The sequence below is a fragment of the Amblyomma mixtum genome, chromosome 3 (genome assembly GCF_055824585.1).
Source record: "Amblyomma mixtum isolate Tamu chromosome 3, ASM5582458v1, whole genome shotgun sequence".
In the NCBI taxonomy this organism is placed as follows: Eukaryota; Metazoa; Arthropoda; class Arachnida; order Ixodida; family Ixodidae; genus Amblyomma; species Amblyomma mixtum.
The window spans coordinates 129049593-129193216 of record NC_143014.1 but is presented as its reverse complement, the minus strand read 5'-3'; the positions used below and the strand labels follow the sequence as shown (position 1 = coordinate 129193216).

The following is a 143624-nucleotide window of genomic DNA, read 5'->3' as shown; positions in this document are numbered from 1 at the left end:
GTAAGAAAGAGAGTTGGGGTTTGATGCCCCAGCAGCTAGAGCCTACGAAGGCGAAAAAGACGATGGAAGGCGAAGCTGACGAAGTTCGGGTTCGCGCTTCCGAACGTCGGCCTGCTGAGCAGCACCGCTGGAACAAGGACTGTGGCCGTCTGTATTAACTGTGCGAGCCCCCTCATTACAATGTATATACATATATTGTAGTGAATTATGATGAACGCGCCTCATGTTTTGTCTCCATGGCAGACGAAGAAGTTGACGACGAAGTGTCAGCGCGCAGCTCCAGCTACCGTGATTCTACTGCGAAGTAGGCGAAGTGGCGAAGTATGGGCGGGCAGTTTCGTGAGTGGCGCAATGAATGATCGACGCAAAATGGCAGACGAAGCGCCAAAAGAGCAATATTGTCACGTGGTAGTGACGGCAGTCCAGCAGTCAGGAAGACACCAACCAGTCTTGGAAACGAAGCTCTTTATTTGGGCTGACTTGCGCCCACAAAAGAACTGAATCACTCGGCGGTGGCGTAAGCAACAAACGTGCTCGTCGGTCGTCGTACTACGAATGCCCGCTGCTCGCGGCATCGTTCAATTTAAAGCCGGCAAGGAAACTTCCGGATAACAGGTCGAGATCATCTAGAGTAGTCTGGAAACACGTAGATGCAGCTGTTCATGGCTGCGAACAATCGAGATTAGACCGGTCGCTTCTCGCGTCACGAACAAAAATGATAACACCCCTTTTCTGCGGCCTTGCGCGAACGAACGGACGCTACAATGATACGTGGCATTACTCCCCTCTCAAAGAAGCATCGTCTCGATGCTTTAAAATGAAAATAAATACGGAGAATGCGAACTTCGACTCCTTTAGTGTTCGTAATAAGGTTTAAGGGCAGCGGTAAAAGCTTGAAGTCTGGCCGTGTCGTCGTCGTCGGTGTTGTCGTAGTTGTCGTCGTCGTAGTTGTCGTCTTCGTCGTAGTAGGGGTCGTCGTCGTAGTAGGGGTCGTCGTCGTCGTAGGGGTCGTCGTCGTCGTAGGGGTCGTCGTCGTCGTAGGGGTCGTCCTCGTCGTAGGGGTCGTCCTCGTCGTAGGGGTCGTCCTCGTCGTAGGGGTCGTCCTCGTCGTAGGGGTCGTCCTCGTCGTAGGGGCCGTCGTCTTCGTAGGGGCCGTCGTCTTCGTAGGGGTCGTCGTCTTCGTAGGGGTCGTCGTAGGGGTCGTTGTAGTCGTAGTTGTCGTCGTCGTAGGCGTCGTCGTCGTAGATGAGGCATAGTCTTGTGTTTTCGTCGATGGACGCTCTTAGTTCTTGCGCTCAGAAGCAACCTCATCTCCAGAGGCTGCTTTATTCAGTTTAACCTTCGGGGTCTGGGGGAGCGTCCACGCATGGCGCAACCTCGGCTAGGAGATACAAAGCGCGCTGACGATGGCGAGGGGGAACGTGATAGGCGGCTCGGCGATGACTATTCTTCCCGACGCAAGAACTCCTCGATTGCGGCTGGTCGCAGGCCAGGTCGGGGTCGTCAGGTGTCGTAAGAAAACCCTCGGATGCCCATTTTCCTGTATGGGCAGTACCGGAGAATGTGGCCGGTTCTCCGCAGTGGAAGCATAGTGGGCGGCGCTGGTCGGGTGTACTCCACTCGTCGCATCTCCTAGGCCGTGTGCGACGCTCGTTGGACGTGCGAGTTGGGGCGAGAGGGCGGCGCTCCAGCGCAGCTGGCTAATGGCGATAGGGGCCTGAGTCCCGTCGTCGAGGTGCAGGACGGCGCACTGCTGCGGCGTAAGTCATGGCTGGAGGCTCGAGAGGCTGCGTGGTAGATTGGAGTCAGGTCCTCCGGTGAATGACTCAGAGGGCTGGCTTCACGACTTGTAGGGGGTGTCCGGAACATGGAAGGTACCCGCAGCACCTCCACCAGATGTCACGTGGTAGTGACGGCAGTCCAGCAGTGTCTTGGAAACGAAGCTCTTTATTTGAGCTGACTTGCGCCCACAAAAGAACTGAATCTCTCGGCGGCGGCGTAAGCAACAAACGTGCTCGTCGGTCGTCGAACTACGAATGTCCGCTGCTCGCGGCATCGTTCAATTTAAAGCCGGCAAGGAAACTTCCGGATAACAGGTCGAGATCATCTAGAGTAGTCTGGAAACACGTAGATGCAGCTGTTCATGGCTGTGAACAATCGAGATTAGACCGGTCGCTTCTCGCGTCACGAACAAAAATGATAACACCCCTTTTCTGCGGCCTTGCGCGAACGAACGGACGCTACAATGATACGTGGCAATATATATATATATATATATATATATATATATATATATATATATATATATAAGCAAACAAGGGAAGGGGAATGAGGGGCTCGTTATAAACATGAAAGAAGCCAACAGCCACAGACACCAAGGGGCACAGGGGATATTTAATCGATTTATTTATTTTATGGTGTTTATTTTATTAATTGAGAATATTAGTGAATATGTTATCGCTTAAAGCTAATTGATTAGAAAAGCAGAAGAAAAAAAACAACCACTGCCGCCGGTGGGATCCGAACCCACGACCTCCGAATTACGCGTCCGGTGCTCTACCTCTGAGCTACGGCGACGGCTGTCAAATCTTCTGCTTTCGGGGGTATTTATGTTTACAAGTAACCTAACCTTGAGAGTGTTCATCAGCGCCACCCACGTTCATAAGCGGCGGACGTAGAACGTCCTGAGTTACCGCAGCTGTGACGTAGAACGCCATCGAACGGAGAGGGTGGAAGCTGTGTGAGAACCCTCTTATGCTTCCTATGGCATCAAGGCTGCCAGAACCGAGGCCCTCGCTAAGCAATTAAGCAAACAAGGGAAGGGGAATGAGGGGCTCGTTATAAACATGAAAGAAGCCAACAGCCACAGACACCAAGGGGCACAGGGGATATTTAATCGATTTATTTATTTTATGGTGTTTATTTTATTAATTGAGAATATTAGTGAATATGTTATCGCTTAAAGCTAATTGATTAGAAAAGCAGAAGAAAAAACAACCACTGCCGCCGGTGGGATCCGAACCCACGACCTCCGAATTACGCGTCCGGTGCTCTACCTCTGAGCTACGGCGACGGCTGTCAAATCTTCTGCTTTCGGGGGTATTTATGTTTACAAGTAACCTAACCTTGAGAGTGTTCATCAGCGCCACCCACGTTCATAAGCGGCGGACGTAGAACGTCCTGAGTTACCGCAGCTGTGACGTAGAACGCCATCGAACGGAGAGGGTGGAAGCTGTGTGAGAACCCTCTTATGCTTCCTATGGCATCAAGGCTGCCAGAACCGAGGCCCTCGCTAAGCAATTAAGCAAACAAGGGAAGGGGAATGAGGGGCTCGTTATAAACATGAAAGAAGCCAACAGCCACAGACACCAAGGGGCACAGGGGATATTTAATCGATTTATTTATTTTATGGTGTTTATTTTATTAATTGAGAATATTAGTGAATATGTTATCGCTTAAAGCTAATTGATTAGAAAAGCAGAAGAAAAAACAACCACTGCCGCCGGCGGCAGTGGTTGTTTTTTCTTCTGCTTTTCTAATCAATTAGCTTTAAGCGATAACATATTCACTAATATTCTCAATTAATAAAATAAACACCATAAAATAAATAAATCGATTAAATATCCCCTGTGCCCCTTGGTGTCTGTGGCTGTTGGCTTCTTTCATATATATATATATATATATATATGACAGAAGCCAACAGCCACAGAAACCAAGGGGCACAAGGGATTTTTTTTTTTTTTATTTTGTGGTGTTGATCAATTTAGAATATTGCTGAATATGTTGCCGCTTAAAGAAAATTGATTAGAAAAGCAGAAGAAAAAACAACCACATGCCGCCGGTGGGATCCGAACCCACGACCTCCGAATTACGCGTCCGGTGCTCTACCTCTGAGCTACGGCGACGGCTGTCAAATCTTCTGCTTTCGGGAGTATTTATGTTTTTTACAAGTAACCTAACCTTGAGAGTGTTCATCAGCGCCACCCACGTTCATAAGCGGCGGACGTAGAACGTCCTGAGTTACCGCAGAGTGTGACGTAGAACGTCATCGAACGGAGAGGGTGGAAGCTGTGTGATAACCCTCTTATGCCTCCTATGGCATCAAGGCTGCCAGAACCGAGGCCCTCGCTAAGCAATTAAGCAAACAAGCGAAGGGGATGAGGGGCTCGTTATAAATATGACAGAAGCCAACAGCCACAGAAACCAAGGGGCACAAGGGATTTTTTTTTTATTTTGTGGTGTTGATCAATTTAGAATATTGCTGAATATGTTGCCGCTTAAAGAAAATTGATTAGAAAAGCAGAAGAAAAAACAACCACATGCCGCCGGTGGGATCCGATAACTCCGATAATCCGGTGGGATCCGGTAACTCAGGACGTTCTACGTCCGCCGCTTATGAACGTGGGTGGCGCTGATGAACACTCTCAAGGTTAGGTTACTTGTAAAAAACATAAATACTCCCGAAAGCAGAAGATTTGACAGCCGTCGCCGTAGCTCAGAGGTAGAGCACCGGACGCGTAATTCGGAGGTCGTGGGTTCGGATCCCACCGGCGGCATGTGGTTGTTTTTTCTTCTGCTTTTCTAATCAATTTTCTTTAAGCGGCAACATATTCAGCAATATTCTAAATTGATCAACACCACAAAATAAAAAAAAATCCCTTGTGCCCCTTGGTTTCTGTGGCTGTTGGCTTCTGTCATATTTATAACGAGCCCCTCATCCCCTTCGCTTATATATATATATATATATATATATATAATGTTACGTGAAGGCTATAAGCAGCTGAGGTAATTGCTAGGCAAAGGATCGACGGCTTGGGACAGTCGCACAGCACACAAGCGCGCACCTACCTGAGCGTCGTCTTCGATGATGATGATGTCCCGCAGGCTTAATCATCATCATCATCGAAGACGAGCCGGTGCGGTGGCTCAGTGGTTATGGTGCTCGGCTGCTGACCCGAAAGACGCGGGTTCGATCCCGGCCGCGGCGGTTGAATTTCTTTGGAGGAGAAATTCTAGAGGCCCGTGTACTGTGCGATGTCAGTGCACGTTAAAGAACCCCAGGTAGTCGAAATTTCCGGAGCCCTCCACTACGGCGTCTCTCATAGCCATAGTCGCTTTGGGACGTTAAACCCCATAAACCAAACCAAACCAATCATCGAAGACGACGCTCAGGTAGGTCGTTCCAAAAACACTTCATCGTCCTCCCAGCGTCCGTAACACGACCCTACGAGCTAAAGTGGCCACTAATCGTTTCAGCTTCCAAGTCAATTAGCGTAAGCCATCGAAGAACCAAACAATGTGAGTAAAACATAATAAATCATTGTAACTAGAACTCAAGGAAAAGTTAAGTTGTTTTTCTGCTCCCGTGTACTTACATGCAGCGTGCGTTTTCTTCTCTGGACATATTTTTCCTTTTTATGTACAGGAGAGGATACAGTCTGAGGCATTATAAAGGATTAAGAAAAAGAGACTGGCCCGCACCACTTCATTTGATATACAGTAAAACCTTGTTGATTAGAAATATCCAGGTTCGATATATTCGGGCTCTGGTTCAGTATTCCGCGACTTTCGCCCACGCCCGGTGGTCCCGTCCAAAGTCTCCGTGCAACGCTCCACGGGCTTTACCTTCCGTGGCGTTTATTTTCTTCTTTCGAGTAAGCATTTCTGCGTTGGAAATTCGCCGCCATCATTGTTGACGTCATCACGCAGCCCCCTACATGGCGCTGTGCGCTGCGGAAAAGCCTGAACGCTGTCCCGGTGATGCGATCGGTGATTACGTTACCATTTCAAATGCTAGCACACACAAAAAAAATGACAGGCCATGCTCTGCAAGAGCAAGGTTTGAGTGCACTAGCAAGCCGTTGACCACACCAAAGACTGCTTGGCTATTTGCAAACACCTTTTGTTGGCCATTGCAAACAGTTTCTTTTATCCACTCTTAACTACTGCTGAACCACTGCCACCACGTCTTGTCCACACCGCGTCATTCTTTCTTTTGTTGCTTTTGTCGTTTTCACTATTTTTATTTTTTACTATTATTTTTTTAACGGTTTTTTATTTTTACTGTTTTTTTTTCTTCTTTTTGCTGCTGCCTTGTCGCACAGACTATGTTCCCCTCTATCCATCAAATAACACGGCATTCGTCATGGCTATGCCGAAGACTTACAGTTTTTGGGAGTTCCCTTGTATCAGTATAGTAATTGTGGGTCTCAATAGGATTCTCAGATCTCGTCTGTCAGGCGACAAACTCAGCTTGGATGGGTAGAGAGCTGTTTCTATTTTCACGAGCACAAGTTTGCAATATCTTATTGGTTTCGAAGCTTATGTCATGCAGGTGTTGCACTGTGCAAAGAAAAAAGTACAGACAATTCATAGAATTTTCTGCGACTTCTGTGTGGAGCGCTGAATGGGAGCCTATGCGTCGCGACAATGTGTTGCTCCCTCTGCAGGCTGGTGGAGCTGGCTTTCAGCACTTGTTTGTTCATCAGCTCGTTTCGAGGTTTTTTTTTTTTCTGAAGCAAACCAAACAGACGATTAAGTTCTCATTTGCCTAGTCTGTTTGCGCCTACTGGTCATATAGGAGTGAGGGGCCTTTGCGGGGTTTTCTTAAAGAAGTCGCCAACACATTCCATTTCCTCACTGTACGATTTCCCTTAGGATGCCTATACAGTCTATCTAAATGACAGATGACAAAAGTACTTATTGAGACGTTATTTCTTGTACCGATGTATTGGCAGCCTTACCTATACTTTTTTATACAACAGTGTATTTAAGCGGGTGCAACGAATGTGTGTTCAATCTACCGCAAAGACTTTCTTTTATTGCGAAAGCAATACTACTCGCACTTTCAAGCCTTCGCGTAACCCGGCCGCAGTTACGTTTGACCTTTAGCGGAGTGAATATGGGCGGCCAACTCGCTCCTTCAGATAGCCCGGCTGCAGTTACGCCGCGCCGCGCACCTGTAGCACTACTGCCGCTGTGACGTCATACCAGCTGTAGATTATGGGCGACCAACTCGCTCCTTCAGAGAGCCCGGCTGCAGTTACGGTGTGTGTTTGCCGCGCTGCGCACCTGTGGCGCTACTGCCGCTGTGACGTCATACCAGCTGTAGATTATGTTTTCTTTCTCTCAGTCGCAACATCAAAAACAAAATAAAAAAATTACCGAAGACGCTTCGAGTCGTCGCGCAGCGGCGGCCGGTAGCCACGTGACCTGTAGACGCGGCGCACTGCGTTCCTTCAGTTGGAGGCGTTGCGCTTTTGCTTTCGCAACCTGCCAGGCTTAACCAAAGCTAAGCCCCCGCCAATTTTTATTTAAACTTCATACGTCAACCTTACTTGTCAAAACGTGGCTTCGTGAAAAAGGGACTTTTGTGCCATGGTCTGTGAACTGTCGCTTGTGTCTGCAGCCAGAAACTATTGATCATTGCTTTGTGTTTTGTCGTGATTTTGTTTTTTTTTAGGGGGGGGGAGGGGGCATTGAAATTACGCCCTATACTATAAGGTTTTTGCCTACAATGGAAGCTTCTAAGGTCCCATATGATCTTTTAGTGCTCATAGGACTGTTTAGCCTGTGGAACAGCCGCATGGCAGATCGCCACGCAGAGACGCCACGTTCGTCGAAGTCTCTGTTCAGAGAGCAGTGTGCTATGTATGGTGCAGAGAGTATACGTATGCTGCGCAGGATCGACACCTCCTGCCTGGCTCCCTTTCCTCGATGCATGCGTGTGTATCACGGAATTTTGATGTGCGGGCAAAGTGAGAGCAGGATGCAGGCGTGACTGTGTATGACGGGTTGCAGAATTACGTCGTACTTGAAGCCTGTCAGGGTGGGTCCTTCCTGTCCATGCGGTGCAGCTGAGGGGGGCGTTCTTCATTACCTGAGCGCCTGTTCTCTCACCGCGGACATAGCAGCGCGGCTTCCCGGCTATCCGCACTTTCTTTCTCCTCACGACTTCCTGTCTTTGTTATCCTTCCCTCGGTCTCGTGCGTTGCTTACTCGCATTGCCGTTCGCGTATCTTCTTTCCTTTCACCCGTCGCTCGTGTTTTCTCCCGCCCGGATGGCGCGTACGTCTACCTGACATTCCTGAGCTTCTCACATGTCTCATGTGGTCGGGGGCAGCATATATGACCATATATGACCATATATGCCCCTGCCTCACGGGCATGTGAGCGCGCCTTGCTATTTGCTCGCCCTGCGTGCACACGCAGTTTTTGTTTCGTTTTTTTTTCTTTCGTTTTCTGTCCTACTTTTTATTATTTTTGTTCGTTTCATTTGCATTCTTATTTTTTTTTGTATTGTTTCTCCTAGCGGTTATATTTTTCTGTTTTTACCTGTTTAGGTATTTTTAATTTCACTCATTTTTTATCTTATCTTCTGTCTCTGCCTTTTTCTCATTTATCTTGGTTCACTTTCTTCTTTCCCTATTTTATATACCCCTTCTGCTTTCTGAAGCCCATTTATCTACTGTTTTTTTTTCTCTCTCATTTTGTAGTCTTTTCTTCCCTCCTACAGATCCCCGCACTTTCCCTCCTCCTGGCCACTTGCGAGCATCGTCTGTAGCTCTTGGGCACGCTGGCCCCAACCATGTTTCTTTTCCTTCTTAATTATTAACCCTTTTGGCGCCTCTCTGCCCTAAAAATCACCTTTGCCTGGCCATCATTTGTGCCTTTGTTTTCATAATTGGTTTTCTCAAATTTTCTCTTGGGCGTTGACCCCTTTTCTTTTATTTTTAATTGGTTCGCCTGCGACAACATCTGGTTTGACGCGGGCTTCCTCTCACTTTGTAATTGAGAGTTTTATAGTAAAGTAGGTGTGCGCTTCCACGCAATAAAGAAATAAGCATTCGTCATGTCTATGAGGTTCCATACTCGCTTCCCACGAGAAAATCCTGGGTTGGAATCCAATCCGTGGGACTTCATTTTTTCTGGGATTTTTTTCTGTTTGTATGATGCAGAAGGAGCACACAGACATCGCTGAAATCGCTCACCAGTGCCAGTAATGCTAGCGCATTAAAATACTTTGCATGCTTTAACTTAAGGTTTCACATCTCGGTTCCTTTAAGTTTCAGTATCCTGCACTGCCTGTAGCGACACCACTGGCGCTAATATTTCCCTGAAGTGCCAGGCTCGCGCTGTAGAACGCATCTGGCTGCCGGGATGAGCCTCTCCTTTTCCTGCGTCCGCCTCCCAAGCTGCAATAAATGTAGCCGCCGATGAGAAGTGCATGCTGCGATACAGCTCAAGCGGTTCCGATGAGATAAGCATGTATGGCTTACTGTTTTTGTTTGGCCTGTTCTGGTCTGGCTTGTCTCTAAAACCCACAAGTTACTAAAACATAGACGCGTTATTGTATGGCTACAATAAATGTCAGGATGAACTTTGAGCTTTGTGCTTATGATTGTGATTCGGCTGCAAGTCCGTGCAGGTCCCAAGTGAGCTAGTCATTGCAACAAGCTTCATGCACAGTTTAATTTGCTGAATGACAGCACAATCTTTAAAAGGTTGCCATGGAGCAAGTTGAAGGCAAAGTGGGTCATTTCTTTGTAATAGGTGGCTGCATGTTGACAAGGGTAGCGCAAGCAGAAAGCACTTCGCTCATGTGGGGGACCAAGCTTAGAGGTAGTTTGTTGGATAAGATCTTGTAAATTTTTAACCTGTGAATGACGCGCTCAACATGAATGCGTACAGCTGCAATTTTGTAAGTATTTTAAGGAAAGCCTTTGTCACTTATTATGAGACCGCCAAGTTTTATGAACTCTAGGAATCCACAGTTTTTTGTGATGAAGGAGTCAGTATGCCGCCCTCTGTACACCTTAGACACAAAGGCTATCATCCCATTGGGAATGATGCCTACAAGAAACTGTACGGAAAACATTCTGGCAATCTCGTCTTGACGGCATCTCTGTATATGGATTTCACTGCAGTCTATGATTTAGGTTAGTTTACTTTAAATGCAGGTGGCATGGACAGCTTGATGACTTCTTTTGGTGGCACGTAGACCCATTCCTGCAGCACCACACTCAAGATCTCAAGCATTTTCTTGAAGATATTTGATGCAGCTGTAGCACTCACTCCGAATCCAAGGCGCGGTACGTTATGCCAAGGCGAAGTTTAGCTAGGAACAAACATAACTTGTCCTCACGTGCAACATATGTGCTCTTGTACCTAGATGTAGGTAGCAAGTTCAACAACAGGCTGAATGCTGGGAGTGTTAACCACAGACGTCTTGTAGTGCTTCTTCATTTTCTCGCCTTAATTGAGTTAAAGCCTTGAAAAACACACCTTCTTCGCCAACTTCCACCCGTCCCAGTGACGTATGGAGAAGTAGAGTGAACATCAACATTGCATGCTGATAAAACTAAAGCAACTTTAAGTAGACAATACATTTTTCCTAGAAGTTCCAGTTTCAAGCAGACAAAAATGCCAGTTCATATAGAACTATCAACAAAAGATGTACAAACAAAACAGATACGAAAAGTTTAGTGACGGTTCAACCTGATCAGTCTGCTCAGTGTAACTTGAGTAGATGCTTTAGCACAATTTGTCATTGACAGAAGAATGGTAAGCTTCCCAGTGGCTGAAGACAGTTTGGCATGCCTGAAATAGCAAAAAAAAGTAAGTGTTTGTATTTGCAAAGTACCTATATGCTTTTGGTATGCTACAAAGTGTTGTAAGACAAAGACTAGATGGAGCGTAACCATAATGACAACTTGCTGGTTTATAAAAAGCATTTACATCCCAACATCTAAAATAATACTGGGTACTTACAACATCAACCTTTGTTACTGGTGAAAGGCCTCCTGCAGTAGGAGACTGCAGATCATCTGTGTCACTTGTTGGCATCCCACCATCTTCAAATTTGTCACTGCAGTCCATTTGGTGCTCATGTTCTTCTTGGGTCCTGTCTGCACTGGCTGAATCTTCTAATGTAGGTGCTGTTGGCACTGCCGCTGTGGTGATTTGCGGCAAATGCCTCTTTTTTATACTGTGTAGCTTAGATGAACCTGCCTGACTCAAGCGCTGCTGACACCTGTATTAAACAATAAAAACAAAAATGAAATATAACAATTCTGCTGGAGAAGTAGCAGGCATGTATCTGTCATGCACTGGTTTCTAGTGCAATGAATTCCCACTTTTGTCAGTGTGCATACATCATAGCCTTATACATTTACCAAAAGTGGCTATAAATTCTATTCTCGGTTTGATTGGCAATATTACCTTTGCGTCCTTTCTTGGTCAGGCACTTTATTTTTGTACGCAGGTGGAAAAATAGTTGGAGTGTACGATGGATGCTCACTCATATTACTTATGCAGTTGCCCACAAAATGAGTGCTGCAAACTCGTGCTGCCTTTGTAGGCATCCATGGAGTTCCATCAGGGCTGCACCAGGAATAAACAAAAATACTGTAAAAGTGTGCAATATTCAATATCAAGTAGCATATCTGTTCGAAGCATGCAGTTTTCCCACAAATAGATTAAAATCTACTCCTCTGGATGCTATTGGCGAATATTTTTTTTTATTTTATGAGAAATATGAGAAATACATATATAGAAATACAGTTTCATACAAGGCTCCTCCGTCCAGTTCTCGTTCTGCCGCTCATGGAAAGTTCTTGCTTCCAATATCTAACAATCATTATGGTCATCGATGTCTGCGTTTTTGTGGTTTCAAAATTTGGAATGCTATCTCATGTTCAGTCATATCTTCACCTAATACATTTAGAGCACTGAAGAATTTTTTCCTTCACACAGAAGCGTCTCAGTGAAGCGACACTATATGCGTCTGTGGCGTGGCATAATACTACTAATCTATTGAACGTGGCAGTCTGAATGTAGAATGACATTTATTTTTTCTTTGGTTATATGTATGTCATACGATAGTGTTTCAGTCTGTATTTTGTATTGTATTTTGCATTGCAATTGTTTCATTCTACACCGACAAATATGTATGTTTTTATTTTCTCCTGAATCGTCAGTATTCATTTTGGGATCCACGACTAGCCTCTGGCTGAGGATCCTTGAGTGTCTTTATGTATTTACATGTGTACTTTGAAATAAAGAAAGAAAGAAATCCGGTGTTCCTCACGGATCTGTACTTGCACCTAATATATATTTATATGAAACACTGCTTCAGAAAGCATGTAACGGGGGTGAACTCTATTTTAGCTCCTTCTCCTAGACTTCCTAGTAGTAGCACAGCTAAACCCTTCAAAGGCGAAATAACGATAACAAATATTAATTTTAAATATTACTACTGCTATGATCGATCAATATTATTACAAGATGGTCGGTTCGTGCGCGTACACCGGGACAGGCCCCAGGACAATGACATTTCCTGTAGGCTACGAATCGCGCCATGCAGATTATCAGCGAAAACAGCGGCTACGGAGAAGGCAGAAAATCAAACCTACGCCACGACCTGAGAGCACAGGGTCTAGCCATCGCTCGAGATGGTCTCCGCCAATGCGTCCCCTCGCCTGGCAGCACAGCGAGAACGACCAGGCGTGGGCAGAGGTAGCCCCCAGCCTTACCGCGGTTCCACCAGCCTGCCCATCGCTCCTGTGCCACACCACGCCCACACAGCCATGTCGAGACCAACATCAGCAATCCCGCAAGCGACATCGAGCGAGATGACCTAATTAAACATATCTAAAATAAACTCTCAACACTACTTCAATTGTCTCATGCTCAGCGTGGACCAGGTCCATTTTAAGTCACCGCCGTTTATCACACAATCACACGCACTGAACACTGGAAGCGGTAACCCCTTGTTTCTCGTACACGTCAGCACAATGCGCTTGCCATTGCCAAAAACCTCTCAAATAATAACTTGCCGCATTACCTTTCACGCGGCTCTTGGTCGGCAAAAAAATATACCGTATTCATCAACGCGAGGTTGGTTACTAAATGCTGCTTACTGAATTACAATGCACTAGACATCTCTGTCGGCTTGCACTAGGCAGAATCGTCGCACGTGAAAAACCTAAACATCTGACAAGTTTAGACAGTGAAATAAAACTCACTTGAGTCTGCGGACGGCAGTAATCCAGGCTTGCCGCCTCTTTTGCTCGTACCATTTTCCCGGAAACCGGTGGAACTTCACGGGCGGTTCTCTGCCCTTGGTGTTCACGGAACTGTTGTGGCAGCCGACAACACAACAATACACTTCCCCACTCTTCGACCGCCGCGCAACCGCTCCAGACATACTTCAAAATGAGCCACAACTCGTCTTTGTACGCCTGCAAGGCAAGATTGAGCGCGAGCAGCACGTGCAGCCGCCGAAACGCTGCCTGGTGAATGAGCTGCGCCGACGACGCGCCCTCTCAACAGTACCGAATCTGACCGCGAGGCGAGCAGTGGCGTTGCAGCAAACTATAGGTTTTGTGATAATCAGTTCCGCGGTACAATGTACAGTTTTAACCCCGAAATACGCTCGAGAATGTTCATCACGTTCCTGATTTCAATCCGGCTTACACCTTTAAGGAAATATGCGAATATTACAAATCCACGCACGAAACTCTCCCCACGCAATGGAAAGGGCTGGGTATTCTAGTTCACTATAGGGCTGGGGAAGGCCAACGAGCGGGTGCTCGTGCGCCTGCTCGGGGACCGCACCTTCGCAGGGGGGAGCTGCAGGCGCCAGTGAATAGTGCCCTCTCCGGCCGACTCCCCACAATTGACCGGGCAGACCGGTCACCCGTCGCATTGAGTAGCTGCGCGAGTGGCACGCTTTCTCTTGAAAAAGGCCAGTTCTGCACATGCTTTGCACATGTTGGCCTTCCAGCAGATATGTTTGAGCAGTTGCATGCTTTTTCCTTCGTGCTTGAACGCTGACGGACTTCAGAGGGTTAGGAAAATGCCCAGGGGCGAAGAAAAAAATGTGAGCAGCGCGGCGCCCATGCGCTGCGAAGTTGGAATTTATCTACAATGCGCTTTTACCTGGGTGGTAACAAAAAGACGCTAGAGTGGTATATTATTGCATCACGGATGTCTCTATAGCGTATTTGTGTTCCAACAGCAGAGCGCGTAGGCACCGCGCTGTTCGCATTCCGTTCTGTCGCGACAGTACACTCAGAGATGTTGGTTCAAAGAAATAGTGGACAGCGATTTTTTTTTTTGGCTGCGCAAATTTGAAAAAGAAGAACTGTAAGTGGATAAGGTCCACTCCGTGGAGCAGATTGTTGATGAAAACGCCGTTACCGTAACGGCGAAATGTGTGTCGCAAGTAAATGACAAGGTCATTTAAGACGTGGAATTCGTGGCAAATACCTTTTTATTTTGGCACGGTCATCTTCGCAAAATACTTAATTTCGTTGGGGGGCTGAGCAGTTCGGTGCACGTAACGAAATACTAATTATTAATAATTAGGATTTCGTTACGTTTTTCGCTGAATAATAATGAAAATAATCTTTATTTGAACATAAAATAAATTGCCCTTAAGGCAACACGCGAGGCTGAAGAGCAAAACGAAAACACGTACGAAATGCGCCTACCAGCTGCTTGCTTATAACTAAGAGAAAAAAATACTCTAGTTTTGTCAATAACCACCCGTGGGATAAGCGGTTGGTATTTTTTTTAATGCCGATTACAGCGCACGCGCATCCCGAAAAGAATTTATTTGCAGAGCCATCGCTCATATGCAAATGCTCATTCATGTGCAAGCAAACATTTTGACTGTTCTTATTTTTATAAATTTTTTACATAGTACAGTAACCTCGAAAATTGAACCGGGTGTCACAGGTCGGAACAATGAGGCGATCACTGACCTTGCCTCACACGTGTCTGCATAATGCAGCTGTTGATGTCCGTCTCCGAAAGAATTTTTTGCATTATCTGACAGGCGGAGGGCTTTACTGTAAAAAAAAATTAGTTTTGTTAGCGCGAGCTCCACTTCATGCTTAGACAATCACAACGAAAAACCGTCGGAAATAATATTACACGTGCAACACACCAAACATGTTTACCAACAGAAGAAAGCTTACGTCACCCTGCTCACAGCAGTTATCCAGGCTTGCCGTCTCTCGTTCTCAACCATTTCATACCCAACAATTCTGGACAAAAGCATTTTGAACGGGAAAGAGTGTATGAACGCATTTTTTTTTCATATATTGGAAGATTTCACTATAACAATCTCCTATCGACAGGCTTGCATCATTTTTCCTTATTAACGTTTTTGCTATGTCAACTGCTCGACGTGAGCGATGAAAAAAATTTTAAGATTTTGCTACACATAGGAAGGATGGACCATTACCTACTTAATATTTCCATTACAGTATCTTACAATTTTCCAATATTCAAAAACATTTACAAGGATATAAGGTCATGCCCAGGAAATCGGTAGAATTCCACTGGCAGCTTTTGGCCCTTGGTGTTCCAAGAACTATTCTGACAGCCCCCGCGCAACAATAAGTTTCTCCACTCTTTGACCGTAGCGGAATTCCAGCCATGACTCACAACGAGCGGCAACACCTCTTTTGTGCACATACGAGCCCGACGGCCCGTGCTCACAATAAAAGAGAGAGTGCCAGCGGTGCGAGCAGCATGCGTACCAGTCGAGAAGTTGCTGGCTCAATGTGCTCCGCCAGCGACGTGCCCGGACAGAAGTTCACAAATGACCGCCAGGGAAGATGCGGCGCTGGTGCAGTGGGGGCAAATTTTAGGTTACCAGCAACCCTACAGCATTTCGATCCCCAATTCGACGGGTGGTGCTCTCACTGCGGCGAGGTTCCATAGCGAGGTGTCTGACACCGCCCCACATGGTGTGTACCTGCCAGCAGAACCCACAAGGTAGATGTACTATGGTAGTGTAGGCTGCATAGAAGCCCATACGTTCAAAACATGGCAGCTTGTGGTGCGCAGCCAGCGCCGTCTTCGAAATGCGTGGACAACTAAAAAGTGACGTCATAATTAAAACAAAAACGCGACGCCAAAGTCACGTGTTTTAGTGACGTCATATTCGTGACGTCAGCGTCACGTGCTGCTTGGCGGGAAAAATAAACTGCTGAACGCCGCGACGCTTCAAGTTCAGGCAACTTCGCGACAAAACAGCTCCAAAGGAGATCTCTAACCCTGAGAATCTACGCCCAATTTCATTAACATCATGCCTAGGCAAACTCATGGAGCATGTCATCCTCAATAGGCTCCAAAACTATGCGGAGGACATGAACCTCCTACCTGAAACAATGTTAGGATTCAGGGCCCAACTATCTACGCAGGACATATCTTGCAGCTTAACAAGGACATAATTGAAGCTGACGAGGGAACAGGAACGAAAGCAATATTGGGTTTAGACCTTGTTAAAGCTTTCGACAACGTCACCCACAAAGCCATTTTGACAAACTTGTCAGAAATCAACCCCGGAGAAAGGACGTACAACTACATCCGATCCTTCCTCACTAACAGAACAGCAGTGATAACGGTCGGAACAATAGAGTCTGCCCCAATCACACTAGGAAGTAAAGGAACGCCACAGGGCTCCGTCCTGTCCCCTTTCCTTTTTAACCTCTCCCTCATCAAAATTCCCCCCAAACTGGCACAAATACCAGACCTACATCACACGTTCTATGCAGATGACATCACACTTTGGGTAACCAAAGGATGCGAAGGCTACATAGAAGACACACTCCAAGCAGCAGTGAACATCATTGAGGCATGCGCATGGGAATCCGGCCTCACTTGTTCTGAGCAAAAATCTGAACTCTTCGTGATCCGCCGTAAACAAAGAGGTAGGCGTACCACGACATCCCCCCCGCAAATAAACGTCTATGTTAATGGACGATCTGTCAAAGAGGTACAGACCATGAGAATACTGGGGTTGTATTTACAAACAAATGGAAAGAATACTGACGCACTCACTAAGCTAAAACGCACGGTAGAAGCGACGGCGCGATTAATCCGCCGCATAGCTAACCGCAGACAAGGGGTGAGGGAAAGAGATTTATGCCGCCTAGTGCAGGCCTTTGCGCTAAGCAGGATACTCTATGCCACCCCTTATCTCAAATTTTCGAAAGCAGGAAAGGACAAATTGGATAGCATGATACGGCAGGCCTATAAGGCTGCGTTAGGACTCCCGCTAAATGCCTCAACCGAAAGGCTTATGAGGTTAGGAATACATAACACCTACAATGAACTGAAAGAAGCCCATTTAATGGCTCAAACAGCGCGATTAGCCAATTCCAGAACTGGCAGGAGTATTCTTACCAGGCTCGGAATTAACTTTCAACCTACGAATAACGATGCTAAAGTAGACTTACCCCGCGACTATAGGACGGCCCTACTAATCAAACCACTCCCCAAAAACATGCACCCCTTACACCATGAGGGCAGAAGACAAGCACGAGCCAAAGCCTTACATAAGAAATACAGACAGTGCGCTGCAACACTTTATGTAGATGCGGCAGAATACAAAAATACCAATGCCTTTGCAATTGTGGTTGTGAACGAGAATGGTGACCACATCGTCTCGGCGACAATCAAAACGAAATCCTCTGAAACGGCAGAAGAGGCGGCTATAGCTCTCGCCCTAGCCCATACCCAAGGGAGCATCATCCTCAGCGATTCCAAAATGGGTATCAATAATTTCGCTAAAGGGCGAATTACAAACACCTCCCTTAGAATCCTTAACGCAACCAAATTCTCACCAAATTATTCCGAATTGATATGGGTCCCAGCCCATTCGGGGAATCCGGGGAACGAGGCAGCCCACAATAAAGCCCGAGGTTTCGTCGACCGGGCAGTGGATGAGTCTGGCTCCCTGAATTTCACGAATGACTCAATGATCACATATCATGATCTCACCAATCATTTTAAATTAGAGAGGAGAATTTTCCCCCCTCCAGACAAAAGACTTACTAAAGAAGAAGAGGTTACGTGGCGTCGTCTACAGACGAGATCGATACGCACCCCATCACTCCTCGCGCACATTTATCCAGATCTTTACAACCCAAACTGCAAACACTGTGGCCAACGTGCTACCTACGATCACATCCTGTGGGACTGCAAAATAGAGCCACCCCCGTGTGATCTAGTTACAGCTCCTTCTCTCGAGCGGTGGGAGACCGTGCTGGCTAGCTCTGACCCCAGAACGCAAGTTTTGGCGGTGGAGTGGGCTGACAAAGTCGTCGAGGGCTATGTACTCTCGACCACTTAACGCGACCTCTTGCCAAGCTCTTCCCGGCGAATAAAATGTTTTACAATCAATCAATCAATCAATCAATCAATCAATCAATCAATCAATCAATCAATCAATCAATCAATCAGCGCGACACCCGACACGAGAACGAAGAAAGAAGACACGACGAGTGCCGACCACCAACGCTATTTTTAGGTAGTCAGTTCTCGTTGTGCCTTTTTTCTTCGTCCTCGCCTCAGGTGTCGCGCTGAAGCGATGAAATGTGACGCCGCCAGACTGGTTATCGCGCGCACATCGTGCAACCGCACACCTCTTTTTTGCGTACGGGGGCCCCATGGCCACAGACGATGCCCTTTTGGGGCAAAAGCGACAGAACCGCACCCAACCGAACGAAACTACACAGAAGCGCTGGCAAAAGGGAAAAGCGGAAACTGTACACGAACGATGCACACCAAGAACTCGAGCAACAATGCAACGAGGAAAAAGTAGGGCTAGCAGATTCGAGTTTCAAACAAAAGCAAGCCGAATGGTCAAAAGATATGACCAGGGTATTACATCAGAGCACCGTCAACCTTGGCATCGTCCCGCTGCCATTGCCGCTGCTCTGAGCGAACGCTGTCATAAATTTTTACAAAGCAAGCGCTATACTTTCTAACAAAATGCACACAACTAAAACATTTTAAAACGGAATCACTGCAATTGTTTTTGAATGCTTTTGAAACACAAAATATTTCCTAATTATTTTCCTCTTCTAGTCGTGTTTGTCCACTCATTTCATTTTGGCGCTTTAGTTCCACCACTAATTTGATGTCGCTAGCACTTGGTTCTGGACCGCATTCAAGCCCCGGCTTCGCGACCTATTTCAATTGACCTTGGAACCCATCCCTACCCCCTATCCCCAACCCCGCCCTGGAAGACTCGGAAGCGGCCCTGTCCGGATGCTGCACCCTCGAGGCCCAAAGAACTTTAACGCAGCGCGCCCGGGCTGCGGCAACCGCCAACGGGGTACCTGACTAGGCATCGCCCCCAGTGGAAAGAAAAAGAGAATTTCTTCTGAAATCGGTTTCTAACCCAGACCGATGCTAATAGACCAGCTTCGCTGGCCACTTCATTAGAGCACAACGCCATCGCTGCTCTTTAAAAAAAAAATATGGCATTTATTACAGTCAAGATATGTTCTGTGGACATGAACTATGCACAAACCACGAAGAAAACAATCGCAAATCAATACAAGGCACAATACGACACACATAAACGACGAATCACGAGAAAAGACAGGCACATCACTACTACATCATAATACGAAACACCTATGCAAAGATGCACTAGAAAAAGGTCAATGAAGAGCACATCTCTAGAAGTGGTTGCCAATCTGGTTCAAATTCAGTCTGGGCATACAATTCTTTTAGATGAGAAATAATTCTGCTGAAATGGTCGTTTGTAGAAACAACAGATTTACAATGTCGATCCATCATGTGCGTTTTCCAGAGGCTGTGTAGTCAAATCGGAAAGAACATGTCTGAAGGTTCACCAACAGTGCAGTGAGATACCGCACAGAATGCGGTGTCAAACTAAGTATTATTTCAATGTCCGTTGCAAGATATCCCAAATGTGTATTGCATCTTTACAATCGATGAAACAATGCTCGATCGTTTCTGGAGCATCACAAAGGCGGCAATTTACCGTGGACATAAAAATGACTTTTTTTTTCTAATCAGTGCCTCGCTATGTAGCTTATAGAAAAATGCCTTGGTACAAGACGAGAGGGGCATTTTGCGTACTCTTTTGAGTACGTCAAGTTCCATTAAACCAAAATACATGGAACGGCACATGGGCGGAGGGAAGAGCATACAAATTAAATCCTTGTACAACCGTTTTCTCTACACTGAAAACAGGAACTCAGGGGAGAAACGAACGAGCAGGAAACGAACAGCCAAATACACCTTATACATGAAGCCCCACAAACACGGGCGATCAGAAACATTAGAAGATTATGTATTTTTGATGTATACAAGCGGAATTCTGGAAAGGGACGCTTGTCAATGCATGCTGTTTCAGGGAGGAAATTATATATTTCTTTGGAAGTTTTCATGAGAAATGGTCTTTAATGAACAGTTGTTTCAAATATCTTTGTGGAAACGGACTTACAAGCAAGAAGCAACTGCCATGTGTGTGCGTCTTGGCAATATAAAACGGCCGTACAGGTCAGGATCGATGCGCCTGTTCTGCGCCTGTTCTGCCGGATATACCCGCCGCAGTGGCTCAGTGGTTACGGCACTCGGCTGCTGACCCGAAAGACGCGGGTTCGATCCCGGCCGCGGCGGCCGAATTTCGATGAAGGCGAAATTCCAGAGGGCCGTGTGCTGTGCGATGTCAGTGCACGTTAAAGAATCCCAGGTGGTCGAAATTTCCGGAGCCCTTCACTCTGCGTCCCCATAGCCTGAGTTCCTTCGGGACGTTAAACCCCAATAAACCAATAAACCAAACCTGTTCTGCCGGATACGGGCGCTCGATTCCCAAACTGCTGCGCTTGAGAGAGTTCGCTGCAGAATCGCCGGCGGCGCGAATGCTGGTAATAGCTTGTGGTAAAGCCGCTGCTTGGATGCTTTTGGCGCAGAACAACTTTTTTTTATCTCTTTCACGGCCCTTTGTTCTACATGGTTGCTGGGCCAGCTGCATGTGGGCCTCATTTGGAGACCCTATAGTCCCGCGCGCGGGCTGCGGGCCGCAAGGCTGTACAGTTTTAAGGTGGAAGCCTTTAATGCCTCATCGTTGTAAGCAGGAACTGTCGAAAGAAATGTCAGGCTTTTCAATCGGTCGAAATTAAAGGGATGGTATAGTGATGATCCAAGTAAGTGGGTATGAGTTTAGTTAATTAACCAATTAGCCTAATTAACCCTTCTAGTCAGACGAGAAGAATAAATAACACAGAGTAGGAAATTGGTCGAGTTAGGGAATCGAACCAGGGTCTCCGCAGTGCGAGACGAGCACGCTAACCACTCTGCCATTCCAGTTCGGTGGTTTGGAATGAACAAAGGCGTGTCTAGTGAATACCGTGTCTTCGTTCACTCCCATCTTTCTCCCTTCCCTTACGGCGAGGTTCAGATGTCCACCGAGACATGCAAGAGAGATACATTTCCTTTCCTCAAAAACCAATTTACCGACTAGCAAGGCGTACAGCCGAACGAGCGATGGCGTTCTGTGTACTCCCTGGCAGCGTTGCAAGACGCTGTGGCGTTCCACTCTAGAGGCGAAGCTTAACATCTTAACCACACCAGTGACACAAGCACCGCACTTTAGGTCAACAAAGCGCCCCCTGAATTTTTTGGACCTGCTGTTTAGCTTTGAACAAAATTACCTCTGTTGGACGTATAACCCTCGCTCTAAGAAGGGTCTTCTTCCGCATGACAGCGCTCACTCGAAATTGATTAAGCGAGGCATTGTTTCATCCGCCATCCAGGCAGCGCTCACGAAAAGCTGTCCCCATACGTACGATGCAGAGCAGCGTTGAGAAACAAGTCCAACGTCTTTACAGTGCTGGCTACTCACCAGCCCTGGTGCGTATAGCGTTTCAGAGACCCTTCTCCAGAAGTTAAAAGTGCAAGGCAAAGACGCAGGCAAGCTAGAGCAGCTCCAAAACGGCCTCCCCTGGCCGTAATCCTATATGTACACAAGCTGTCCTATAACTTAAAGAAGGTCGCTAAAAGTAACAATGTTAATCTTGTCTTTTCAGCCCCGTGCAAACTATCACAAGTTTTCACCCTGCTGGCAAAGCAGAAGAAAAAAGTTTGCCCTGTCAGACATGTAGGTCCATTTACGCTATGTGCTACATGTGTCATCTATACCTTTGTGAAATGAACGGGTTCCGTCAAAACAGGTCTGCGACTGACAATATCATGCCCTCGTCTCATCACTTGAGGAGTGCCTTCATGCTGGGTACATCCCGACAGCCGTTTTCCTTGACATCAAGGCCGCCTTTGACTCTGTCTTTCACCATGCAATTCTCGCAGCCTTTGCCAGTTTTGGCCTTGGAGGAAAGCTATACAAGTGGATTGGGCATTAATTAAAAGAACGGCAAATTTTTATGACCACTCCAAACGGTCCAACACGCTTTCACTCAGTGGAGAGGTGCGTACCATAGGGAGCAGTGCTCAGCCCTCTCCTGTTCAATATTATCCTTATACGCAATAGAAGAAACCTTCCGCGAGGGGTCCGCATAACGATTTATGCTGATGATATCTGCATCTGGGCCGCATCACGTTCGCGCTATATTACCCAGCAACGTCTTCAGAGAGCGCTATTGCACATTTCGATGTACCTGGCTACCAGAGGTCTTCGTCTCTCGCTAGGAAAGAGTGTTGCAATGGCGTTTACAAGAAAAACGATGACCCGATATTCGCTGCTCCTAGGCGGACGATCGCTACCATATGTACGATCTCAGCGATTCCTGGGTGTTGTAATCGACTATAATCTGTCATCGTCACCTCAGATCAAAAAAACTCCACGAGAGGATCACTGCAGCATCGCAAGTTCAAGGTTCAAGGTTCGTTTATTGCATGTTTATGGTACAAGAAGAATAAAAAACACTGGAATACAGAAGGAGGTCCCAAAGTCAGAGACTGTGGACGGGACCTCCTAAAGTGTTCAGGTTCTTGGCGGGAGCAAGGTGGGGTAGCAACTGCCGATCAATGCTTCAGCTTGAAAAAGCGTACGTTGAAGGAACCTTGCGCTACTGTCTACCAGTGCTTCAAAGATTATCTACACCAAGCAATAAGACTCTCGTTGCCGCACGAAACAACTGCCTGCGAATATGCCTTGGCCTCCCAAAGGGTTCCTCTGCATCAGGAACAGTTGCGGAGGCAGGATGTCTCCCACCAGAGGTGATTGCCGCCCAGGAAACTATGCGTACCCATCTCCGCCATGTCCTGCAAGGGAAGAAGCACTTCCTACACAGTGTCCACCTAACTCACAGCAACTCTAGCTTTGGCCAGGCAGTGCAGCTCCTGCCCCTCCCTACTATATTGATCAGCCAGAAACTACTACCTCTGGCCTTTCCTCCATGGACACTCTCTCCTCTAAAGGTGAAGAAGTTTGTTCCAGGTGGGAATGCAAAGAGCCGCATGCCACAGGCAGCGCTTCTGCAAGCTACTCTCGCCTACTTAACCGAGGAATATACGCAGCACACCCATATCTTCACCGATGGTTCAACTACTAAAGAAACCTCTTCTTGTGCCTCTAACTAAAGAAACCTCTTCTTCTGTGCCCTCAACAGACCATGCCCTTTCATACCGGCTGCAGCGGAGGACATCCTCTACGACAGCTGAGCTTCACGGCATAAGCTGTTTCTTACATCCTGCGCCGAACCGCCGGCAGTTGGGTTATCTTCACCGATTCAAAAGCATCTGGCCAACCTGCTGAAGAAAACGAATCACCAGCCAGTTTCCCTGGACATCGGGTATCTACATCATTTAGCTATTGCCGCAGGCCACTGCATAACATTTCAGTGGGTACCTGCTTGCTGCTCACTGTGGCATTCCGGCTAATGAAAAAGCAGATGAAGCGGCCCGTAAGGGCCATCAACATCGGAGATACATTCGAACTTTTTTCACGAAATCTGATGCGTCCCAAATGGCTAAAAGATTTGCTTCCGAAGAAACGTATCGGCGTTGGAGTTTGCCGACACATCAGTACCAATTTCTTCACTGAATCGACCCACATCTTAGATCAAGACTCTCACCCAGAATTCCTTGCCATCTGGAAACACTTTATCACCGACTTCTTGCGATACCGTTTTGGACAAATGAACAGTCCGCATCGTGACAACTGTGCCTCGATAGAAACTGTGGAACATATCGTGCTTGAGTGCCCTGCGTATGCTAACGAGCGTGCGTACTATGAACACTGCATGCAGAAGCTCTGCCCAGTGCCCCTAACAATGGACAAAGTTTTAGGTCCCTTAGCCTGCCTTAAGCAACAGAGACTTGCAATGAACGTTCTATTTACATATTTAAAAGACATTGGACATCTCGATAAGCTTTAAATTCACTTGCACGTTACCTTCATGCATTCTTCATGCAGTGAACTTCGTCAGCCAATTTGTCGGACTATACACTCCATCATTCCATAGGTTACATCAATACTCGCCGTTGCATCCTTAGTACCCATTTCATGGCCGCATTTTATCTTCGTTTTCTTTTTTCTTTTTTTTTTACCTTTTCCACACTGCTCTCCTTCTGTCTATATCTCCCAAATTCCCCTCCCTACGCAGAGTAGCATATGCCAGCAATTTTTAAACACCGGCTAAATTCTCTGTATTTCATTAAAGAGTTTCTCTCTATATATATACCTTTGAAGTGTGGGAGCGTGTATATCGGGTAAACCTGCAGGTGGCCCAACGAGAGACTACTTGAGAACCGCCGGAAGGTACAGTCACGAAATTTATGAGCGTGAACACGGCAGCGCGTGGCAGATAGCCTCGAACCCTACTCGAGGTGATACGCGGCGGCCGCTTTCATAAACAAAGTGAAAAGGGAGGTGTGTCCTTCGGCTCGCTGGAAGCAGGCAAGGCGGCATAACCATTTCCACCACGTTGCTAAAAACAGCCGCCGCGTATCGCCACAAGTAGGGCTCGAGGCTATCTGAAACGCGCTCTCGTGTTCACGCTCATAAATTTCATGACTGTACGTAACAAAAACGGCAGGCACCTGGAAGACCATTGCAAGATTTGCAAAGGGTGCGAACCATTCTTCACGCGCACGCTTATATCAGAGCACGTGCGAGGACCGAAATAGAAAGGGTCATTATTGAGGCACGGTTGATCGCCAAAGCAGGAGACAAGTGCGTCAACAGCCCTTCAATTTTACTTTCAGACAAGGAGTTGCGTTTTCTAGGTCCACTATAATTACGTCTCTGTTTTGCATGACATTTGCTGTAAGTGTTGTTCTTTAGAACCTTTTAACTTTTTCTTTGACTCTGTATGGCTTTTAGCATTTGACACAGCTTTCGCGTAGCGTTTTGTTTTGTTGCGTTGTGCTTCTTTGACACTGCTTTGCTTCGACTTTTGGCGCGGTTTGGGGTGTCTTAGTTATTGTTTTGGTTTTGGCTTTTGTTGTTTGTTTCTGTCAATTGCCTCGCGCTGCGTGGGCAGCAAAAGTCGATAATTCTTTTGTATCCTGGTTTCTTTTGGTTCTTCCTGGTCATTTAGTCATTTAGTTTTTTTGGTACGAGGGTGACGTTGTGTAGCCTCGATGGGCTGTTTCTTTGATGTTGTGTGCAACGATGTGCATCTGTTAGTGTTCACACGCCTGCTGCTTTATCTGGTCACGTGGGTCTTGGATGGCATTAGCTGCTCTTTTCTCTGAATAAATGGGTTGGTAGTCAGCGCCCGTCCTGTCCACTTCTTCGTTTGTCCTTGTCTTTCCGGAAGAATTACCGCTCCCTGCTACGTTTCCGGTTGTGTCAAGCTGCGTCAGTAGTATCAATGGTCTCCGAAGATATCCGGAGCAGATAGGCGACGAAGATGACGGAGGCTTTACTCTCAAGTCAAGCTACGCAGCTGAACACTGGGAAATGCCGATCTCATTCTAGTGGCCGGAATTTCAAATAACAGCTGTTGCTGCTGCTAAACAAAGTCGGATGACTCAGAGACAGCGAAAATAAGCGGCAGCGGTTTAATCACGGTCACACCCAAAGGTCGAGCGATATAGCTCTGGCCTGGCTAGACAGTTGCACGGTTAAACTCTTGCTTGCACAAGATCACTAACGATGTCGTCACTGACTGCAAGCATTCAATCAAAGTCAAAGGTAAGGTTCATGGTCAAAAGGCCAAGGTGATGCCACCATGGTGAATCGTTGGTGGCCATGGGCGTAGTTTGACATAAATTGAAGTGTTTCTGTTGCTATGCTGGCTTATCAAGGTCAAGGATCGCACCAACACGGAGATCGACTTCTGCATCTAGTAGAGTTGTCGCTCTAAAATAGCAGGCAAATTGCCCTCAATTAAGTAACCAATCGGAGGCGAGTGGCGGGGCGATTCTCCCGGCTGCCGGCGGCCTTGAAAAAAAAAAATCCTCTGCGCAAATTACACGCCTATTCAGACGCAAACATCACATACATAATAGCATATATTATGATCTGCGATCTCTGAGAAATAGTTTAACATTGGCGCTTGCCTGGATTGTCCATAATTAACGAGAAACTGTTGCAGCCATCCAAGTACATAATTGACCCGAGCCCCTAGCTGATCTGACAGGCTGCGAAACCTGCAGGATAAGAAGCAACCGACTGCCCGGCTCGGCGGATGGATGAGTTGCGCGACTGCTTTGAAGCTTACTGCCGCATTTTTTCAGTGAAAGAAGTGATTACTCTTCTTTGTGGATCTAATTTAAAAAAGCAGATGAAACAACATTTTCAAAGCAATCGCGCAACTCGCTCACCTAAACGCTCACCCACCGAGCCGGCAGTTAGTTGATTCTTTGTCCGGCAGGTAGCGCAGCCTGTTAAATCGGCTGCTTGGCTAGCCTTCCAAAAACTGCACTCGCTGCCGACTACAGTGACTACAGTTTCTCATCAATTACAGACAATCCAGGAAAGTGCCGATATTAACTAACGTCTTAAAGAACGTGGACTATGATAGGCTACTATGTGTGCGATTTTTGCGGTTTTCGAAGGGGAATTTTTAAAGTTCGGCCACCAAATATGCAAAGAGCGAAGTGGCGAATGCCCCTCAAAGGAGGCCCTCCAGCCAACAGCGTCGACCGATTGACATGACGTCGTGGTCAATCCCCTTGCACCCGCTAGCGCGATTTCCCAGTGGGCTGGCTGGTGCAAGGAGATAAGAAACGGATTAACCGCAGTCATACCGCAGTTGCTTCCAAACGCGCTGCCCGCCGAAACCGTGCGTACATTTTGACGCTTGATTCATTTTCTGCATTTAACGACTTTGATTGCTGCAAAAAAGACGAAGTACCAAAAAGCCTTGCAGCCTACCGCGAAGCCGATAGGAAAAAACGTAACGCCGCTATTTTTTTTTTTTTCATAATGAGTCGAACTGGCCATTTACAGTGCTGATCAAGCCAGGAAGTCGGTGAACATGTAAACGGTTATGGAGTGACTGTGACACGTGCTTTTGATTATTCGAGCCATAGAGTTAATATAATTCGAGCAATATGCCGGCGTTTATGCCAGCGGTATTTGCGGCGGCTTGTGGTCTAATGTTGGCCACAATTTCGCCATATGTTTACAAGGTGTGTTGCAGCACGTGAGGCCAAACCGCGTGACTGTCAGCTGTTTGTTTGTCGCGGCTATAAACGGTTACCGGCTAACGTAAAGAAGGCCATCGTATCGCACGAAGAGCTCTTGCCCCTGCGCATGGCATAACTTTTGGTGAAGTTTATTGCGACCAATCTTTAGGAGAATAGTACGTATATACGCTGTACAGGTCGCAGCTTGTGAATTACTGTAACGAGAAGTCGGTCGTCGGACTAGCTGCGCTGTGCATAAGCATTCCGCGGTGATTTTCCGATCGGTGGCATGCTACTTTCGTGCGCATGGTAATCGTGTGCCAGTTCAGGTTACTGATGTCGCAGCCTACTCTTGGCGGGAAGTGACACAGTTTCACAGCCGATTCCGTTACCCGTCTATATTTTTTTCTTCGGGCCTGGCCGTCGATTCACTGGCTTTTCACGCTCCGTTGATGGTCCAGGCAATCGTTGGGTTCTACTCGGATCATCCGGAGGCAATGGCAGCGCGGCTTTTCGAAGAGTTTTGGCTGTGGAGACTGGAGGACAGCCCTGAGTTCGCCACCATGGTCGGCTTCCACGGCTACGACCACCTGTTGGAGTCGTACTCATTACAGTCGTTTCGAGACAGGAGGGTGAGTGTCTCGTTGTCCGTTCGCTGCAGCCTAGACACGCTAAGTGTCGCATTTCGCACTGAACTGTTTAGTGGCTGCTGGAGCTACATGCACATATCACTGGGCAGGGTGGCTTCTCGACATGTCTATGTTTAGGATTCTGTCTAGCTGAATTAGGCAGCACCCTTCTGTGGGAGGGTCTGCCAAAAACAGCTCAGCAAATCATTGTGTATCGAAGTAACAGGCTGCGACAAAGTGATCACTGGGATCAAAGCTGAGGCCATTCTTAGGTGGACTGGCTTGCCACCACTATATGTTTAATTAGACATTTAAGGTTGTCCATTTTGAAATAAATGGGCTTTAAAATGAAGTTGCAAGTCGTGCATTTGCACGCACTTACAGTATTGAACTCTAGCCATCCTACTGCACAGTGTGGTAGTAATGTTTTTTTTTGGCCATAGACTGCAGGAGACTTAAGGACAGTACTGCATAAGCATATCGCAATAATCTGAGGTCGGGTGAGGATGTGAGAACACAGTAGGGGCAGCATTTCAGTGTCACAGGCTTCTTGGACAGTGCACAGCACTTGGAAGAAACAAAATTTTTATGCATTAGTGAGAAAGTACTCATCTGGAAGCTCAAAAACGTGAGCATGCACAAGGGAAGGTCTTGAGTGCTCCTTGTGCTCTGCCAAAAAGCACAGCGATGCTTATTAGCTGGCACTCACTTGCCCCTCCTTACTTTGTTTGTGTTGCATTTGTTTTCTGCCTATAAATTATGACAGGAGAAGAGATAACATGCTACTGTTGGAACTAAATGCGTGACCGTCACATTTTGTGTGTGGTGCTGTGCCATTTGCATGTCGCATGGAGCATGCAACATGCACATGGAATGCAGTTGGTACAGCCTTGCACTCAAAATGCAGAGGTCATGGGTTTGCTCCCAGCCAGTGGCTTTCTATTTTTGAAGCGATAGCTTCACTCTGCTAGGTAAAGCCGGGTATCGCCATGTGTGCAACATGACCTTCGGGAGAGCTGCGGGGGCTCTGGTCAGACGTCACGGCAGGTGCTCGGAAAGTACCCAGGTTGCTCGGAAAGAGCAACCTGGGTCGCACAAGCCCCACCTGTGGTAGCACCTGCCGTCGCAGGGCAGTGGCGGATCGCTTAGCCGCTCGCTTCACTGCGCCTGGAGTGGTGTGAGGACATCCAGGGATCTATGAATGTAGAGTCCAGAATTACCAATTCCGCATAATAGGCATTATTAACCCATGCTATTGCGTACATATTACCCTTAAGGCGGAACTTTTAAAGTGTCTCTCCAATTTTTTCTTCTTTTAATTAGTTTTAAATCTGAATAAGTAACAGCAAGTAGCAGTAATTACTTTTCCACCACAACAGTAGCAACGAGAGAAGAATATAATTCCTTAACACCAGTGACCTCAAACTCATCTTTCTACGTGGGCTGCATTGGCAGACTTTAGTCTCCCCTGGGCCAGTAACTGAAAAGGGAAGAGGAGAGACAAGTCTAAGACAAAAGAAAAAAGTTAAAAAAGTTTGTAAGTAATTAAAGTACTCAAAAGTGAAGTGAAGCACAAAAATCAAAGGGAACAAGTCAGAAGCTGTGACGAAGAAGGCCGCTTGTGAAAAAAAACTGGTTTTTTGTTGTTTTCTTTTTTTTCTTTTCTATTCGAAATTTCTAGGTTTTTCTCACAGATAGCTAACTGTTAATGTAAGTAGAGGTGACTGGGCATTGAGGAATTATTTGCTATTGTAGGCTGTCAGAGAGTGAAAAAACAAAAGGTAGCAACATTTTTCGAGGACAGACGCTGAAATCATTAGGCCTAGCAGGATGCAGGACGAGGCTTTGGGGGCCACATGCATTCCATGTGCTGCATGTTTGAGAGCCCTGCTTTAAGCTTTCTTTGGTTTTGTTTGAAACACTGTTGCCTTCTTGGTATAAAACTGCAAAATGTGAATTCAGTGCATGTGAACTGAAAGCTGTGTTGTAAAGCTGAGACCTTGTATTGAAGGCATTTAACTTGCAGCAGTGAGGTTATATTGCATCAATGCATACAGCTGTAAACACCAGGCATTCTTTTGCTTGAAAACTATGTTCAGTTATGCCTGTGACAGGGGCTGCCCACATTATGATGCATTGGTGAAATTCTTGCATTTATGTACTCGGCCAAGGTGGAAGGTGGGATATGAGCATGATCCCATGCTTATTAAGCATCTTGCAGAATATGTACACTTATGCACAGTGCTAGCACTATACTGTATTCCACATGTTTTATTGTGGCTATCACGCTACTTGCCTGGCAGGTAAAAGGGAGATATTTCTCATTTTATAATCAGCAGCAAGTGCTTACTGGAGGTGTGTACCTGGGAATAAATTTATTAAAGCACTGGCTCACAACCCAGTCATCTGGTACTGGTGGTATGTGGAGTTTGACATCCTAAAGTGACATGTGGGCTAGTATTGGTTTTCTGGTATTGATACCAGCAAGAAGCAGCATTCGTTCCCTGTCGTACCTGAAGGCATTTCAGACATATTGCTTGCACGACTGCGCAAGTCAGAATAGCAGACGTAAGACAGAGAGAGTAGACAGGAGTGAAACCAGCCTGTTTTGTTGTTTCATCTTTTCTCGTGCACACGTGTACATACATAGATCTACAGCTTCTTCTTTATTGCAGTGATGGCACCCAAATTCCTTAGGACAGTGACGGCAGCAAAATAAATTTTCTTGCACACACCTGCGTCCTGTAAACTTTCGCTCTTTTGCTGCCCATTGTACATCATTGCGCAATCATTGTAGAAGAAATGAATGTTTTCACAAAGGTTCCTACTTTTGGGCTATTATAAAGGCCATTTAATAAGCTTTGCCTCCTGGGCTGTAACTTTCTTTTGTCATGGAATTGAAAGGTGTTTCATTCAAATGAAACTTTGCAATGTCCTCTGTCCCAAGAGCACATGCACTTTCAGTATAGTTCCCAGCAGTGGCAATGCACTCATGGCTCTTTGCATACGGCAGTCAAAAGACCCATTTTCCCAACCATTTCACCCCAGCAAAGCCGAGCACGCGTCCAGGGGTAAACTTGCACCCATTGGGAAAACTGGTGGGCATCTGATGGCACCGGGGATCGAATCCTCGTACCAACTGCTAGCGACTTGGATGCTGAAACCAGTAGGCCGCCGTTACAATATCGTAATCGTTAATTGCTTTTTTTTGTGGTGCAGGGAAAAGTACAGTACTTTCTCAAGAAAGCAAAAGAACTGCCCAAGACAGAGGACCAGTGGTTGACGTCAAGCCTAAACATACTGACTGCTGGATTGGAGGGCTACCTTCGTGGTCTTGACACTGATGGGTACTCTATAACCCCTTGCCTCTCTGTTGTCTACATTTGGTTTTATTTATTTTTCTAGAGGGTCTTTTATGCTAAATACAGTCCTCATAACTTAGTGTGCACTTTCTGACAACCACTTACTGTTTTGTGGCTCAAAACACATTTCTGAAAGCAGCTTGGTTTCAGAGTGTACTGTTTGCGCGGGTGCATGCTTCTCATCAGTATGTGTTTTAGTCTCTGGAATTTCTCGAGAAAGAAGCACGAGCATTCATGGTAGGTTAAAATACAGCAATCTGGAAACATGGTTGATTCACATCACGTGCCATTTAATATTGCCGAGGACCTCACTTTGTACGTAAGAGGTGATAAGTGTCTTCGTAGCAATAGCGCAAACAGGACAAGGGACCAAGAACGAGTAGACACACATTTGGTCCCTTGTCATGTTTGTGCTATTGCTCCAAAGTATAAACCAACAAGCCCGAATTTCAATGTTGATAAGTGTCAATGTATTATTTCTCACACTTGCCTAATACATACAAAATTTGCACATGTTGTTTTTGAACAGGGTTTTGATCTGCAATGTGCTCTTCAGGCATTAATGTAGAGCTCAGAATTGGGGCTGTGGACAACAGTATCCATTGTTGTCATTAACCTTGAAATTTCTGTTGGTTATTTTCAAACAGCCACCTGTACCCGATCAGTTTCATCGAAGGAGTCCATGTGGACATTTTTCAAACCATCGACTACATGGTGTTCAATACTGTAGATGACTTCAGAAAATTGCTGTCCAGATACGAGAAACTTCCGAAACAGGTTGGACATGCACTTTTGCCTGTTTATCACAATCTGTTTCTTTTAAATCATATTACTGTCAGTGATAATATGGCTAATATTGTATTGCTAATATAAGTAATATTGTTAGTAGAGTGAATTAATTAACATGAAGGCTGACTTATTGTTATTCTGTGCCATGGGGCAAGAATAGCAGATGTGTATAAATGAAAGTCACTTAGGCGCCATGTGTGCATCCCCAAGCAGGTGTTTTTATTGCAACACACAGTGTTTGGAAATGCTTCTGCAGATTTTAGCGGGTCATGCCTTACAAGCACAGTGTGCCTGCTCTTTGTCTCGTTCTTTGCCTCATTCTTTTTCTCCGTCTTTCGCATTGTTGCAGAATGAATTCTAGCCAACTTGCCCAGCTTTTCGTCCTCCACACTATGCCTGTAGCATAAATTAATCTTAATTTGCAGGGATACTTGAGCCACACTACTGAAGTGATTCCATGGTCATAGTACTGACTTCTATAGATGAAGCATTGATGAAACACAAAAGAAAAGCTGCCTCAGTTGCTTATGCACCACAAAACACAACACAACACAAAAGAAAAGTGTATCTTAGGTTTAATTGGTAGACATGCGACATTAGTGTTCACAAAAAAGGAGGATTTATTAGGAGACACCACTTATATAAGCTTTATATGCACTGCTGCAAGCCTACCACATAGTAATGGGCCCCTCCCCAGAAAATCAGTGCATCTTCCCTGTGCTGCTCAGAGCATGAGGGTCACAGAGTCACTCTGGTTACTTGGAGGTCTGGTAGCCTTTGTGGAACACTGTAGTGATTAAATGGGATAGTCTGTCGCAGGAGGCACACTAAGGGGCTAGGTTAGGTTTTGAACCAGTTCCAAGTGTGACCTGGCGAGAGGCGGTGTTGCCAGTTGGGCATGACTTGTTCGGACTTAGTTCACCACCTCTTATGGTGGAATGGCAGCTGGGTGTGCTCCTTGCTTGATGGCACTACGAGACAAAGTCATGCTTGACTCAAAAGGTTTGCATGTTTTCAAGAGGTATTACTTGTTACAGTGGTAGTATTGGCCCTACTTGGTGCAAACTGTGTTTGAGCATGAAACTTTGTTGCATCTGCAAGCTTTAGGTGCTCATCTTCCCTCCTGCTGGGATTTCATGATGCCTTCTTGACATAGCAGAGGCCAGCCTTTTCTTGGTGTCGTGTCAATGTTTGTAAGTCAGTGAACCTGTGGTAGAGGCGCCTTGCATGTGCTTTACATTTATTTAGCCCCAAGTGTCCTTCATGTTGACGTTAGGACAGCTCATTGTGTAGGCTTTTCAGTTTACATCCCTGATTCTACTGAAGCTTATTCCATTAAAGGAGTATTTACACTTTTGGGTGCGCGTTATCTTGTTTGTAATGATGCATCAGGCATTATTATACATGGATTACTACGTGGTATTCTCCTACGACCGCTAAAGAATTTATACTCAAATTTCTTTCTCTTGCAGTGTCAGTTTCGGTTTCAACAGCCGAAAAATGACCATGATGTCAAAGTGTGGTTATAGGTCGTATGAGGCATGAAAAAACTGCTATATAATACCTGCTTCTATATTCCTTGTCATTCCGGCTCTTGAGAAAGGCTGGCTTCAGCACTGTAGTGAATTAAAACGATGAAGCAGCGATTATATCGACATTTTTCCATGCCTCATGTGACATATAACCACACTTTGATGTCACAGCCATCGTTCGGCGGTTGAAACCAAAACCGGCGCAGCATGAGAGAAAAATTTGATTATAAATTATTTAGTGGTCGTAGGCAAATACCACATGGTGCTTCATGCATAGTAGTGTCTTCCGCATCATTGTAGAGAAGAATTCATGCCATCAAATTTAGGTGCCTACACTCCTCTAATGCAGGACAGCTGAGGTAGCAATGGAACTGCCTCTTCCACCACTGGTCCTCCACTCAGGGAGGGCTCCATGACATATCATATCTGTATTTTGGAGCTTGGCTGATGGACAGTTTTACTGCACTAGCTGTACTAGGAATGTTGGCCATTTTCATGACATTTGGCATCTGCTCAGGTGCAGAGCAGGGGTAGAGTACTGTATATATGTTTCCCCCTAGCTCACGTGGCCCCCCAGTCCAGTTGCTGAATAGCACACGCTGTAATGCAGTTAATGCCTCCAGTTCTGTTGCGCTGGGGCCCATTTCTGCCAGTGTTGCCGCGAGCCACCGCATTCATCATTATTTCAGTTGCTGAATAGCACACGTTAATGCCTCCAGTTCTGTTGTGCTGGGGCCAAGTTCTGCCAGTGTCGCTGCCAGCCATCGCATTCATCATTATCATCACAATGACATGGGGTTAAGTGACCAGCAAGCACTTAAATTCTCAGCATCTTTGGTGTTTGCATTGTTGTCACTGACATGGGCATTCAGTACGCTGATGGCATGGATGGCAATGCCATCATATCTGGGCATTGGTTGTTCATATGCATTTCTTTGATCTGTAGCAGTGCACCAGGCACCTTTACTTCAGTACAATTGCTAAATGGGCGAGTTGGTAATACATCCTTCAGGGTAACAGTGCAAAAGACAACGACGAAAGAAACACAGGACGAGCGCTGACTCACAACTGAAGTTTATTGATAGGAAACCAGGCTTTGACTACAAGCCAGATACACAGCGTGCCCATAAGCTACGCGGAAGGTTCAGAAATCGATGCGTGAAGTTATTGTTAGCAGGCTAACGATGCTCGAGGACGAGTTCAGATTCCTCTTCAGTGCACCTTTAACCATCTTTGTGCAGAACCAAGCTGTGTTGTTAGTGGCTACATTTTGCACCTTGAAACAGTGGTGGGAATTTCTTCTCTGCTCTAGCTTGTCCATGTCAGTGTGGTGAGTGCACTGAAACTGCATGATTGGTACAAACAGCTCATATGATTTCTGCTTGAGTAGGCCTGTCTTGCATCCTTTGAAATGTACACATTTTCTTGCTGTTATTTCTCAGCACGGACTCAGTGGAGTAGCCTTACTAATGTGATGTATTGCATTTCTAACTTTGCTTGTCTCTGCAGTTTAGGGTGAGTACTGAAGGTTTCATGGCACAAGTTTGGAAAAGTGACTGTGCTGCAGAATGTTTCCGTGTGGCCTTGTATTCACTTTGACATGTGTCGCATGACTGACGAAATTATTGGTTGTGGTCCAGTTTGCTTTCTCAACACCAATTTCCACTGCGCATATTTTAAAGTCCTTGTCTCAGTCATTTTTGTATAGCAGTGCCTCTTTTACCAGCGCAGGTTTTACATTGTGAATGTTAGTGATTTTAGAGCAATAGGCAAATGTCTTTTTTATTTTTTTTTTTGCACAAATTATGTTTTTTTTCCTTTGCCAGCCACTTTCTCAGGTCATACTATTTTCCACGTAACTCACACCAGTGCCTTTGTCCATCTCCAGTGGCTCCTTGTGTGTTCCACACTCTTGCAGACTTGGTTAATATCATCATTCTTTGAATTCTCATATTGCACTTATGGGGATCACTGCATGCAGCCGGCCAGCAAGGCGAGCATCCATGCCACCTACTTGCAGGCTTGCAGGCTTATAGGCTTGGTGTACAATGTTACCAAATGGCTGCGTAGTGCCAGACCTCTTGCCGGTGAGATCATTTAAGGGAATCCTCTTTTTCCTTTTTAGCTTGAAGAGATTGTAGAACTGATGAAGGAAGGCATAAGGCTGAAGAAGACAATGCATGCCGTGTCCATGGTGAGTTTGCCATGTTTTTGCTAAGCACTTGTGTTTCTTTTGTAACAGAGCTGGCCACACGCTGGCCAGCAAGCTGTATGGAATGAAAATGTCTCAGTTTGGTTGTGCAAGGTCCAAACAGATGATACAAGGCTCCAATGCAGCGTTACAATGTCTGTGAAAACCGGATTCCTGAAACTTTTTTCTGACCTGTCAGCTGGGAAGTCGGAGATTGTCGTGGACGGTCAGCTGTTAATAAAGTTCATTGATGTTTCAGGGAAACCACCTAGTTTTCTCAGACATGAAAGATGGTGTATGTTTGCAGTTTATCAGTACAGTAGTAGTGAGTGAGAATTGTCATGCTGTCATATTTGGATGGGCTGTTCTCTGAGGTTTGTTTGGTCAGTTTGCTGGGCTAGAAGTATGTTGTAATAGTTTTCAGTAATCCAACCAACCAGAAACTGAAAAACCTGTCAGAATCTAAAGTTAGCACAGGTATACTGAGAGCTATGCTTGAAAAACCTAGCTGACAATAGCTGCTGAGTGGTTACTTTTACTAACTGTAAAACCCATCCTGCTGATGCACCGTGAGTACTTGGTTGGCGGGGGATGTCGAAGGCAGTCTTATTACAAACCAGGCTTGGAAGGTAGCGAATGCGAGGACATCTAAAATGCCATTTGGTATTGTATGCCAACTTTTATGAGTAGCTGACGATGCTGTCAAAATCAGCTGGACGTGTGAGGCATGTCTAAAATCAGCAGCTGGCTGTTGACTGTGCATTTTAATTTTTAATTGCTTATTTAAAATCACGTAGAGAGAATGCACCAAATAAACTATCTCTAGTTATGATGTGTTAGTTCATTTGTGAAGTCCTTGAAGGCTTGGATGTTTATTACTTATTGGCAAAAGTGATTTTACTCATCCAGAATACATGACAAGTAAGGCTGCGAGAAAGAATTAGTTCTGCTTAGTGAAATACTGCCTTTATATGATCTGACCTGTTTGAGGTGTGCCACAGAGAGAGAACAAGTTAATTGTGAAGGCAAGGGCAATAATATAGTTAGTAAGGAAGGTGAAATACGAGTATACAGCCTGCACAAGACAAGCTAAAAACATTCTCCTCTAATATCTGGCTTTGCCAGGGAACAGGGAAGATAGATGCAGCACACCTGAGTTAAAGGTTATTTGGCATAGTTATTTTAAAGGCATTGCAGCATGTAGTTAAATTGCTAATCATGCCTGTTATATGAGCTTTCTAAGCGAACTTAATGATATTTTGAACACTAATGTGTAAACTAGGTGCCCCAGCTAAAAGAAGCCAAACTTTTAAAAAAGATGATGTGTCCTAGCCTATTGAAACCAACTGAGGGCCGCTGAGAGTCGCACGGCCTAGTCTGCAGTATTTTTATTCTCCAAAACTAAATAATTAGTAATGACTAATTAACATTTTTTTTTAAAGTGTCAGTTCAGGTTTTTTTAATTGTTATGAGAAACAGTCGGATAAATGCTTGCACCAAGGTGACATTTACGCAGTTTTATTCACTGGTATTAAGAAGAAGCTACCATGTGACAACTGCTGGCACATATCTCGTGCCCAGCGCACACTCAGCACCTTGTCGGGGCGAGCACTGCAAAGAAAAGCAGATTTTGTTCTCTTGGGATGCTGAAGCAGCACCGCTGTCTTGTGGAAGCTTTTGTATTTTTTAAGGCCCTTTAAAAAAGCTACTTTATGTAAAAATGTACCTGACCAACATATCATCCAGCCAGTAATTGAAAAGGTAGCTAATTAGTCCTGTCGAATTAACTGTGGAAAAAAATTACTTTAGACTAGTCCACGTGACTCTCAGCCCTCGGTTATTTTCACTGGGCCAGGGCACTCCGTCTTTTTTAAAAGCTTGTTTACCTTTAGCTGGGGCAACCGGCATGTGAAGACCCAGTGATCAACAGAATGTTATCTTGATTACAAATGGAGAGTGTGCATCTAGCATGAACAATGAGAAGTGCGAATGTAGTTCATTAGAACAGGAAGGAAGCCTAATGTTTAGTGTTGTATAATTTGTCTGCATGCTGTTGTATAATTTGTCTGCATGCTATGATAGTGCTAGGGGACTAAGTAACCTTTTGCATTTCTTCTTTTTCTCCAGAAAGGTGTTTTGGACAGGCTGAACTCGTTTGAGGGTCCTGCTGAGAAGTCCGAGTTTTTTAAGCGTTTTGAAAGGTACCCTGATGCCATATCTGAACAAGAAAGGTATGTTATAATTGTGCAGCTCCGAGTGGTACTGGAAGCACTGTACTGAAAGAATATCTCCAGTTTTATGCTGGTAGTACAGCAGGCCTCGTATTTGAATGTAGATTGTGCTTGCAAATTTAGCACCGTCATTATCAGGGTGCTTGATGTGATTATGTTCAGTTGTAGTTTGGCAGATTCAGCAAGGTACTACTGTGCATAGTATCAGCATGATTTGGGGGGATCTGCACATTGTGGTAATTTTTGAAGGTTGCCAAAAGGTTAAGCGCATGTGCATTGGCAGCAGGCACTTTTGACTGAAGTTTTTGGGATGCCTGGTTATATTTAACCAGGGGCCCAATGCTGAATGAGCTACAAAATTCGTTAAGTGTGCAGGTCTTTTGAATTAGTAATTATAAAGCAGAAATTTTTCATTAATTCAGTCTTGGAATAATGTTATATATTGGGCGTTCCAAAAATTTTTTACTGACCATTAAGCGAAATCGTATTTACTCTTGTAATGGTCTTAATAAACACTATTGGCGAAACGTTAACAGCTACATTCTAAGGGAGAACGTGGCTTTCACCAAAAATTTTATTTCTTGATATATTAACATGAGATTTTTTAGCATATTAGAAATAATTTTGTGACTACTCTCACAAAATTTCACTGTTATATCGCCAGAAGATTGTTTTCTAATCAAAATTTTTCCTCTGAATTTTTTGAAAAGGGTGCAGTGTTAGGAAAATGTGGCGCAAGGCTGGTTTAACATTCATTGCATTCCTACTGGCATGCTAGAGAGAAAGATATTCTTAGAATTTTTTTTTCCACAAAGCACTAATTTTGGTTTTGAATTTTTTGTGATGCGGTGTCCGTTGACATATCTAGAGTGAGAAGAAAATTTCATAAGAAATTTAAAATTCACAAATTTGAAAAACAAAGAATGTCCTGCACTACGGTACTAGCAGTGCATCAAAGCAGGCAGGGTAAAAATACCGTATTTACTCGCGTAATAGGCGCACTCGCATAATAGGCGCACCCCTAGTTAGGGCGCGAAAAATCAGATTTTTTTATTTCCGCGCATAATAGGCGCACCCCGAACTTGGCACTGTGATCAATACTGTATTTACACGATTGCAAGCCGACGCCTCACCACCCCCCGCTTCCCAATCTTTATTTAGCAGCAGCTGCTGCGGACCCACAGCACGTACAACGACATCGCGTAGAACAGCCGCACACAGTTTTCAGGGATGCTCACTTTAAACGTCTGTTTGGAAAGCTTCATCTCCAGCCGGAAACGTTCCCGACTTAGGCCCGCGAAAACCTCGGCGCTTGGAGTCGTGTACGAAAATTTAGGGACGCCGCAGTCGCAACTGCCGCACTTCTCGGCCACGTCGTATTTTCCGACCTGCCGCACGCTTGCCGCGTTGGAGAGCAAACTCCCAGCCGTGTAGCTGTTAAGGTGCTTGCCCGTAGAGCTAAAACATCAAAGCTCCGCGGCAAAGCCATAAACCACGATAACTATCTCGCTACCGCAAATCCCGGCACTTGACAGCAACAACAAAAAAAAAAAAAACGAGCTGGAGATGCTGATGGCGATATAGATAGCGAAAGCTCGCGGCGAAGGAAAACGATGATGAGCTTGGCCTTGGGCGCCCTCCGTGGGCGGCGTCTGGAAGCTCCTGTGCGCGTGTGTGGCCTCCGCGATCAAGCGCCCGTTGCGCGCAGCTGGAGCCGATCGCGGAGGCCTCGGCGCGTGTATTCCGAAAGTTTCGGTGCGGCCGATACACGGACCTTTTTGTTTTTAACATTTTCTTCGCGAAAACGGGGAGCGGCCCGTACACGAGTGCGTTTACGCGGTGTGTTCAATTTTGAGAGTCGAAAAATTTCCGGAAATTTTACCCCGCGTAATAGGCGCACCCCGAACTTTGAGCCGGATTTTCTGGAAAAAAAGTGCGCCTATTATGCGAGTAAATACGGTAGATAAAACAGCTGTGAAGAAATCTGCTTCACAAGGTGAGTATCTAGGCAGAAAACCGTAACTGAGAAAAACACCCATTTTTCAAGCGTTTCCCCACAATGCGCAGCTGCTGCGTTTCACGAAACAATTTTATTTAGAGTACTTCCCGGTTGATTTGAGCTGTGAAGCTTTGGGAGAGCATAAAAAATGAGGTATACAAGCGAATTCAACAATTTTCCAAAAAACAATTTTTTGGCCATTTTTTGGGATTTCAAAGCCGCGCTCCACCTTAAATCCTCTTGAATTCGGTGAACGTGTTTTATGTTTGGATTAACTGCTTTTGGCATTGAACTGCCACTGAGCATTCTTCTGGGGTTATGTATCATGCCTCAGGTTTGAAGGTGGAAGTCAGGGCTGTTTCATAGTTTTTGTAAAGGTTGCTTGTTAAAGTGTGAAAAGTAGAATGTCTTTTCGAACATATTATGGTGCATCCTTTTCTCATGATTGTAGGGAAGTCCTCAAGCAAGATGCAAGAAAAGTGATAGAAACATCTGTGCTACCTGCCTTCAAGCAGCTGAAGAAGTTCATTCAAGATGTAAGCAAGTGAATCATTTAATTGTCCTGTGCATGAATTTCCTGAATTTCCAGCCCCCTTCCCCCTCCCTCCCATGCATACTTTCTGCTGCTGTGACATCTTTGTCTTTTTCTCTAGTGCAAAAACTTTGCATGACATAACGGTATTACTCACCAGCTCTCTGTGCTGACCCACAGATTTTCCCCTTTTTGCATCATGCGTTCACACAGTAGCATGTAGCATGCATCATACATTCCTTTTTGCATTCACACAGCAGCTTGTCTTAAACAGTCTTTTTCTCGCATGCCTTGGGCACACACCCATTGCTTCAGTGGCATTGTATTCACTGCTAAGTAACTGCGACTAATAATTTTCATTATCTTAAACGCTCTTCCGAAAAGTAATGACTTCATCCTGAAACCATAATGCTTCAAATGTGTGTGCCATTTCATAGCAGGACGGAGGGTTTCCCTGTCCCGAACCAGCCGCTGCCACCCTACCGAAGCAGTTTCTGACATCATCACTTCACCTACTTCTCCAGCTTCTGCACTGCCTCCAACTGTATTTGTCTTCCTTCTGTATCCAATCCCTCACTGTAATATACCACTGTTTCTTTTTTGTTCTTTGCATTGCATTCTCTGCCTGAGTATGTGTCTTCATTTTAATTTCATCTCTTCTGAGCAAAAGTATTATCATCTTGCAATTTTGTAATTCACGCTGCTCAGGGCCTACTTGACCTTAATACCTGATGTGCAAAGACCATTTCAAGCTAGTACTAGAGCTAATGTCATGCTCAGTGTGAAACATTATGCTCAGAATATGAATGAGTGCATCAGAAATGGCTCATAAAATTCCTGTTTCTGGTACTGAAACTGGAGGAAACAGTAGCCATTACTGGCCACTGAAAGTGATGAAGGGCTCGGACGAAGTCTGGCCTGGCCAGGCACATATTTTCATTGCATGTGTGCACTGATGCTTGGCAGTGATGTTTAACACATTTTAGCACCAATAAACAGGGGACCATGACATGAAGTGGGAAATTTGTTTATATATTGCCTATTTAAATGTGCCTGACAACAGGTGCTGTATCTGTTATCAACTTTCAAATCGCACCTGTCTGACTTGGTCACCTTTCACACATAAAGCCCCTTGACTCTTTGCACATAGCATTTGCACAAATGAGGCGCACCATTCTGCAAAGTAGTGTATATACTTGTGTGGCCCCAGGACAGTGTAATAGCGGTGTGTTCTGGATTCATTGCGCATGAATCGAATTTCGCGAAGATGACAACATCCAAGCCACAGCAGGAGATACTGGCATATAAACACGCAGGATGTTTAACTGTGAAGGGTAAGCGTAAGTCATTGGGGAGGGCTTGCAGCGAGTGGTGGTGATTCAGTGCAGTGTCACATCTCTTTGCTGGACAACTGCGCGGCTTACTGCAAAACTGTCACGTTTTACAGCCATGCCACTTGGCCGCAATTACTTCCTTTACATGTTCTGCTTAATTGCAGCCAATTTAGCCCAAGTAAAATTTCGGTCAACTGCTTAGAGACTTGGCTGCGACGTACTGGTGCTCATAACGTTTATATACTCATGGTTTGCACCTGTGGTGCAGCAGAAAGCAGTGGTACCTATAGATGCACTGTTTCTAGGAATACATGCCTCGCCTGAGGCATGACATTGCGGCCACGTCCTTGCCAAATGGTGAAGCCTACTACAAGGAGTGCCTGCAGTACCACCTTGAGCTTGACCTGCATCCTCGGGAAGTGCACCAGTTGGGGCTGGATGAAGTGGAGAGGATATCCAGTGCCATGAAGCAGGTAAGCTTCCCCTTGCTCCTTGTATATTTTGCTTACTGGTTATATTAAGCAGCAGGCAATGAGCTAAGTCTGGGAAGGCAGAGCTGAGCTTGTCTGTATGCATTTTGACCGGCACATTAAAGGCTAACTCGACCTTGTAGTTGTGGCATTTCGGGGGTTAGCAGCTGTTTGTAGAAACCGCAGCGAGCGGGCACTCATTACAAGCATGTAATGAATGATGCAAACGCCAGTCACATGAATTTACAGCACTGCAAATGAACAACCGTGAGCAGGAACTTACTTTTTGTAGCACAGTGTCTGCTTTCATCCTTTAGTGACAAGAGATGGAACTGCTAGTATAGTTTTTATGAAGGCATTTTTGGTCGGAATCGCCAGAGGTGATGTGGACCTCCCCTATTAAAGGGACTATGAAACAAATTTATTGAGATTATGTAAAGATAGGCAATCCATCACTCGTCACTCCAGCGCAAGAATTTTTGAGCTAGCATCAATAACAACGAAGTTATAGGCGATTAAAAATCACCCTCCTCCTCTCCCCCCTCAACTCGTACGCGCGGGGCACCATAAAAAAATAAAGAAAACAGCTCCGGGACTGGGCTCCGCCCTTGAAAACGTCATTCGCTGACGTTCGGTTTACAACTTCCGGTTGTCGCACTCCCGAGGAGCAGCATGCGTCGGCAGCGTCTCTCCGGTCTCGGCGCTTTCTTGGATTGCGGCGCGCGTCGGGTTTCTTTGCTAGTTGGCAGAATGGACCCGGACCTGTTCCCGGCTCACACAATGTTTTATTTTTTTTGTGCGCTGGTTCGGCCGTCACACCGACGCTGCCAAGTCTTGGCGTGAAACACCGTGCATGAGCCTAGCTGTCGAATGATGTTGGACACCCGGCTGCGGGATCGCAAAATCGCGCCGCCCGACTTAGAACACAAGGAACATACGGTATTACGGTCGTAAAACGGACGGGAGAGTGAAAGAAGGTCGGGACCGAGTCTGCATGTCGAAGCAGCAGCCGAATGTGAACCGCAGCAGTACGTAGCCGTCAGGCCAAGGCCCTCCGCGACAGCTAACGCTTCGAATTCGTCCTGTGCCCTAAGTAAATGCGGCACCTTTTTTTAAGTTATCGTAGATAAAATTGTCTTCCATCGCAGATCATATCGTGTAAACGTTCATACCGATCGCTGTAAGCTGGAAACTCAGCTTCCCGGCGGGAAGAAACAGTGTCGGCAGCGACTTCGGTCGAAGCTTCAGGTGCTTGACATTCATGCCTGACTGTCGAACGAGCGCTGGGTTATAGTAGTAAGCGTCAGGTGCGAAGTGTCGACCGCAAACGCGGAGTCTTCGGCGGGCGTGCGACGCTGGCAGTCCGATGCGCTCCATCCAGGCTGCTCGCTCACGCACGTCTCTAGGAATAACATGCCTAGAGACGCTCGCCAGTAACTGGGTTTGCAGCCGACGACACAGCAAGGCGTATTCATCTTGGGCGGTCGAAAAAGGCACTGCGAGTGGCTCCCGAACTCGCGACAGAAAGAGGCGGCAGAGGTAAATTAAAACCATATGCGCGAAGGCAATGCCCTCGCTCGCGCTTGCCCGAGGGGGTCGCGCGGCAGCTCGAGCAGACGATTTTCACCGCTACCGGAAGTGTGCCCGTGACGTCGAAGCTGCCGCGGCTCTAGCGAATGACAGCGTGTGGTGGCCTTCCGACGTCATGGGACTAGTGACGTCTGTTTTCCCGATTTTGGTTTCAGAATTGCTCCCTACGAAGACACCAAGCGGCGCGCGAATTTTAAAAAACACGATTTTTAAAAATTCATAATAAATTGCCGGCTCAGTTCCGAAGACTCATACTTGGTGTCAATGCTTCTGAGCATCACTTCTAACATTTACAAGCGGCTTTTAATTCTTTTCATGGTCCCTTTAAAGAGAAACCCGTAGGATATGCTCAGTGATGCATAATAAACTTTTTCATGATCATAGCAATGGAACGGTGTGAAAACAGCGGTGTTGTATCCGTTCAGTATTTAGATATCGTGATATCGCATGAAATACACTCAGTTGTAAGTTTGGCAGTGTGTCTGTCACTTCTTTTCTTCCTGTCCCGTTTTTTCGCACCATTCCATTGCTATGATCATGAACCAACTGGCCCAACAATCTTCCTTTTTCCATGAGGTTGGCAACAGGGAAGAAAGGGGTAGGGTGCTTAGGTGCATCTGAATCTGAGATGGGAAGGGAAGGCAGGGAGGAAACTGCTCCATTCATGTGGGGCTGGCTGTATGGCGGGAAGGGCAACAGACCCCCCCCCCCCCCCCCTTCCCAAAATATATAATGCAAAGTGGCACTCCCCCCCGCAGGGGCGTCTGATTCATGCAGACGTTGGTGAGTTGCGACACCACGGGTTCCTCAGCATCCGCAGGGACGTCCCCGCAGGGGGATGATGGTGAGCAGTGCGCCACCACGGACCCGAGCACCCGCGCTTAGCCGTGCGTGGCATCGCCGTGTCCGGGGAAAAGGGGATCCTGGTGGTTGAGCCAATGCCGAGCGTTAGGACCTTTAAGGCCCAGTGGTTCACGTGATGTCCCTCAGCCACTTTCTCATTCTTGAGAAAAAAAGACTGAGGTTTTTATTTGATTGGTTTGGAGCTTCGACATCCTTGCCGAAGCAAGGATGGCCGATGAGGCTACCTGACCCTTTTTAAAAGCTTTTACCGTTAGCCATTCCTAAATCTATTTTCTCTGTTATTGGTGGGTAGGTAAACTTTTAGGCCCTTTACACCACTGATCACTTTTCACATTTTTATTGAATCGCGCAGAAAACATTTCCTATACCTTGTGCTTGGCATATGATGGCCTTAGCTGCCTATGTGCCATTAAACCCAACACAACACACAAAGTGGCACTCCTTAAAGGTGCACTGAAGAGGATTCTGAACTTGTCTTTTTGCCGCGGGAACTCAATCTACACGTTCCTAGCATTCTTAGAAACTGCGACTTATTGCCCTCTATGGCCGATTTCCCTAATTAAATCGAATTAACGTCCGGCTCCCGCCTTTTTTTTTAATTCTCCCGCGTACGGTGGGCAGAGTCGACCAACATGTGAAGTGCCTTTCAGCCAGCTCCGTGGAGGCTTTGCTTTCGCTTTATTTTGTTTTTTAGGTTTCCATGAATAAATAGTTTCATTACCAGATAATATAGCCGCAAAATAAGCCCGCAGAAATAAAAATACGCGCGGACTATTTGCTACTACGGACTACTACGTATTACTCCGCCGATGGCAGAGCGGCAAGCCGCCACGGGACTGGGTGAAAGGCGCTCCACGCGTTGGTCGACTCCGCCCACCGTACGCAGGAGAATTAAAAAAAAAAAGGCGGGAGCCGGACGTTAATTCGATTTCATTACGGAAATCGGCCACACAGGGCAATAAATCGAAGCTTCTAAGAAAGCTCGGAACGTGTACATCGAGTTCCCGCGGCAAAAAGACAAGTTCAGATTCCTCTTCAGTGCACCTTTAATGGCTGTTCAGAATAATGCTCATTAGAGTCACTGGTTGGCCAGCATAGAAAGAGGAAGGGAAAGAAAGTAGCAAAGGAAAGGCAAGGGGCTTAAAATTCTGGAAATCTGGCTGGGTTGAAGAGAAAAACCATGCTTGAGACAAACTTTAAAAGTAAGCAGAAAGCATAACAGGAATCTCTCTTATCCCATGTGCAGCTTTGGAGTGCTAAACCCCGTATACCGTGCTGTATCGTACCATACCATACCGGAAAGCATACCGGAAAGCATACCGGAAAGCATACCGGAAAGCATAGCAGAAAGCATAGCAGAAAGCATAGCAGAAAGCATAACAGAAACTTAGAGCAGAGAGAGGGGAGTCCAGAAAACCAATGCTAGTGGTCCATGACCGGTCACCAGGGGTGAGTGGTTGTAACGCTTTGGTCTGGTGCTAGTGCCATGTGCACTATAGAAGACAAGGAAAAAAAAATAAATAAAAAGCCTCAGTTGCAGACTTGAAGTGGAATAGCTGCACTGCCAGTTTTATTCACCGCATTGCGCACTGGTCGCTTTCTTTTACTGTGGTCCCCTGAAATTCTTCCTCTCCAGTCTTCCCTCCCCTTCCCCCTCTCTTGCACAGACACCACTCATCTACCTCCAAGCTGCATGTTGCCATTCGTCATATATACTAGTGTATAATAAGGGATTAGCAAGCAGCTTTCAGGTATACTTGAAAAGCGGGGCATTTATTAAACCAAGGGTCATTTTCAATGCTCTGGCACTCACACCCACATCCCAAAAGGTCGATGCACCGAAAGTAAAGGGTCAAGGATTGGCTTATCAACTGACATCGATGAGATGAAAAATTTCCTGGAAAAACACAAAAATAATGTTGCAAAGCTGAAAGCAGGACTCAGGCGTAACACTGCAAAAAACAAGGCCACCTGATAGGTTCCGACAATGCCAGGATAACTGACAGTGTAACTAACCTACTATAAGAGGGCTTTTCTTAGAATGTAAGTGTACCAAATGACATTTGAAACCATTGGAACGCTGCAGGGTGCCCTGTCTAATGCATACGCCCGCGGCTTTGTCCTGTGTCACGCGTCTAGTCAACAGTGGACCTCTGCGCTTAAAAGTTTCTTCTGCTCAAGAGGCCGAACCAGTCTAAAAACATTGATCTCTCTCAGCGTACATCATGGATAACATACCAGTGCATGTACGACTGGCGTGGTCTGGCTTGCTGGCGAAAAATTTGGCTGCTGGCTGCATAGTGCTGTGGATTAGATCTTGTGCTGCAGTGACAGCTAGATGTATATTTCTCGATGCAGTTGAGTTGCACAGCGGAATGTGCTGGTTGTACGTAGGAAAGCAGTGACCTTTGTTCTGCTTTTCAAGTGATGAAAAGTGGTTGCAGAAAAAAGAAGTCTCTGGTATGTAATTGACTGCTTCACTTGCATATCTCTGTGCTGCGACTGCTGACACTTGGTTCTTTTAGAATCAGTGGAAATGGGAGCAGAAGTTGACTGTGATGGTGTACTTCATTATTTTTTTTTCTTTCAGATTATCAAATCTCTGGGTTCTGAAGCTAGTCCAAAGGAATTTTCTGAAGCGCTACGCAATGATTCATCTTTCCTATGCAAGTCAAGTGTGAGTCTACCTTATTCAGGGTTGTGAAAATTTATGTGGTTGGTACTCATCATTTGAGCTACTAATGAAAGCCTTATTATTACCCTGCATTGCAGATACAATTTTCAGCATATTGGTTCGATGTATGATGGTCTTATTTGCTGTCACTGCACTGTGAGTGCTTGCCACCAATTTATATCATGCCAGGTTTCATGAAAGGTGTGAAGAGGGGTGTGTTGTGGGGGTTGTTAGATTTAAGCCCTTTATATTTGCGAACTAGTGTAGCCTTAGCTGGATTATATGTTTAGTAGCTGGGACTGTCCTAAAGGGAAACTAAAGGGAATTGCAAGCTTGATCTTGATTGAGGGATTAGTGTCTCAAGGTTGCGATTATGTCATTTTTACTGCAAACAGAACTTGGATAAACCAGAAAATTGCATAAAAGTTAAATACATGCATAAATGCCCCTCCAGAATTCTAGTAACCATGCCTGGTCAGGTGAATTTTTCACTGGCCATGATTGGCTCATTGCTTCCACATGCAGTGCAGTGAGTAGTGTTCAGCTGCGAGAATGAAAGCGTGGCTTGCTTTGCATGACACCCAGTTTATTTTTTTGTTTATTGCGCACCTCTGCAGACCAGATTGGCTTGAGCAGAAAGGGCATGTAGCACAAAAATATCATTCAACACAAGAAAAAGACAACACTGTATGCGAAAAATAAAAGTGAAGTATAAAAAAATGGCATAACAAAGAAAAAAAAAGCTGAAAAATGTTTGAACTCGGAAGTACAAAAAAAAGTTGAAATAAGTCTAATGAAGGAAATAGTTTTGAAGCACCTGTTCTGCATCAGGAAAGCAAAATACATGAGTGCTTTCTAATCAAATTATTTTAGAGAAGCAGCTATGCTTGGACGTGTGTTTTAGCAAAAAGCGGCTCTAAAGAATGTTCTTTATTCTGAAGCATATTTCTTGTAGTGCGGTGCCTAAGGAATGAAGGAGGTATAATTGTAAGTTTACCTGGCAAGATTTTGTGATTGAAGAAAATGCCGGAGCATGTTTGTGTTTTGCTGGGCGATCAAGATTGGTTCACTTTGTGGCAGATTTCATTGCTTTGGTGTGGAATGACCAGTGGATTAACTCACTATTGCACTTGACTTAAGTACATAGCTCTACGGGGGTTGGCAGTGCCTTGAAATGGCATTTTTTTATTATTTTTTACAAAACACAGTGTTTGCTAACAGCAGTACTGTTCTGTTTCATCCCTGGAAAAGTTCAACCTGACGTGTGTCCACTTGTTCAGGCACCTAGGACTTCGATGGAACTTGATTGTCAGTTTGAATTGCTTGAATTCAGTGGGTGTCAGTTATTCACCCTCTAGTGTGGTAAAGTTGTGCCCTAATCAGGTGATCACACATTGGTGCACATTTTTACTTAAGCACACGCACAAAAAAAAAAAAACACCAAGACAAAGAAGAATGCAGAACAGGCATGCTGATGTTGGTCTTGTCTTGTTCCATGCACTTTACTCTGTGTTGACAATTGCAAGCTTTTTTCATTGGGGCCTGAGCCATTTGGGGCCAGTTGCATCATGTCTTTTTTTTTCTGAAAAAACTTTTGCAATATTTTATTAGTGTTCATGCTGCAGTAAAATTTTCTGATGTAAAAATTGCTTATATTAATAAGTAGAAGCTTCCTCGCATTGATGAATTAAACGGTGGAAACTCAAAGTGGTGGCATGCATTAGTGTTTTTGTCATGCTAAGCTATGTAATATAATGCTGGAAGAGAACATAATGCAGCCATTTGTCACATCTTGACAACATTTGCTAAGAGAAAAATTGTCTGTTGTAAAAAAAAAAAAAAAAAAATTATGTTGCGGCTATAGTGCTGGCATATATTGCCACTCACTCTGAATTGTCAATAATCTGAGTGCGAACTGTGCTTACGATTAGAAGTTGACAGGTCAGAATGTCCTGTCAGTATGTTTATTGCAGTATTATCAACACAGCCATTGCAAAGTTTACGTAGCTTGAACGGTAAGCTTGCTACTGCACCACTAGAAACTCCTTCAGAAAACAGCTGTCTGCCCCTTAAAGGGAAAGTGAACATATATGTAAAGACATTGCTGATGTCTGGAGTGTTCTTGGATATTGCAGATATGCTTCTTTCACCAAAGCAGAGGTTTGGTGAGCCTGAAAAAATATCTAGTGTGGGTACCAGCACTCAGTGTACCCTTGTGCAGAAAAGCTGATGGTGGTAATCTGGAGCAAGCTGGTTTTTGTAATGTACTGTGTATTGAAGTTGAGTTTATTGTTGGCGTTGCTTTGTTGACTCATATATGTGGAATCAGTGCGAAATAAAGCAATAAAATGTCTCTTTTCAGGTATGCAGAAAGTAAGTGAAGAGAAATAATACCCCAGTACTGAATTAAGTTACATCAGTGAAGCAGCGATAGTAATGTTCACAAAATGACCTCAAGTTATGCTTGAGATGCTTCAGAATTTCTGGTTTCACTGTTCTATAAACCTGTTGGATTAGCTCCCATATAATCTTGTACAAGGGCTGCTCCTGTGTTTGGGCTGCACCCCCTGTTTTGGACTAGATAATTGATAAATAAATATGGTTATGTTTTTTTTTTTTTTAATTTGTGTATGGGCCGCACCTTTGAAATTCACACCCGAATCTTTAAAAAAAATGTGGTTCTTACTTACAAGAGTCTGTACGGTACAGTCAGCGCTGTGTTTTGACCCTTCCTTGTATGGCTTCGACCATTTTGCTGGCTTACAAGAACTATACAGTACTGTCAGCCTGAAATTAGTTTGGGGAGATTAACATAAGTTAGATGACTTCTCAAAAATACCTATACATGGTACATGTGATGCACAATGCAACTGTATTACCGTATAAACTCTTGTAAGGGCTGCACTTTTTTTTTTTTTTAATTTGGGAAATTTTGAAGGTGCAGCCCATACTCAAATTACCAAAAAATGTGTGACTGTATTTTTTTATTTTTTCAATTATCTAGTGCAAAACAGGAGGTGGGGCCCATACATGGGTGCAGCCCTTACACAAGATTATACGGTAAATGCAAGGTTCTTGTCGATGTTTGGCTCACTAGTAATTTGCCATATTGGCCTGATTGCGATATTTTTTTGCTCATAGGAGGAAGTTGTTCGAATCTATGAGCAACTGCTTGATGAAGAAATCAACCCAAAGCTGCTAACTATTTTTCCGTCGGTGCCAAAGTCTCCTCTCAGGTTTGTTCTTCAGCTGTAGAGTCAAAGGGAAGAAGTAAACTTCTTCTTTGACACCTGTTGCATGGGATTTTTAAGGGGGCTTCCTGTGCACAACCAACTGGTGTCAGTGTAGTAGAAAAATGGTGATGACTCAATCACGGCTGATACAAAATTTCCTTTCCAGTATGCACTCTGTACAATGCACAAAATTTCACACATTTTGAACACTATCAATCTTAGTCGCAGCACCGCTTAGGCACCATTCTCGTAATGCCAACCGACAACATGCCTCCTGTGCTCATTGGAGAGACAAGACCAAATGTCTGCTCCCTGTGTGGAAGCACTCCTGTTATTTTGCTCCGCCAGGGATGCATGGTACTCGGACAGTATGACCACGGGATCACTACAAATGTGGGAGCCACAAATGTTGAAAGTTCATGTAATGGGGCTGTGTCCTCTCGCTGCCTGCATCTATGTTTGCACTGCTGTTAGACTAGCGAGTATGATGTTCTTTGGTCAGAGCATGTTTGACATGCGGGGGCCGATCGATGGTGCTGGCATGGCCAGGGGGCAGCTGATAATGGCTGATATGAACATGCCTGACTATGCAGGGTTGTGCAAAGATTGTATGAATAATTGCAGTCCAACAGGCATAATTGTAGGGGGCAAGGTATAGAGGAAAATGGGAACCAGCAGTTGTCATCCTACATATACATGCATAAATATTATTTTGCAGACACCGGAGACACCGCCAGTTGAACAGTACTCTTTTTTCTGAAACAACTCTAAAAAACACCATTCCACGCACTTAATACGCAACTGGAGTAGTACATAAGAACTGGCATCAAAACAAAAATGAAGGAAAAAAACCAAGGTGTACCAAATGCCTTGATGACAAGATGTGTTTAAGCACTGAATAATTAGAGATTTGACGTGAAACACTGCAGGTTAGTAGAGAAAGATGAGGTAGCAGCAGTGACAGTATGTTCTGATAAATTATTCCAGTTATGGATTGTTTTTGGAAGAAAGTATGTTGTAATATATTTACCGTGCACCTGTATGCATATACTTTCATTGAATGAACGATTCGAGGAGACATAAGTTAGTGGGTTAACGTTAGGTGTGTGCGAGTATTCGATAATTTCGAGTATTCGGTCAAATAGTACAGTATTCGATATTCGGTTCAGTCTGAATATTTGGTATTCGAAGTCTCAAAGTATTTGTCTCGGAACGAATAACGTTTCCGGCACTCTTGCTGCGTGGGGTTTTGGTTCAGCGTACCACGTCCCCAACTCCATGTCATGTGCCTGCGTTCCCACACATATGCTGGAGCCGGTCTGCGCATGCTCGTGGCAACAGACTAGAGCAGGCGGAAGCGTGTCACCCAGATCTGTACCTGCCAGTCATCTACAGCTGCGCTACCCACGGTGCATATGCGCCGTAACTGGCACAATGGCATGCATGCATCAGTAGAGAGGTTTAGCATAGCACGATCCACTTCCGCACCGCCAGTGTACACGCGCTTATTGGTCGTGATGGGCAAGGCATGCAAACAGTTGGCCGGCGTTTGGTGCCTTGTGGCGTTTTCGAAGGGCGATCTGCACATGCACCGTGGCACCCTTCGGGTGTGGATCACACTATGCTAAATCTCTCTAATCTGAGGATGTTAGGAGAAGGTACGAGGGGGTACCCAAAAGAAACCGGACTTATTTTTGTTTGAACTTATTTGTTCACATTTTCAGCACAGACCTTCAATATCCTTCAAACTACTCTCCACTTACAATGATACGTTTGTCGAAACTTTCATTCCATTTTTCAAAACATTGTTTAAATTCATCTTTTGTGATGCTTGACAATCCCTCCGTCGTTTTTTTCTTCACCTCAGCAACATCAGCGAAACGCTTTCCATTCACCTGTCTTTTCATTCTACGAAACAAAGAAAGTAGCACGTGGCAAGGTCGGGTGAGTATGAGGGTTGAGGAACAGAGGTCATGCCATTTTTGGTCCGAATTTGTCGTAGAGACAGGGCTGTGTGAACAGGGGAATTGCCATGGTGGAAAAACCAGTCACCCGTCTGTCACAAATCAAGGCCGCTTCCACCGAACACTGTTGCCCAATCTTTTCAAAACATCCAAGCAGAAAGCCTGGTTAACTGTCTGACCCTGCGGAACAAATTCTGAATGGACGACTCCTCTCACGTCGAAAAAACAAATCAGCATTGTTTTGAGGTTTGGTTTCACCTGACGAGCTTTCTTGAGGCGAGGTGAATTTGAAGTTTTCCATTGGCATGACTGTTGCTTTGATTCAGGATTTAATTCAGGAACACTTGAGTTGTCCCCATAGCATCGTCCTTGAACGTCTTTCTGAATATTTCAAGAGTTTCCGTTCGACTTTTTCCGAGAAAAAATCTGAATTTCACCGGCGCACGCTGTTCACGAAAATCAGCCATTGCAAAAACGACACTCACACAAAACAGTCGTCACTCTAAAACTCTGCCTAAACTAGTCTGACCTTCTTCAGCGACGGCACTCGGCTTACTGACTCTGAAATGTTCGTTCTATGCGCTCCTAGAGGCAAAACGCGGTACCACAGAAGCTGTGCCGATTAAAAAATTAGTCCGGTTTCTTTTGGGTACCCCCTCGTAAGTGACGCCAACCAAGTAAAATATTATACAGGAAAAACACGACGTTTCGGGACCGGCTCGGGCGAGCCGGTCCCGAAACGTCGTGTTTTTCCTGTATTTTACTTGGTTGGCGTCACTTACCTTCTCCTAACATTAAATTTCCCAACCAGACAGACTTCTGTCGAATGTTTTCTTTTTTTAATCTGAGGATGCACGGCTTACTTAACTTCTGCGGAATGAGTCTGAACTGATTGCAGCCGCTCTTCTCCTTGTGAAATTCTCTAAACAAGCGCGACAGTGCGAGCACAAGGGAGAGCTAGCACGAGACACATGGAGATTGGTGCCCTTTTCGGATGCCTGACCTGGGGTGGTGTTGGGAATGCGGTGCATACGCTTAGCAGTTGTCATGAGGTCACCATTTAAAAGCAACAGCTGCGCAACGGCCCAATCGCAATTAAGTGCATCCGTTGGAGGCCCCGCATATAAGTCTCGCACTCCACAGATATGTTGGCATTGCATATAGGTCGGCTCCCCCAATTTCTAATGGCAGTTTTTGCAGAAACTTGACGCAGCTTAATTTTCAAAGCTTTTTTTTATGTGTACTGGCTTTGTGTGTTCCAATTTCAAAATTTCAAATGCCTATTTCACGCTTTAAAAAATGCCTATTGTGCCATTCAACCTTTTTGTGTTCTAGAAGTATTCATAATATTTGCTTTGAAATTATTTGAAGAAAATTACTGTTCACTTCAAATTCGCTTTGAGAGGCCCATGTGCTGTTTGATGTCGGTGCATGTTGAAGAACCCCAGTTGGTCGAAATTACCCGGAAGCCTTCACTACGGCATCCCTCATAGCCTGAGCCGCTTTGGGGTGTGAAACCCTATAAACCAAAAATATAAACCACACCGAATTCGCTTCGAACTAAAAAATCACTATATTTGCACATGCCTACTTAATGCATACATCCTTATCAGATACTATAGAAAAGGCCAAATCTGAGATATTTCCTCCTGTTTTCTAGTAGTGATCGACCCAACTAGTTTCTAATCATTTTAGCACTTTTTGTGAAGTCAAATTCACCAGAAACAAACCAGGCTACACGTTTCAAATGCTCATGCTCATTTATGTTTTGCTTCATGAAAGGGTCCCATGCAGAACAACCATATTCCCATATTGGACTCATGGTAGTCAGGTATAACATTTCTTTGAGTTCAAGAGGTGCTTGACAGGAATTTTGTCGTATAAAGTTAAGTGCACGGCTAGCATTGGATGACAAGTAATGAACATGTGTGTGCCACAGCAGGTGACTAGCAAACATAACTTCTTGATACTTGTAATCTGAAACAGTAGACATGCGCACACTGCCCAGAAAATAACTCTTGACCCAGAAACTAGCTATAGAGGATCTTTCCTTGTTGGGTTAGTAGGGCACTCAGTTTTGCCTGTGTGTGCAGTTTCTTGCGTATTAATGAATCCTAATACACAGTGGGTTTTGCTGAGAATATAGCCTTGCTAAGCATTTGTCCCTCTCAACCTTCATTTCTGCACCAACATGCCTGAGTGGCTGAGCAGGAAACTTTCATTGGAACACGAAATACGACAGCTTCTACGTTTTGTGGTACCACAGTCGTCAATTCTGGGGGTGCTCATGTGCAGAAATCTTCCAGTCATTGTACTGTTGCTCCTTGTATTGTCAAATCTTTTACTGGCTTTTTGGTGAGCTTGTACAGCAAGGGTTCAGAATAGCTTTGCCCCCTCTTAGTCATACTGTTTGCTGTGTTAAGGATTCCTTTTTCACTTCGTCACACAACTTGGACGTGGGCAGGTGCAGATGTGGGCCACTTCTGCCATTCTTGAAACATTGCCGTTGTGGTGGTGATTTTTTAGACCCCAGATGGTATAACATGCTGGTGTCTCCCTGGTTCAGGGCATTCAAGCTTCAAAGAAGTGTCACTTCCTTTAACGTATGTGCTTTTATCATGCCTGCTCCAGTGTATCAGCGGAGCTTCATTGATAATGATGTTTTTATTTATCCTGTCTTGGTTTATTTTCTAGAGTTCAGCTCCAGGATGCCTCCAAGTCCAGTGGTCCATGTGCCATGTACATCCAGGGCACACCAGATTTTTCTCGTCCTGGAATATTCTACGTCAATGCTGCTGACTTATCCAGATCGTATGTTTCTTGTCCCTGTTTGTTTGATTGCAGTGAATGCCCATAATGTACATTTCATTCCTTGTTGGGTGGTTGATGTCTTGCCACTGAAACTGTATGAGGGTAACACCTACTGTCAGGCCAGTACTAATTCTTGCGCATACATGTCCTTAAGGTAGCAATAAATTATTAGAGCAAGTTTATATGTGAGCAGACAAAAAAATATGATTTATCAGTTCTTGAAAAAAGTATTAGGGAATGTTGCGAAAAAAGGCGCTGCAATCACAGAGAGTATTTGGCAGGTTATTGAGTTATTAATGAACTGTCGTATTTTGTTCCTGCACTTAATCTGTTTAACAGCAACCTACACAGCAAGCTGTTTTAGTTCTAATATTCGGACTTATCAGGCACAGATGCTCAGATGAGCTCATTATTTGGCTCGCTTTTCTCAATGCGGTTTGCATGAAAATCTTGTGAAATTTTGTTACACAATCACAATGTTATATAACCAAAATCACAATCGCTGGAATGCATCTCTTTAGTTGGGACCTTAGAGATGGATATGATGTGAGCAGTCTGGTTGTGTTTCATTTTTTTTTTAAGCTTGTAAACTGCAAAAGTGGTTGTTTTGTTTATCATCACAAAATATACTTCCTTTCAATAGCTGGGTTATGCCCATTTTTGACAATGGTAAACTGAACTCGACCATCAGTAATAAGAAATTCTTTTTCCTATTCTATATTGACTTGGTTAAGGAAGCATCTTTGCTCTGAGGAAAGTTACCAGGGCCAAGTATGTAGTGTGCAGCTGTGCATTATAGGGAATCAGAATTGGGCATAGATGATATCAGGCAATAGTCTGTTTTTACCAACACATTCCTCAAGAAAAATGCTGAAACATGGTGCCTTTTTTTTTTTACTTTCCATTATTGTGCTGCTTTGAAATGAAAAGGTTGATGATTTATGAAAGATTCATGTAGTGCTTGCAGCTGGCATTGTTAATTTTGACCTTTTTTTGCCACAGGCCAAAGTACCTTATGCCTACTTTGGCATTGCATGAAGGCAATCCTGGTCACCATTTGCAGGTAAGTGGCTCTGTGTACAGCATTATATTGCCTGCACAGTTCTCTGTACAGTAAAAATTGCAACTGCTTTGTCTTCTTGCTCAATGTTACTACGCAAAATTGTAGGCTAGGAAAAAAAAAAATTCCCTTATGGAGCTAACTATGATGCAGTCATCACATTGCCTCCTGCTCAATATCAAATTAGTAATAAAGGTGTTGGTTACTTTCTCCTTAAACTGTGCTGTATTAATGTGTAGGCTGTGCAGATGAGGATTTTGCATGTAGGAAAAACACTGATCTGCTTGATAATAGTTGTTTTCAGCTTCAGGCACTCTTTTGTGCACATCTAAAGGCTATTACTGACCTCTTCGAAGAGACCAACTTCACATGCTTGTTATTGCATTCAAAATGACATCAGCTCTAATTGAACAAAGAAGGGATGGCACCGCATGTTGGTGGCAGACATGTCAATGGTGACTACACTGACTGTATGCAACCATTCTTAGCTACTTTGTCTTGTCACAAAAATGCCCTGCATAATATAAACCCCCTGTTTTGTGTGCGCAGCTTGCTTATGTCTCTTCCATCTGCTCTTGTGATGGCTGTTTCATAGCTTGTGCTACATGCTAGCATGTGAAGTAAGGTTAGTAAATCAGTGAAATGTGGAGGGGGCCCTGTGCCACTTTTTAAAGCTAATCATCATGTTCCAAGGGATCCTCACACATTAACAAAATCAATGTAAAAGAGTGACAGAGATTGGTACGTGCAAGCTAAATTCCATTATACCCTTGTAATGTAAGCAGTTTCCATTTACCTTTCTAAGACTGCATATATAAGCAGTCGAGCTCATCACTCGCTGCAAAAAGAAGAAATGCAGTGGCTGCATGAGAATTGCTATGCTTGCATCTTGCTGCAACAGCACAATGTTGCTTGTGTGTGCTTTACTGGTTTTACTACTTTCTTTGTTCTGGTGACTTTAATTTTGTGCTTTGAACATATCTGTAGGGTTCTTATGCTATGGAGCTGCCTGGCATGCCATCCTTCCGGAGTCATATTGAAGATAGGCGCTACAATGATGGACCTGTCCACTTTCCTCTCCACACTGCATATGTTGAGGTAGGTTACAAATTCTAGTCCCACCTTCCTGATTAGGCTTCCTTGCTCAGAGTGTGTTTGGCTTACTCGAGCATGCTGCATTGTAAGCAGAACGCACAGTGCAATATTTAACATAGTGTCTCAGGCTGATCTTTCTGCCTTTGTTAAATATAGAACTTCTCTTAATAATAGTAATAGCAAAGTAGATCCTCATTGATTCATTTTTGAAAAATTGCGAGGGTAAAACTTTTTATTACCCTGGAAAACACATTAATGATGGGACATAAAAAATGGGACCCAAAAATGGGAAGTAATATTTGATTCAAAATAATATCTGCTTGTCTTCAGACTCACTGCTACATTACTACTAGTATATAAAACAAGGTAGCTGAAGATATAGAAAAGTATTGTGAAACCCACCCATTTTGCAGAAGGACTTGGCTTGGAAGGAGTCTGTTGTGCTAAGAAAAGTTGCGCACCATGCTCTTTCTTTATACTTTTCACGACATTCACTGCCTTGTGGCAAATAAACTAGATAGTTCAGAACTTAAAGTTGAATACTTAGACTAGTATGTAACTGATGGTGTAAGAAGTCCAAAAGTGAACTGGGAGCCTTTAAATAGCATGCAACATCTGTGGGTAACTCTTTACCCTTGCTTAATGGACATGATAGTTGAATAGCTGACATAATATCGGCGAAATGGCCAAATTAGGAGTGTAGCAGGAAAAAAGTCTGGGTCCGCTAGCCGCACTAATGACAATGATGCAGAAGTGATTCTTCAATGTTGTTCTGTACTGAAAAGTTCCACCCGATACATGGTGATGTTGGTAATGTCACTGTGATATATTGGCAGCAGCATTAATTCAAATTTCTAAGGATCTGTGCAGAATTTGTGTATACAGTATGTATGTATATTGAGAACTTTCCGCCCGCTTTGCAGGACGTCCGGTTCCGTAAGTATTTTGCATTTCCATGGCATAATCAATTTTGGGCATGCACTTTTGCTGCAGTGCTTTACAGTGTCATGTGAACTATTACTTTTTTTATGGTTCAGTGAGCATTCATTTAGCTGGCCTTTGCTCCTGGAGCAATGGATCACAGCAAACTTTCAGTGGACTCACTAGAAGGCAGTGGAGTTGTATGCACTGTGATGCAGAGTACATCGAGCGTGGCATACAAACTAAATTGCAGAGCACTTGGAGCATAAAGTAGCGCAACGTTTACATCAGTCAAACAGTTTGGCTGGTTGCAACCATTGAAAGTTTCCTGAAGGGCGTCCGAACTGCTAGTGAAAGAATGTTTGCTCTGTGGCCGCACTGTCACTTGCCATTGTTTGCAAACTTGTCTAAACGAGGACACTTCCAATGATTATCAGCTCTGCTCACTGGAAGGTGGCATTGCTCATCCACCTAAAATGTGGCATCTCATACTTTGGTAAAACTGCAAGCAGGTATCCCATGAAATGTTGTATGTTTAAAATATATGTAGTGGACCAAAGTCTCTGCTGTTACACGCCAGAATCTAAGCCAATTCAGAGCCTGCTGTTGCACTGTCAGCAATATCTTATGGAGAGCCACTTGTGAGGGTGTAGCAGCTGGTCGGTTGTCTTGACAGGGAGCACATAACTGTAGGAAGTTCCTAGCTGCTAAAATATTTTGCCAGTATTCAGGAGTTGACTTGCTAGATTCACTGTTTGTCATGTGCATTGCAATTACACCTAAATGGTTTTTAAGGGCCTTGAGCAGTGGCCACATTTCTCCAAGCTTTTGTTTGTGCTGCTCCCAGCCTGCTTTAAAACAATGTTTTACTTGCTCTTGGGGTTGCTTCAAGGCAGGTATTCGGTTTACCCCCGATCTGTGGAACCATAAATGTTATTGGGTCATAGTTACTGAAAAGAATGGCTGAAGAGGCTTGCTTCAAAGCATATTTTTACTCTTGTGAGCGCTGCTACTTGAAAAATATACGCTCTGTGCTACCACTGCTTGTATTTGATCATCTCAGTTTTATTAAATGACCTGAGTTATTTGACTGAGTAACTGCAAGTAAAAATTTCCTTCACTTACCCAAGCACTGCCTTCAACAGCACTGCATTAATGCCATTCTGGTTGAAAGTTTGGTTTCAATCATGCATTCTACCTTTTATATCTAGAATTTCTTGCAGTTGGGTGGCATTCATTACCTTTTCTATAATTCAAGATAGCTTGCCGGTTGGAGGTAGAAAATAAAAAATTTGAAAAATAAAAATTGTTGCTTGCAGGGCTGGGGTCTTTACAGTGAGTACCTTGGCTATGAGCTAGGTGTCTACAAGACTCTCCATGAAAAGTGAGTAGTATTACACCTTTACACCTGATGACCTGCACTGTCACTATTACGGCATATTGCTAATGCCACGTCTTTGCTTACTTTCTCACAGGTTTGGACACTTGACCCAGGAAATGCTTCGTGCATGTCGTCTTGTGGTTGACACAGGAATGCATGCTCTTGGGTGAGTACTTCCAGACCTTTTTGTTTCTGTGTAGTGTAACCTTTTCATTTTATTTGGGGGTGGAGGTTGAACTGCAGTATACAACATGGTTCTTGCAGCAACTAGGGACCACCAGCAACTAGGGACTTTTGTTTCAGCTTGTGGAATCTGCAAATTTTTCGCTGACATGATTACGGTGACGTACTTTGCACCCTAATCTTTTCATTCGTAATGTACAAACTTTTTAGGGTCTTTCAAGCAATGGGATAATTGTTAGTCAAAGTTAAGACGAATTGGCTAAAAAACATTTGGAAGAACAGAGAGCTGATCAAGTTAGACTGCACTCATGATTTTTTTGGCACAATAGGTATAGGCCAAGAAAATGCTAATATGACACGTGTGCTTTCTTTTAACTGAAGGTTTAACGAATATAATGAATGATTAAACAGAAAACAACAGAGTGCAAACACAAGCAAACAGTCAAAAAAGAGGAGTGTTAACAAGTACATGCCAATTGTATGCAGGCACATGCGATTATAAACCTTCAAGAAAATACTGCTCATCTTTTGTTGATGTATCAGTAAGAGGGATAGCACAATCTCAGTTTGTAAAGCTTCCACTGTGTCTGAGGTGCATTGATCCATCTACCGTCAGCATCAAATGAAATGCCAGCAATAGAACTGTAATGTGTAGTACACATGAATACAAAATATCGGCTGCTGAGGGAGAAAAACAAGCAGGCTCCATGAACATTTCTATGTAGCAGTCTTTGCATTGTCGAAGTGAAAATAATGTGCTCCAATATTCAGTTTTGCTCAACTAATACCTTCTCGTTTTGCCTTTTTCTTCTCAGTTTACTTTTTTGGCGCTGACTGTACCTCATGAAAATGAGATGACTCTGAAATACACCTTGAAAGAACTTCAAGTCACGTTAAGGAAATGTTTACTTAAAGGGACACTGAGGACAAATGTTGGCCTGTATTGATAGGCTACCGCGTTTTCATCACAAAGAGCCCACTCTCACTGAAAACGGAGCTTTTATTAGCTAGATGAGACCAGCAAATTAAGTACAGGCGTTGCCATCACTGGCTGATATTGCAAGTAAAATGCGTGCGTTGACACCAGTTTTTTGGCATGAATCACAGAGGCTATGCTACACCGCCATGCACTTCAAAACAACAGCAAGCTGTCCTTTTCTGTTAAGACGTCACAAATTCGAATCGGCTAACGGGAAGAGTGTAAGTTCAATTTTCTCAGTGATAAATGCATCTTTCTCTCCTGGACAAACAACAGCATAGCCAGAAGGAGCAGGGAACCAAATTTTACTCAGAACAGTAATTGGATGGAGTTGTCCTGAGTGTCCCTCCTAAGTGAAAGTTCGCTGAATTTAAATGAGTATTAGCCACTCATTTTGATGAGCTGAACTTAATTTCAAGCATTCAGGTGGTTCTTCTGAGCACATTCATTTCTCAGTGCAGAAAACTGTATTACGAATTTTGCATTTTTGGTAAAATGCAGTAAGTTTAGTGTGCCTCATTGCCAGCTTTATAAAGGCGAGCTCGGGCATGATTTTGTACACCTTTTCTGATGCAAATGGCAGCAAAGACTTTCCCACTTCCGTAGACACGACAGTGCCCCTCTGTGGAATTGTCACTGCATTTTCTTCCAAAACAGATTCTTCCTCTAGTTCTTCCTGAAAGTGAGGCAAGCACACTGGTCAGTAGGTTAGGATACCATTCAAGCAGAAGCCAGCTGTGCAGCCATGGCAAAATGAAACCTGTATGGAATTCCCAAGTGCTACAAGCAAAAGTATGACACTGCAAAGTTTTGCAAGCTGCAGAGCTTCAAAATTACCATGGCCAAAGTTTGGCTGATAAAAATTGCTGCAAGTCTGCTGAAACTATGCTTCCTGACTCAAAAGCAGTTTGTTCGTGTTTATCAAAATGTTCTCACATTTTTGTTAGATACAATAGGGTTTCGGCTGAGGATTTCACAAAAGTTTGTGTAACTGAAAAGTCTGTTCATGGGATATTAATTCGAGTGTTATATTCCACTAAAGTATTGGCAAAATGATGTGTACTAGCACAAGTGTGATAATGCATAGTAATATTGAGTTATGTGGGCTTTCAAATGTTCTCTAAAGTTGAAAATTTTCAGAGAAAAATTACCAAATTGTTCTTGCAAGCAAACATTGACACACTGGTCCGTTTTGCCAACACAGTCGACTCCTGCTAAGACGAACTTGGTTAAGATCAATTCTCTGATTAAGATGAACACTGCAAGTCCATTCACTTGGTTCCCCATAGGATTCAGTGTAAAAAAAAAAAATCCTTTTAAGACTAAGTGTTTTGCGTGTAATTCGGTTAAGATGAACTTTTGCAGCAACCGCAAACGTGACCCTTTGCAATGGCACTAATGGAGTGTCTGCGCGGCACTGTAGAGCAAAGGAAAAATATATAAAACACTTCCACACAAAAAACTGCACCCTGACAAGGTAGCTTCTGTGCAAAGAAGCTACCTTGCGGGGGTGCGCTTCCGTGCGGAGAAATTTTCTGGCCGATGTCGGAAAGGCAGAGCACCTTTGCTCCTGCCTGTGTGTGGCAAAGACGTGCCAGATCTTGGCATCCTGCCCCCGGCATGTGCTGCGCATTGCCACCTGTGGCATAAAGGCATGTAGACATGCAGTAGACCCGCTCATCAATTCAGGGAATTTTTAGCTGACAGGGTGTCGCATTCCGCGTTGTCGCAGTGTAGGGATGTTCAGATATTGGCACCGCATGGGCACTGCCTGTGGCAGACGAAGGGGCGCATGGTACATCTACTCGTAGGGGTAATAACGGCTACAGGGGGGAACGAGCGAGATAAGAGAGGTGCACAGCTGCCCAGCTGGGCACCTTCAGAGCATTAGAGAAAAAAAAAAGCAAATAGCATTTGCTGCAGAAAAGAGAGACCAAAAAAGATATGGTGAAAAAAAAACTACCTTAATATCCCGAGTCATCGCCCAGCCACCCTTTATGCAAAATATCAATTATGTCAAAACCGAGTCATCGCCCACCCCTAGAAAATGTAAACCATGGGCCTTGGAATTTGCAAAAGATACCCTCCTAAACGTCACGACCACAAAAAAAAAAGAAAAAAAGTTCGAAGAGAAGACAGAAAGAAGCTGTTCTGTGACGCATCCTAAAGGGAACCTAAGGGGAATTCCTCCAGGCAAGGCATGATCAACTTTGTGGCAGAAGCTTGGGCTGCAGTTTCCAAAGATGTTGTCCATTGGTCTTTCAAGTGGTGTGGTTTCTCTACTGCCCTCGATGGCTCAAAAGATGGTGAGTTGAACGAGCAACTGGCGTTCGTAAATGAAGCTACAGCTTCAGCGCTGGAGCCGGAACACCTAAAGGGGTTGGAGAACGAAACCCTCACCATTTTTTTTTTATTCAGAAGGTGATGCTTCCTTTGATGGTTTTGACGAGGATGACCAGTGAATACTGATGGTCTTCTCAGACGCCAAACAAACGTTTTCTTCCAGTTCTTCCACGACAGCCGTTCGCGGTTCGTCACGCTCTGTTTACGTCGAGCAGTGTGTCATCCACACCGCCCAGACACCCAGTAGGCTACTACTGTGTACGCATCACACGCATGCCACGCTGCCACACCCGACGACGACACGCTCACCAATTCTGTTTGCTTATAACTCTCTTCCTTATCTGCATCCCGTGATTAAAGTTGAGTGCATCTCTTGTCAAGCCATGCAGATGCAAACAAAAAAAATGATATTTTCTAACTTCTCTCATTTTTTTTGTTTGGTCCCTGAGACATGGCCCACCCCACTTTTTCTATGAATTTCAGGTTGGGGGTGGAGGAGGGGGGTGCAATGACTCTGGATATTACGGTAGACCCTCACTGTTAAGGTCACTTCATTCATATTGCCATATATGTTCTATTTGCAATTATCCTCTCGCTGTTAAATTCTTTGTTAGTTTTTGTTGCTAGTGCTACTGCTGGCTTAGTTCAGAAAATAATATAGGCATACATGAAAATCCGAAACACCCCATGTCTACACCTGAAAAGTGCATAAAAGTTGTCGTCGCTCTGTACTTGCACTGAGTACCACATCATCTTCGTCAAAATACTAGCCTGTGCTTGCTGTCAGTTGCGATTTATGCCTGTTTGCTTGGTGTTTGGTGTTTCTCTGTTGTTTTCTAGGCAGAATTGTCCTGTTTTTTTCAGTAAGCTTTCAATTGAAAGACAGCTCCTGTATTGTCCCCACCTTTTCTTGTCCTTGTACTTTTGCTGTAGAAAACGATGAATGAAAATAATTTTATTCTTGATGAACAACATTGGGGCATATTTATAAATTATTGAGTTGTAGTAAACGGTAATTTTTTATGACTAACCAGTCTTATAAATTTCTAATGGCCGCTTGCTTTGTAATATTCACTTGATATGGCCTCAGTACACCGAATCACGCATGCAGGCTAGCTACACATGGCACAGAGTCCAGAGTGCTAACGTTGATGCCCACTGTCCTATAGGAGGACGGTGGAGCTGGTAATATTTATCTGCCGGTCAGCTTAAGGAAGCCAAAGGGAAAAATGCTTGCAGCTGTCAAATCTAGGAGGGGCCTTGGATTAGGCTTTACCGTTTTGATTGAATAATCAGGTGAATTGAGAACCAACTTGTATGTGCACCTTAAGACATATACCTTATAAATTCTTGTAAGCGCTGCACCCTGTTTTCCCATAAGAAAAAAAAGAAAAGATCCTTGTAAGGGCCGCACCCCACCTCTCCTTGACCCACATGGGAATAGCCTTCGAAATGCATGCGCAAGAGCTTCCAAGTGCCATTCATGGGTGGCACATGAGTCATCGCGGGTCATCGTCATCAGCAGGAGCAGCATCATCATCTTCTTTGATAGAGAACTCCTGCTATCCACATCGGCATCAGTATCACCAGCTCCAGCTTTTTATGGTTGTCAACTGCATGTGTGTTGGGGCTTTCGTGTGCGGTTTGCTTTTTAAGGCGAAAGCCTTACTAGCCCCATTACAGGAAAAGCCGGCAGCATGTGTACGTTAGTGTGCTAGTGTGTGTATGTTCTTGTGGGTGGTACAGAAAATCTCAGTGATGGCAAAAAAAATAGTGACATCATCAAGCGGCTGTAGGATGCATCGCAATTTCAGACAGTCATATATTTCGTTTGTCTTATATAACTCCCACTGGCTGACCTCAATGTGGCACCAGTTTTCCTAGCTACATTGTTACCTAAACTGTGAGCAACCGTTTGTCGTACAGGGTTCCGGTTGGTGTCGTACGATTTCTCTTTGCATATGGCTTACATTAGTCAAGTTGGAGGCTGGATTGCGACAGAGATTCGAACCGACGACATATGCAAGTTCAGTTGTATGCTCCCAGACTTTATCTATTCCCATAAGGGGGGGGTTGAGGTGCCCACCGAGATGTGAGACAGTTACTGCGCCATTTCCTGTCCTCAGAAACTAATTTTCGTGTTAAAATTGTGTCACAGCCATTCATCATACACGGTTACAGGTGGTGTCATATGATTTCTCGTTCCACATAGCATATGTTTCTTAGTCAGGTTGGAGGCTAGCTCCCAGCAGGTATTCGAACTGACTGTCCGAGTGTTTCACTCGGACCTTTGTGGAATCAGTGTTCGGAGGCACACCTTCGTTTCATTTCTCAGTGTGCAACCTGCGTCGAGGTCGAATGCTCATGATGACACACTAATGCTTTCGCCTTCACAGCATGTAAGGAGTCTTAAGTGCCTTCTGAATTTTTTTTTTTCATGAACTGCCGCCGAGCATAGTAATCTTAGCAAGTACCTTAATAGCTACGTCGCTGGCTTTAAGTTGAAAGATATATTGAGTTTGCGCTTGAGCATGGTAAGTGTGTGGCAGGAAGGAAATTTGACATGAACGAGAGGTGCATTTGACGAGGTTGCAACCAAAATCAGCATGCATCGGAGTACAGCACCAGCTCGGAAGTCAGAAAACTCAGCGAGTGGCGATGATGTATGCACATTGCATGCATGGGCCGCACTCCGAAAATTGGCCCTCAAATCTGGAAAAAAGTGTACGGCCCTTACACACGTTTACATATATATGCTATACGAACTTATTCCCTAGTTAGTGCTCTTTAGCTTATAGGCTAATGTTTACCTGGCTCTTAAGTACTGCTTGCTCAAACAAATATTTAAGAGAAATCTAGTCCTTGAGCTTAAAAGTCCGGTTCATGGGGGCCCACTTTCTATTTTTACTTTTATTTATACATTGCTGCAGACCTTAGGACTTCAGTCCAAGCAGAGGGGAAAAAAAAAAAATTTTTAGATGAAGCAAGTGCTTGGTTTCAGCTGGGGGAATGCCTGTGCTATAGTTTGGCTCATTATTCCAAAGTAGCTTCTTTCAGCAGAAATTTTGAGTGGTCCGTGCAGTTAATTCTGAAGATGATGCTTGACTTGCAGCTGATGAAGCTATGTTTGTGTTGCTTTGAGAACAGCATGCTGCTATGGGGTAGCAGTTGGCCTCTCACTATTAGGTGCTCTAGTTTCACATTTTGCTTTTTTCTCTTTCCTAATTTTCAGTTGGTCCAGGGAAAAGGCAGTGCAGTATTTACTTGAGCACACTTCATCTAGTCTAGGTGAAGTGGAAAGTGAGATTGACCGCTACATTACCTGGCCTGGACAGGCAAGTACAGATAGTTCTAGAACCTTTCTTGCCTAAGTTAATTCCTTGCCACAGTACCGTGTGTGTAAAGTGAGACTAACGGCTTGTTAGCAGATTTTGCATGTTGCCTTTGCGTGCGTTTGCTAAATTGGGGTTATTAATAGCAGTGGGCATATATGAAAGCTGCTTACTTACCTGCGTTTTTTATATACTGCTGCTAATCTATTGTCATGATTGTGTTTACTTCTAGCCATCTGGGTTGGGAAGTATTCGAAGCCTTCCCAGTGGTTGTGCATTTTCTATTTGATTGCGCAGAGCACTTATGCCTTGATGCTGCACAAAGCAAAAGTGGCAGAAATTTTATTTAAGTTTCTTTATATTTTTCCACACTTTCTTGGTAACATACTCATAAAATTGTGAGTTAATGGCATCGAGAAACTGATATTTCTGCTCTTAATAGCTTTCACTTCTCTTATGGCTAAACTGTATTTTCCTACAGGCTTGTGCTTACAAGGTTGGTGAACTGAAAATCAAACAGTTGCGCAAGAAAGCTGAGGACATTCTAGGTGAGCAAGTTTTCATAGTTTTCCTATGGGCGCTTCTTCACTTGATAGTGGAAGAGCTTTAGATGTACTAACAAATGGCTGTCATATTTGGTGTCGGTGGCACTGCCAGGAGCACTGTGCCATCTGTGTTGCACTGGGATTCTCAGAGGCCTTGGCCAAGGCTTTCGTCTTTGCCCAGTAAAGTCCTGTATGGCAGTTACACTTGTTCATCATGATCCGAGCTGATATTCGAACTTCAATTCCTTCAGAGAAGCGGTTATGTTACGCACTTGGAATGCAAAGTGTCGTTGGGCTAGCTGTCAAGGTGGCGACACGTGCCTTGGTGTGAAAATGCACTTGATTCAGCGACTTTATTTCTTGGTGTATGACTTCCAACACTGCAGATGGGACTGCAGTAATCGACAGTCTCTGAGGTGTGCCACTTCTGGAACAATCCCTTGTGTTGTCAAACCAGCTTTTGACATTGCAGCAATTGGCTAGCAGCTACACTCAGAAGCAGCAACCACAAAATTCATTCTTTTTTGCTGGTGGACAGAAATGTGTCTCTAGGCATATTTTACTGTGGTAGTGATGTTATGAGGACATGTCTTTTGTTTTTGTGTGTTGTGGCTTTAGTTTGAAAAAGCAGTTTACACAACTACAGTGATGTTCAGGCTTTCCATACCCACCGGCCAGACTGTGTGACTGCACCCCTGCAGTTTTCATTGCATCTGAGTACCACAACCACTTCAGCTGGTTCAGCTGATCAGGGAGCTTTTCTCAAGTCCCTTGAGGGAACAAAGTGCGAACATGGGCCCCGCTACAGTGCTGAAAGTCTGGCTCCATCGAAGGGAGGTCTCCAGTGATTTGAGAACAGGTGGAGAGGGAAATAAAGAGGAGAGAAAAAGCGGCTGACAGCCTGTTTACCACATCATTTTGTGCAGAGAGGAGAAATCATTTTTAACGGCTGTTGTTTGTTCGGTTTATCAGTGTGCTGGTTGTTGTTGTGTAGCCTTGGAGCTTAGTGGCCAGCTCTGGACTGACTCTTGGTGGGAGGACACAGGTTTTCCTTTTTCTTCCAGCCTTTGTGAAGTGCTGCCGACTTTTTATTTTTATCCATCTTGGGTTTTAGAAAACATGTTAATGATTCTTACAAAAAATCGGTGAAATTTTTGAAATGATAGAGAAGAAATGTTCCGACCATCGCTGACGAGAAGAATACAGGGGTGGAAGTGCTGCGCCAATTGCGCCAAGCTGCGCCTAAACGGCAATTTACGGCCATTGCAAGCATACAGAACCAAATTTAGCCGAGTGTTATTGTCGGCTGGGCAACACTGGGCGCTCGCGACGAAACGGACGCAACTGCATTCGCAGCGACAGTTGGGTTCGCTCGTGATGGTCGGTGTGGCTGTCACGAAAGGCTTGTACAAGCATGAGTAAAAGTACTGTTAACTATTATCTCGTAATATAACTTGAGCGCGGCCGGTATTGTGAACTTACCTCACATAGCAAGCTTTAATTATTGTGTGGACGAGATACCAGGCTCACTCGCGTAATTTGCATTTTTTTCGGTAATTTAGCGCTCCAAAAAGAGATGCGGAGATTTCGCGAAACACATCCTAAAAAAACTCCATAGAGGTGATAACGCGCATATATGCCCTACATTTTCGCGCATACGTCGACCCCTCACTTGCACCCCTCGCTGTCAACGCAACCCCCATCCCCGTGGGATGGTGTGACGCCGCGTGCGCAGCTCTAAGCAATGAACGCGCAACGATACAATCGCAGAGTCAGGAGCCAGTGGAGATAAACGGCGCTAAAACAGCGTCCTCGTGATGGGCCCGGCTGACTAGCGGCTAACCGAACCGCTAGCGGCTCGGTTGTTTAGGAATTCGGGCACCTTGTCCTGGAAAGCAACCGCCAGCGTGAGTGGGCCGGGTAAACGGTGTGCAAATATAATTTTGTTTACCAGACCTAATTTAAGAAACGAATTACGAACTTCTTACACGTGGAGCTGCCAGGGAATGGGCACCGGGCTTACTACCCGTTGTGCTCGCACCTCGCACCCAGTTGACATTGCTTTGGCTTGGCCTGGACAGTTAATCTTCACAACGGCGTGGCTGGCGTCCCCTCGCTGCTCGCACCTTTCATAGCCGTACACCGCAACGCGTTCACGCCGATCTTCCACAGCCTGCCTTGCGTGCACTCTGGTACATTTTTTTTTTTTCATACATGCTTGGGTAACAAATTCTGGGTGCGCATTTACGTGAGGGCGCAAATTATGCGAGTAAATAGGGTAAGTTAGCCCCCTCCTTGTTGGTTTGCCTGCGGCAATTTTCCGAATTTTAAAATCCACCGGTTGGTGAGCATTGATTCTTTTTTTTTCCGGTCCTGACAAAGTATATTCGAGATTCTGCTGCATTCTTTTGGCGGTTTTGACAAACTGTCCCCATTATGTTGTTGCTTTTTTTTTTTATGAACTGAAATTAGTAATAGCTAATGTACTTCAACTACTGTTTGTAGTAGCTGCCACATGTCTATTTTTTATGAACTCTAGCAAATATCTTTAGAACAATTGCAATTAATTCTGGCCTGTGGGATGTGATCAATATTTATGCAGATTCAGGACTAGTTGCAAACAAAATTGCTCTCACTCGCATTTAAATGTCGCCAGTCTGCTCCGAAATATCCTGCAAATTGCTGCAAACCTGCTCCAAAATGGGACTTTTGCTGCTCCAAAGCTGCTCCGAAATTGGACTTTTGCTGCTCCCGTGCCTGCTCCAAAAAGCTGGAGCCTGCTTCCACCCCTGACGGAGTAAAAAATGGTTGGGTGCTTTGGATTTATGCTGTCTCTACCTTCTAGCAAGGGGGCTCTAGACCCCTTGTCAGTACTGATGGGGGGCCTGAGACCCCCCCGAGACTCCCCTCACAGCCTTGCTGTGAAAACTGGAGACTGAAATGAAGTGCCTAACATTGCGACATGGAGCGTGCAAGAAAGAATAACAAACATATAACTAATTGTTAACAGCTATGAGGCTTTGTTCTGTTATGGCTAGTGTGTTTTGATTTCATGTCTTAATCAGAGTATTGTATAAGACAGGATAATTTTTCTGGCTGTTTTTCACTTTTTTACAAAGCCATGGTGGAACCTATGAATGCCTGTTATGGTGGTTCAGTAACTGACTGCATTTGTGCATCTAAGCACATTTAAGTTCACAGATTTGTTTGTGGCTTTGGTGGTCACATTTCAGTGGAAGCATAATTCGAAAATTCTCATCTACTTAGGTGGTCATATTCCAGAGCTCTCCTATACAAGGCCTGTGAAAGCCTGGGTGTAGCTTATAACCTTCGTGAATATTGAGTATTTTTCATTTAAGAGCACTAGCTTCTTCACAGCTTTGCAGATTGTAAGTTTAGAGGTTGTTCACAAGTTCCACATATCCTAATTATTATGTACGGCCAAGTAGCAAAGCTAGCCTTTGCCAGATAATGTGGCACTGTCATGAACTCACCTGTGTAACAAGCATTAACTGTACCTTATTAAAGCTTGTAGTGAACCTTTGTTAGGAACACACTTGGATTCAGTGGAAGCAGCTTACACCTTTCATACAATCTTCACACATGTTTAGAACACCATCTGAATAGGTGTTCTTTTTTCATCCTATTCAAATTCTGTGCAGTACAGTCCCTATGCAAATCCACTGCTTGCAGTATAAAAGTGCCTACGATAGTATATGTACGATTAATACGATATAAGTGCCTGCGATATTTCGTGCTGCACATTATCATAGCCACTTACCAGCTCGCACTGGTGTTCACTTCCTTAGATGAGTCGTAGGTCTCTTGAGAGCAAACTTCGGGATAGTAACTTCCGAAATATGCATCACGCTGGAATCTGGAACCACCGGATCATTGGCAGTTCAGTTTGCTACTCGTCAAGCTAATGAATACCTGCTAATAAATACCGACAGAGGACATACTAAGTGTGGAAGATTTACTGTTTTATCATCTTTGGTCTCCATTAGCTTCAAACTGTTGGTCTTGCAATTGCATTGTTACACCTCCATTGCTTTTGAGCTGTCCTAACCTATGCAAATATAGCAATGTGAGTACCCCGTAGTAAGCAAGTTGCCAAAGTACTGCGGGGATGTTAGTGAAAGGAAGCAGAGCAGGCATGACTTCGTGAAGACCTCTATACCGAAGGTCATGCTGAAGCATGCCTCCTTTCTTGGCCAGCTGGGTCTCTAATGACAGGGGGAAATGGGGGTTGACTTATTTGGTGCTGCCTGTTTTGTTTTTTGGCCAGCGAGGGAGGCAAGTTGTGTGAGATCGACTTTTATGCGGCAGTATGTGGTAATAACATCAACATAGACTTTACTGATTCTCCGAAGGTTTAGATATTTGTGCACGTGGTCATTTCACACCGTAAAACCTGTTCCTAAATGTGCCAAGTTTCTGTAGGCCCCCAAGTTACACATCTGCTTTTCACCACTGCATTACAACTTTCCATTTTTGGCAGTTTGTGAACATTTTTTGCCCTGAGTTTTCACTAGCTGGTATTCTCCTGGTGTGTTGATTTTAAAAAATAAATCAGTACCTTACGTGCTTGTAACTATGTAGGCAAACTGTGAAATTATACTGTAGCGTCTTGACTGCTCGTGTACAATTTTTCCATTTGTTTCAGGTGTAAAATTTGATATTCGAGCATTTCACAAGGTTATACTCGACAATCCTGGTGCACTGACACACCTGGAAAAGCAAGTTGACAAGTACATAGAAGAAACAAGGAAGAATCAAGCCAGGGAGCTGTAAATGTGCTGGCTTGCACTAGCTAACGTGACTGATTTATTTTCTGCGTAATTGGAACATTTCAGGCAACGTACTGTGCATGTGTCTTGCCTTTCAAAGAAATATAAGATGAACAGTTCCATATGAATTTTGTAAGCAGCTGACATATTATTGTTATATTATTATTATCCCAGACATGTTCAGAATACAGTGGAAAATGTTCTCCAGCTGCACGAAATTCTGTCAGAATTGATATATGCTTTTTGCATAGTGTGCTGGCATCTTTTGTGTGCATTGCAGGGTGCTGTTGTCTAAATGAGTCTTTAAAGGGACACTGAGGAGAAATTGAAGTTAGCTTGTATCGACAGAATACCAGCTCCTGATTACAAAAACGCCACTCATACTGACAACAAAGCTCTTGTAACGTAGAAAAGAGCAAGAACCAAAATACAGGTATCGCTGCCACAGGCCAAACTCGCAAGTACAAGCGTGATGACGTCATAGGACAAAACAGTGTTGCTAGAACCAACACTAAAACACGAGAAGCAACGAATTACTGAGGCGCAGCCAATGCATGCGTAAATCTCCTTGACGTCGCCAGATGGCGCCACGTACCCGGCAGCTACGCGCGCGCCTGCAGCATCAGGGCCAATCAGCGCCTGCTCACTGGCTATAGGCGGGCTCCCGGTATTCCGCTAACGGTAACAAGGTACATGGTATGCTAAAGGTGTCTATTTGCGAGAACTTCGTTGACGACTTCGAGAACAGGATCCATCGTTACGCTGGCAAAACGCCGGTGCAAACGTAAGCGAAGCGACGATAGCGACGGCCACAATAGCCGATAGATGCCTTCAACGTGCGGCCGGCGGTAGCTTTCATTTCGGCTGCTGCTAGGCCGCTGTGCTGGCGGTCAGAAATCACAGAGTCTGCATTACGTCATGTGCACATTATGTTTCACGTCACTTAGTCCTGTGTCATCATAGGAGAATCCCAAGTTTGAGTCTGAGCGGTGGGAAAAACTTTTTCAACTTCGAATCCAAATTTCTCAGAAATAAATGCATCTTTTGCTGCCGGCCAAGTGGCAACAAAGCCATGAAATGCCGAACTATCGGATTTTGCTATAAAAAAAATGTTAATAGAGCTCTCCTCACTGTCCCTTTAATATGTGCACATGCAAATGCAACTATATATTCATTGACAGGGTGTCAAGTGGCAGATTTACAGTAGCCGACCGATATTTCGGACTCCAATAATTCGGACTAGCGTGATATTTCGGACTTCGCTGAGGAACCGTCGCGCACCTCATAGGAACGTGTACATTTTCACAACTGATATTTCGGACTTTGCGGAGTCTAAATGTTCGAATTTTCAGACTAAAATAGACGCCAACAATATTGCAGTGATCGTTTTTCAACTGAAAATTTGTTATTTCGGCCTAATGTAGACGCGAGCGGGCATCGCTGTCACTACCAAACCGTTTGCTGCCACCGCGAAAGGCGCCATCTTGGATTTAAACGGAATCGGCTCGGCGGCGCAGTCGGACTGGCTTGGATAGGTTTGGCTATTTGTTCTCTATCGTCGAAATATGAGATGCTCTCCATTGCCATCGAGATGGCCTACAAAGGGCGCGCGATTGCATTGAAAACGGTACAGCGGGACAGCAAACGCGGTAGACGGGGGCGAGGGTGGGACTGTAGTCGGAGGCACTCGCTCCCGCTCGCGTCTTCCCGCGGGTTACCCATAGGTTACCTCGCGGTCTTCGCGAACGTTATTGCCCCATGCAAACCGACTGTTCTTGCTTCGCGCAGCGAGTGCATTCATTCGCGGCATGACCGCGGCCGCGTCGCACTATCTGGTATCATGATGCGATAGGATGCGGGCATGAAGAAAGCACGGTTATGACTCAGATATAGTCTAATATTATCGCTTGTAGGCGGAACATGGGGAGCGGCGATTTTCACGATTTTGAAAGCCGGTTTTTCGCTGAAAAGTTAGTTCCTTTTAAGTTCACGGATTTTTCGGACTGTTCGATTATTCGGACCATTTTTCGGGTCCCGCCGAGTCCGAAAAATCGGTCGGCGACTCTGCAATAATTGCTCTGCAATTCGCCTTGAGTCATTCACACTTTGTACACAGTTTAGGGAGTAAAGCATTGTTGCACTGGTATCTGTTTAATGCAACAGCCAGTTATTTCAGAGTTCTCAACTGTCCTGCTCACCCTACGTTGGAAGTGCTAGCATTGGGCAAGTTTCTAGTTGCAGATGGCAGACTGCTATGCCTATCAATGCATAGAAGAGAATTTTTTTTAGGTTGATTGACAGGAAGTAAACAGCACTATAGTAGGATACAACTTAAAAAAACATCAGTTGCTAACACTGGGCCGCGGAGTTGTATTACTCCGCTGGCCAATCTTAACAGTAAATGAAATCAGCCTTTTAATGTTTGACTATATCAAACAGTCCACGTGTCAAAATTCCAGAAGCTCATAAATTTTTTTTCTTGTGACAAGCTTCTTGTTTAGGTAACAAGAAACGTTTAAGCAGCGGACTACTTTTTCGTCATGGAGGAATCCTGTGCGCGGAAGCTGAATGTGGGCGGAGCTTCACTGCAGACTTAAGTTGTATCCGACTATAGTAAAAGTTTTTTCCAGGTTCTGTATATTGGGAGGCATCCATGAAGGCTTGAGATTCCATGCTTGATTTATTCCTCTGAGGTGACTTATGCTTGTGTTGCATTTTCCTGTCAGGATAGCAAATTGTGGTCGCCATATTATTGCGACCACTGTGTATTCAAGCAGTTGACATTATAGTGACAAGAGAAAATGACATTGCCTGTTTATGTGCATATTCACAGTAAAGGCATAGCCATCTATAGCAGATGAGGGGGCTCAAAAGTTCTTGAACTTGGCCACTCAAATTGGGCACGCCACAGTGATTACAAGTGTCTTGCCGTCCTTGTGGCTTGTGAAATCACTTGTGTTACTTTCGGCATGAAGATGTGCAGGTGATGCAAGTTGAGGAGACTTATTGTTACTTGATTATTCAATTTTTGTTGCTATTCAATGCCTGGGGCACTTTGTTTTAGTGCAGGTCTGTCTAGTGCTACTGGCTGCAACTCCAGTGACATTGTTGAGCTCATTCTTTTGTGACCTTCTTTGGTTCGCTTTAATTTTTATCAAAGGCATGATGTAATTTTGTAATAAAGATGGGAGATCATTGTATAACCCCCTATGGTATGGTTGAATGTCAATTTGTTTTTGGCGTCTGGCTAATCGGGAAACACATTGGAGTATTTTTAAGCAGTACAAACATTATGAACTTCTGCTGCGATCCATTAGGTACCACCAGGAGTTACGTCAAGTGCTGGGACCTCGCCCCTACCAGATCTTTCTGGGTTGGGAGGCAACTTTCCGCTTAGCCTGCAACCTGGAAATGCACAGTGTAGATGTGAAAGAGCATTTTGTCCAAAATTTATCATGGCTGAAGCATCAAACCAACACCTCCTGTGTTATCGATGCCTGTCATATCAGCTGAAAGTGGCGAATCAAGCCCTTTCCTGCCCTCTCTCCAACTGTTTCCAGCCCACTAGCTTTTCTACTTGCTCCACCTCAGGCTTGTCACGCAGGGTGTTGCAGGGCCGTGCTGTGGAGACCATGGGAAGCAACATGTGTCCTGTCAGCCCATGTAACTTAATGCGGGGCTCCAGCCGAAGCACACCACATTGTGGATAACCAGTGAGTGAGGTGACCTTGTTGGTCCCATTATAAAGCAGATGATACAGCAGGCACCTGCCAGGCTGTGCCGTGCGGTGCCGCAGCCTACCCGCAGGCACCCACCGGAGCACGCTGCATTGCGAATGGCCGGTCAATAAGGCGTTCGTGCTCCTTCCATTGGAAAGCGGACGATCTGGTATGGATTGATAATGCAGGAAGCGTTGATTGAACAGACTCAATGGATGACCTGATTAATATTAGCAGCACTTCACTTGAGCCAGGCTTGCTTCATCTGTAAGGAGCTCGCTGCTCATTTTTGCACTTGCTGCTTTTTTACCAAGGGGAGGGGGTCTTCAATAGGGTAGGCATATGAGAGTGTGCCAGTAAACGGAAGAAAGCTGGGCAAGTTGGCGAAGATTCATGGTGAACAAACGGCGTGGTGGAATGCAGCCTGAAGAGAAGAAACAGGACTGGACAAGCGCTTGTCCCGTCCCGTTTCTTCCTTTCAGTTCATGTTCACTACACTGATGTCTACTATGAATCTGTCTTCAGTAACATGAGCCAAAGTTTAAAATTTTATATATATTTCTGGAACAAAATTGAAACAGTATTGGTGTGTTGTATGCACAGTGTCCTGTGGTAGCCAATAAGAAGCACAGGTGTCATTTTGTCACATTGCCTGGAGCACTGTCATTCTACATACATGAAGAAAGCCAACAGTCACTGACACTGAAGAAAGTAGAGGGGAATTTTTTTAAATTCATGATGTTGATCAATGGAAAATTAGTAGTGTAACCATTTGTTTCCTTAAAAATAATTTATTACAATGTAGAAAAGAAATCCGCATGGACACCTATTTGCAATGTGTTTGCAGTGCGATAGACTTGGGAGCTGCTGGTGCCTTTGCATCAGGTTTTGTGTCATTCTTTCATGGTTCTGTTTGCAGACTCCTATGTGTCTGTCTGCACACAACTAGACACCTCTTCGGGTCATCTAGCTGATGGTTCAATGTTTCCCCAAACGTGTCTGGAGGTAGTGACACAGACGCAATGACGATTTATTCACTTCCAGTCCTGGGAATTATGTGACCGACAGTGCATTTTTTTCCTGATGAGGCTTCTAGTGCTGTTGCATTAGAGGAACCACATGCATATATACTAGGTCTGTGCAAATAGTGATTTTTTGGTTCAAAGCAAATTTGAAACGAATAGTAATTTTCTTTGCATATTTCCGAAGTGCATATTTCGAATACTGCTGGCACACAAAAAAGGTTAACTGCACAATAGGCATTTTCCAAATCATGTATTTTTCTAATATTCAAGGTTATTTCAGTGGAGGCGAAATCATGTACAGCGTCCCCCATAGCCTGAGTCACTCGGGAACATTAAATCCCCATAAACCATAAACTCAAGGTTATTGCATGCAAAAAATAAAAGGGCGCATCGAAGTCTTGTTAAACTCATTGAAGCATATGTCGACTTTCTGCAAAAATGGCCATCGGTAATTCTGGGAGTAAACCTATATGCGGAGGAAACAATTTGCGGGGTGTGGGACCTACCTGTGGAACTTCCGACTGCTGTTCTTAATTACGATTGCGTCGTTGCGTAGCTGTTGCTTTTCAGCGGTGACTCAATGGACACCTGCCAGGCGTGCGTATGTACGTGCCGCGCGCCCAGTGCCACCCCGCGTCAGGCGTCGGAAAAAGACACCCATCTCCATGTGCTTCGTGCTAGCTCCCTCTCGTGCTCGCGCTGTCGCGCTTGATTAGCGAGTTTCATGCACAGGTGAACGGCAGCGGCAACTGCAGTCAGCTCAGACTTCTCCCGTGGAAGTCAAGGGAGCCGTGTATCCTCCAATCGATGCACGCTGCCGTGCCGGTTCCGGCGCGTGTGCAACGCGAGTAGCGCGAGCGCACGCGCCTGGCATGCACAGATCAGGGCGCCGGGCCGCCGCGCTCGAGCCTGCTCTCGCATGTGCTGCCACACGCGTGCGCAGATCGGCTGCTGCATATGCGTGAGCGCATATTTGGATTGGAAAACGTTTATTGTCAGCACTGAGCCCTAGTGGGCATTATACTAAGTGGCTTCGAGCCCATGGCTCTTGGCGACCTTGTGAGCCCACTCAGTGGCCCGGACTTGCGTCAACGGGTCTGAGCTGGCCAGTATAGCCTCCCACCGCTCTAGAGAAGGGACTGGTAGTAGGTCCGCCGGTGGCGGCGCCTTTTTGCAGCTCCATAAAATGTGGTCATATCCGGCTATCTCGCCGCATTGTTTGCAAGTAGCGTTGTATTGTGTTGGATACATGTGTGCTAGTCTCGACGGGCTAAAGAAGGCTCGCGTCTGGAGCCGACGCCACGTTACCTCCTGGCTTTTGTCGAGCTTTTTGTCTGGTGGCGGATAGATCCTCCTTTCCAGTTTAAACTGATTGGTGTATTCGTGAAATGATATGAATGCATCTCTCGTGAAATTTGGGGACTCGACCCGGCTCACTGCTCGGCTGACATAACCTCGAGCTATACTGTGAGCCAACTCGTTTCCCCTGTTCCCCGAGTGTGCCGGCACCCATATTAGTTCCACCTCTCTTTGGTCCCAGTCTTTATGTCTTAATATTCGTTCTGCCTCCTGGGAGATCATACCCCGCGCAAAATTGTTGATAGCCACCTTGGAGTCGCTAATTATGGTGACTGCTTTGGTGCTGGCCACTGCCATAGCGATAGCCGCCTCCTCCGCTGTCCCTGAGTTTTTTGTTTTGACCGAACCGGCCGTTAATGTTTCACCCGAGTCGTTCACGGCCACGACCACAAAGGAGTCGCCTCCTTCGTATTCCGCCGCGTCTACATAGGTTGTGTGTTCCGAGCCTTCGAGCTTGGCTTCAAGGGCCTTTGCTCTGGCTCTCCTCCTGCCTTCGTGAAAAGCAGGGTGCATGTTTTTTGGAAGTGGTTTAATAGTGAGTAATTTTCTAACTTTGGTCTGTAATTTTGCCTGCGCGTTTCTTTCCGGAATTTTATCATGTAATCCTAGGTTGCTCAGGATCTTTCTCCCCGGGGGTGAGGTCGCAAGCCTCCTTAATTGCGCAAATATATGTGCCTCGCATAGTTCCGTGGTGGTGTTGTAGATCCCCAGTTTAAGAAGTCTTTCCGTAGGAGTGCAGTGGGGCAGCCCCAATGCTGCTTTATATGCCTGCCTTATGATCCCATCTATTTTGTTCTGTTCCGCCAGCCCTAGCTTGAGGTAGGGAACGGCGTAAACTATTCTGCTTATCACGAAAGCCTGAACCATTCGGCAGAGATCTTTCTCTTTGACTCCCCGTCTTTTGTTAGCTATTCGCCTTATGAGCGTGGTTGTCATGTTAATTGTGGACTTAAGCCTGTTTATTGTCTCTGTGTTCTTTCTATTGTCCTGTATTATAAGTCCTAGGACCCTGATTTTGTCAACTCTGGCTACCGGAGTCTCATTTACCAGTACGTGAATGTCTCCTGCGTTGGTATCGCGTTTGCTAGCCCCCCGGATCACCAGAAGTTCGGATTTGCTTGGCGAGCATTTTAGTCCTGCCCATTCTGCGTATTCCTGGACAATATCGATCGCGTGTTGGAGATTTTGTTCTATTTCCCCATCGTTTCCTGTATGCGTCCATATTGTTATGTCATCCGCATATAGCGTATGGTTTATACCTTCGACAGTCTTCAATAGCGGCGGTAGGTTCTTCAACGCCAGGTTGAATAAGAAAGGAGAGAGCACTGAGCCCTGCGGAGTTCTCCTATCTCCCAGCTTAATAGTTTCTGACTGGATATCTCCTAGATTTATTTCTGCGGTTCTGCCGGTTAGAAAGTCCTTTACGTAATCGTAGGTCCGCTTTCCAGGGGTAATCTCCGCCAGATTAGTTAGTATGACCTCGTGTTTGACGTTATCGAAGGCTTTATGTAGGTCTAGGCCCAGTATAGTTTTGGCGCCCCCTTTGTTGGGCGGGCCTATGATGTCTGCTTTGAGCTGGAGCATGACGTCCTGCGTGGACAACTTGCTCCTGAAGCCTAGCATCGTTTCAGGAAATACCTCCCTTTCCTCTGCGTATTCCTGGAGTCTGTTTAATATGACATGTTCCATCAGCTTCCCCAGGCAGGACGTTAGCGATATCGGCCTGAGGTTGCCCACTTCAAGTTTCTTCCCGGGTTTTGGAATAAAGATTACTTTGGCATGTTTCCATTGTGAAGGTAGACTACCTCGTTTCCATATCTCATTTAGGTAATCTGTGACTGCCGTGACCGAGACTAGATCTAGGTTCCTTAGCATTTTGTTGGTTACCCCATCTGCCCCCGCTGCCGACGTGGTTCTTAGTTGACTCATTGCTCTCCATACCTCCGCTATCGAGATGTCCTCATCTAGCTGTGTGTTCTCTGCTCCTTGGTAAGCTGGAGATGAACCCCCTTTGTCTGTGTTAAGGTACCTGCTCTTCAGTTCCTCTATTAGGTCCGCGGCTGTTCCCTGGTATTTGTGAATCAATCGTTTAAGCTGCCCTTGTGCCGCCGACTTTGTTTGTCCTGGGTCTAGTAAGTGGCGAAGAAGATGCCACGTGTTCTTGCACCCTAGCTTTCCATTCATTTCATCGCAAATTTGTCCCCAGTGTTGACGCTGAAGCTCGTTTGTGTAGTCTTCTATCTGTTTTTCGAGTGTCGATATTCTCTTCTTTAGCCTTCTATTGTGTTTCTGTTTTTTCCACCTCTTCAAGAGGCTCTCGTGGGCTTCCCGCATGTGGGCTAGCCTCGAGTCTGTGATGTCATGTTCGGGGGTTGGGGTCTGTCTAGTGTGACTGTTTACGTCTTTTTTGAGTGTCTCAACCCATTGATTTAGATCCGATATCTCCCTCGGAGCGGTTCTGTCCCGGACTTTTCGGAGGGTGTCCCAGTCTGTCAGCTTCGTTTCGCGCAGCTTCCCCTTCATCGGCCTGGTTTGTGTTTCAATCTCTATGATGTAGTGATCGCTACCCAAGGTGTGTCCTGTGTTTGACCATCGTTCACCCTCGAGGTCTTTGCCTAGCGTCAAGTCTGGGGACGTGTCTACGCTGACGCTATTGCCTATCCTCGTGGGGTCTTGCGGTTTGTTTAGTAGCGTGAGCCTTAAGTTTTGGATTTCTGTCCATAGTTTGTTTCCCTTAGGGGAGGCCGTTCGATATCCCCATGCCGGATGCGGGGCGTTGAAGTCCCCCGTGATTACTAATCCCTTCTTATAAGATAGTCTAATGGCTTTACGTAATAGGTCCGCCAGCCCTGTGCCCCGGTTTTTCGGTGAGTTGTATACATTCAGAATAAAGAGACTGTTGTCCCCCTTTCTGTTTGGGATTATTTCTAACATCACGTAGTCCTCGCTTGTGTTTTCGAGTGCGTGTTGTGTTGCCGTTAGATTTCTATGCACTAGCGTGGCCGTGAACGACTTGGGTTTGTGCTCTTTTTGCACTTCTAGCGGGGTGTACGCGGCGTAGCCATTTAATTTGACCATGCCGCATGCCTCCTGCAGCGTGATTACGTCCGGTGTGGTTATGTTTTTTTGAATGTATGCCTGCAGGTTCCATCTTTTGGACTGGAAGCCTCTGCAGTTCCACTGCCAGATTCTAATTTGTTGGCTAGGGGCCATGATGCCTAGGAAGTTGTGGTCAGCGCTTTGGGGGCGCGCGCGCCGCGGTGCCATCCCTGAGAAGGTACGCAGAACGGAAAACCCACAAAGCAAGCATTCCAGAAACGTTATTCGCTTGTAATGAATAGAGTTTAACCTCGTTATAACGAAGTTGAAGGGGCCTGGTGATTAGTTCGCTATGGCCGTAGCTTCGTTATAGCCCGTGTTGACCGAGCTTCTAGGGGAGTCGTCATTCCTTCGTTATATAAACCGTCTCTTTACCCAGCAAACCACAAACCACCCAGAGGTGTCCAGATTAAGTCTGAACGTCTATGTACCGAGGCAAAATCTCTCAGACGTCTTATTTACCAACCTTTTTTCGTGGAAAAGCTGGAGACGTACCCACGACATTATATCTGCCTTAACCTAGACTCCTCGTAGATATAACTTGTCACGTCCTGGGAATATGTAAGTGAGATATAACTTAAGAATTCCATATTTTTCAATCGCCGCCGCGGTGGCTCAGTGGCTATGGTGCTCGGCTGCTGTCCCGAAAGACGCGGGTTCGATCCCGGCCGTGGCGGTTGAATTTCTTTGGAGGAGAAATTCGAGGCCCGTGTACTGTGCGATGTCAGTGCACGTTAAAGAACCCCAGGTGGTCGAAATTTCCGGAGCCCTCCACTACGGCGTCTCTCATAGCCTTAGTCGCTTTGGGACATTAAACCCCATAAACTAACTATATTTTTCAATCGTTCGATATTTCGTGTTGCCTTACTGTATTTAAAGTTGGAAATTGCTGTTGACTACAAATTGGAGGCATAACCAGCGCTGCCCGTGTTTTTCTGTGTTTTCGGGCTCGCTTCACGGCAACATTATCCTACCTAAAAAGAAGAAAAATACGGGAAGTAGTAAAGACAAATCTGAATGCACACGCATAAGGTTTCTGACTCAACTGTACGCAGTTTGGTTTAAAATGCCAGTCACTTTGGTCAGGATTCGCATTGTTATTTCATTACTATTCTTAAATTCAATTTATACCTTGTGCTACAGCCAATGCAAGCTATCTCAACCACACTGAAAAGTGAGGACACACTGAAAAACCTTTTTGTTATTCAGCAGCCAGGACTATAATAACCATTTTTTTCTGATTAAGCATGTTTTATTCAACTTATCCAACTATTTAAAGTACAAAAATTGGTTGAGTTCAATTTTTGGGAGTTAATTTTTCTCAAAAATGTGTTAAATCTGCTAATCGCGCTAGCAATGATAACTATGTCATTCATTGGAGTCAAGGCGTACGCAAGATGCATGAAGGATAACCTGTGTGTGTGCGGAGCGGTCAAGTGGGCGAGCGAGGGAAAGGCTCTGCTGCACTAGTTATTAAAACCTTGTTTTGGGGGGCTTGCATAGAAGAAAAAAAACTGGGAAGGAAGCGCGCACGCAGAGCGTCTCGTGACGTGATCACGGCTGGGGGGGGGGGGGCGAACCAACTCCCTCAGTTTTACTATTTTTTACTTTTTATGGCTAGGGTTCAAGGCTGTCGCCGCACGCTCCCTCCGCAGTTTTTTTTTTGTTTGTTTCTTCATGCGGGTTTGTAGGCATGAGCCAGAACAGAAGGCGCTGCGGAAAGCGTTGTGCAGACGACGCGACGCCAAGGCTACGCCCAACCTTCTCCCGTCAGTCAGAACGATGCACCAATGGAGTGCCTTTAGCGAAAGTAACCCCCCATGACGTCAACGGGGTTCAGAGTAGTGGGGCGGGGCCGTTTTTGTTGAAGGAAAGAACGAGCGGGCTTTCCCAAGCAACCACAGATATCCTTCGGACGTACGAGCTAGATCCGAACGTCCTTTGCCGAGATCGGACGTCCATCGGACGTACGAACGCAATCCGATTTCGGATATCCGTGTTCGTACATCAGCCGGACGTACGGACAGTGTCCACTTTTGTATATCCGCATGAGAGACGAGGTGTACGTCCGAAGGATGTAAGGCTGAGTATTTTCCCAGGCCATGAGTATGGACGTTTTTTATTTCACAGAAAATTCGCGTCTTTCGTGTATGTATACTGTTTTATTTACATCAGTTGGAGGGTTTGACGCGAAGATGTTTGTAAATTGGAGCGATTCCACTCCTACCTGCAGTGCAAGAGCCGCCAACGAGCTAAATTTATCAAAGAGGAGAAGCAGGTGCTGCAGAATTTTGCAAGAACTTATGACTAGTTTTATATTTATAAAACTTCTCCAAATTAGTGGAGTTGTGCGACATGTCCACCGTTTTGCTATAGCTAAACTTGCCATTGAAACCATTCGTAAGTATCAAAACTCCCGTGCATTCTGCTATCACCATCATCATATATGTCAGTTCGCGGTCAGTCCAATCCAATCCATCAGTACGGCTCCGTAGCGCTATAGTGAACTAGAATTCTAGTTCACTATAGTAGCGCTGCGCTGTTGTTGATTTGCTGCGTAGTGCTGTCGCGCAGAGCTTTATAGCTCTGTTATTATAATGTGTGGCTTTGTTCGGTCTGTGGACGAAAGTAGCATGTAACTTAAGCAATTCGAAAGATACGGGAAGCGCCTGAAGTTCTTGTGGAACACCGGAATCCCGTACTGCGTCGACCTTAGTTTAAAGAAGGCTTAGTGCACATGGGATTGCCTACGAAGGTATGTATCCAGTACACTTCTTGGAACTTGCTTTTAGGACAATGCATGCTCATATAACATTCGTTCACAGGACAGTGGGAGCAGTAAGCGCGAGGAGATGGCTTCCACAAGTGTGTGCTGTTCTCACACTTTCGGGAGCCTAAATCACACAGCTGCGGGAGCCCTCAACTCGCGCGGCTAATTCCCACTCTTCAAAGTTGCGGGACGGAGTATTTTAGCATCTTGTTAATTTTTAGGGCATCGCTAGGTTCACTGTGCCTATATAAAGAGTGACAACGCGCGAAAGGCAGACCATAGGAAGCACGTGTAGTTCGCAACGGAAGCTTTGCGGCTTTCTGTGCACAGTCGCGTACAGTGCTGCGCAGGTTAGTGCCCTAAGGCCCATGAGAATAAATAAAGAACAGATACATTGTCAAATATGGTGTGGAAAAGTGAGAACTGTTATTGCCTTATACTTATTGAGGTGTTTGTTAAAGTGCATTGTCTTTTATACTTGCAGCATTAAACACTTCTATTAATTGGTTCCAATATGTTTTTACTTGGGCTGCTGCATTGTGCCATTTATTTCACATGACTGATGTTTGCCGCGTTCTTTTTATTTCAGAAATCCTGTGGGTGGGAAGATTACGGATGTGTGTCCCAAGCTTGCCACATTTGAAGAGTCACATTTAAGAAATTTTCCGAATATAACCCATTGCTCTGCTGATGTATCATCAACCACAATAAAATATGCGTGCTATGCATCAAATTGTTTTTGGTTTTATTGCATCGCGCGGAGTGAAAAAAGCACGCATGCACCATATATGCGAATATTCGAGGAAGATCCGCCAATGGACGTACTCAACTGGACGTCCGTCGGCGGGCGAACCGTATACCTTTGGCCACCTTTCGGACGGCCGACGGACGTCTACCGGCTGTTTGCGGATATTCAGCGGACGTACAGAACATCCGAAACAGACCTCTGTCGGCCGTCCGAAGGATATCGGTGGTTGCTTGGGTTGATTTGAATTTTCGCAGCTTTTCGGGGCGCGCATGGCTCTAGTATTTTGCAGAGGTTATCTTCGATGCCTCATCTATGCAGGGGGCTTGTTTTTCAAAAATGTCCGGACCCTGGTCAGTGGCCCTCGCATTAAGTTAGCCTACAGGTGTGCCGGGGTCTGTGATGAAGACCGATGACGCATTGTGGCGTAAGACTGGAGCTTTCAAAAAACAGCCACTTCGGCAGTAGTGGCGCAGGGAAGTGGCTGTGTTTCGGCGTACCGCGTTAATTAGTCTGTCGCTCCAAAATCCATTTGTTCCCGAGGACGACACTGGGAATGGGCCCAGCAGGTCGTGGCCATGAAAGGCTCTGCAGGCAGTGGTATGGGCTGGAGAAGCCCTACGCTGGCAGTCGCGGCATGTCTTCACGTAGTGCTGGACTGAAGACGCCAACTTGGGCCACTTAGTATTTCGCGTGTATATGTGCGAATAATCTGGTGACACCCAAATGGCCGGCCAAAGGCTCGTCGTGGAAGGCGTGCAAGATTTCTGGAAAGAGTTCGGATGGCACAACCAGAAGAAGGTTTCCTAAATTGTTATGTGCCAAGTTCCTCTTGTACAGGACGTGATCTCGGGAGCTGTACGAGCACAAACCCCGGACGAAAGCCCGTGGAACAGTGACGTTAAGGCCCTCAAGATGCTTGATGAGCGGGCTAACATCGGAGTCGGCCCGTTGACGCTCGGCCATATAGGACGTCGTGAGACAGCAAAAAAAAAAAAAACGGGAAATTGTCCTCGAGTGGTGTCGGGTGGGGCATCAGCAGGTGCACGCGGCAAACAATCGGTATCGTTGTGCTTACGACCGCGGGCTTGTAGACAACTGTGATGTATTCTTGGAGCCGCGGAGGATGAGGTTGACTAGTCAGCATTACGAATTGTACGTGCACATGGTCACTCACAGCTGGAACGGGCAGCCATAGAGATAAGGTCTGAACTTGCTGATGGCCCAGACTACCGCAAGGCATTCCTTCTTTGTGGTAGTTTGCCTCTGCTTTCGAGAGAAAGCGGCTAGCGTACGCTATAGCTTTCTCATTGCCGTCTTGTCATTGAACGAGAATAGCGCCGACACCAAGATTGCTGGCATCGGTGGCAGCTTGTTCATCAAAGTGGGCGAGTATCGGGGCAGCCCGTAGCCGCCTGCGTAGCTCGTTGAAGGCGGCCTCTTGATCATATCTTGCCATGCAAAAAGATTGTCTCTGGTAAGTAATGTAAGGGGCTCGGCAACTGTTGAAAAAAGTTTTCTACGAAACGCCTGTAAGCACAAAGGCCCAAAAACCTTCGAATGGACTTTTTGTCGGTAGGGCGCGGGAACTGTGCCATAGCAGCAGTCTTCTCGGGGTCCGGACGAACTCCCTCAGCACTGATGACTTCACCAAGAAAACGGAGCTCCTGGAAACCGAAGTGGCATTGGTTTTATCGTCACCTGAATGCGAGGAACGGATGGACTGTAGCACCATATTTGAAGCCGGTTGAGGTGTTCCTCGAAGCTATAGAAACAAAAATGTCATCGTCAAAGAACACTAGGCATATGCCCGCCATTTTAGTCCAGAGAGAACGGTGTCCATCATGCATTGGAAGGTTGCTGGAGCGGAACAGAGGCCGAAGGTCAGCATTTTCAGTTCATAAAGGCCGTCGAGGGTCACGAACGCTGTCTTCTCTCTGTCCCTTCCGTCCACTTCGATCTGCCAGTAGCCATTGTTAAGGTCGAGTGAGCAGAACTATTACGCGACAGCGTATACAGCTCGTTCGGTGGAAAAGCCGTCGGAGTAGTAGTAGTAGTAGTCGGCACTGCGTGTCGGAAATAATCGGGCGCTGCGTAAAAACAATCGTATCATGCCAACCGTTTGCCGCAGAATGTTCCGGATAGTGTTGTACTATAGTTAAGTTAGAGCGTAGCTCATGGCAGGGATTCAAACCGGCGACCTATAATCGGAGGCTGCGTAAAAAAATCGTATCATGCGCGATTCGGGTGTCCACCAAGATAACTGAGACTATTACTTCGTCATTTCCTTTCCTCAAAAAACCAATTTTCGGTTTGTCCAACGAGCAAGGCGTACGTCACGCCTAATGGGCGATGGCGTTACTCCCTGGCAGCGCAGTCGACCCAAGGCGTCATCAATACGCGGAAGTGGGTATATGTCGCGTTTCGTGGCGCGACTTACCTTCTGATAATCGACGCAGAATCGCAAAGTGTTGTCGTCATTCTTCACCAGCACTACAGGCGAAGCCCAGGGGTTGGTGGACAGTTGGACTACGTCATCGATAAACATTTCTTGCACAATTGGCTCCGAATAGCCTCTCGTTCCATCGGCGACACTGGTTCGGTGTGTGAGTTGGGATATCAGACTTATCTCCTTGTCGACGATAATGTGGTGTTTGACTACTGGGGTGCGCCACACCGTGGGTGCGCCCTATACCTTTGATGTATATAGCAAAGCATCCGGCAAAATCCGGCCTAAAGTAAGTCTAAAAGGTGCTGCCTCTGACCCGCCGACAAGCCGGGGTTGATGGCGACAGCGACTCCAGAGTACACATGTCAGAGGGCTCAACAAAGTCGGTTACATATGCGATGTCCGTCCGTTCTTTTCGCAATGGGTTGACACTCGGTCCTGAAATTGCTAAGGAAGAGTGGCAAGAGCGAACAAGCCCTTTTGCAGCGCAGATCCCTTTCTCGAATAGAAGGCTCACGTTTCTTTCCACCATACCGTCGCGGTCATCGGGTGAGTCGCTTTGCACTATAGACCACCATGCTGTACCGCGGCGGCACCGTCATGTCGTCAGCAGCAATATACAAAGCAGGCATCACGGAGTAGTCTGGGTCGGGTGGGAATTCGACTGCTGTTAGAATTTACTTAGAATTTTAATGGAAGCAGAGTGGACCCTGCCTTTAGCGAAATTACGAATTGCTTTTTTATGTATTTTATGTATGTAGCTGGTTATGTCTTTGGCAGCGGTGGAGACGATGGCCAGGGCTATGGCAGTCTCTTCGGCCTCTTCCGGTACCCTGGGGTTACTGATCATGGCTTAGACTAAGGGAGAACCTCGGTGTCGACTATTGCAAGGGAGAATGTGTCCCTGTCAGCGTACTCCGCAACAACCACGTGCAATGCGTCTTGCTCTGTGGATATCTTTTCTTGAATCGCTTTAGCTCGATCGTACCCTCCGTCTACTCTCGTGGTGTTCTGGATACATGTTCTTGGGCAGAGGAGTGATTGTTTTGTGGATCTGCCTTGAAATCGGTCGAGGGGTAATATGCGATCGATCGTTCGTACTCGATCCCTGCTTTGCGTAAGACGAAACTTCCCGCCTCAGTCTGAGACATCCTTTCATATTGGGCGGTGAGGTGCGCCCCAATCATTTCGGCCAAAGTGTCGGGAATACCGAGCTGCAATAGCTTTTATTTGGAGTGTAGGTTCAGCGTTGTTTTAAACGTCTGTCTAATAAGCGAATCGATTTCTTCCCATTCCTTGACATTGAGAGGTAGGTACGGGGTCGAGTAGATAATTCTACTCGGTATGAAGGCCTGCACCAGACTCCTGGTTTCGGCTTCCTTTACCCCTCTATGTTTATTCGCGATTCTGCGGATCAAAAGTGCGGCTTGATTAACTGCGGTTCTTAATTTCTTGATCGTGGTGTCGTTTCTGTTGTTTGATTGCGTTAACATTCCTAGGCTTCTTAGGCTTTCCACTTCGGGAATAGTTGCCCCGTCTGCACATAATTTTGACTTGTTCTGCCTTTTTCTTCACTTGACGTTTTGGTCTCAGTATTAAGAGTTCAGATTTCTGAGAAGAGCATGAGAGGCCCACGGCTTGTACCTCCTCTACTACAGTGTCTGTCGCCTGCTGTAGAGTGTCCTCCAAGGACCCCACGTGCGTTACCCCTCGTGGTCCACAATGTAATATCGTCCGCATAGAACGAGTACTCCAGATCGGGGATTTTGGATAATCTGTTGGCTAATTTGATTAAGAATACGTTGAAGAGAAAAGGGGAAAGGTCGGCGTCCCCCTGTCTCCTAAATCGAAAGTAGGATTTGATTGAGCCAGTTTGAATTTCTGCAGTTCGGTCGGAGAGGAATGCTCTGATGTAGTCGTGCATCCTGGGGCCGACATTCAGATCAGACAGTGCGTCTAGCACCGTCCTGTGGTGGACATTATCGAAGGCTTTCGTCAAATCCAGCGTGAGAATGGCTCTGATAGTGCTCTAGAATACTTTGGGCACTCTACTTTGGGTTCAACTTCCCGCCTTCCCGCCTCAACGGCCGCTAGATGGCGATTTGGCTGCACATGGTAGGCGGATATCTGAGAGAGAGTTGGCATGGTTGGTGCAGTGGAAACAACGAGGCGTCAACTGTCGTTGGGGAGAAAAATTTCGATAAAAATTAAGAAGACCGTGGGGTCTTCTACATAATAGGCTACAATACTTACGGAAGAATTTCGAAGTAACCTACCCGATGCAAAGGATGCAAAGGGAAAGCCACATAGCCAAATCCAAATGCAAATCCAAATCCAGCAGGACCGCAGTTTGGGACCGATTTTAATTTCGTGTGGTTCGTACATTCGTAACAGGTGCTCTTAGAGAGATCTAGCTGTCAGCGCCCGGCACCGCTTGAACTACTTCGTTCCAGTGCTGTCTCCTTCCCCCTTGCAATGTGTCATAGGTACCATGAACCACGCAGGAATCGAAGAAAGCAGTAACATCGCAGTTGTAAACATACGTGGTACCTCACATTGCTCTTTCTTGTGCTGTGGAAACTTGGTGGAAACTGCTGTGACCTGGCCAAAAGGTGCAGAGGTGCAGGCATAATTGTGGTGCGAGTGTTGGTCGCTAGCTTTTGTCATGTCTTCTCAAGATGTTTACACCATCCCAAATCTCAGCAAAGAGCCAGACAGTTTCTTCACCTACAGTGATGGACTGCGGTTACGGAAAACGCCCGTTGTTATTGATAACGGTAGGTGGTTCAGATTTTATTTAAAATTCGTTTGCTAATTACTTTTTGCTTCTTCGACTCCAGGTTCTTATGAGTGCAGAGTTGGCTGGGCTTCTGATGAAGCACCGCGCATGGTATTTAAAAACATCACAGCTAAACAAAGGGGCAAGAAGGCAAGTACACGGCATTTATAATTTGCGAGCTATTAAATTGCGTTGAACAAGAACGTTCGCCATTTAGTTTTCTTTCTTTTTTTTTCAGCAGGAGAGTGAGGTGCAAGTTGGAAATGACATAGCGAATATTGAGGCTGTTCGTTGGCTCCTGAAGACCCAGTTTGATCGAAATGTTGTTACGCACTTTGACATACAGGTTCGCTTTTATTGGCAAGTTTTTCAGTCAAGTGAATGATGCATGTGTACGACTGGCAACATTCCACAAGTGAACCAGGTCTCTCTTTGCACTTTCTTCAAGTTTTCTGAGTCGTAAAAAAAAAAAAAAAGGAGTTCCAAAAGTGCATTTGGAACTGATTGGTTCTAGTGCGTTCCTGGAACTTCCTGTCCTTTTGACGAGGCCTTCCCTTTTCTCTTGCTGTTGCAGGAACACATTTTTGACCATATATTCAGCCACCTTGGCATTTCCACAGAAAACAGGGTGGATCACCCTATTGTGTTGACGGAAGTTGTTGGCAATCCTAATTACTACCGCCAGAGTAAGTACCTTGTGGGTGTTAAGAGTTGATCAAGGCTGCAGTGACTGTAATATGGGTGCTAACCGACTTGCAGATATGTCAGAACTGCTCTTCGAACATTACCATGTGCCCCAAGTACTCTACGGTATTGATGCACTGTTCAGCCTGCACCATAACTGCTCCAAGAAAGCTGGTAACTATTTTATTTGACTCTTGTACGCATTCCTTTTTTTTTTTTGTCAGGCCCCTTCTGTGTCTCTGTGCGCAGGGAGGGTATAGACCTCCTTCACCCCGCGATGTCATGAAGATGCGGTGGCGCTGATGTCAGTAGCAACTTTCTCACGGTAGGCAAAACAGGTTCCGCCTGCCTGTGCCTACCGCAGCTACCGGCGGCTGCGTCATGTCTGCGCACTGCAGAAGCAGCATGTACTGACCACCTGCGTCACTGTTGGATCCCCGTAGTAGCACGAAACGGAAAATTAAATTAGCCTTAATAGGTTTCTCGCAAATAAATACCATATTAGGAAGTCTGGGTGCTGACCGGCACTGCCAGTCAATGTACTTCATAGCATGGAAGTTGCTGCGCTCATTCACCTGAGCGTCAACATAGTACGCCTAAAATTGCGCAAGGACAAAAGCACGTATGTAGCTGCGCGTACTTATCACCCTGACAGTGTGCACGGGTGCTGGCAGGTTCACTCGCCACTGAGGAATGCGTTCTTTTGTTGATAGCACAGCATTGTTTAACGTGTTTAGAAGTTATACGAACGTATAATGGCGTTTTATGGCATTTATTATATACATGAAACTATTTTTTAGTATGACAGACATAATTACTTGATTTGAGTAGAAAGAATTAAGTTCGGTAAATTGTGTCAATCTTGTGTGGTCACGTTGACATGCTTAGAATAGCGTACTTTAAGTGTGCTAAAAGCCACATGCTTTTTCATTGCTTCGTGCAAGTGTCATTAGCTGTTTCATGTGGTAGTACATGATCGTGAAGCATGTTTGGAAAGAAGCAGCCGCAGGCGGCTACTAACAGAGGCACGTAGTGAGATTGAGAGGGGATGAGGCAATGAAAAGTGTTTTCTTTATGCATGAGATATGTAACCAAATTTGGTACAAATATGAAATGCTATGCTCATTTCAGTGATGTATTTTATTTTCAGCTATACCTGGTACAGTTCATGTGTAATTATAATTAACACCCTGGTCAAATCACCCCAGGATCTTGAATAACTAACTAGAAAGTGCAGAAATTTTTTTATGCCAGCATATTCACAAACCCTGTTCTCTATGGTGTGTTTATTCTTTTTTTTAGATTCTCAGTACTTACGGATGCGTATATTTGCATGAAAACTTTTCTTACAGAAATAACTAATATTCTTCTGCACGTGTAGGAAAAAAATTGAGAGGTTTATTACACTCATCAACGTCTCAGGAATCGTGCGCGACAAATAGAATCATTCTATTTCCATTCGTTACGAATTTACGAAGGGGTGAGTGGTGCCAATCGCAGAAAATGTGAAGGATTAAAAAACAAACCTTTTAGTTTATTCCCTTGTTTATAGCCCCTTCACTTTCGCTTTGGTCAAAGAAATGCAACACTGAAATCAGCGCAAGCTCTGATCTCTCTTCGTAGTGATACTACGATGGTGGTGTTCTGTAGTAGGAAACCTGCAGAATTCGCAACGTGCCAGGGCCATCAGAAGCCCAATTACCTCACAATTTTCGATGACCACACATCTAAAAAGCGTAATATTATGAATTTCTACAGAATATTGTGCTATAACTGTTTGTCACCAAACAGAAGACCCCGGGGCTTGGAAAGAAAATAATTTCAGGAATCGGAACTTTCCACCAGATCGACCAGTTTAACAAGGGTAGAAGTCGGCCTGGCTGGTGCGTGATGACGGCTAAAAACATTGCTTACGCGAGACAGAGGTGATCGGGGACACAATCGACGCTGTCCCCACTTTTTGCACTGCGCAACACATGTGTCATCAGACGGTGAGCGCACGTCTGCCCCGCCGAAACAACGTCAGTACGTCTCCTGACTACTGTACCGAAGTAAAATCATTCTGGCTGGTGCAGAGTGTCAAAAACTTATTATTTTATTCAATGCCTAGGGTAGAAATCAGCAGCAGAAATGCTTTCGGTTGCCACTAACCATAACACAATACACAGTGGCAAAATACGTCTTACGTGGCCAACGTGAGCCTGTGTACCTCGAGAAATTACTAAGTTGAAAGCATCAACCACTGCAGTGATTCGCAGAAACTGAAAACGCTCCTACAAGCCTTGGAAACCCGTGCTCACCACCTCAACGCGACACCACTCCTTGGCTTCTTGCCTATCGCGAGTCCGCGAGCGACTGCAGCGCCACCTCGTTTGTTTGCAAACATGCAGGAGGTCTATAGGTGGCATGCACGTGATGTCACAGACGCCATGATGGTGAACCATGCATAGCTTCCATGGTGCATGCCGAGCAGGGGTTAATAAGCAGATTATAGAAACTGGCTAGGTTCCTGCTGTGCCCCTTGCTCACCAACGTGGCAGCTGCTCTGACATCGGTACTGTAAGACAGAAAGTTGGGGTGTGATGCCCCAGCGGCCAGTGCTGACGAAGGAGAAAGCTGTCTATTAAAGGATACAACTTCCGAACTTTTGCTAATTTCCTTTTCTTAGTATTGAATAGTGAGAATAATTATTTGCTTGCTTTAAATAAATGTAATTAATAAATTATGCCTCTTACATTTTGTTCTTTTCTGCAGAGAATGCATTGGTCCTGTCTTTCGGGCACCACACAACGCACATTATCCCAGTTCTGAATTGGAAAATTGATATCGAGAACTGTAAAAGGATAAGTCTTGGTGGAAACAACATAACGGCTTACTTACAGCGGCTGCTGCAACTGAAGCATCCACATCTGACAGCTGCTGTTACATTGAGCAGAGCAGAGGTAATTGGCTTTATTTACAGTAGAAACAGCGTATTATCAGATGGCTCCTTGGGCTTGCAGGGTGTATAACAACTTCAGTTTGAAAGGAACTCAGAAATGCCCCAATGGGCTAAATATGCATCCAAGGTATGATGCCACTCTTAAAGAAAAAATGTTTATTTGATAGAATAAAATTCCTGTTGCTATTTTGAATTAACAGGCATACCGTGTTAATGTTATCAGTGGGTATAAGATTTCAAAAAAATGTTTTGGAATTTTTTAAACGTGACGTCTTGCTTTGAAAAGTGTTAAATTTGCCTCTTACGCCAAAAGTGATAACTCGCAAACAAACCAACATACACGATAACGCTTTGGCATTTATGCAGGTCATTGTATTAGAATTGTAATGAATTAGAATGAAGAGTATATGATGAGTTTACGGACAATTATCGCAAAAAACAACTGAAAGTGTGCGAAAAAATTGGCTTTCCGCAAACATGGATGTTGAGATAACAGGCAACAACATAAATTATTAATGGATTTCGATAATCCTAGTTCATTTCGTGTCTTGATATGAAATAAATGATCGTACAGAGTTTAAAAAAAAAAATATTTTGCTGAGTGTAACCTTATCCGTGTTGTCATAACACAAAAAAGAACAAAATTGCATTTTGTGAAAAGTAAGATTGAAGATTACAAGTTCTCTATTGGTGCAAGTAACAATGTAGCTGTAACTTTTAAACGGCCCAGGATAGAATTATAATTTGTTCTGCAAAACATAGAGGGGTGCTTGGGGTTACCAAAAAAATATAAAATGCAAAATGTCATTATTTGAAGAAAAATGACTTTTCAAGGGAGTCCTCATACTTTAATGGAGAGAAATTTTTTTATAATAGGCATCTCAATTTGTTCTGAGAAACACTGGGCGCATATATATAGTGCAGTATTACTGCAATATTTATTTTGGGGTATAGTATACTTTGTAGCATTTTTAGACTTTGTTAGGCTGTGGGCTCTAATAAAAACTGGAGTGGGGCCCTGTTGAGGTACTAAGCTTTGCCGTGGTGAGTACAAAACATATTTCTATCTTCCTTTTTTCGGGAGAAAATTTACATGTTTCTTGGATTTCCAGCTTCACTGTAATTTTGCTTTCAGTGAAGATTGTGTTGGTAGGGTTTGGCATGATGTACTGTCCTCGCCATTTTGGTCCTCTCTGCTAGTACGAGGCCTTACTTTAGGCCCAGTACATATTCTTGCAGTACCTTTTTAGCCTTTTGTTTTTTAAGTATGCAAGAAATACAGTATACTAATGGATTTCATGCAGCCCTTTACTAGCTGAAGGCATGTAAAGGCACAGCATGTTCATATTTAATGATGTCCTAAGCTTGAGGACATTAATTTATTTTAGGGGTAACCTCTCTAGTCTGTGTGGCTGAATTAGTACTTGTGTTTACTCTTTCTGAGAGTCTCTTGAAGCTAGTGCCATGTGGCTTGGGTAGGCATAACTGCACATACATTCATCAGGTTTTTATCAATGTGACATGTACTATTCTTTCATAAAATTGGCTATCTAAACCCTCAGCGTATGCTGTTTTCAGGCAGTCCTTGATCATTAGCCGCCGCGGTGGCTCAGTGGCTATGGTGCTCGGCTGCTGGCCCGAAAGACGCGGGTTCGATCCCGGCCGCGGCGGCTGAATTTCTTTGGAGGAGAAATTCGAGGCCCATGTACTGTGCGATGTCAGTGCACGTTAAAGAACCCCAGGTGGTCAAAATTTCCGGAGCCCTCCACTACGGCGTCTCTCATAGCCTTAGTCGCTTTGGGACGTTAAACCCCATAAACAAACCAACCAACCAGTCCTTGATCATTGAATTTGCCTATGTAGTCTTTTGTGTCGTCATATAGAATACTGAAGACAGAGCTAAGTCTAAGGTGCAGGAAAGCTAATGCTCGGGATTATAACCTGAGCCTAATCAGTGCACTTGGGCCATGGAGCATGTGGCCTCAGTGTTGCATGTTACAAAGGCTCTTTTGTGATTCAAGTACGCAGGACTTATTTTCTCCCTGCAGGTAGTCCTGCATATGTGTATGTATGTGACTTATGTAAGTTTATCACTAAATGTTTAATGATCCTCATCTTGAGTAGCTTGTTGGGTGCATTATCAGGCTAGTATTTACAGCCATCATTTAAGAAGAGTGCTCCTTCTTAAGAAAGAGCTGATGTGGCTGGCTTACACTTGATTTTGATAGAGCTTCAGCTGTCACTGCATTGCAAACAGTTATTGAACTGGATTGTACTTGAGCTTTGATAGGATACATTGTCATTCTATTGTTAGTACTTGTCTGATAAGCATCCAAATAGCTGAAACTCTCAAAGGTGGCTTTTTATGAGCCAAGAAAGACAAAAAAACTGCTTTGTGTTTAATGTATATTGTTGAGTAACTCTGTCCAAATGTGTTTACCAAATATTTGACATTTCTGCTTCATTATTGCATCAGCTCAGAAAGAAGGCTTTTAAAAGCGCTCGCTTTAGGACATACACTCTGTCCGTGACTGCTTCAATACGATTATTCTGTTTTGGTCCACCTCTTATGTAGTGCCTTAGAAGTACTAAGAAAGAAAATTAACGGTTTGGTTTTATGGGCTTTAATGTCTCAAAATGACTAAGGCTATTAGGGACATCGTAGTGAAGAGCTCTGGATAATGTTGGGGTTCTTTAATGTGCACTGACATCGCACAGTACATGGGCCTCTAGCATTTTGCCTCCATCAAAATGTGACCGCTGCGGCTGGGATCGAACCCGCGTTTTTCAGGTCAGCAGCCAAGCACCATAACTACTGAGCCACTGTGGCAAGAAATAAATAAATAGATAAATAAATATTTTTATATTATGGTGAAGTGGACACTGAATATAGCACAGCAAATGTTCCTCACCGTATGCAAGATAGACAGTTTTCATGGTTGTTACACGCGTCACTTAAATGCCATTGTATGAACATAAAGGTTTATCTTGACAGTAATCTCGGAGCAGTGACAAACATCAAAATCATTCTCTCTTGTCTGTCACTCTTTTGTCAAATGCTTGTGTTGAGTAGTATCATGCCTTCTTCCTGGGTAGCCTTCACCTGTGCAGGAGTTGTGCATGTTAAACCATCTGAAGTGGGCTAAGATTGTCGACTCAGCTAGAGTGTTTCTTTTGTTTGTGGCTGCAGTGTTTGGATGCAAAAAGCTTGGGTAGTTTCAAGTTGCTTTAACTAACATGTGCACATGCTTGCAGCATTTAATGCATCAGCACTGCTATGTTGCGGAGAATTTTATGGAAGAACTGGAAAAGTGGGCGGATGTTGATTACTTTGATGAGCACTGTCAGCTGGTCCAACTTCCGTACAACACGGTGAGAAATTTTTTGTTTCATATTTCTTGCAGCAGCGGGATGACAATGACGATTATCATTCAAGCAATGTTTGTTTTTAGTGCCCTGGAACAACCAAAGCCTTTGTGCTTCCCACGAGAAATTCCTGGGTTCGAACCTGACCCATGGAACTTTTTTTCTGGGATTTTTTTCTGTTTATGTGACGCAGAAGGACTACACACCGCCATCACCGCCAGCGGTATTGCAGTTACCACCTGCAAACCAGCCCAGTATGCGGCCCAATTTATCGCAGCTAATGCGCATCCACTAGTATTTTCCTCTTTCCCATTGCTGGGTGGCGACGTGGGTGGCGTGAACTGAAGGTGTTATGGAAACTGTGTAGAGTGTGATCTGTCATGTAGCTGCACTCTCATTGATGACTGATGATAGTAATTGGTGAGGAGGAATAACCGCAAACTTGACAGGACTGAAGACCGAGAAGAGGACAGGACGAGCGGTATAGTCCTGTCCTCGGTCTTCAGTCCTGTCAAGTTTGCGGTTATTCCTCCTCCCCAACATGTCTGACCAACTGGCCCAAAGCTTCCCCTTGTTGAACCTTATAGTAATTGGTGTCCACACATGGAAGACTATGACTTGTGACCAGTGATTCGTGGAGCCTCTTGAGGGGATATGTTGATGTGCCTCTTCTGCATTGCTCTGCAAAAGGGGTCGCAAATGTGTTGGCTGGGAACAGTATTTGGAGCGTTCAAGATGCTGGAAGAAACATACCAGTTTTGTTCCTTACAAAATTGTAGCAGTGTGCAAAATTTCCGTGTTGCCTTATAGGGAATGCTAATTTGGACAGACAAGGAGTTACTTACTTCAGTTACTAATCGTGGTAGTGTTGTGCAGGCATGTGCAGCGACAGGACAATTAGTATATTACTGTAAGAAGCACCTTATTTGTGCACTCTTGACATTTGTAGAGAGGAATACCAGCACCTTGGGAAGCCTGTTTGCATTATAAATTCTTCAGGCTCTTTGCATATATGACCAGATTAATGCAGAGTCATTATAGTGATAAAAAAAGAGCAGTTGTGTTTGATGGAATACCGTATTACTCTACTCTAACACACACTTTCTTTTCCCGAAAAACTTGTCTAAAAGTGACCTGTGCATTAGAATAGAGCACGAAAATGAAACCACTGCAGCAACAAATAGGGTGTTGCTGAAGTAGTTTCATTTTCGCCCTGTATTCTAACGCGCATGTCATTTTCAGATGATTTTTTCCCTAAAAAAAAAAAAAGGTGCGCATTAGAATTGAGTAAATATAGTATATGCTGGGCATGCATGTGCGAAAATGTGCGCTGACTTAAATGTATAGTCGAGCTATTACTTGTCGCAAATTTCAGTTAGTGCAGCATTCATTTTATGTGCCTGCTTATTTTTGTCCCATCATCCTTGTATTGGTTAGTGTCCTACATGGGAGGAATGCACGTTTTATGACATGTGAGCAGTACTTCCATTCCGTGCAGCTGCATGCCTTCCGAATTTCCTGAGCTGCTAGTTTTTCGGAAATTTTTAGCCGTAACTTAAGCGTCATCATTGTTTGAATCGTCCTTCTGGTAAAAAATAGTGCACTTTGAAAAGGTGATCTTGGTGTACTTATAAAGGGACTTTCATAGTAAGAATAAACTGATTTCACAAAGTGCACTGCACATGCACACACTTGCCGGAAGCAACCAAGCTGCCATCTTAGCTGTAGTCTGCCTGCGTGGCAGCCTGCTTTCCTTCGCACTTTGAATGGCATTAGATTTGCTTGCAGTAGCTTTCCTTTGTGGTATTCAATGCATTCTGCTAAAGGAACTAGAGGCAGGTACAGCTCTGAGAGGGGAGCAGCTGCTGTGGCGCGGGGAGGTGGTGACTGCAGTGGGGTAGCTGCACTTTTCACTAGAACCTTTGTGCTTGAAGTGGTGCAGGTGGTGATCAAAATGCACTTTTCCCACTTTCATGTGATTTAACAGGAAAAAACGTCACTGTACATGCCGATACAAGGGTTTTCATGTGTTCAGACGATCTTCATGTTTCTGGCTGCTTGATTTCCCGGTAATTTCCCTAGTGTCAGTCCAGGCGGCCACGTCACCAGACTTTTAAAAAAATTTTTCGTTTGTGCTCCTTTATAAAAAACAAAGGAGTAATAGGTGCTTGTTTTTTTTTTGCTTTTTATTTTAGAAACAACCTTATTATACCGATTAAGGAGAATTTTAATGTCATGTTTTACTGAATTCTCTCTCATATCATACAGAATGAGTCTAAACTGACGCAGAACATCGGATATAATTATGCATGATTACGGTCAGTTAGACTTTTCGCAACTCTAAATGGCAGTGGACAATGTTTATGCTTTACTTCTGTTTTACTCTGCATTAGTCGCACAATACCGCAGTTGAATCTGTCAGTGTTTTTTTGTGGCACGAAGTTCATGCAGTGCGTTATCGCATGAATTTCAGCTGCATTTGGTAATGAGACGTGAAAGGTTGATGTTCCTTTTTTAGGCTACTTAAAACTTCCCGTCCATATGTCTGCTTTAGGTGAGATTTTATAATACACATAGAGTACGTGAATAAAAATATTGAAATTATTGAAAAGTCAGCTTTTCTAGTTTGCAGCTTAACTGCAATAAACCTGGGCATTACGAGCAAGTTATGCCGTTTTCATTAAAGAAATCTATGAGAAGCATGTATCGGCACGAAAATGATCATTCGAAAAAAGAAATTAGCCGGCATTGTGGTTCGAATCCAGGCCCTCTGTGTGCTAGGCAGGCACACAACGCAAAAACTGCGAAGGGTCGTTGGTTCAAGCGTGTTAGAGGGGCACGAAGTAACATGTTGTGATGTGTACAATGGTAAAGTGTGTTGGGCATGTGTATTGATGTTAGACAACGATGACTTGCAAAAAAAAGTTGCTGACGTTCGCATTTCTTCAATTCAGCAGACTGCAGTGCTTTCTAATTTTTTTTATATAATGGGATGTATTGAGCAAGATGCCAGTGATATTGTGACAGAATTGCACGCTGTAAAAAGGCCACTACACTTACACATGATCAAAGGTGGGTGAGCAAGAAAATATCAGGAATATTTCACATTAACACACATCTGTGTCTAAGTAGTCGATATGACATCATTGCTGCCTGGCCGCTGTTCTGATTCCATAAAAAAGAGCATTTTCATGAGTGTGTCAGCATAAGTAATGAGCATGGAACGCAGTGCTCACATCTCGTTGAAGACCGAAAATGGCACTAAAATGTCACTCACTTCGTCCCCCGCAGCCTTACAATGGGCAGAATGCTGGTAAGACAGTTTCGTGAAGTAGTGCGAGGGTGAAACCGACCGTGGCCTTTTCTGCAATTTAACCTTCAGCAGTACTTGACAGAAACTAAAGCATGCTTCTGCACGTAGCTCCACGCTTAGACTACAAAAAATTCACGTGATGCCAACTTACGCTGATCTGCAGGGACAAGATGCTAAATGCTAGCTGCCTCTCTGACTGGTTTCTACACGCTTCTCATGTATACCATTCTTCTTTTCCTGGTTGCGTGAAATCGGGTGCCATCTCCTCGATGTGCCTGTCACAGCATATGCAGTGATCAGAGGAAGCCATCCATCCTATAAAACCTGAATACGTGCAGCGAATAGCCATGTGGCAAGGGAGACAGCGCTGCTAGCCGCTCATAGACAATGCGCTGCGTTGGTGCGCTCACCAGCTGGAGTACCTCTACTTCCAGGGTGCATCACAGAGGCAGTGGCGCAGCGCAACTGCTTGTGAAATCGGTCTATTGATTACCTAGACATTGCACAGTCTGTTTTAGTGTCAGAATTCTTGTGTGAGCCTAATGCAGAAGTCAGATAAGATTTTTCTTTTGAGTACTTGAACCCTGTTTACCAGTAGGAGAAGTGTAATTCCTTGTCACTCTTAGTATGGCAGGAGGTAGACATGGTTTATTTGGACCTGGTTCACATTGCACGTGCTTTATGGTAAAAGCACTGCTACTTATGAATGCGGTGTTTATTGCTTGGACAATTTGATGGCTCGTGCACATTTGCACTGTTTTGGTGCACAAACACAATATGTAGGAATTAAGGTTAGAGTCCGTAACAAAGAATAGAATGTCACTATTGCATGTATTGCTGTGCTTGAAAATTGACTAGCAAATCATAATATACTCATTTAAGATCAGTAAGCACATTGCTTTCTAAATTGCTGTTGGCTGGATGCATTTAATATGTGCCCGGTCTGTGCTGTAAGGGCCAGAAGTTTGCAGCATACTGGATCTGTGAAATTGTAAATAGCCGTGCATCCTCAGTCAGTATCCTGAAATAACGGGTGTACTGCATGGGCAACACGGGAGGAGGACAGATTGGACCACGTGATTCGAGGCTGCTTGCTCAGTGAGCACAGCAGATTCAATGGAAAAAAACCAGCGCAAAAAACATGGACCAAAAGGCTACAGACGTCTTTTGATCCGTGTTTTTTACTGTTTTTTTTTTCCCAATACGATTTTTTTTTAACTAGCTCAGTTTTCCATCCTAATTGAGTGCAACAGCTAGGATTTTGCATTGATTCGGCATCCCGTAGACATTTGGCTTCGGTGGTACATGTGGATTTTCAGGGCCTTTAAGTTGCTGTTTCAAGCATAATTTTGGTGCAGTAAAGAAGTGGATAAATTTCAAACTTTGTATTTGCCTATGCTGCCCTTTGAGACACCATTATGACTGACCTGTTTATGATATCTGGGGTTTGTGGACATCCCTGGTATGAGAAGCAGTGCTCATGATGTACTAAGTTCTCTCTGTTCTGATATTATTGCTTGGTCTTTATAATTGCATACAACAACAATGCATGAATCACATAGTGAGGTGTGCTCACTGTTACACATTGCATCTGTGGCTAACAGGGTGCCTCTAGTCCAACTTGCTTTCTTTTTCTTTTTTTGCAGACCTCTAGTGGTGTCATTGGCTCTGGGGTCGGAAAAATGGACATCTGTTTCAACATTGTGAAGCGAGTACAGGAGTCCATAGCAAAGAAGAAACAGGATACTGTTAGTGCAAACTGACTGTTCATAATCTGAATGTCTTCTTTGCCATGACTACACTGAAAGCACTTTCTACATCTTACCTTTTTCTTATTTTACAGCTAGCAGATGATGAAGAAAAACTGCAACAGCTGATTAACATCCAGGAGCTGCTTGAATTTGAAGATGAGGCAACATTTCAGGTCAGAAGTGTGCTTGAGGTGTACTGGCAGCAGAAGCTTACAGGCATGTGAGTGCTGATTAAACTGCACCACCGTGCCATCTGGCGTCAGTTGCCTACTGTCCCTTACCCATGCTCTGTGCATGTGCATTTTTCTGTTCTTGCAAGTGCGTTTGTCGTCCCTTGAATGAACTCCCAGTGTCCTGGATGAGAAGTGAGAAAAAGGTTTGGTCTGAGCTGGGGTGGTGGCTGCATTTTGATGGATGCAAACTGTTCAAAATGGGCATGTACTTTGACCTTGGGGTGCACTTCAAGTGTTCAACATATTCCGGAGCCTCCCCACTGCTGCATGCCTCGTAGCTTGCAGTATTGCTTTGGTACATGAAAGCCCCTCAGTCAAAAGAGCACGTGTGCCCAGGGGGTGGGTTTTGAGTACAAGCATATGGTGGACGGCTCAGCAGTGTGCAGTGTTTGGTGCCTCCACATCCCAGACCTCTTGCTACTAATAGTGCATGGGGCTGCCTACCATCATTGCTTAGAGTTTATGTATTTTGGCACTATGGTGTACTGAACTACTTACAGCTGATTAAGACATGTTGTGTGGGTGTGGTGAAAAATGAAGATTTTGCCTTGTATTGGTAGGGTTGGGTATGACATTTCTGGTTAAATGAAGAATTTCAGTTTGGCAGGGAAAATTGCGTAAAGCTAAATGAACTCAACATTATGCAGTGACAATTCAGTACAATTGATGTATGACACCATGTGACCTCTTGTGAGAATGCCTTACCTAGCTGTTGTTTAACACACTGTGTTGTGGGTCACCGGTGGGTCACATCGTGTATTTGTGCTGTGTGGCAACGAATACCGAGTCGCACGATGAATCTGTGGGTTAGCTCTGATTTACCAAATAGCCTGCTAAAAGTGCCCGTGCCATGTCAGCCTTGTCATTTCTTGGTGGTTCCAAGAAGTTGGCTTCACCGTGGCTCCCTGTGCGTTGTAGCTGTTCATTGTGGCAACTCACAGTGCACCCAAGAAAATGGAAGGTGGCCCACTGGTGGGCTACGCCACACAGGGAATACGCACGCTGCACAGGGTACAGTGAACGTGTTAATGCGCAGGGTTTTTCTTAACTGTATTTGATATTTTATTGACGTTTATGCTTCTTTCAATACTTTTTCTGATCTAAAGAAAGTTAGTTCTTAGAAGCTGTGCTGGAGGGAAGGAGCCCTCGCATTATTGAATGGCATGGCAAAATAGTGGTTGCCTCCATAGTTTGGCGCTACACATCAATGGCTACACACATATGTGTTAAAAGAGTGTTAAAGCATGTATGTATACATGTAAGAGTATTGGAGCAATGAAACAGTCCCAAAGGCATGTGTCAAGATGAAAATTGCATTGTTCAGGGCTGTAGTTTTTTACCATTTTCCTATTTTTGTTAGTGTATATAGTTGGTTTTACACTTCTGGTCATTGCTTCCAATTAGAGACTTTTAAAAGTGGATGCATACACAGCTTGAAAAGTGCAAAAATGTTTTTTTGCACATCTGTTGTATGAGAAAAAAATCAACAAATGCATTCTGCCAATAGGACTGCACCTCCGCACCCCATCAGCTGCCTCCTCCAAGAGTTGTCCGAAAATCTGCTCCTGCCTCTTGGCTTGAGTCATTCATTATTTTTTTAAATACGGAGTAATAGAAAAACTTCTGTAGTCTCAGTACTTACACAAACTACTGCATATGATATAATATCTTGCTTGTCATTTTAGATATGTTAGCTTAAGTACGTTGTTTTAACCAGCTGCCCATGCCTGATGGAATCAACATAACTATGTTGAGCCAGGAAGGTGGCATCTGTCACTGTGAATGTTACCTGAAACTTGCTGATAAGAGTTTTTAATGCCATTGCAGATGATGGCACTGGTCTGTGCAAAAGTGCAGGAAATAGAGCCTGATAAAGGGCATTTTTCTCATAAAGCAAGAGGGCCAAAACACATATAAATAGCAGTGTGTGTAGTCTACACTTCTGAAAGTACCTAGGTAATGTTAAAACTCCGGGTAAAACCCCAATAAACCAAACCAAACCAAACCAGAAACAACTGCTAGCATCTGCCAAAACTACATGCACCGCCGGGGTGGCTCAGTGGTTATGGTGCTTGTCTACTGGCCTGAAAGACGCAGGTTCGATCCAGGCGAAATTCAAGAGGCCCGTGTACTGTGCGATATCAGTGCACATTAAAGAACCCCAGGTGGTCGAAATTTCCGGAGTCCTTCACTACGGCGCCCCTCATAGCCTGAGTTGCTTTGGGACGTTAAACCCCCATAAACCAAACCAAACCAAACCAAACCAAACCAAACCACATGCACGCATGCATTCTCTCTCACCCTCTCTGTCTACTGCCTAAGAGCTGCACTTTTTTCTTTGTGAGTTTGGTGTGGTGCGGCCCTTACACGAAAGCGGCATTTTTCAGACCAGATTTCAGCTAGGTTTCCTCATCACTATGGGTGATGCCACTGCTCGGGCCTCTCTCTTCGCCACCCACCTCAATGAACTCATCTTCAGTTCTGTCCTGCATCTGAAATTCCTGTAACTTAAATATAATATCCGGGGAAACTGCACACCATGCATTCAAAATATATGAGCAGACAAGCTGCAGTGATGCTCTTCTAAGCCATTCAATCAGTGTCACTTCATGGTCACCTGTTGACATCTGCTGCTAGTACAGGCTTCTGAATTCTGCTTTAAATGGCTCTCAGCTGCACAGCGGTGCACATTGGATGATAATAATATTAATAGCGGACAAGCTGCAGTGATGCTCTTCTAAGCCATTCAATCAAGTGTCACTTCATGGTCACCTGTTGACATCTGCTGCGAGTACAGGCTTCTGAATTCTGCTTTAAATGGCTCTCAGCTGCACAGCGGTGCACATTGGATGATAATAATATTAATAGCGGACAAGCTGCAGTGATGCTCTTCTAAGCCATTCAATCAGTGTCACTTCATGGTCACCTGTTGACATCTGCTGCGAGTACAGGCTTCTGAATTCTGCTTTAAATGGCTCTCAGCTGCACAGCGGTGCACATTGGATGATAATAATATTAATAGCGGACAAGCTGCAGTGATGCTCTTCTAAGCCATTCAATCAGTGTCACTTCATGGTCACCTGTTGACATCTGCTGCGAGTACAGGCTTCTGAATTCTGCTTTAAATGGCTCTCAGCTGCACAGCGGTGCACATTGGATGATAATAATATTAATAGCGGACAAGCTGCAGTGATGCTCTTCTAAGCCATTCAATCAGTGTCACTTCATGGTCACCTGTTGACATCTGCTGCGAGTACAGGCTTCTGAATTCTGCTTTAAATGGCTCTCAGCTGCACAGCGGTGCACATTGGATGATAATAATATTAATAGCGGACAAGCTGCAGTGATGCTCTTCTAAGCCATTCAATCAGTGTCACTTCATGGTCACCTGTTGACATCTGCTGCGAGTACAGGCTTCTGAATTCTGCTTTAAATGGCTCTCAGCTGCACAGCGGTGCACATTGGATGATAATAATATTAATAGCGGAGAAGCTGCAGTGATGCTCTTCTAAGCCATTCAATCAGTGTCACTTCATGGTCACCTGTTGACATCTGCTGCGAGTACAGGCTTCTGAATTCTGCTTTAAATGGCTCTCAGCTGCACAGCGGTGCACATTAGATGATAATAATATTAATAGCGGACAAGCTGCAGTGATGCTCTTCTAAGCCATTCAATCAGTGTCACTTCATGGTCACCTGTTGACATCTGCTGCGAGTACAGGCTTCTGAATTCTGCTTTAAATGGCTCTCAGCTGCACAGCGGTGCACATTAGATGATAATAATATTAATAGCGGACAAGCTGCAGTGATGCTCTTCTAAGCCATTCAATCAGTGTCACTTCATGGTCACCTGTTGACATCTGCTGCGAGTACAGGCTTCTGAATTCTGCTTTAAATGGCTCTCAGCTGCACAGCGGTGCACATTGGATGATAATAATATTAATAGCGGACAAGCTGCAGTGATGCTCTTCTAAGCCATTCAATCAGTGTCACTTCATGGTCACCTGTTGACATCTGCTGCGAGTACAGGCTTCTGAATTCTGCTTTAAATGGCTCTCAGCTGCACAGCGGTGCACATTAGATGATAATAATATTAATAGCGGACAAGCTGCAGTGATGGTCTTCGTAGCAATTCAGTCAGTGCCACTTCATGGTCAGCTGTTTACATCTGCTGCGAGTACAGGCTTCTGAATTCTGCTTTAAATGGCACTCAGCTGCACAGCGGTGCACATTGGATGATAATAATATAATAGCTGGGAGCTGTCGCACATGCCAGCTCCCTGGTGATGTGCCATGTAAGGAAATTAATACACACATGAAGTGGAGCTTCTCTGCAGATTTTTTTCCAGATTCTTGGCCCCTAAATTGATGGGAGTGCTCTGTATTGGCGATACACGACCGCAGCCTTCGGTCGAAAGAGAGAGAGAGTGTGTATGTGCATGTGCGTGCGTGCACATGTATGCATGCACGCAGTACACACACACATGCACGCAGTACACATGCACGCACGCACACACATGCAGTACACACACAGTACACACTCACGCGCACACACGCACACAGTAGATCCTCTAAGACAAAGTTGAAAGGACCATGGGAGTTTGCGTGTCTGTCATGAGTTCATCTTAATAGAAGTGCTCCCGAAAAAGATATTTATGAGCATGCTAGGTGTATCCAAATATATTTTACATGGAAATAGTGAATAAAATTACCTTTCAAATGGAGGATAATGGTAGTTGTCATGTGAGGTCACAGGCGCCATTTTTGGGTACTGCGGCTAGCTTCCGCAGTGTACACGGGAACCGATTGGTGATAAGCGGATTTTCAAAACACCCAGGATTTTGCTATTCTTTCTGGTCCCGAAGACGCTGGCCACTATGGCGTTGGTGAAAACTATCTGTACATGAAGCGAAGAGGGAGAGTATGAAATACGCTCACTTGTCTAGTTTCCTTTATTTTGCCAACTCTTTTTTCTCTGTCTTCTGCAATGAGGGCTACTGGTGTTCTTTTTCTGATTTTTGTTTTCCCTGAGTCTGCCCGAAGGTGCGCTGCTGGGTAGCCATGAGTCTCTCAGCTCGCTCCCTCCACAGCGCAGCTGTTACCAATTCCATGAGCAGGCGCATCATGCAGCACTGATATCTGGCCATCTATCTGCCATGATTTGCATGCTGTACTGCCACATCGGTTGAAACCCAGGTCTTTTAAGTTCCGAGTCCACAAGCGGGTGCACTATGCACTGTTCGTCATAAGCGCATCTTTTTTTTTTTTACATTGAATGCTATGGGACACTAACAGAGTGTTTTCACTTTTTTCAGTTTATGAAAGAATTTTTCTTAGCAGGAGTTTACTGTGTGTTTTACATGCAAGCATGCTTGCATGTGTATTGTTCATGCAGAATGTTTTTGGTGGCTGTGTTGGTTCAATAATTAATAAATTGGTTTTGACGAAAGGAAATACTGTAGTAACTGTTTCACTTTCCGGTGGACACCCAAGCTGCACCATAAGGGAAGGGATGAAGGATGGAGTGAAAGGAGGAAGAGAGAAAGAGGTGCCATTGTAGAGTGATCCGGAATAGTTTTGGACACCTGGGGATCTTCAACGTGCACTGACATCGAAAATGCGCCTTTTTGCATTTTGCCTCTATCGTAACACGTCTTCTGCGGCTGGACCCACGACCTCAGGCACAGCAGCCGAGTGCCCTACCATTGAGCCATCACAGTGGGTTAGAGTTGTGTAAAGCAGTTGTATGTGTCTATAATGCTGCCATAGCATTTCTGTTGACTGTGGAGGTCGACGTAAGATGTAAGAGCCTTCCAAATTACCTGGCTATGCTGATGCATCTTGTAGTGGGGCGCTTGAACCATTTTTAGCTACCGTTGACACTTTGATGTAAACGAGTGTTCCAGCATGCTGCTGTAATGCATTACATCTGCATTTTTAAGAAGGTTGAAGCCATGAATTTGGTATTACTGCATAGCAAGATGTTTGTGCAGTGCAGCCAGTTCATCTAGTGCAGCCATAACTGTGCACTGCAATAGCCAATTTGAAAAGTGAATGTACAGATGTAGAATGATCCTCTGCAGTGCATCTACAACATTGTTTATATAACTGTAGGACATGTTACTGCTGGCTACTTAGAGTGCAAAGGAATCTTAAAATCTTTCTACCTAGCTCAACTGTACCCAGCTCACTGCATGGAACAGGTGGGATGGGGTACAGTAAGCCTGATGTTATGTGAAAATTGAGTTCATTTACCAGTCTGGTCACATAATAGTGATGGAGGATGAGGGGATGGCCAGTCTTTTTACTGCATTAGTAGTATAGTCCTCGGTCAGGGAAACACCACTCTCTCTGTTTCTCTCTCTGTGCATGCACGTGTGTATGCGTGCGTGCATGCGTGAAGCCTGCATCCTCCCAGCACTCTTAGCAGATTGGTGAACCTCCCGGGAACCCTCCACGCCCAGAAGGTGCCTCCTCCAGAGCACATTCTGGTGGGTGCATGCACCCACCGGTAAAAATGTACCTCCCACCTATGCACCCCCACCCACTTCCTCCTTCCGGAAGCTCCACCACTACCCACCCTCCCACACACCTGCATTCTCCAGAAGCATCCGCCCATCAGGAGCTTATGCAGCGGGGGAACTAAAAAGCGACAACGAAATAAATTCAAGGATGCGATGGGAAGGGGATCATTCTAAAAGCGACATGTACAACCAGTACTAACACAGATTTGTCACATCACATATGATTTCTTGTGCATCTCTTTTTTTCTTCCCAGTTTCTTTCTCTCATGCTGTGTTTTCTGTGCACTTAATTATTTTGTTCATTTTTTGCAGAGAACCTTGCAAGAGTTAGGATTCTCTAGCATCGAAGAGCTCAGTTTGGTGATCAATGAGCTACGACGACAAGTTCAACAAGTGAAGAATTCACTTGCCAGCGGTAATGCAGCAGACCCTGACCTAATGGTTAGTTTGTTGTGTTTCCTTATCAAAATTGCTTATTATTATATTTGTGCTAAAGATTGTGTTAGTGCAAATGCATGCACCTGTTATTTTTTTCTATATCAGTACCCTTTAACTGGACAAGGTATGCTCAGACTCAAAATAAGCTTACATTTTTTGTAAGTACATATGTGATATTCAAAGGACAGAGTCGAAAGACAGAGTTGAAGGTACTGGGGTGTTAACTTTGTGCCAGCTTGACTGCACTGGTTCAAGTCAAGCAGGGTTTATACTTTGCAATTAACAAGCATGTCGGAAACAGCTGTTGCAGTAATTCCCATTTGTGTGCTCCTGCTCTGTCCAATGGTCATGTGCCACTCATGGGCAGTGCTGCCATTTTGACTGGGGTCATGGTGTGGGATTTTGTACTGTTTAAGAGTAATCACCTGGTATTAATTTTGGCTGGTATTTAATTAATGTTGGCTTTGTTTTGTTGTCAGGAACTGTTTTTTTTTTTTGATGAGCCTATGGTTTGCAAAATTATGCTGTTTTTTGCATTAGAATGCCACTGGCAGCTGACATGACAGCACCGGGACGTCACAGTGTCGAAAATCCATACATGCGCAACACACCTTGACTTTTTGAGCTTGCTTCTCAAACCTGCTTGGCAACATGGGGCCAGTGAAGTATGTACAGAAGTTCAGAAAAGTATGTCTTCAAACAGTTAGCAACTACAACATCTGAAGTTCTGGAAAGAATGGCTACAGGGGACAGTGCTGCAAACACGCCTGGGATGACCAGTGTGGGTGGACAGTCAACTACACAGTGCGTGGCAGACTAAGATGAAACATACGGCATCTTCCTGTGAGTGGTAATGTTCATTATGGTCGGCAGTTTCCAGCTAGGAAAAAAGGAATGTTTCTTCTGAATGTTAAGTTTTAGTTACCTGAGTACTTTAAAGGACTGTAGATGCCAAATTTTCGTCGGCCACTACAAGCGCTTCTACTCTGCCAAAAAGCCGTTGTCTGTCTATCCGAAGCCTGCTTCTGGCACGTGGCCCACCTGTTACAGTGGGCAGGTGACAACCTTCCCACTGTTGTCCCGTTGTCTGTTTGTCTGCCTGGTTCCTCCGTGACCTGGAAGAGCCGGGTGCTAACCACCTGGTGGCAGGCTGGGCCACCTAGGTCACCTGACCTGTGACATCATCACAACCTGCCCACTGGATTTTGAGCAAACTGCTCACCGTGGCAGGTTTCAGTTCAATTAATGATTAGTAACACGAGTTTCCTCGTGAAGAGCAACCTGGGTCTCACAAGCCCCACTGATGGCAGCACCTGCCATTGCAGGGCAGTGGTGCGTCGCTTAACCACTGCACCACTGCACCAAGAGTCATATGAGGACTCCCATTGATCTATGAACATAGAGAATGAGCCATTCTACTGCAGTACAAGTCCAAAAAGATGCAATATCATGCAAACTTACATCATATGATATATGAGGCAAAGTAAGCCAGTTCAAATGAAGCAAAACCATAAAAAGTCAAGATAAACCATGCAAAACCATGGCTAACCGTGCTAACGATAATTCGAGATTAGCCCCAAGCTAAACTGCCCGTGATTTCCTTACATGCATATTTCCTTTTTTCAAATGATGCGTTAGACATTGGTGTACATACATCATCTCGTGGTATTCCTCTATGACTACGAATTAATTTATTATTGAATTTATTCTTGATGCTACTTTGGTTTCACTTTCAACAACCAAATGATGGCTGTGATGTGCAAGGCGTGTTTGTCACGTGAGGCATGAAAAGAACTGAAATATATTTGCTGATACCTAGCTTTGGTTCAGTACAGTGTTTAAGCCAGCCTGCTTCAAGAACTGGAATGACAACAAATGATTTATCAGCAGTTGTTATTGCAGTTTTTTTGTTTCTCACGTGACCTAAACAAACTTTACATGTCACACCTATTGTTTGGTTGATGAAACCGGAACCAAAGCAGCGTCAGAAAAGAAATTCAATTATAAATAATTTAGCAGTTGTAGGCAGATACTACATGGGGATCCGTGTATTCTAATGTCTTGTGGATCATTACAGAGAAGAAAACATGCAAATAAAATTAAGTTTCTATAGTCATTTAAAAGGGGATGAAGCAATTAAAACTATTTACATTATTTATGCATGAGATATAACCCAATTCGACACAGATATGAAACTTTTGATGCAGATTTCAGAATCACCTTTTATTTTAAGCTAGCTTTTAGAGTTGCTTGTAATATCATTTGCAGGTTGTTAAATTATTAAGGAGAAAGTGTGCAAGTTTTTTTATGTTGGCATGCTCAGAAAGCCCCATTTTGTGCCGTAAAGCTATTATTTCTTATTTAGGTGCCCAATACTTAAGAAAACGAAAGTTGAACACCAGCATGCATATTTACATGAAGTCGTTGCAAACAAAAATAGCTTTCAAAATATATTGCGCATATAAATAAAAAAAAATAGAGGCCTGTATTGCACTTCTCAGTGTCTCGGGATTCATACGCAACAGATAAAATCGTTGCACTGTCATTTGTCATAAATTTCTGAAGGGATGAGTTATAGCAATCACGGAAAAATTATAAGTTGAGAAAATCAAGCTTAAAGTTTATTCATTCATTTCCCTTGTTTAGTGCCTTGTTTGCTTTTGCTTTAGGTCAGAGAATGCAGCATTGTGACCAGTGAGAGATTTGGTCTCTTCTCATCACTGTGATACATAGGGACATTTAGAATGCGGTGTGCTGCGTCATCAGAAAGCCACAGAATCCACGATGTGTTAGGGCCATCACAGGCGCGAATCACTCACAGTTTTGTATGACCACACATAACACATTTTTCTTTTCTATATGTATAAAAAACATTTTACTAATTTTTTCCTATTATACAGATTAAAAAAACAAGGTTCAAGGAAAAAGTGAATTGAAAAATAAAAATGATGACCAAACTGCCTATACTATTTGCCGCATCCATACTGGTTGACCAAAACATGATCCAAACATGGATTTTCTGAAAATGACAATTTTGAAATTTAAAGCTATTAATCTCCCAAGTCTAGCAAAACAACTTTTCCCTCCCGGAATCAGTACTTTGACCATAACATTGAATGTAAATCATTATGTGGGCTGAATTTGTGCGGGAACAGATAATAAAACTGCATGCAAATTTTGGACCCCAGGCCCATTTGTTACGTCGATATCTGAGAATTTAGGACAGGTAGAGATGGTTACTTTTTTATTTTCACTGCCTCAAATGCCCCTGTGCAGGGGTTTTACATGAGCGGTGGGCATTCGCGATGACATATGTGTTCTTCAATGAAACGCTTGAAGTGGTCATGATTGCTATGAATAACAGATGCTGCAGGAAGGTCACCAGTCATTGGGTGTTCTTATGAAAAATGAGGAAATATGTGCTGATGAATGGGCTGAAGGTCATGGCTGGTAGAATGACAGGATTATGCAGGGATTCATGATTATGGAAGAGGGACAGGCGAGCGACTTTTCTGCGATATAAAAAGTTGGGTAGGTTAGCTTGTGCTTTGAGTTTAGTAATGCTTGATGTATATGAATAATCAGAACAATTTTTTTTTGCCAAGGGAAGCTGAAAGTGCACTGTCTGCTATATTCAGAGCCGAATTGTTCTATCAGGCTTCAGAAATGTTTTGTTTTGCAAAATGTATGGATGTCCGATGGGCACACTTTCAATGTTGATATACCAAGTGCTGCAAAATTACTAATAAGGGCAAAATGGGAAAACTGCTTTTTAAACTATGTAGCCATGCAATAAAAATTGTTTTTATTGAGTCATATTCTTTGTGGCGATGTACTAATCAATAACTAATTAAAATAATTATCCTAGGCACCAGTTAATGTACAGAATAGCAATTGCATATTTTAAATCTGCATAAGAAACTGAGCAAAGTGCCTTAGTTTTATTAGAATTTGCCTAAAACTAAGGAAAATAGCTCTTGGACCAGTGTCCCCCCGAAGTTTGTAGCCAGCAGCTTCCGGTCATGAAGTGTTTAGACCATGATGAGGCAGGCGGAATTTTTTTGTGTGAGAAATTATTTTTACCACCATTTACTTACACAAGGAGAAGGTGCTTTTTTGAAATTTATTTCATTAGCTGTTTTTTTAGGCTTATTAAGAAAGTAAAATTATTTTAAAAGTTTGTTCATATGCAAAGTACAGATTTAGTGTGTGAGTGGTTTTATTGGATTTTCAGATTTCCTGTTGTGGCATTTTTATTTCTGAGTTGGCAGCAAATCTCATTGGTGCAGTTATTGGATAGGATTGACATGGCCAATTTGCCCCCACTAATGATCATTTTCATGAGAAAAGGTAGCCAGGCCTCTACTGATTCTTAAAAAAAAAAAAAAATAAGACACCTTGTCAATCTCTGATCCCCGATTCTTCTACTATTCCAGTGACAACTGGCGCAGCGAGAAATGATGCATGCATGAAGATGCCACACACAAGCACCAGCTTTCACCTTTATTACAAGGCAGCCTAGCTGTCAAGTTTATACCAGTTGGTGCGTGTGTGTGTCGTCTTCATGTGTGTGGTTTTTCCCGCTCCGCCAGTTGTTGCCGAGGCATGTATAGTGTGATCAACTTGCCCATACACTTACACTTTCTACTTCCCCCGCTGAAGGTTGCCCATTAATCTACCTCTGGCATTGGTTAATCTACTATTGATAGCAAAGGTAGTCCATACCATGCATGTTTTGATTAAACTGCAGGGTGGTGCTATGTTTTCTTTGATTTCAATAAGCAGTGATGAATCAAAACAAGGAAACTGTCATGCCTGCAGATAAGAACAGTTCCACTTTCAGCTGTCTTAACTTCATACATGGCTAGAATGTGTTGGTACGATGCAGTTTAGATAAGGCTCGCATAGATTACGCCACTGCTCTGCCTGACAGTATGTGTTGTGATTACCCATTACATGCAAATGATGGCTGTCATATAGTAAAGAGACAACAAACCAAAGCACAAGCTGTTTAAAGGGTGAACTTGTGCCCTCAAAACAAAGAATAAAGTTGGTAGAACTGGTAACAACAAATATGTCTGGCATTTGAAGAAGTGCCTTATGGTTGGCCTCTGTTTATTTTCATCACTGTGCATCTTTTGTACTGAATGGTGAGTGGGTAGTGCAAAAAAAGGGGGAAGTTCAGCAGCTTGAGATAATGCTGTAAACTTCTCAGCACATATATGCCGGTGGCCATCTTTGTCTTCACTAGTTTGTGTGAATGTGAGTATGTGTACGAGTGTGCGTGAAGTTAAGTGTTGTTGCAGCTTACTTTGGTAATCTTTTTCTCATAGAGTTGTTGTCTGCTTTGTTGCGTATTTTTTGGTGCTCTTATTTTCATCTACCAGGAGAAGAAGTAAGCTGTTAAGCTGCCACTGCTAGTGAAATAGGCCTCTCTCCCTGAGGAATTTTGTCCTTTGGTATTACAGGAGAGTGCCCTGAAACGATCCTGCTCAGACCTAGACCCTCGTTTCTTCACAGAGCCTGACGCTTGGATATCAGCTGTTAGGAAAAGGAGAGAGGTGAGTGCAGTGCTACAGTTGTGTTGGCTTAGCTGTATTGTTTACATTTTGGGGATGCTTGGTGTGGTTGTCCAATTTTATTTCATTGCTATAGGCTTGCAACCTGCTTTGATGCTTGCTTTTGTACCTTTTATCTGCTATAAACTATAGTGAATTCCTGTTTGTTCCATTTCCTGTGTTGAGTCTGCACAGTATAATGTAATTTTGTAAGAGGTGTTTAATCAACATGCATATTTTGCTCTGGATGTGTGACCATGTTAGGAGTGACATTTGCACAAAGGCTTGCTTATGCATGCTGCTTGTGATGACATGGAAGAGATAGCAGGCCTCCTTAGTACCCACGTCAGCACTTTTTCTCTCCAGGTACTATCGAATTCTAGTTGTTGCAAGCTGTGGCCAGCAGTATGTACTCTTGGGTCCAACTGATGGACATTGCAAGTGCATGACCAGATTGGATTGCCATGCTGTCTATGGTGTATCATCTGCAGGTCAGCCTGATGTTGCTAATGAGCATGTCCTTTCCTGTCTGCTGGTATACCACACGCCTCTTCCTGCATGGTGTGGTTCTTATTATAAGTGATGACAGAAGGTACCACTTCTAGTGAACTTCTTAACCTTTTAAACACCGCACTATGAAGCAATGTTTGAAAGACGAAAATTCCTTTTGACAATTCACAGATGTTTTTTAAAATAACTGAAAAAAAAAAAAATGTGGCCACATTTACAATGACTAAATAAGTTTGTTCCATGTTCCATTTTTGGAACATTGGCGTTTCCTGTAAACCGAATGCTAATGTCGTCTTAAACAGCTTTTATGGCCTGTGCAGCATGGATTTCTTTTTTTGGCTATCTGCCTGCAATGTGTTTGCAAATTATAGAAAGCCAGTTACTGAGCAAACGGCTGTGCTTGAATAACGCTTTTCTTTCATCATGAAAGCTCTATTGCATTGCATTCCTCACTTCAGATCCTGTGGTAGGCAGGAGAGCATGTCTTGCGCTATGGCTTTTGCGGCATGGCTGTGGCATGCACGTCCCACGACGACCCATGCATGGCTCCGTTCCATGGTTGCGTGGCCACCTTCTTCACATGCCTTGCTCTTCCTTCATCGTCTTCAGGTAGGGTGCATGAAAGGGGAGAGGGTGGGGTGTGCTCACACTCAGCATGCACCTGCCTCTTGCTTCGTACAATCTTTGCTGTCATCGGGTGGAACACGCGGTCTTGAGATACTCAAAATGCTTCAAAACACCTGTCAGATGCCGCATGTAGCCAGGAGGTGAGAGCTCGAAAACATGCGGTGGGTCTAATATATGTAGCATGCTCTTGGGATGCTGCTTATAAAGGAGCTGCCGAAATACACTGGCAGATCTGTGCCCACACATTTGATGGATCGAATGCGACAGCGTTTAGGCCTGCCAGCGTAATGTGGGAGACACTAAGGCAGCAGTATTGCTCATCTTCGAATTTTGCTACTGCCTAATGCCAATGTTCCAGAAAAGAAACATTTGCATAAAACTCACTGCCAGTGAAAAACATGCAGGCTTTAGTCCGTTTTTTTCTTTTTCCTGTTAAAGTGCTCCACTGATATTTTGCGGTGGCAAGGCCCAAAAGATGTCCATTTACCAGTAATAATTCAAAGTCTACAAAGAAGTCAGTAGTCGCAATGCTTTCCACAATCACCATACAGTGTGCAGAAACAAATTTTGGAGAAGGATGTATTTTGAAGGGAAATAAAAAATTCAATTTCATATGTTTCAATTTCGGAACATCGGCAAGGGAAAGGTTAATGTAATATCGGCTTGGTGTTTCAATCAGAGAACAGTGCTTGCCTGCTCTGTAGCACAGGAGCACATTGCACTGTTTTGAGGGGCCAGAGGTACGCCAACAGATGTGAAAGCATGCATGCATGCAAACAATTTGTCACCAACCTCAACCACAGTTACTGTGTAGTTAGATAATGTAGCGATAATGATTCGTCTCTAGTGGAATCTATGGTATTTTAGCATTTAGTTGCCATGATGCCTCAGGAACATGTGCTCACACCTTCCAATGTCGAGTCTATACTCGTGTGTATGCCAAGACATCTTGACATGCTTTTGTGGCTTATTTGCCCCTGAGTGAGTTATGTTGTCTTTTGCCCTTGCGTAAGTTATGTTGTCGCTGGAAATGAAGTGAATTTAGATGCTTGTTAATGAAGATTACTTGAGAAGGGATGAGCATGGCACTGCTGTGGCAGGCTTGTAGTCGGCACTACTCTATTAATGTCTGTGGCTTCACTTTGCAGGAACTGAAGGAAAAAAAGATACTGCAGCAGCAAAGATTTTTGGAGCGAGCACACAATGCTGGTAATTTGGGAAACTCTTTGCTAAAATGAATAGTGTATTGAAAGTACTATAACTGTAGTACACCCGACCATTTCTTTAACCTTATCACCTGGGTGTGGAACAAGCAGTCGTACAGGGTTTTTGGGGAAGTGGGGTGGTGTGAAAAGTTCATGCTGTTTCAGCCTCTTTTTTTCCATTTTTCTGCAGAGCACTGTGCAGCTGTTTGTTTGATACTCGGGTGATACTGTTAAAGGATTAGCCGGGTGCACGTCATTTCTAATGAGTGGTACACAAGGATGCAGTGATGAATAGCAGTTCATGAGTTCAGAGTGTGGTATAGATGTGACAAGCTTTTGAGTGAGAACATATCTTTCAGCAGAGTCACCCGAAACATCACTGCACCTCTGGCATTTGTTTGCAAGTTTTATTCCTGAAGAGAAAGAAATGTTTTCTTGCAGTTCCGAAAATATTGTTCTTATGCTTCCTTCAGCTCTTCATTGTAAGGGAAACTAGTGGGCTTGCAGGTGCTTTCTGAGCTTTCTGAAAGAATGTGGCACCAAAAAGCCTCCCAGGCAAGGTGTGGAGACTGCGCCACTTTGTAATTGGGGACCGTTTAAAGCCACATTTCCCGGCAGTGCTTTAGACAAGCTGGCGGCAAGGAGACTTTCATTAAGCAGCAGGCTTTTTTTGGGCTTAGTTTATGCTGGCAGTTTCGTTTGCTAGCCAGGTGCAGCTGAACATGTACTTGGGGTCATTATGTTTCCATTACTGTGGTCTTTAGCTGGAGAGCATTTGATAAGGAGTGTGCTGTACTTACCTGAAAGGAGCTCTGAGGACTACTCCATGCAATTGTTGTTCTTTGTAAAAATCGATTCTGTGGCTCTTTCTGGCTATATTGGCGTTTATTCAGCAGCAGAAGATACACTTACTGCTAAGAAAATGGCATTTAAAAATTTGCCCCCACTCGATTGAAACTCGTGCAATCACTGGAAAGGACTCAGTGGTCACTGTTTTGAAGTGAATGGTGGTTTAGCCTAGCTTCAGGGATCCATGTCAAAAAAAAAAAAAACTGTCGACGCGCCACAGTTCATTTGCGAAATCGGCCGGCAATGGCAACACCTGCGTTTCATTTTTTGACCTTTTCTAGTTTAGAATAGCTCTGTTTTCTGTTCAAGTATAGTGTCTTTGTTGTTAGAATGTTAGTCTGCTGATCCAGTACAATTAATTTGTCTTTGTTGCTCCATTAAATGTTTTTTTGGCATATGCTGACTGTCATTTCTGACATGTCGCGAAATTTTACTGCCATCATGTGGCTCTTACTTGCTTACTTGCTTTCGTCATGCAGATGGCATCTTGAAATTTCATTTCCAGCTACTATGTACTCGTAAAAAGTACCCGTACTGATTTTCCTCCTGGCTAGCACTCCTTGGTTACACTTCACGTGATTCTTTATTTCATGAGTCAGCGTTACTGGTGGCCAGCGTTTTGAGATGTTAGACTTTCTGTAATGCTTGTGCAGGGTAATTTTCACAGATTAAGTATTAATACTTAGTTCCGTAGCAACTCGAAGGACCCCTTCACACCCAAAGTTCATTGCCAATTCTTCCATCTTGTAATGCATTTCCTCATGGATAACTTCAGCCAGGCAACCTAGACATATTTATTTATTTATTTATTTATTCGATACTGTCAATCCCATCAGGGATCGTAACAGGGAGGGCATTCAAAGTACAGAGGCACACAAAAAAAAAATAGCAATGGTAATTAATCAAAGTACATAAAAAATATAACACGAGATTATACATTAGAAGATACGAATAACAAATAAACCATTTATAACCATAAATAAACAAATATGGGCCATTTGCCAGTGGCTACCTCTCTTGCTAGACTGCTGTCCAATTTTTGACTGAGCAGCATACCTGTGGACTTTTCATGTGTTTAGGAGTGCTTACTAGTGTTTTTTTTTGCTTGGAGTCTCAAATTGATTGACTGATGACAGAAGCTAATAGCCACAGAAACCAAGGGGCACAGGGGATTTTTTTTTAAAAATTAATTTATTTATTTTGTGGTGTTGATCAATTTAGAATATTACTGAATATGTTATTGCTTAAAGATAATTGATTAGAAAAGCAGAAGAAAAAACAACCACATGCCGCCGGTGGGATCCGAACCCACGACCTCCGAATTACGCGTCCGGTGCTCCACCTCTGAGCTACGGCGACGGCTGTCAATTCTTCTGCTTTCGGGGGTATTTATGTTTTACAAGTAACCTAACCTTGAGAGTGTTCATCAGCGCCACCCATGTTCATAAGCGGCGGACGTAGAACGTCCTGAGTTACCGCAGGTGTGACGTAGAACGTCATCGAACGGAGAGGGTGGAAGCTGCGTGAGAACCCTCTTATGCTTCCTATGGCGTCAAGGCTGCCAGAATCGAGGCCCTCGCTAAGCAATTAAGCAAACAAGGTAAGGGTAATGAGGGGCTTGTTATAAATATGACAGAAGCCAACAGCCACAGAAACCAAGGGGCACAGGGGATTTTTTTTTAAAATTAATTTATTTATTTTGTGGTGTTGATCAATTTAGAATATTACTGAATATGTTATCGCTTAAAGATAATTGATTAGAAAAGCAGAAGAAAAAACAACCACATGCCGCCGGTGGGATCCGAACCCACGACCTCCGAATTACGCGTCCGGTGCTCCACCTCTGAGCTACGGCGACGGCTGTCAATTCTTCTGCTTTCGGGGGTATTTATGTTTTACAAGTAACCTAACCTTGAGAGTGTTCATCAGCGCCACCCACGTTCATAAGCGGCGGACGTAGAACGTCCCCTGTGCCCCTTGGTTTCTGTGGCTGTTGGCTTCTGTCATATCTATAACGAGCCCCTCATTACCCTTCTCTTCTTTGCTTAATTGCTTAGCGAGGGCCTCGATTCTGGCAGCCTTGACGCCATAGGAAGCATAAGAGGGTTCTCACGCAGCTTCCACCCTCTCCGTTCGATGACGTTCTACGTCACACCTGCGGTAACTCAGGACGTTCTACGTCCGCTGCGTATGTACGTGGGTGGCACTGATGAACACTCTCAAGGTTAGGTTACTTGTAAAACATAAATACCCCCGAAAGCAGAAGAATTGACAGCCGTCGCCGTAGCTCAGAGGTGGAGCACCGGACGCGTAATTCGGAGGTCGTGGGTTCGGATCCCACCGGCGGCATGTGGTTGTTTTTTTTTCTTCTGCTTTTCTAATCAATTATCTTTAAGCGATAACATATTCAGTAATATTCTAAACTGATCAACACCACAAAATAAATAAATTAATTTAAAAAAAAATCCCCTGTGCCCCTTGGTTTCTGTGGCTGTTGGCTTCTGTCATATTTATAACGAGCCCCTCATTACCCTTACCTTGTTTGCTTAATTGCTTAGCGAGGGCCTCGATTCTGGCAGCCTTGACGCCATAGGAAGCATAAGAGGGTTCTCACGCAGCTTCCACCCTCCCCGTTCGATGACGTTCTACGTCACACCTGCGGTAACTCAGGACGTTCTACGTCCGCCGCTTATGAACGTGGGTGGCGCTGATGAACACTCTCAAGGTTAGGTTACTTGTAAAACATAAATACCCCCGAAAGCAGAAGAATTGACAGCCGTCGCCGTAGCTCAGAGGTGGAGCACCGGACGCGTAATTCGGAGGTCGTGGGTTCGGATCCCACCGGCGGCATGTGGTTGTTTTTTCTTCTGCTTTTCTAATCAATTATCTTTAAGCGATAACATATTCAGTAATATTCTAAATTGATCAACACCACAAAATAAATGAATTAATTTAAAAAAAAAAATCCCCTGTGCCCCTTGGTTTCTGTGGCTGTTGGCTTCTGTCATATTTATAACGAGACCCTCATTACCTTTCCCTTGTTTGCTAAATTTATTGACTGTATGCCGTAACTAGCTCGGACATAACCACTGTTAGTATGACAATCGGAGGTAAAATAAAAGATGAAGTATTTGGGGCGCAACATTATATGTAAATACAGCATATATATGATCACAGTATTGCAACATCTTTCGGCCTTTGTATGGAATGCTGGTTACGCACAAAGTTTTAAAGTTGTATTTGGGAGCTTAGGCGTGTATGTCACGGCCAGAAGTGAAAAATAATAGTCCTAAAGTAGGACTGTTTTTTCTTATTGAATGCTTATTTGCTTTTTTATGGTCATGTGTACACATAGTATGATAATAAACAACTTACTGCAGAACCGTACTCATGCTTTAACTTATGATGTCACATTTTTCAAGTACTAATTTTTTAATTGTTTTGATATGATAGCCTGGTCTGCTAATCTTATTTTGTGGTGCTTTGATACCACAAAATATTTTGATACCAATATAAAGTGATGGGCTAATTTTATTGATTAAACAACTTTTTGTCGTTTTGAGATCATTCGTGAGTTTTATTTGGGATGATGTGGTGTACACTGAGGGCCTTATGAGGGTGTTTCCAAAAATGTTGCCCTACCTATAAGGTATCATTGAAATGTATAGGAAAGACTTAAAATTCAAGCAGTGTGAGCATGGTTTAATGTCCTATGGTTGGCACCATAGGACATTGGGAAAACTGTGGGAAAAGCGTTCAGAAATTGCACACTGTTTTTTTTTTGGCGGGGTAGGCTTCTGCTTTCTCATTAAACTTTTGGTGTGCTTCTCACAGTTAGCGCATGTGTAAGTTATTGTTGTTAAACGAAACATATGTCTATTTGTGTATCACGGCTTCACTAACTCTGCATCAGATTAATTTTTAGGCTTGTCTGATGTATGTTAATGTAGGTACCACGATGTATATTCTTGTTTTCATTACCACCTGGCTTGACTGATTTTGTGCTGAAGGGGAAGAACAGTGTTGACTGGTTGCCCAGGCAGTTGATATACTTGGCCTGTAAATATTGGCCAAATAAATGTCTTGTGCAGTAAAAGTTCATTAATTAGAACTTCAAGGGACCAGAAAAAATGTTCGAATTATCTGAAAGTTTGAATTATCGAATGACCGTGAAAAAACTGACAAGAACCATTTGCATCACGGTAAATATATTTGGTGAAAGACTGGGCAGTAGGTGCCTGCTTTCGAGGTAAGAAATGCGTGGTAGTGGCCATTACCCATCTTACCATAAGTGCTTTACTGCGTGCATACTGTTGGGAGTGTGAAAACAAAACTGCACCAAAATAGTAAATGACTCCTGCATCCTTAACAGTGTGAAGCGGTGGAGTTCCACCGTTGTCTTGTCACATCCATCATAAGTAGCACCGTTGCGTGTGAGGAGCGAGAAAAGAAAAAATGGGGAAGAAAACACCAGCGGTGCTCCAGTTGGCGTCCGAAACGGTGTTCAGCTGGGCTAGATTGGCTGGCTGATGTGTTGGCGATAGCTGGCGTTGCAGCAGGCTGAAATGAAGCTCAGATAAGTGAAACTGAAACTAAGCGGTCAAACTATACTCTGCGACGAGGCCGTCTGTTTTTTGTCGTGCCTGCCGCTGAGTGCATGTCAGAGGTGTGCAAGCAACTCTGCGGCATGGAACTCCAAATTAGCAGGCACCTGACGCCATCGACTTACATCGCCATTGGCTGGGACTGAGCCAGCAGTTCGAATTATCAGGGTTTCAGCTTTTGCTTTGTTTGAAGATGCCCGCACCACGAAATTTTAGTGATAAAATGTGCCGGATTTTCAGATTGCTTCCTTATTTACAGTGTTGCTAGGCTTAGCGAATATGCGTCGCTTGATGGCAGAAAGCGCGGGAGGTTCAAACAGGTCAATGATTTTGGTCTAAAATGCGGCCACTAAGGATTGACATTCTGTTAAGACAGTTTTTTTATTTATGCGGACGCGAACAAAATGAAAAATACTTTCATTTGGGAGAATTACCGTTGCGTGTTTCGGCTGAGATGGCACTGTACATGACTATCAGTCCAAAAAAAGGTAAAAAACGTTCCTTGCATATTGACCAAATCACTGTGTAGTGGTGTAGCAACAATAGGAAGGAAGCAGCCGAAGCCGAAGCCAATGCGAGGGAAAGGAAAACGTCACCTGGGGTTCCAGTCAAATCTGCCGATTTCAGCAGAGCAAATATCGATGCTTCACGGAGCGATCCAGGATCGACGTCTAATCCCAGTCTGCCATTAGAACAGACAACTCGCACTCCCATTTAGCCATTGGAATACAATTGCTTCAAAGAGAGGAGAAAAACTTGATCCAGATCTGACATTGGAATTCACCACAATTTGTGGGCCTGTAAAATTATTCCAGAGCCCTCTACTACAACACCCTTCATAACTAAGTGTAGGTTTTGGATAGTGAAATCAGTTAATGAAAAAAAAAAAAATATGTTTGAGTGTTCCTTGCAGCTCTTGGGCAGGTCTAATGGACGGGATTTATTTTTACCATCTTTATTCCATCATTTGGGCTCCTTTCTTGGTTCTCTGTGTTTATTAACTCTCTCTTGTGTGGAAGTTGTGGACCTAACTTCGGCAGTCTTGTAGACGAGAATATGCTGCCTGGTCTAGAATGAACATTTTGCCAGCCTACCATTTATGACCAGACACAGCAAGTTTTTGAAGGCAAAACTCTTTTATCGATATCAACAGATTTTGTGACATGTAAAGGAAAGTCCAGACTTTACTTTTAGTCTGAACTTATTTAGCTGGGCATTTTTTTCCCCACAAGAGTAGTAAAACATTGTTAATTTAGTGGCACAATGCCTACGTGCATAAATTTGGAGTGTGTAATATACTCTATTATTTTTTCAGGTCAGAAAGGAAAGTCAAAAAAGAAGGTAAGCTCAAGATGTACTATAAAGATCGAGGTATGTGCTAAAAATGTGATGTTTGCTTCTTGCATAACCTTGTCAGAAGGAAGCTTTTCTTATGACTTCTTTTTATTTTGCAGGAGCCTCAGTTTTCAGACAGTGAGTTTGATGATGCAGATTATGCAGAGGAAGGAGAAGAGATGGAAGAGATTATAGCAGAGTTTGAAAGGGAATTCAAGAAGTAAGTGCATTTCCTTTGCCATAGAGTCTGAATGATGTGTCAGACTGACCTTTTGAATTAAACAAAAAGCATTGGTAATACAACCATGTCTATCTGCTGTGTTTCAGAAAACAACTTGGTGCTGATCAAATGGGCACGACCATTGCTGAATATTATCAGCTTCAGCTGGGAACCGAAAGGATCAGGTTTGTTCAAGCACCTGTAACTATGTTTATATAAAAGTCCAAGTGTATGATGCACTGTGATTCACTACTGTGCTGATCAAAATGCTGGGAGTTTGACAGGGTGCCTGGAATGACAATGCTTATTTCTTTACTGTCGAAAAGTGGCCAGCTAACATAAGACTTTTAGACGCAGGTGTCGTTAAAAAAAAAAATTAGAATCTCCTGCATTGCTTAATATGGTGTGCTTTCTTTTTTTTTTTGTCTATGCAGAGCTCCAGAAATTCTCTTCCAGCCCAGCATAATTGGTGTTGAACAAGCGGGTGTTGCTGAAACCTTAGAATTTGTGTTTTCCAGGTACACTAAAGAACAGCAGTCTTTCTTGGCTCAGGTAATGGAGCACACTTTTGTATTCAAGTACTCCTTGCTAGCACTTAAAGAACCTTAACCCTTGATGTTTTCTTTTTAGCTACAGAACAGGGGAACTTACTTTTCTTATTTGTCTTAGTGCTTAACATTAGTTCATAAAATATGGAGTTGCACACATTTGTAGCTCCAGTACTCATTGATCATTGTCACAATAAACTATACGGACGGACGAAGATAGAGAAAACTTTATAAAAGTACTGCCTTTGGTTCAGCCATGGAATGTAGTAGATGGATTGATGAGGCTGATGTGCTGTGCCCATGCTGTGGCATGTATTGCAGCACTCCACTTTTACTTGTTCAGGTGCTCTGTGCATAGCACTGGCATGACTGTTCATGAAATTGAACTCATGTTTCTAGCTTTTCTGCTTACCTTGTCTACACTGCTGGAGTAATCAGAGTAAATGGCTTCCTACAAGTAAGTGATGAGGGTGCAGGCAACCTTGACTGCTCCTGCCTTGATGGAGCTACTGTGAAGTAAGTGCCTGTGCATGAACTGAAATGCACTGCATAGTTCAAGGCTGTGTGCATAAATTTATTCCTTGCTGCATAGAGAGCACGGTTCCCAATGGGAAGAAAAGATGAATAATGGTTAATTTGTTTGGTTCCTTTCTTATTTGGTTATTTTAAATTCTTCTAAAGGGTGTCAGCAAGGTCATTGCATGGAGGGTGGTGTACACTAGTGTAAGACAAGGAAAAAAAAGAGTACAAATGGGTAGTTGGGACAAAACTGTTTGTATAAAACACTTAATAAAAGCAGATATTAATTAATTAATTTATTTATTGAATACTGCGGACATGCTGTATGTCCAAGCAGGAGCGGGAAATACATACAGGAGGAAAAAGCAAAGCAGGTGTGATGTACCGAACAATATAAATACCACAAAACAAGCAACGCAGAAGTACAATTGAAAACGCGGTTACAGTACAGCTACTAGACCAACAGTGAAAATCAAGAAGGATTACAAAGCAACAGAGAATTCTCCGGTAGAGCATTCCATTGAGAAACTGTTCTCGGAAAAAAAAAGAAAACTTGTAGGTATTTGTGCGTGCAAAAATAGATTTCAGGCTAAGGGCATGCTTATGGCGCGAGGCTCGTGTACAATCATTAACGATGTAATAAAGTGTGGCACTGAAAACGAGGTATAAAATTAAGCTAATCAACCAAAAAGTTGGGCATTATAAGACATAAAAATGTAGGAGTGGCTTAGCATAGCAGAAGTTATACATATGACAGCAAAAAAATAGAGACACAACTTGGTTTATGGGAAGTACATAAACAATCTGGAAACAGTAGAAACAAATGAGAATAATTGTAACAAGATTTAAATGGGGAACATTAAAGGGGCTCTGAAAGGGGCTGTAATAAAGTTGTGGTATGCCTGGGGTGTTAAAGCACGCTGCTTCACAAATATCGCCCCAGCAGGAATTTTTTGAATGTGATTTTTAGAAGAGTTATCTGTAGTCAAAATTTGAATTTCAGCATCTTCGCGCCTTTCCCCCTCGTCTCATCACTTTTCGCATGCTGGAAGGTCGGTGCTCCTCCACCGGTCCCACCTCCGGGGGCGGAGCTTCGTGACCGGCCGGAGCTACGCGGCTTATTGGCCATGGCTGCGGTAGCTGCCTGATGTCTGAAAGCCACCTGGTGTCAATAGCCACCTCTCAACTTGCATACACAGGTGTGAGTGATGGAGGAAGGTACGAGTATGAAAGAGTCACCGGGAAGGGTGTGCCAACTTTCGCGCGTGATTGTGGGTCCTCTGCTACATGTAGAAGTGTATTATTTGGCTCAGGTTTGCATGACAACACAAGCAGTGATTGAGCGAGGTGATGTGCCCTCCTCGGAAGGTGTTTCAGAGCCCCTTTAAAAGCTAGCTGCACATCAGAAATGGTTCAGGGTATCAAAAACATAAAGTGGTGACGCAGGAAAGAAAAGAAGGAAAAAAAAGTGAGCTTGAAAATGTTGACATCGCTACATATGAGACGATTAAATTTAGTTGTATTCGCTTCTGGGGCAATGTGCAGTAGTACTAAGTTGCAACGCGTAATGGTGCACCGACTTAGTGGCATTGCCTGTGAGGGTTAATGACATGAACTGTTCTCAACTTTGTGTGGGTAATATGTCACGGAAAGATGGATGCAGGTGACTGAAAGAAACTGTGATGTAGTGGTATGCGATGGTTTATCAAGTTGGTGGTGATCTTCTGACTCTGCATGATTTTTTAATACAGTAAAACTTGGCATGTTTGCATAGTCTGAAAAAATGAAAGGCACAGTGCAATTTTGCAAGGACTTTTCATTCATGTTTAGGCCTGGTCTGAATGCCAACTTGCTGATGCATATTCAATTTTAGGTTTGACTAGGGTGAATTAAGCAAGTGTCTTTAGATATGCCATAGTGTTCAAAGTTGTGTTTAGGACAACAAAGCGCATGGCTATCAGAAGCCAAAGTTAATTTGATGGTACCTTGTTCTGATGGATTGAAGGTGAACACAGGTATATATAATTAGTGGTAAGTTTGACGGAACTATTATTTAGAAAGTGAGCTGTTGGCATGCGAAAAGAACTGTGAGTAAAGGACATTAACCAAGATGAATGTGTGCTGCCTACTCGAGGGCCAGTAGTAAAGGCTGATAGTTGGCGACAAAGTTAATGTTACTAATGTTACAATATTTTACGCAGTCATTAGCAGGTAACCTAACTTGATATGGCATATCACTGGTGAAGTCATTAATGTAGGGTAGAGGGACAAGGAACCCCCCCCCCCCCCCCCCCCCCCCCCTTGGGGTATTTCAGAAAAGATTTAGATGGAAATGAAGCTAATGTTGTTAACTAGTTAACTGAATTAAGGAGGTTTTAATCTAAGGAGTAACATGAAAGTCAGTGTTCAGTTGTGCTAATTTGTGTTTAAGCATGTGACAATGGACACTATCAAATACTTCAGAAAAATTTAAAAAAGCTGCGTAATTCACCCTAGTCCACATTAAAATTGAATATGCATCAGCAAATTGGCATTCAGACCAGGCCTAATAACTAATGTCAAGTCCTGACAAGAGAAACTGCATGAACTTCAAAATTCTAGTTGTAAAGAAGTCTGATGAGTTGAGTGCCATGTGAGAAACCGCTGCAAAAGCTATGATAGTACTATTTGAAATACTTTACAGGCTTCCAAGCGGTTAATGACTTGGCTATGAATTATGTGTTTTAACCAGTTGTTTTGGTTTTTGAGGGAGAGTGGTAAGGCTGGGAAGAAGAACAGTCACGTGATTTATGGGAAGGTATAACTCTTGTTTCTTACCAGTCATTTGGTAATGATTGGGGAAACGGTGGTTAAGCTGTGTTAATAAGAGCCTATGGAGATCTTAAACTGGCTGTGAAGAGAGTACATAAACTCAATCACTACATTACCTCGTCATGAACACCTGAGCCAGATACTAATATGCACAGCAGAGAACCCACAGTCGCGCGAAAAAGTTGGTGTTCTTTTTCCGGTGACTTTGTGATGCTCACGCCCTCCTCCGTCTTGCGCTCCTCCGTGATTTTGTTCAGAGATGGTTGGTGTTTAGATTCTTTCAAGTGTCAAGTAGCTACCAGGCCGCGGCCACTCAGCAACATCGCACTGGTGGGTCAGGAAGCTCCGCCCCACGGGGTATTCCGCAGGGGGGCTAGCGGAGGAGTTCCAACCTTTGAGCATACAAGAAATGACAAGAGGGGAGAGAAACGCATGAAGACATTGAAATTCAAATTTTGACTACAGATAACTCGGCTTCTACAAAATGCATTAAAAAAAAATTGTTGCTGGAGGATACTCATGAGGCAGCGTCCTTTAACCCTTTGAGGGTCGAATTATTTTGAAGAAAACTTTCCCAGGTGGTCAAATTACTTTATTGCGGATCTTGAATCTACAAAATGTATATAATCGAAAATAAATAGTAAAAAAAAATTAGGGACAGTACTTTGGTGACAGCATCACTCACAACTGGAAAATGATCAATAGAATAGAATACCAACGGTGATAAGCAAGCTAAGAGCAGCACCAATAAAGATAGAAATCAACTTTCGCCGCCTCTGCAAAACAGTGCCCACAAAGAGAAAACACGTTTCGCGCGACTCCGTTGCGATCCCGCGGCGGAATTGAAACCGCGTAGGCGCGTTGCCACAGAGGGTGAGAATACCTCGCAAGCAACGGTGATAAGCGAGCTAAGAGCAGCGCCAATAAAGATAGAAATGAACTTCGGCAGCCCCTGCAAGAAAGTGCTGACAAAAAGAAAACTCAAATTTCACGCGACTCCGTTGCGATCACGCGGCGAAACCATAACTACAAAAGGGGTGTTGCCGCAGTCTGTGCCGCCGCGCTAAAGCTAGACATAAGTTCTGCTTATCTCCGTAAGAAGGCAGCACAAAATTCAAACACTTCTGGTAAGTCCTAAGAGGTGGCAGCACCCCCCAGTGAGCACGCATTGTTCTTTTGGCGCAAAATTTCAAATGGAAGATCGAAACCATACCCGTACGGCAAAGACCTTGCGGGACAGAAAACCGCCGCCGTACATATACGGCAAAAACCTTCAAAGGGTTAACATCCCAGGAGTACCATACCTGTATTGAGAGCCCCTTTCAGAGCTCCTTCAAGGTTATCTAGTGGGTATGAAATACCAGTCTCATTAATGGTTATTTAAGAGTCAGAATAGGTACTTCTATGAAGAAATTCCACGTTTTTTATTAGTAAGCATGGAAGGCTGTGTACACTTGAATTCAGGAACCGAAATGCTGCTGGTATTGGTAAGGACCACTCCCAGATTCTTATTTGGTTATCAGTTTTCAGAATTTGCTGATGTTGTTAGTAGCATGGGTGCCATTGAGTTAATTTGAGTAGTCTGGCATTGCATATTACATTCTGTGTATTTAGCCCACATACTTTAGGGACTGTTGCTAACAGCTTGTTTGTATATCTATAGACTTTTTTAATACTCTCTGTGAAGCCAAGGAATAAACCATGGCACATTCTTACTCTCCTGAAGGGCTGATGAGGGCTACAATGCTGTGTAGGTACTTGATATAGAGTTTTCCCACCAAGCTATGAAAACCAGGTTCTGTGTCACTCTTGTGCATTAAGTACTGGCTCTGTTTATTTTATAGAATGTGTTCGTAACGGGCGGCCCAGCATTGCTTCCTGGCATTCGTGAGCGACTGTGCACTGAACTCCTGGCAATGCGTCCTTTTCAGTCACGATTCTCTGCAACATTGGCAAGTAAGTGCAGAGAATATTTGTCTCTGACATGTATGCTGATGCCATGATATGAAAGAAGTGTGATGACAAAATAAGGTTGTTACAGCCTTGCCGCATTGCAGCTGTGGCAGCAGAGCCTGTGGTCCTGAGCAGTGTTTATTATTAATGGTAATTTATTTATTTATTTATTTATTTGAAATACCTTACAGGCCCATTGGGCATTGTGTAAGGGGGCCGAAAAAAAAATATAATACAATGCATTAATAACCAAAAGAAACAAAAGAGAAACACACAGTCATGATAAACAATATATCAACAAATAGCAGAGAAGAAGAAACGAAGCGGAAATAACAACAGGAAAAGAGAAAAGAAAAAGAATACGCGGCACAAAATAAAGCACTACAATAAAGGATGATGTGCTCATCGAACATGAGAACAATGAGTAAAATAGCGTGATTAAGGCAAACATGGAAACATGGCAGGCAAACATAAGTAAGAAAACATCCGAATGGCACTGGTAATTTAGAATGTATGGCTTTGATTTAAGTCATAAATCGAAACAAAGTTATGAAATGCGTTGTATTGGACAAATTATAATGTGTGGCTTTATCTTGTATTCTAAACTAAACCATGTTATGAAACATTGTGTGATAGATGAGTCCATGTGTATATTATGATGACATGTCGATGTTTGTTAAAACTTTGGTAGACAAGTTTTTCTGTTTCAACCCCTTTTTAAAAGCCTGTACTGCTGCAGGCAATTAAACCTATTTACTGATGCTTTTCCTATGTTAGCCATTGTGCTTCACAAGCAAATGTGCTCCGTGCAAGCTGGGGATACGCTACTTTGATAAATGCAAACACTGCTAAGAGAAATCTCCTCAACTGCTTAGTTGCCAAGTGCCTAACTGCAACTGCTGCAGCTTCAAATACAGTGGAGTAAGATGCGTTCCTTCAATAGCTTTCTATAGCGTTCCTGTAGTGATGCATTGCAGGCTGTTTCACTGACTGTCTGGTCATTTTGATCCTAGGTGGACTAACTGAGGTTGGCTGCAGGGTGTAAAATGCCATAGAAAACAGTGCCTGTTTGTTCTGGGCTTTATTTAACAGGTGCAGATGTACTGTCACAGGGAAGTAGAGGCCCATTGTGTTGAACGTGCTTAACATCAGTATCTTGTATGAAGTTTTGGAGGAGCACGTTTTTTTTTTTTTTTAACTGTGGTATTGATCAAAACAGTAAGAGGTGGTTAAGGTGATGTGCACGCAGTACAAGGAACTGCTGAAGGAACCACGATGAAAAGCGTTCCGTTTGGTGGGAGGTCGTTAAGAAGATACGAGGAGGTTGATTTGCTAAGATTGTTATTGTGCGAACTGTTGAGTTATTACGTCACCAGGTTTTGCAGCAAATGCTACATGGAACAGCAGGCATAAAAGTATCTGAAAATTGCTGAAGCCAAGGAGCTGCAGAGAAGCTTTACCTTCTATATGAACAAGTTTCAATGTATAAAGGGTCACTACTGGCTACTACTGAATGAAATGACATGAAATGCCTCGAACTTTGAATTGAAAACTTGTTTAGGAGTGAAAGAGAAGTTATGATGTAAACTTTCATCTGATTAATTCATTTTGAGAGCAGAGAGTGTCTAAAATCCGTGACATGCCAACTTGAAGTCATCAAATCTTTGGAATGGAAACATAATTCTTATCAACACATCTATTAGAGCGTTTGTGAAAGACAAATATTTTTTTAATTACTTCTTCATATACAATTTCATTATTTCATGGTTTCTCGTTACCTAAGGCCCACAGAGCACTGTAACATTTTAGTAAATAAGAGCAGTACTTACCAGTTCTGTCTTCTTTACCTGTGGTAACGAATGGAATTGCCAAATTTGAGTGTTAATTTTGCTGTTTATTTCTGATGTCGATAGATTTTGGTAGTGTCAGCACTTTATGAGCAAAAGATTTTGCAATTCCGTTGTTTCCAGCAAGTCTTGAGTATTTAGCACAATGTTTGTGCTGCATTTAAATGTGCAAATAAAAATTGAGATTGGTGTCAATGTGGTTGTTTTGTTGACGGACGCTGTTTTCTGATGCACCAAATTTCATCCTAATCAGTGCAGTTGATTCTGAACAAAAGCATGTGTGGGATGTGTTCACTGCCTCACAGCTGTCATACCACTGTGCTTCAGCACCAGCCATCATATTTGTGGTTACCGCTAAGCAAAAACAGTGTGCTGTGGTATTTTTAATGCAGGAATGCTTTTAATGGCTACATTTGTGAGCCTCTTTCCATCCTCAAACTCTGTCCATTGGGTTTTCCGTCCATCCACCCAGACCCATCCTTTAGGACCTGCATAAGTGCATAAGGTGCTGTTGGAGTGAGGTTCAAAAAATTTTCGTTTTCTGTTTCTTGAGCTGCCACGGTGGCTCGGTGTTTATGGCTCTCGGCTGCTGACCCGAAAGATGTGGGTTCGATCCCGGCTGTGGCGGTTGAATTTCAATGAAGGCGAAATTCTGGAGGCCCGTGTACTGTGTGATGTCAGAGCACTTAAAGAACCCGAGGTGGTCAAAATGTCTGGAGCCCTCCACTACAGCATCCCTCATAGCCTCAGTCACTTTGGGACGTTAAGCCTCCATAAACCAAACCAAACCGTTTCCTGTTTCTTGTAAGTGTTAGTTCACGATATCGTCAATTTGAATGGGCGAAATATGCAAGTTTTTAAATTATCACCTACAATAAAACATTACATACACTTGGCATCTCAGAGGACGTTGTAACACCAGGCAGCGGCACTCGGGAGAAGAGCTTCCAGTGTGAGTGCACTTACGGCGTGTGGTATGCTGGCGTGCACACAGGAATCGGCGCGAGGCTCCCAGATAGCACCACGTGCTGGCAAGGTGGGCGTGTGCCTGTTGCGTTGAGACCAATTAGTGCGTGCGCACGGGCAGCGCAAAAGTATCACCTGAACCTTGTACTTGAGGTGGAGCGACCATTTTGACTCTCCTCTGAGCATTTCGCGCTCTAACTGTGCTGCTATGACCTGACACAATGGCGTCAACGTTGGCAGAACCTTCCGCAAGTAGTGTTGCTGTTTGCCAAGAATGCTTATGCCTTCAGAAGCGACAGGCAAGATCTTCAACTACAGAAGGTGACCAACAGCTTGACCGCCTTAGGAAGCGCCAGGCAAAAACTGTTCTTTCTTTACCAAGGTGTGTTGCTGGGCAAGTTGGTTAAGAAACATTCTGGGAATCGCAGCACTGGCAGACAACGGAATTTTTGGTGCTCATGGCTGCTTATGCACTCATGGAGACCACTTAGCAACAGGACTGGAGTGCATGAAAGTGGTTATCAAGAAGGAATGAAAGAAAACATTAGAGCACAAGATAACTCCATCCAATTTTTGTTATTAGTAAAATTCGATTCATTGGCTTTTTGTGGCTGTGTTAACATTCGCTCAGCTGCAAAAGTTGTATTTATTCCCAATTCAGAGCTGAAAATATATTTTCTGTTGCCCTTGATTCAAACTTTTGAGGTTGATGATGACATCCAGAAAATGGTAGACCCTGTTATCACTGTTGAATGTGGATGGCGATGTAGTCTTGCCTCTGAGGTCTGCATACCAGAAGGTATTGATGTCATCACAGCTTGCTTGTTAAAAATGCCTTCGGAGTTGTGATGCCTTTATTTCATGTTTTGGTTTTTTCTGTATTAAAAAGCTCAGTTTTTAATGGAAGTAGCTTCTTTATCATTAGAGTACGGTAATCAGTTGATGTAGGTCAACTTCAGCTTGTTCTCAGTGTTGGCCGTAAGTGCCTTATACATTCCCATTATTACTGAGTCTATTGGTAATTGTAGCTGTGCATGTTTTTGGCTCGAGGATGCTTACATGAAGGAGTTTTTTTCAGAAAACCCAGCCTTGGACAGCTGGAAAGGTGCAAGGCAGTGTGCTGTTCAAAGAGATTTCCTCAACAAGTTCGCCATTAAGAGGGCAGACTATGAAGAGAAAGGCCCCGACTACTTGAAGGAGCATTGTTATTCCAATGTCTCAAGCTCGCCTGTTGCGCAGTCGCCTGCCAAGTCCTTGACAATGCAGTCAAGTACATTGTGACAGTTGTGCCTGGTAATTGCACAAAAAAAGATGACAGTCATGACCAGCCATCAACTGTGTGGCTGTTATTTACTGAATGGTATAGCTCTGTGTATTAGTTTCATCCCATCAAGAAGCACATTACTGAAACGTGAATTGTCTTTTTTCCCTTGACCACATGTAACCAATGTAACCACGAACTTTGTGTAAAATCTTTGATGTAAAATAAACTAGCCTACACATCTATGCGTCTAGTTGTTCCTTGGGAATGTATAGTAGTTTGGGTGATGCCATGACAGGCTTTGTTGTGCTATACTGCTTACAGCAGAATTCTCACACTTGACATGCCATTGCACAATGCAGCAAAATGATGAGGATGTTGTACCCGAGGGCTAGCATCTAAACACATGGAGATTGAGAAATGGCTTAGCTTCGAGCTGTCATATTATTTTGAATCGGATATGTAACACTTCAAAAGGACGAGTTAAAGTCTGGCTACTATTGGAAGCAAAATCTGTTTATGCCTTGAACAGTGTCAATGCAGAATTTCAAGGTTTGGAAGTGTTTTTTGCACAACTGTAGCTTGGTAATCAAAGCAACAAACTGCCTTCATTTAAAGGGTGACCAAGTCGGTGATGTAAATTTAGTGGAAAAAAGCGTGCTTATTACGTATGCACAACTTGTGTGACCAACATGACAGCTCCACCTTTTGCATAATACCCTACGGGCACTTTAGCAGGGGTAGTTTACAGTCTGTTTCTGAGCTAAAGTTGTAAAAATGAAATCCATGATTGGGAAGAGCTGCAATTTTCTGTATTAATATTCAGAAATTGGCAGCCTAGGTAGTCAGAATTAATCTGGAGCCCTCCTCTATGTTTGTCATAAATAGTGTGCAGCTTTGGTACAAACACCACATAACATACTGTTCCCTAAATTGAAATTTACTTTAGTACTAGTAAATAGGTATCTTTTTATGGTTGTAAATTTTGTCCAGAATGGTGCAGAGGCTAGCTAGTTGGCATCAACCTAGTGATTTTGTTATGTGCACGCTGGAAACGTTAAAATGTAAATGACAAAAAAAAACTTTAGCATCCCTACGGCTGTACAAGGGCCAGATATTAATGACTACAAACTTGTTGTGCAAGTAGGTGTAACCGATGTAAAATAAAATCTTTAAAGTAGCATTCATGTCATTTTATACTGAAAAGCAAGACTGCACCAACTTGAATCACTACCTTGTAAAAGCCAGTGAAGGGCTCAAAACAGGTCAATTTAAAGCTGTTTTTTTTTCTTTGCATGTGAGCAATGATGTGATCTGGGAACATGATCACAATACATTTGTCTCTTCAATATTAGGTATTAAAAAAAACAAAACCAAACACTCTTACTTTGTAAACTATGACAGCAAGTTTAAGCAAACGTTTCTTCCAGTACTTTTCATTTATTCATCATTCCATCCAGGGGCATGCTTCAATGGAATCGGCAAGAAGGTACGTGCTAGCACACAACTGCAGCAGGACAGAGCATACGAGTATACATATAATGCCAAACACAACAAGTAAATTGCCACTCAAGCGATTTCAGTCGGACTTGCACTGGCGATTCTTCATGCACAGCCGGGCAAGCAAGCCGGCCATTTGAAGCAACGAGTGCACACCTTGAAGGGTTCTCATTTGGGTATAGCCTATTTCTTTGATGAACTCCAGCTTGACATCATCTCGCATATCATGGCTCTTGCAGACACGAAATATGTTCACGATGATGTCTTCGGCGGCATAGCCGAGTTTCCACATGTGCAACATGATTTTGTACGCATTGTCCAGCTGGCCATCAACGCAGTGCTGCAGCATGTCCTTGATTTGTTCCGGGTGCGGCTCGTCACATACCTTGAAAACATTTTGGCTGTTCACATGTCCGAAACCCACCACCGTCGATTGGAGGTTGTTGATTGCCTGACGCATGTCGCCTTGGGCTGTGAATACCAGGGCCTCCAAACCATCTTCTGCGTAGCTGGCATCTTCCTGTTTGCATATGTCGAGCAGCTTTGCGAGGACCTGTGCATCCGTCAAGCGACTGAAGCGCACAACGGCACATCTAGATTGGATGGGCTCGATGATTTTGTCCGAAGTGTTGCACGCCAAAGCAAATCGTGTAGTCTTCGAGTAGATTTCCATCGTACGACGCAGGGCTTGCTGCGCTCCTTCCGTCATACTGTCTGCTTCATCGAGAATTATTATTTTGTGCTTACCTGGCGGAAGCGTCACTTTCTTTTGTGCGAACATCTTGATCTTGTTCCGAACAACATCGATGCCCCTGTCGTTAGAGGCATTCAGCTCCAGCACGGCTTCGCGAAATGCGGGCCCGAGGAGAATTCGTGCCAAGCAGAGGATTGTCGTCGTTTTACCAACACCAGGAGGACCGGACAGAATTACGTTAGGCACATTACCTTCTCGTGAGAACACTTCTAGGCGTGCGATGGTCTCTTCGTTGCCCACAATTTCTGAGAATTTTGCGGGCCGGTACTTTTCAACCCAAGGTATGCAGTCTTTCTTTTTCTGGGCGCTCTCCGAATCGACATCCATCGCCTCTGCCATCACAGCAAACGTTTCACGTAAATAAACCAGTATAATTCGCAAGTACGTTAAGCGAGCCCACAAACGCTCCGCCACTCCGTTGCACAAAGAAAGCGCGCCAAAATACGTACGCGCATACTCTGAGCAGGTAGGAGCGTTCTCCAATATGAAACTCGAGTAGAGTAATGTCTTGACTTCGGTGTGGTATCTCGCGCCGCTTCAAAAAACGGCGACATGAAGCAGAGCGGTGAGACAGTGGCGACCTCACCAAGCAGCGGCGGGAGGCGGAAACACTCTGTTTAAATACAAAGCGCGCGCTCCACTTTATAACTTTATGATCATAGAGTTTTTGCTACTCACTAGCGGCAAAGCTGGTGGCTCTGCACCTGATCCAATATTAACTCTACGGTAACTTTAGTCTGGCTAGGGCGGCTAGCCCATTTGGTTATATTAACTCTATGGCTATACAGCCCAACGTTGTTGCTATGGTGCGGCCCAAGTTGTTATGTTCCGGCCAACGTTTCTAGATAAAGACAGTTGGGAAACTGCGCCGGCGAGCCAGGGAGCAAAGCGGCCCCACGCGATCGCCGTCTAGGCGGTGGCGCTGCGGTCGCTTTAGGATGAGCGCGTCGTCTGCTACTGCCAGTTGGTTGGTTGGTAAACATTTATTAAAACAGTCAAGGGGCCGAAGGCCCAGATCTAGGGGTCGGCCAAGACTCCTTGGAATCTGGCAGCCTCTAGAGCGAGACCGATGAGCGTTCGTTGGTCTTCTAGGGTAGAGCTGCGTAGACGAGCTTCCCGGGTATGCTGTGTGGGTGTTGGCATGTGTTGTCGTGGACAAGTCCAAACCATATGAAGGAGGTCTGCTGGGATATTGCAGTGTTTACACATCTTGAGGAGTGTCGGAAGGAGATGGCTCGCGTCCGTTAAAAAAAATAACGTATCTAAGGAATATTACCCGCCCGAGGAATATTATCAACATAAACTACGAAGAGGCAAGCGGTACGTCATGTTTCTTTAAACCGCGGAAAGAAGGGCTTCCAGTTTTTTCCGATATTTACAGCCAAAAACTCAACCTCGAGCATCCTGCCCTCACGTACCCCAGACGTGGAGCGCACGCGGACTTCGCAATTCGTATATGAGCGCGGCTAGAAGCAGCCGCCCCCGGCACAGACGATGCGAGGCGCGAACTAACGTTAATCATCCGCGCAGCGAACAGTGACCAAGCGCAGTCAATGGGCGCCGCGGCGGTGAAGAGAAATCGCGGCCTCTGAGATTAAGCGCAGTGTTAGATGCTTGAGCTGGTCACGGAGGCCATAAAAAACAAACGCGGTACTCCCACCACCCAAGAGATGGCGCTCGCATCTCTTTGAGATGAAATCGGCGACAGAAAGGGGCCGCATACCCGGAGAGAGTTTTCCAACTGTCTTTATCTATAAACGTTGGTTCCGGCCAAGCCAAGTCTACCTTGAAAGCAGCCGCAACCCCGCAACTAGAGTGACCTACCGCAACTGCCGCAACCCCGCAACTATAGTGTACTAGATTAGGTGTAGTGGGGCGAGGACTGGAGACGCTGTGAAGCTATAATCCCAGACACGCTTAGGTGGCGCTGCAGTACCTTTCACCTGGGTCATCGTCCGCACTCCCGCATGCTCCCACTCAAGCGGCGTTCTGGCGCGCGCATCGAATGTATTTTACGAAGTCGATTCAACGCTAATTCTATGGACGCTTAAAAGAAAGAAAGCATGCAACACTACATATACTGCTTACAAGTAGGGCTATGCGGAGACTGCGATAAAAACAAGGAACCTTTTACCACACACAGAACAGCATTTATTTTATTCAAAAATATACAGCACTGAAGGAAAAAGTACTGAGAAACCGCAGTTCACGTGCTCCTGCTGAGCTTAAGATGTTTAGCTCGCTGCCGTTTTGTGGCATTTGAGCTATTCAGGCCCTTAATAAGGAAGTGCAAGCGCTTGAGTATGTAAAATGAAACAATTTTTACACTCACTTGTTCCCTGTGCTGATCGCAACCAACACTGTTAGAGCTCAAAAAGTTCGCTTTTACTTGTGACAGTGTACAGGACTGTGTACAGGACTGTGTACAGGAATCTGTGTACAGGACTTTATTCTCACCAACGATAAATTAATTCATAAATAGCACATTCAAAACATGCAAACCGCAATAGGAGAAAATACGCAGTAATGCAGTTCGTCATTAAACATCGAAGAATTCACGATACCTGAATGAAAACCCCGATTCTCACCTTTTGATATCACACTTCCTCTGCATTTCGTGCTAAGGACGAGTCCGTCGGCATGAATCAATTGCTTCTCCAGTCCTTTTGTTAGGGACACAGCCACGAAGTCTGCTGGTTTACCCACTCCCTTGCAGATGTATAGGGACTCGGCGTCATCCAGCACACATTTCGCTTCATCCATATCGCGGCAGACTTTCTCAGAGATAAGGGTCCCCCGGCAATATGTTCTACAAATTACTTCACCCGGATTGCAACCACAGTTCACAAAAACAGTCTTCTCGATGACGACAGACTGAGCTTCGCTGTCGTACGAGGCCTGCACGTATGCAGCACCAGCATAATTTGGAAATTTGTGCATAGCCCACTGATTGGTCGGTTTGGGAACATTTTCAATGTCAAATGGAATGGCTGGCTCCACACATTCGTCCGGTTCGCTGGGTTGCGGCGTTGCACAGCAGTCGTGTATGTCTTCATCACAGAATTTCTTTGTTCCGTCATCTTTCGTTGCTTCTTCACACCGCCTCTTCGGTAGCTGTCGATCTCGAGTGGGCTTCTTCGAAAGATACTTCGGAAGGTTCGGCAGTATAGTGGGCACGGCGTCCGGTGAAAGCGATGGCTTTCCACGCGGAAGGCGCACCTCTTTTCCATCAATTACATGCACATAGTCTCTCAAAATGTACTTATCCTCGAAGTGCAACTCACAAAGAGCGTCAGTCACTTCTAAAGCCTTGTCAGCGCGTTGAAGGTTGCGCTCCCAAATCCGGCGCTTGCATTCGTCATCGGGGACTCCAAACAAAGAAAGTTTTGGCGAGTTTTTAGCGCCACTATACCCCGTCCTGCAACCAGGCGCGAAGCAGTAGTTCCTGCGTCGAGGCTTCATCGTGAAGAAAAAACACAGTACACCACGAACATCGGAGCACAGCGAAGCGTCAACACACAAGAAGCACGTCGAGACAGGCAAGCCGGCAAGCAGCCGCTGCGCCGCGCCGGAATCCCCAGGTGAAAGGCGCAGCTGCGCCACCTCGCGGCCGCTTGAGATTTCTGGGATTTGAGCTTCACGCGCGCAGCCTACCAGGGCCTTCCCTCGGCCCACTACACCTAATCTAGTACACTATACCCGCAACTGCCGCAACTGCATTTCTAGGGACCCTAATAGAGTATCTTTCTCTATGCGTCGGCGGCGGCGCGCGCGCATGCAAAAACTCTCCCGCTGTGCAGCTGTATTAGGACAAACAACATGCTATTCAGTTAATGGGCAGGTTTACTGCGCGGGTGGCTTTGAATTCACATAGAAATTCACCGATGAGTGGTTGCCGGGGGTGGGGAGGGTTCTTTGACTACATGACATGGCAGGCGGCGCGCGTGATTTGAATGCAGCGGTGATTTTGCAGCCCTGTAGTTCTGCGCAGCCACATGCGAACTCCAGTGCCAAACGTCATAATACGCCTATTAGCCTGTGATCATTCAGCTCACTACTTTTCGCCCCTTCTTTGTCACTTCAGGTGCAAGATAGGAGCTTTACGTTTCCCACCCGCAACACCACGAGTCCCGCCGCTTAGCCCTGACAAAGGCGTTCCACAAATATTACGGCTCCGCGAGTGATACCGTACGGGTGGACGCCGCATACTCAGACATCGAAGCGGTGGCAGCCGTAGTGGACCATACCCTTCAATCGACTTACTCTCCCCCTCCCCTCGGTCACCTCCTCAGAAGTGGCCGAGGAGGTAGCCATCGCCCTGGCGATTGCCCTCACGGAAGCCCGTTCAAAGATTAAAAAATTGCGCTACTAAATTTCGCACGCGGGCAAGTTCATGTCCCTGCTATCTTCTTTCTAACCTCGCCCGGTGCCAACCCGCCGCGCCACATGGAACTGCTCTGGATACCTGTGCACACGGGGAACCCCGGGAAAGAATCCTTTAACAGCTTAGTCCGAGGTACAGGCACCTGCCACAGACGGTCCCCGCATCGGAGTTCTCCCGGGAGCGCATGCACATGCATATCAAGCGTTTTGCAACTCTGGCGCAGTTTGCTCAAGAGAGGTCTCTGCAAAGTGTACTGATCAGCTTGTCTGTAAGCTTCCTTCTTATCCTTGACGCTGTAAGCTTTAGATAGCATACCTCCGGTTCTCACAGCTTCGTTGGATTGACTGCTGGGAAGAAACTAGAAGGAATCCTTGAAACGCTATCGCGTACAGACCGAGTAGGTGACCCAGTGTTGGGTGGCCACTTCTCGAAAACCTTTCTGTGTTGCTCCGCATGCTCATTCCTTGCCTTACCATGGCTGTGAGCGCAGAGGAACGTGCGCCGGTTCCGCGTAGGCCAGCAAACGGCCGTTTTTGGGAAATCAAAGTAGTGGTATAATGATGGATATATGTGATAGAGAATTGATAAAAAAGTCTTTGTGGCATCGAACTCCGGAAATACTGGATGTAAATTATCTGCACATTCTTGTCCCGAATATTCTTCCCATGTTTCGAATAATTTGTCGCGTTTTTTTTCCGGCGTTCTAAATTCCGGAAATTTTACATCTCTGACGAAGGTCCGACCGCAATCTGAAAAAAAAAGAGAAAAAGACAAGGCAACAAAAAACGAAAGCAAAAATAGCGTTTTGCAGACAAAGAAAAAACAAGAAAAGTGAACAACAGAGTGAAAATTGTGCAAAACATGAAAGGTGTGAAAGAAACACACAGTAGACATCGATATACATTCCATATGCTAGATATACATATCGATTCTTATAAATCATGAAGTGGGCACGCGGGCAGCACGGCATCAACCATGCCTTCAAAGCCTCCATTTCTGCAGCTACAGGTGGATAACTGCCTTTCTGAACGCGCAAAAAAGAACGACAATCGTTGCCTGTTGCTGCTCCCAAGCCCACAGGTTTTCTTTTATAGTTTAACCGAGTATCTAATCAACAATTGCCTTCTGTTATGGATGTAGGGGGATGTTGAAGGAAACCCCGCGGCCCCACAACGCGCACTGCTCCGCGTCAGCATAGAAAAAAAAAAACGGTAGCTCCCCACGTTCCGGCAGAATCTTGCACGGCACACCGCCGAAGGAACTTCACTAAACGACGAAATACTGGCCTATCCTTCGAGAGCTAACAAAGCCAGTTAGTTGCAGCTGCGACCAGCAATCAGGAACTGAAAAAAAAAAAAAAATATGGACGAAGCAGTAAAGGAACAAAAAATTGGCCGGCGATTACGGTGCTCGATATAGCGAAATTTCAGCGCCACTCTTGAGGTATTTGAACTATAGGCGATCGCAAACACGCAGTGCCGAATGGCGGCGGCGCGTGGCTTCGGCATCGGCGGTGCGACTCTGCTTGGAAATGGGGCTTTCACGTGCGCCCCACCTTGTGTGTAACCAAAAATTGCGAGGACACTTTGGCAACTGAAGTGTTAATATGCCGTGACGACTTCCGGTGGATGTGACGTCACATCGTTCCCGTGGCTATATCGATGCACAAATTACATCTTTCGGGGATCTTAAGTGTTAATTACGCTTAATTACAGATTTTTCTATCTAATTTGACACAAATCCAACATTTTTCCGACCATTATGTGACAATTTTTACTATGCCGTGACGACTTCCGGTGGATGTGACGTCGCACTGTTCCCGTGGCTATACTGACGTCCACGTTGTTTCGACATTTTTGCCTATAATTAACTAACTAATTAATCTACAGTCATCAAACTTGGCTTCTAGGTTCATTTTTCCTGCTATATCTGCAGCAACCATTGGTTTTCTTCCATCTTTATTAGTTCCCGAGTTAAACGCGTGTGACACGTTTTGTTAACGGACGACAGTTTGAGCCTTTAAAGGCTTTCGCCTTAATATGACTCGTGCCTTGGGGCTGTTTTGCCGTAGCTGCTCTAACGCCATTAAAATTCATCGTCATTAACAAAAAATTGAATCGTTTCACGGAGATATAGGCAGCAGGCTTTGCTGACGTTGAGCGGAAAATAGAAAAAAATAGACAGCTTTAAAGGAGATACGAAACGCACAATCAACAATCTTCAAAAACAAAACGAGCTCTTGCAATCAACTATGAGTGAACTCGAGGATAGGAGCCTGCGAGTTAACTATTTCACGTGGTGCCACATGCCCGAGAAGCGTGAGCGTAGTCGGAAGAGAAAGTGTTAAGCTTGTTATTCACGTGTCTCGATAACCAGTTATCTTCAGCCGATATTGAGCGTGCGCACAGAATAGTAGTGTCATAATCAAGAAAGCATTGCGCAAACCACGACGGGACACGAGGCAGAAGCACGCACTCAGATAGGAGAGAATAGGGCAGCAACAACCATCCAAAAACCTCATTGTTAATGTAAAATTCACCAAATTCAAGACAAAATCAAAGGTACTGCAATCTATAAACAAAAACTAAAACGAAGCGAAATTAGTACAACTAAGGATTTTTCAGCAGCCACGCGCAGTGATGCCACAGCTGCTGATTTATCAGTAGATCTACTGATTTTTAAAATTTTCTGCTGATTCAGTGATAAAGCGTTAGAATCTACTGATTTTCTTGCTTTTCTACTGAAACGAAAGCAAAAGCTGCTACTTTT

At 44.4% G+C, this 143624-nt stretch overlaps 4 protein-coding genes and 1 long non-coding RNA gene across 9 annotated transcripts; 3 read left to right on the top strand and 2 right to left on the bottom strand.

Moving 5' to 3' along the window:
• Window positions 1-10481: 10481 nt before the first annotated feature.
• On the bottom strand, window positions 10482-13253 carry LOC149351806 (uncharacterized). Its single transcript, XM_089575651.1, has 4 exons — window positions 13026-13253; window positions 11221-11382; window positions 10760-11032; window positions 10482-10599 (listed from the first exon to the last, which is right to left on the bottom strand). Exons 1-4 carry the CDS (start codon window positions 13205-13207, stop codon window positions 10482-10484), a joined length of 735 nt encoding a protein of 244 aa, XP_089431777.1. The 5' UTR covers window positions 13208-13253.
• A 13430-nt stretch (window positions 13254-26683) lies between these two features.
• LOC149351805 (uncharacterized) lies at window positions 26684-75419 on the top strand. Of its 3 annotated transcripts, none has more exons than XM_089581137.1 (18): window positions 26684-27029; window positions 27837-28007; window positions 31224-31351; window positions 32014-32143; window positions 35813-35881; window positions 38006-38109; window positions 40560-40644; window positions 42280-42447; window positions 47489-47575; window positions 50714-50808; window positions 55464-55580; window positions 56583-56643; window positions 57628-57738; window positions 59976-60040; window positions 60132-60203; window positions 66775-66877; window positions 67356-67422; window positions 72086-75419. In XM_089581137.1, exons 2-18 carry the CDS (start codon window positions 27873-27875, stop codon window positions 72211-72213), a joined length of 1725 nt encoding a protein of 574 aa, XP_089437263.1. In that variant the 5' UTR covers window positions 26684-27029; window positions 27837-27872; the 3' UTR covers window positions 72214-75419. The 3 variants fall into 3 exon arrangements, with proteins under 3 accessions (XP_089437263.1, XP_089437261.1, XP_089437262.1); XM_089581135.1 differs by lacking the exon at window positions 26684-27029 and adding an exon at window positions 27091-27378; XM_089581136.1 differs by lacking the exon at window positions 26684-27029 and adding an exon at window positions 27385-27551.
• Window positions 75420-83022: 7603 nt separating this feature from the next.
• LOC149351804 (uncharacterized) lies at window positions 83023-84917 on the top strand. Its single transcript, XR_016289508.1, has 2 exons — window positions 83023-84166; window positions 84771-84917. It is a non-coding gene; the product is annotated as an uncharacterized LOC149351804 (long non-coding RNA).
• Window positions 84918-89280: 4363 nt separating this feature from the next.
• On the top strand, window positions 89281-134458 carry Arp5 (Actin-related protein 5). 3 transcript variants are annotated; one of them, XM_089581132.1, is made up of 18 exons: window positions 89281-90152; window positions 90216-90304; window positions 90396-90500; window positions 90729-90840; window positions 90914-91012; window positions 93593-93780; window positions 97035-97151; window positions 102105-102206; window positions 102302-102382; window positions 109279-109407; window positions 114873-114965; window positions 117248-117308; window positions 124073-124128; window positions 124212-124312; window positions 124420-124497; window positions 124747-124864; window positions 130035-130146; window positions 134035-134458. In XM_089581132.1, the coding sequence occupies exons 1-18, from the start codon at window positions 90041-90043 to the stop codon at window positions 134235-134237; spliced, it is 1956 nt and encodes a 651-aa protein (XP_089437258.1). In that variant the 5' UTR covers window positions 89281-90040; the 3' UTR covers window positions 134238-134458. The 3 variants fall into 3 exon arrangements, with proteins under 3 accessions (XP_089437258.1, XP_089437259.1, XP_089437260.1); XM_089581133.1 differs by having other exon boundaries at window positions 89282-90152; window positions 124073-124098; XM_089581134.1 differs by lacking the exons at window positions 89281-90152; window positions 90216-90304 and having other exon boundaries at window positions 90402-90578.
• Window positions 134459-135639: 1181 nt separating this feature from the next.
• RfC4 (replication factor C subunit RfC4) lies at window positions 135640-136944 on the bottom strand. Its single transcript, XM_089577088.1, has one exon. The coding sequence runs from the start codon at window positions 136808-136810 to the stop codon at window positions 135797-135799; it is 1014 nt and encodes a 337-aa protein (XP_089433214.1). The 5' UTR covers window positions 136811-136944; the 3' UTR covers window positions 135640-135796.
• Window positions 136945-143624: the final 6680 nt, after the last annotated feature.

Bases quoted from the DNA above. Each gene is read 5' to 3' on its own strand.
- RfC4 (XM_089577088.1), bottom strand. From the start codon at position 136,810: ATGGCAGAGGCGATGGATGTCGATTCGGAGAGCGCCCAGAAAAAGAAA.
- LOC149351806 (XM_089575651.1), bottom strand. From the start codon at position 13,207: ATGTCTGGAGCGGTTGCGCGGCGGTCGAAGAGTGGGGAAGTGTATTGT. The intron at 11,383-13,025 runs GTGAGTTTTATT...TTCCTGGTGCAG, and splicing joins ACTGCCGTCCGCAGACTCAA to CCCTGATGGAACTCCATGGA. The intron at 11,033-11,220 runs GTAATATTGCCA...TGTTTAATACAG, and splicing joins GACCAAGAAAGGACGCAAAG to GTGTCAGCAGCGCTTGAGTC.
- Arp5 (XM_089581132.1), top strand. From the start codon at position 90,041: ATGTCTTCTCAAGATGTTTACACCATCCCAAATCTCAGCAAAGAGCCA. The intron at 102,383-109,278 runs GTCAGAAGTGTG...CATTTTTTGCAG, and splicing joins AAGATGAGGCAACATTTCAG to AGAACCTTGCAAGAGTTAGG. The intron at 124,129-124,211 runs GTATGTGCTAAA...TTTATTTTGCAG, and splicing joins GATGTACTATAAAGATCGAG to GAGCCTCAGTTTTCAGACAG.
- LOC149351805 (XM_089581135.1), top strand. From the start codon at position 27,301: ATGCCGGCGTTTATGCCAGCGGTATTTGCGGCGGCTTGTGGTCTAATG. The intron at 38,110-40,559 runs GTATGTTATAAT...TCATGATTGTAG, and splicing joins GCCATATCTGAACAAGAAAG to GGAAGTCCTCAAGCAAGATG. The intron at 67,423-72,085 runs GTGAGCAAGTTT...CATTTGTTTCAG, and splicing joins GAAAGCTGAGGACATTCTAG to GTGTAAAATTTGATATTCGA.